The 114,446-nt window shown below is 39.0% G+C and overlaps 3 protein-coding genes across 11 annotated transcripts; 1 reads left to right on the top strand and 2 right to left on the bottom strand.

Annotated features, from left to right (window-relative positions):
- Positions 1-7,444: 7,444 nt before the first annotated feature.
- Positions 7,445-16,652, bottom strand: ZAR1L (zygote arrest 1 like). Of its 2 annotated transcripts, XM_058688021.1 has the most exons (4): positions 14,290-16,651; positions 13,445-13,537; positions 11,854-11,928; positions 7,445-7,765 (listed from the first exon to the last, which is right to left on the bottom strand). In XM_058688021.1, the coding sequence occupies exons 1-4, from the start codon at positions 14,950-14,952 to the stop codon at positions 7,622-7,624; spliced, it is 975 nt and encodes a 324-aa protein (XP_058544004.1). In that variant the 5' UTR covers positions 14,953-16,651; the 3' UTR covers positions 7,445-7,621. The 2 variants fall into 2 exon arrangements, with proteins under 2 accessions (XP_058544004.1, XP_058544011.1); XM_058688028.1 differs by lacking the exon at positions 13,445-13,537 and having other exon boundaries at positions 14,290-16,652.
- A 52-nt stretch (positions 16,653-16,704) lies between these two features.
- On the top strand, positions 16,705-77,167 carry BRCA2 (BRCA2 DNA repair associated). Of its 4 annotated transcripts, none has more exons than XM_058687965.1 (27): positions 16,711-16,883; positions 17,638-17,739; positions 20,049-20,273; positions 25,538-25,646; positions 26,291-26,337; positions 26,435-26,475; positions 26,668-26,779; positions 27,532-27,581; positions 28,468-28,579; positions 29,423-30,541; positions 31,952-36,742; positions 38,685-38,780; positions 40,475-40,544; positions 46,907-47,340; positions 47,795-47,976; positions 49,278-49,465; positions 52,802-52,972; positions 53,483-53,837; positions 57,269-57,424; positions 57,528-57,672; positions 59,470-59,591; positions 61,885-62,083; positions 62,303-62,466; positions 62,553-62,691; positions 72,406-72,650; positions 74,451-74,597; positions 75,529-77,167. In XM_058687965.1, exons 2-27 carry the CDS (start codon positions 17,673-17,675, stop codon positions 76,165-76,167), a joined length of 10,125 nt encoding a protein of 3,374 aa, XP_058543948.1. In that variant the 5' UTR covers positions 16,711-16,883; positions 17,638-17,672; the 3' UTR covers positions 76,168-77,167. The 4 variants fall into 4 exon arrangements, with proteins under 4 accessions (XP_058543955.1, XP_058543948.1, XP_058543933.1 ...); XM_058687950.1 differs by having other exon boundaries at positions 20,049-20,294; XM_058687957.1 differs by lacking the exon at positions 16,711-16,883 and adding an exon at positions 16,921-17,519 and having other exon boundaries at positions 20,049-20,294.
- Positions 75,540-110,863, bottom strand: N4BP2L1 (NEDD4 binding protein 2 like 1). 5 transcript variants are annotated; one of them, XM_058688072.1, is made up of 5 exons: positions 110,440-110,863; positions 83,360-83,487; positions 80,895-80,963; positions 79,881-79,931; positions 75,540-75,674 (listed from the first exon to the last, which is right to left on the bottom strand). In XM_058688072.1, the coding sequence occupies exons 1-4, from the start codon at positions 110,619-110,621 to the stop codon at positions 79,888-79,890; spliced, it is 423 nt and encodes a 140-aa protein (XP_058544055.1). In that variant the 5' UTR covers positions 110,622-110,863; the 3' UTR covers positions 75,540-75,674; positions 79,881-79,887. The 5 variants fall into 5 exon arrangements, with proteins under 5 accessions (XP_058544055.1, XP_058544024.1, XP_058544033.1 ...); XM_058688041.1 differs by lacking the exons at positions 75,540-75,674; positions 80,895-80,963 and adding exons at positions 81,013-81,089; positions 82,985-83,073 and having other exon boundaries at positions 78,487-79,931; positions 110,440-110,857; XM_058688050.1 differs by lacking the exon at positions 75,540-75,674 and adding an exon at positions 82,985-83,073 and having other exon boundaries at positions 79,739-79,931; positions 110,440-110,859.
- Positions 110,864-114,446: the final 3,583 nt, after the last annotated feature.

Below are 114,446 nucleotides of genomic sequence, written 5' to 3'. Positions count from 1 at the left end.
ACTTGGAAATTCATGCCACCCAGCTGTATTAGCAGTCCTTCCCCAACCCAATCACCATCACCACAGGAGTGGTTGTGAACCTTGGCTGTACAATAGAATCATTAAGGAAACTTGTTAAAGATTCAAAGGCACAGTGACTCCTTAAATCAAAGACTCCTTAAATCAAACCCTGAAGGGAGGGCTCTGCCTTAGTAAATTTATAAAGTTCTTCCTATGATTTTAAGTGAGCTGTGGTTGATATCTGCTGATCAAAAACCCTCCTGTTCACACCCCCTAAAACTATAGGTAATTGCTCACTACCTTCTTCACCCCAACTTCTGATACTGTTCTCAGGGACTCCCAACATCCTCATGCATGACCCACAGAAAATTTTGTCCCGTCTTTGAGCATTTTTACCTTCAGGGGTCTTCACCCCTCTACTCCACCTTGACCACCCAATTTCACAGCTATACTAAAACCCTATCAGCAGCACTAAGTCTACCAGCTGCAAGATCTCACCTTTCAGCACCCCACTCAGGAACCCTTCCAGTTCCCTTTTACTCTAGCCCCTACCTGATCTCATAGTTCTTTTCCCATCGTGAATAATAATCTGTAGAACTCACTACTTTTCCCAGTACCCATCCCCTAGCTGCTCTCTGCTGAACAAGTTTCAATTTCAGGGACTATAATCACTCCCTTGCTGACATTCTCAAATATCTTACACCTATCTCACTCAACTAGTTACAACTATGGTCTACACTTTCCACACCTGCACCAGATTTGTTTACACGTGACATTTCTAGAACACAACTGCAAGCAAACCTAGTTCAAATAGCACCAAGTCTCCAAATGACCTCCCAAAGCTATCAGAAAATCCTACAATTGCCCTTGCCTGATAATGTCAAATTCCTAGTACTTTCTTCTACCTTGCTTTTTCCTCATCATGCCTTTCCCTTCCTATCCCGCCTCAGCTGAAGACTTTGCTTCATAACACATTGAGTAAATAACACAAATCACAGGGTCTCATCTTCACCCCCAAATCCATAAGCCTGTCTTTAGCCCCATGTTCTAGGTGCTCCATCCTTTCCAATAGAATATTGAAACAGAATAGAGAACCCAGAAATGGACCCACAAACGTATGGCCAACTAATCTTTGACAAAGCAGGAAAGAACATCCAATGGAATAACGACAATCTCTTCAGCAAATGATGCTGGGAAAACTGGACAGCGACATGCAGAAAAATGAACCTGGACCACTTTCTTACACCATATCCAAAAATAAACTCAAAATGGGTGAAAGACCTAAATGTAAGACAGGAAGCTGTCAAAATCCTAGAGGAGAAAGCAGGCAAAAACTTCTTTGACCTCGGCTGCAGCAACTTCTTACTCAACACAACTTTGGAGGCAAGGGAAACAAAAGCAAAAATGAACACTTGGGACCTCACCAAAATAAAAAGCTTCTGCACAGAGAAGGAAACAATCAGCAAAACTAAAAGGCAACAGATGGAATGGGAGAAGATATTTGCAAATGACATATCAGATAAAGGGATAGTATCCAAAAATCTACGAAGAACTTATCAAACTCAACACCCAAAAAACAAATAATCCAGTGAAGAAATGGGCAAAAGACATGAATAGGCACTTCTCCAAAGAAGACATTCAGATGTCTGACAGACACATGAAAAAATGCTCAACATCACTCATCATCAGGGAAATACAAATCAAAACCACAATGAGATACCACCTTTCACCTGTCAGAATGGCTAACATTGACAACTCAGGCAACAACAGATGTTGGTGAGGATGCGGAGAAAGAGTACCTCTTTGGCACTGCTGGTGGGAATGCAAGCTGGTGCAGCCACTCTGGCAAACAATATGGAGGTTCCTCAAAAAATTAAGAATAGAACTACCCTACGACCCAGCATTTGCACTATTAGGTATTTATCCAAAGGATACAGTAGTGCCCCTGATTCAAAGGGGCACATGCACCCAAATGTTTATAGCAGCACTATCAACAATAGCCAAAGTATGGAAAGAACCCAAATGCCCATTGATGGATGAATGCATAAAGAAGATGTGGTATACATATAGAGTATTACTCGACAATCAAAAAGAATGAAATCTTGCCATTTGCAACTACATGGATGGAACTGGAGGGTATTACACTAAGTGAAATTAGAGAAAGATATATCATGACATCACTGGAATGTGATGATTTTAAGATACAAAAGAGATGAACATAAGGGAAGGGAAGCAAAAATAATATAAAAACAGGAAGGAGGACAAAACCTAAGAGACTCTCAAATATGGAGAACAAATAGAGGGTTGATGGAGGGGTTGTGGGAGGGGGGATGGGCTAAATGGATAAGGGGCATTAAGGAATGTACTCCTGAAATCATTGTTGCATTATATGCTAACTTGGGTGTACATTAAAAAATTAATTTAAAAAAATTTACTCTTTCCACTCAGACCTAATCACTCCACTTGTGCTCTGGATTTCATCTCTTCTCCCTTTTCAAAGGCTTTGCTCCTATGGGCAGATCCTTTATCAGCTGTATCATCAACTTCTCTCTACTGAATTATTTCCATTAACTTACAAACGTAATGCCTCACATTCCCCCCAAAAGCCCTTCTGGCTATCTCCAATTTCTCAGTTTTTTTAACAGCAAAACTTCTCCAAAGTATTATCTCTATCCACGGTCTTGACTGTCTTTACTCTGGCTTCCATCCTACCATTCTGTCAAAACTTCTCCTTTCAAGATCACCAGCAACCTTCGCGTCACCATTCCAACAGAGAGGTCTACCTGCATCTTTCTCACTCACCACAGGTATGGACTCGACCAGCCTTAAAATCCTGTTTTAGCTTTGCTTTCGTGACACCATCCTCTTCCTATCCCTCTTGACCTCCTATTTTACCTCTAACCTCTTGTTACTCTAAGTGTGATCCAGAAGACCAGGGGCATTGATAGCATCTGGGAGCCCATTAGGTTTGCAGACTCAGACCCCCAACCTACTCAATCGCAATCCTCAATTAACATGATCACCAGATAACTCCTGGAACGTGAACGTTTTGGGATCGTTGCTGTAAATGTTCATGTGCCCCAGAGCCCTGGGCTGTACTTTCTTCCCACGTGGTCCTGTCCAGATCCAAGGCTTTAAGAACTCTATTTTTTTTATCTCCAAATCTCTGCCATAGCTCTGACAGCTCTCCTAAATTCCAAATTCATATACTCAACAGCCTACAGGACATGTGCATTTGGAGGTCTCAAATATTTCAAACCTAGTGTGTTGAAAAAGAAACTCTCCCCATCTCACTACCGAGTTCCACCAAAGTAAAAGTTCAATTTACCAAGCCCTCACAATGATACTGGTATGATCCTCAATGCAGAACATGTATCAGCTCCTTTAGTCTTCATACTACCGCTAAGGGACAGGTACGATTATTGTTCCCATTTTACAGAAGAGTAACTGAGACATAGAGAGTTAAGTACGGGCATACTTTGTCTGATTGGGCTTCATCTTACTGCCCTTTGCAGATACGGTTCGTTTTTGTTTTAACAAATTGATGGTTTGTGGCAACTCTGTCAAGCAAGACTTGGTGCCATTTTTTCCAACAGCATTTACTCACTTTGTGAGTATGTCACATTTTGGTGATTCTCACAACATTTCTACCTTTTCACCACATTTTTTTTGATGGTCTTTTATCAGTAATCTTTGATGTTACTATGGTAATGTCTCGGGGTGCCACAAGCTTAGCCCACAAAATAAAAAACTACCAGTAAATGTCGGATGTATTCTGACTGTACCACCAACAAGCCATCCCCCCATCTCTCTCACTCCCCTCAGGCCTCCCTTCTGCCTGAGACACAATATTGAAATTATGTCAATGAGTAACCCTACAGTAGCCTCTAGGTGTTCAAGTGAAAGGACGAGTCACTCACCTCTCACTTTAAGTCAAAAGCTAGAAATGATAGAGCTCAGTGAGGAAGGCATGTCAAAAGCCGATAGGCCCAAAGCTAGGCCTCTCGTGCCAAAGAGGTAGCCAAGTTGTGAGTGCAAAGGAAAGGTTCTCCAAGGAAGTTAAAAGTGCTACACCAGTGAAGACACAAATAAGAAAGTGAAATAGCCTTATTGCAGATATGGAGAAAGTGTAAGTGTCTGGATAGATCAAACCGGCCACAATATTCCCTTAAGCCAAAGCCTGATCCAGAGCAAGGCCCTAACTCTAATTCTATGAAAGCAGAGAGAGGTAAGGAGGCTATACGAGTTTAAAACCAGCAGAGGTGGGTTCAGGAGGTTTAAGGAAAGAAGCCATCTCCGTCAAAGTGCAAGGTGAAGCTGTAAGCACTGGTGTAGAAGCAACAGCAAGTGATCCAGTAGATCTGCCTAAAATAATTCATGAAGGTGGCTACACTACACAACAGATTTTCAATAGAGACAAAACAGCCTTCTGTTGGAAGAAGAGGCCATCGAGGACTTTCAGAACTAGAGAGAAGTCAATGTGTGGCTGACTCTCTGGCTACGGGTCAATGCAACTGGTTCGAGACTGAAGGCAATGGTCATTTATTCTGAAAATCCTAGGGCCCTTAAGAATTATGCTAAATGTCCTCTGCCTGTGCTCTGTAAATGGAACAATAAAGCCTGGATGGCAGCACATCTGTTTACATGTTCTACTGAACATTTCAAGCCCACTATTGAGACCTACTGCTCAGAAAGATTCCTTTCAAAATATTACTGCTCACGGACAATGTACCTGGTCACCCAAGAAACCTAATGGAAACGTACAGTGAGATTAAGGTTCTTTTCACACCTAACATACAATCCATTCTACAACCCATAGATAGAGGAATAATTCTGACCTTCAAATCTTAAATACACTTCTAGCATCTAACTTCGGCTCAGGTCATGATCTCACAGTTTGCGGGTTCCAGCCCTGCATCGGGCTCTGTGCTGACAGCTCAGAGCCTGGAGTCTGCTTCAGATTCTGTATCTCCCACTCTTTCTGCCCCTCCCCTGCTTGTGCTGCGTCTCAGCCTCTCAAAAATGAATCAATGTCATTAGAAAAATTAAGAAATACACTTCATACGGCTATAGCTGTCATAGTTGTGACTCCTCTGATGGATGTGGGCAAAGTAAATGGAAAGACCTCTGAAAAGGACTCACCATTCTAGATGCCATTAAGAACATTCGTGATTTATGAGAAGATACCAACATTACTAGGAGTTTGGAGGAAATTTGTTCCAACCCTCATGGATGACTTTGAGGGATCCAAGACTTCAGTGAAGGAAGTAACTGCAGATATGGTGGAAATAACGAGAGAACTGGAGTTAAAAGTGGAGCCTCAAGATGTGAGCGAATTGCTGCAATCTCATGAGAAAACTTTAATGGAGGAGGAATTGCTTCTGATGAATGAGCAATAAAAATGGTTTCTTGCTATGGAATCTACTCCTAGTGAAAATGCTGTGAATATTGTTGGAATGACAATGAAGAATTTAGAGTATTATGTCAACTTAGTTGATAAAGCAGCTGTATAGTTTGAGAGGATTGACCCCAATTTTGAAAGAAGTTCTCCTGTGGGTAAAATGCTATCACATGCTACAGAGAAACTATTTATGAAAGGAGGAGTCAATGGATGAGGCACAAACTTCACTGTTATCTTATTTTAAGAAATTACCACAGCCACGCCAACCACCCTAATCAGTCAGCAGGCAAGCACAACCCTAATCAGTGAGCAGCCATCAACATCAAGCCAAGACCTTCCCAGCAAAAATTACAACTCGCTAAAAGCTCAGATGATGTCTAGCACTTTGCAGCAATAAAGCGATTTTGAATTAGGTATATATATTTTTGTTAGTAATAATGCTATCACACACTTAAGAGACTACAGTATAAATCACAGTATATGTAAACACAGCTTTTATATGAACTAAAAAAAAAAAAAAAACCAAAAAATTCATTTGACTCACTTTATTGAGATACTCACTTTACTGCGGTGGTCTGAAACTGAACCTGCCATAGCTTTAAGGTATTCACATGATTTGTCCATAATCATACATCTGCCACACCCAGGATTTGAAATTAGGTAATAAGACTCCACAGCCTGCTCCTAAATGTTATACCTCTCAATTCCACCTGCCCCATAGCTAAATGTAGAAATCTAAAAGTCATTTATTTCGGGGTGCCTGGGTGGCTCAGGCAGGTGAACGTCCAATTCTTGCTATCAGTTTAGGCCACGATCTCATGGTTTCGAAGTTTGAACCCTGTGTAGGGCTCTCCGCGGACAATGAAGAGACTCTTGGGATTCTCTTTCCCTCTTTCTCTGCCCCTCCCCTGCTCCTGATCTCTCTCTCTCTCTCTCTCTCTCTCTCTCTCTCTCTCTCTCAAAATAAACTTTAAGAAAAAAGTAGGAAAATCAAAGTCATTTATTTCTGCATCATCCACTTCCAATCCTGTATAACTCCAACATTATCTTGAATTGATGTACTTATCTCCATCTCCACGGCCCCACCCTTGTCTGAGCCACCATTTTGCCTGTGCATTCGTGAACCTCCTAACTGGTCTCCCACCTTCCACTCTACCTGGTCTTCTCCTGACAGAGAGAGTTTTTTAGAGTAAGAATCTGATGTCATGTCTTGTTGAAACTCCTTCATGGGCTGCCATAGGCTTGCTAAGGCCAAAAGAACTGTTTGTAACTTGAGCCCTGTCTTCTCCAGCTTCTGTCCTACATTAGCCTCAGGGGCTCCTATTCCTGGGCCATGCCAAGAATATGGCCCACCTGCTCAGATCAGAGACTTGGCTCTTTCTGTTCCCTTGGGTCAAGACCATCTTCTTTTCTCTAAGCTCCCTTATCCTGCAGGTCTCCATTCTCATGCTGCCTCATCCCAACCACCCTACCTAAAAGCTCACTCTATCACAGCACTGTTCCCTTCACAGCACTTACCACATTTGAATCTGAAAGAAATACATATATCTTATATGTACACATATATAGGTGTATTTATATATGTACATGTATGTATACATATGTATATATATACATGTATGTATGTATGTATACATACATAAATATATGTACGTGCATATATATGCAGTAGTTCAAGCTATGGAGCAAGTCAGAGTCCATGTGGCTTCAAATTCTGGCTCTACACTTTGATCTCTCTGTGGCTCCCTCTCCTTATCTCTTAAGAGGGGGTATAATAGTTTGCACTTAATATGGCTGCTATAATGAGTTACAATCCATAGCACATAATAAATGCTGTTTAAGCATTTGCTACAATTATTATGTATAGCTGAAGGCCAGGACCTTGCCCCTCATCATCTCTGTATTTCCAGTGCTTAGAACAACCAGCTGATAAAAGTTTGTCAAATGACTATTGTTCCCTTCATATAAGTGACAGTATCTACCATTTCCCAATACTGTATGGATGTTTTTACCCCGAGATCACCAATTAATGTGCCTTCATGGTCTATTTTACATGCATTTATTTTATTCTACTCACACTGTACAATTGTTAAGCAACCTACAAAAAGTACAAAAGCCTAGTCCGTTTTCCAATACCAGGTCAGAGCTAAGTTGCAAAAAAGGAACAGTACCGTAAGTTACAAGGAAAGTTTGGGTGTCCTGTACAAGTCATACTGCCTGTCACATGATGTATTTAAAGCTGTAAGTATTGCCACAGGAGAATCTCTTGTCTTTGCAGCGACCACACAGTTCCTGTCGATGCGGCCTCCTTAGATCAATGTGTCTTTTCTTTTGAGGACAGGAACAACGAGACTTTGAACAGGTCTTTAGAAAACAAGGAACAGTTTGGACACTAAATAGTTAAATCAGTGTTTCAAATATAATCCTCAAATTAAAATACTTCTCCCCACCATCCCTATCCTTGATATCGTCATCTTCCTTTGAGTCCTATGAGAAGTCCTAGACCAAGTTGTACAGAGATACTCACATCCCACTAAATGCTGTGCATTTTTCAAGATCAAAGAGCAAAGATAGTATTTGAGACAATACTGCTAAGCCAACCAAGAGGATCTCATGACAGAAAAAGGTTTGAGAAGTTAGAGTTTATAGAATTTCTTCACTAATAGGTTTTTACATCTGTAGCCAGGTAGGGGTGAGAGGCAGTGAGTAAGTATTAAGCAATTTGATTATCTAGGCTGGAATATTTGAAAACATTAGAGCAGTGTCTCAACCAGCTGTACTGTACCCACCAGCAGACATCTGGCAATGTCTGGAGATGCTTTTTGGTTGTCACAACTAGGGGGAAGGGTACTGTAGAGGAAGCTAATTCTCTTCTTGCTCCAGAAATGCCTTATCTTCACTATAAAGTATTCTTAACCATTATCACATTCGGTCTTCTGATAAATAAAAAAAGAAAAAAAAAAAAAAATCACACCCCATGGAGACCAGTATACTGCCCTTGTACACCCTCTCAACCCTGCTTATCTTTAAAATTGATCACAGCTCTATTTTCTGCACGTGACCATAGCTAAAAAAAGTCAAGCTTTACAATTTATATTGTGGAACTAGGAATCTTCATTTTGCCAAAGTCTAAATTATTTATGAAACATTGTACTACATTTATAACTTCCACTCTTCCAGTGACAAGTATGCATCCTTATAAGAAAATTCTAGTAGCTACTATTCACATGGTGTTTGCTGCATGCACTATTCTAAGTACTTTATATAAATTCATTTAATCCTCACAATACTCTTACTGTGGAAAAAATAAATAAAAATATAAATAAGGATTTACTCTAAAGGTAGGTTTCTGTTTCTGGCAATGGTGTACTAGGTAGTTTTGACCAAGCCACCTGCTTAGGATAACTAGAAAAGCTGAGCTAAAGAAATAACTTTTAAAAATAACTATTTGAAGCACTACAGAATTATCAAAGCATTAGAGAAAGAAACCCAGAAGTGGAGGGGAGCCTGACATTTAGGACTATTTCCTCCCTAAAGGTCTGCCAATTCTGGAAGAAATGAAGGACAGTGAAAAGCTGAAAGGAAGTTTGACAAGTTAATGTAGCTGATGGATAATCTTAAATATGCCAAAATGGGAAAGACCTGGTAAACAGTTCAGGTTTTGTGTTGGGACCCTGAAAGGTTACAACCTAAGAATAAAGATGAACCAAAAATTGACCAGCTTTTACAGATGCTAAAGCCCAGTTTCAAAATAGCTCAACCCTGTTTAGAAAATAGCAATCTAAGAACTGTTAATATCCCTATCTTCCCACCAGAAGCAAGCAAATCTTCTGTGAAGGAAGATACTATCCTAGGCCTCAAATTATCACTGTAATTCTTCATATTCACTAGTCAACACTCAATCAAAAATAATCATATGAGGTACATGAGGAGATATAACAACAAATTTGAAAAACATGGAAAATGACAATGATAGCAACAGAACCATAGGGCATTAAGTTAATGGAGTTATGTAGTACAGATTTTAAGATAATTATGCTTAACATGTTCAAAGAAATAAGACTGGTAAGTTCAGCAGAAAACTGGAAGTTATTTTTTAAAGACAAAAATTATAGCACTGAAAACGGAGTAACTTAAATCAACTCAACAGATGGATTTAATAGCAGATTGGAAATAGCTGAAGAAAGAATTAGAGAAACGGAAGACAGAGTGAGAGATGGGGCACTACAGGGTAAAATGTCCATTGGCTGATGTTTTTTCCCCCCTCTTATGGAACCTTGAAGCATCAACATTTTGGCAAAACCTTAAGCTAATTCTGTTTAAATGTGATCATTACATAGCACTGACTGAGTACTTGAAATTTGCAAACAGGGAGGAGTTACTGAGACTGTAATGTTATGGCCTCTTTATTTAAAAGTGTGTGCTAAGATACAAACGATTATGAGGGACATAGGTGAAATAAGTTTCCTTTAGTGTAAGTTTCTTAGCATTTTAACAGATCTCATTCAAGGGCCTATCTTACAGCCTTATTCCACTGGTTGCTTCAAATGTGAAATAGACCTACCTGATAAAATCCTTTCACTCTTTATCTTGTAACTTTAAGAAGCTATTTAACCTCTAAGTTTTCATTTCTAAAAGGGAGATAAAGAGCATTAACCTCAGAGGTTTTGTAAAATACATTTTTAAAAATTTTTTTAGGTTTATTTTAGTAGATGATATACAAACTGGAGCAAAGGGGGACAAAAGCATAGGGAATACAGAAAAGAACATAAAAGGCATAAGGGATATGGTTAAAGGTCTAATATGAGTAACTGGAATAGAGAGATAATGGGGGTGTAAGTAATATTTTAAGAGATTATAACTGATAATTTTCCAAAACAGGTAACAATCTTCAAGCTATAGATTCAAGAAATGCTATGAATCTCAACCAGATAAATACAAAGAAACCACAACTAGGCATCTAACTGTAAAAATACTGAAAAACAAAGCAGAGAGAAAGATCTTAAAAGCAAGTAGATTTAAGAAGGGGAATTAGTAATGCTAATAACCAACTTCAAAAACAATAAAGGTCATACCCTTAAAGAGCAGAAAGAAAACTACTGCCAACCTAAAAATTCTATACCCAGCAAAATTATCCTTTAAACCATCATCCAGGCAAAAGAGGATGTGTCACCTTCAGACCTGTGCTACAGTAAATATTAAAACATATTCTTCATGTAAAAGAAAAGTGGTCTCAGATACAAAAAGGAATGAAGAGCAGCAGAAAGGAAATATGTGTAGCTAAAGCTAAATGAATGACTATATAAAATAATGCCTTATGTTTAAAATTAAAATATACAACAGTAGTATATAAATTAGGATGAGGTGATAAGGAGTTAGAGTGTTCTAAGTTCACTGTATTGTCAAGGACAGGTATTATTAATGATTTATGCAGACTTTGATAGGTCAAAGAATCATGTTGGAATGTCTAAGGTAACTGCCAGAAGAATAGCAAACAATGAATAACTACCAAGGTAATAGAGATGGGAAATTATTTTTTTATTTAAAAAAAAGTCACTTCAATGGAACACAAGAGGAATATAAGAAAATATATTTCAACCTACATTATATTAAACATAAACAGATTAAATGAGAATGTCCAACTAGAAAATCTAAAGGTAAACCATTCATAAACTGTTAGACTAGTTTTTTAAGTATTTATTCCTAAGTAGGACAAAAAATATTTTTAAGTGAAAGACTGAGATCTTAAAAATGTCTCAGTTATGAAAACCAACTATGCCATACTTCTCTGAAAAGTTTAAAAAGAGGTCTCTACAAGGTGTTTTAGAGACCTAATTCTGTGACTTCCTAGACCCTGGAGACACCATAAAATATGATCAAAGTTCTAATATTTACTATTTGCTTACACTTGGGCAAGTTATTTCTTCATCAACTTTAGCCTTCTGGTCTGGAACATGGGGATAACACCTACCTCAAAGTTTAGATTACAGGAGATAATGCATGTAAAGCACTTAGCCCAAAGTTTGGTACATAGTAAAAGCTTAATACAGGTTCCCTATTAAGTTACTACATCCATATGGGATTATTGAAACACTATATCGTACACCTGAAATTAATGTAACACTGTATGTTAACTAACTGGGATTAAAATTTAAAAACTCAAAAAAAAAATTACTACATCCAAATTACACAAAGGGTGTTTGATAAACAACATATATGGCCCAAACATAAATATACAGTATAAAGCAACTTAAGGGTCAATATGTCTCCTCTCCTACATGCCCCAAAATCCAGAATTATTTTTCTAAAATGTTATAAAAATTCAAGGCATAGAAAACTTAACATTCCTATTCAAATACCCAATCTATCAAATCCTAACGTTTTGCCACAGAAGCTTCATTATTTAAGAATGGTAACCTTATAGACTCAATAAAAGTGCTCTACATGCTTACCTGACATTGGATTGCTTCTACTCGGTAAGGGTTAAAACTCTTTTGGCATTTGCAACACAGTTGTTTGAAATAAACCTAAAGAGAAATAAGGGGTTTTTATATATACATATATATACACACAAGATTATATGTACCTTAGGCTCCCAGTTCTTAAGTAATCTCTTCCCCACTTTGTGCCCTGCTTTTGCCCAACCTCCACCCTGAGGTATTAAGTAGTGCTATCAGTCCCTTTTTCTCACTCTTTGAACCTCATTTCCTTACCTGTAAAATTGAGATACTACCACTTGCTTTTTCTATAATTCTGGCAACCATCAATGTACACAAAGTACCACAGTAAAAATCTTCAATGGGAAGTAACTATTATAATGTTATTCATTGCATGAAGGCCAAACCCTTGACCTTTGCCTTCTGTCTTAGTCTATTAGCCTCTACTTTTTCATTTTCTCATTATTTCCCCACTTGAACTTCAAATTATTTATAGTTACCACCCATACATATTGTTTCTCAACTCTGCATTCTCTGGTGCACAGTTTCTCCCTGCTTCAGTTGGTGAACTCCTCCTAGTTAGCCTCAAAAATCCTGCCTGGACATCATGATGCCTTCCCTCTGACGGGGTTAATCAGCCACCTCCTGTGTTATTTCTGCACCACTTCCAGGCCACAAATGCCACTGTGTCTATCACCACATTGCATCTTATCTCCTAGGAGAATAAATGTCTTAAGGAGAAGTCCTAGGTCTTGTTCCTTTTATCCTAGCATCTCAGAGCATGTTCATTAAACCCACTGGTTTTCTTCTGGCATAGTACAAAAATCTATTTGCTTCCAGGGTCTAGTAAATGGCTAATATGAAAAGTCAAGTTTTCATTCAGGTCTTAGCACACCTCCTTACCCGCTCCTTCTACAGGCCTTTAGCCAGAAAAGCAGTACCTAAAACGTGAAAGCACAGGGGACTCCAACTCAAATGCTTGTTGAAGTTAATGAGATAGACCAGATGTCAGCTGTTGCAAAATGAAGTGCACAAGCCCCGTGAAAGGAGAGAGAAGCTGCTTCGCCCCAGCCTACTGTTTTCATCGAGTCTATAGCGACCAGAGTCTAATCAGGGAAACTGGAAATGCAGATCATAAAGTCTTTCCCAATCTTAATGCGTTGACAACTAATTCAATTGAGAGAAAACTGCTTAGCCTACACAAGTCTGTCCAAGGCGAACCTTTACAATAAATTATTTCTCTTATAGCGCCACCTTGTGGACAAGCTGTGGAAATTGCCTAGAGCCAAGGTCTCAACAGGTTCAAAACACACCAACTAAAAAATGATTATAGACAGTTCCACCGGACACAAGAGTTCACCGAAATAACATGCAATTCTGTTCCGCAGAACTAACGAGCTAAATGTAACACCAGTTCTGAGAGCCTCAAGTGTTCATGTGGACAGTCCAATTCAGTTCAAACATTAACCACGTACCGATAAAGTGCCTGACACGAAGGATGCCAATTGAATGAGACAGCATTGTGGTCACGTTCCATTAGGAAATGCTCTCCCTCTAACATCTGTCTGCCCCATCCTCCTCCCATGTCCCTCTCGCTTTTACTTACCTTATTAGTTCCAGAAATGCACCACACATAAGCACTCTCCCATCTGGTCTTACAATCTTTACAGTGAAAATAGCCATATTTTGGTTCCAAAAACTGCAGATAAGGGGGAAAAGTCTTTTACAATCTTTGGGGGGAAAGCCAGATCCTCTTTCCTTGTGGCTTTGTATAAAAAAACAAAAAGCCCGGCCACCTGAGTGGCTCAGTTGGTTAAGCATCCAACTCTTGATTTCAGCTCAGGTCATGATCTCACAGTTTGTGAGATTGAGCCCCACATCAGGCTTCACACAGTGCAGATCCTGCTTGGGATTCTCTCTCAGTCTCTCTCTCTCTCTCTCCCCCCTCCCCCCCCCTCCCACTTGCACACTCTCTCTCACTCAAATTAAATGAATAAACTTGAAAAGAAAAAACAAAAAGCTTCCTTAACCTCATTCATAGCTATCCTCAAGGCTACTATGCTAATTTAGCATTTCATTGCTCAGGGATTACTCTGAGATTCTTATTTCTCCTCTCAAACTTTTCTAATGTTCTTTCAACAATGCCACCAGCACAATCTCCCCCAAAAGAAAATCTGGTCACATATTTGGCAGACCTGAAACCCCATCTTATCTCCTCATTCCCAATAGCAATGGTTACCAGACTTCTGAGTTTCACATGCTTAAAGTTAGCACCCTATTCTACCAAAAAGTGACAAAACATATAGGCCATTTAAAACATGTTATCAGAACTACCTCTCCTTCGTCAAGTATAAAGTGAAAGATTTTTTTTCTCTGTTACCCCAGAAATGGAAAGGAGGAAAGAGAGGATAAGGCGAGCGGAGGACTGAGGACAGGGAGGAGAAAGTTCACCTGGAAGTTGGGTTTCCGGAGCAGATCTGCTCCACCGACTCCCTGTGTCTGCTTGCTCTTCCCTTCCTGAGGGCTTGGGGTACCTTCCTCCCCCAACCCATGCTGGCAAAGCTCCTCCTGTTTGTCCTCTTCAGACCTTGGCGTTGGTGGTGACTGCTGCTGCTGCTGCTGGCTGGCCTCCGCAGGACCCAAAAGTGCCTTCCTCTCCTGGTCTTCCCCCTCCTTTCGCAGCTGGATCAAGCCCCTGCGACCTATCACTGGTGAATAGACTCCCCAGGCCGGCAGGGGTACCTTGTGACCTGAGCTGCTCCAAGGGGAGCAGCTGCGCAAGGTGCGAGAACCCAGCGAGCACTGCACAGACTTGTCCACCCGCGGACTCACCTGCACCCCCACCTCCTTGGTGTTGGCCTTGCAAAGCCGCAGGCTCAGGCTGGGGTTCATCTGGGAGAGAATGGCCTTAAGCTGCGCCCTCTTGTAAGGGTCCATACAGTAGTCAGAGGCATTTGCGGGCACCAGCAACCCAGGCCTGGCCAGGAAAGTGGGGGGACCAGTGTTTCGCCTCCAGTCAGGCTGTTTGTGTTCATAGAGTCCTGGCTGGCCCAAAGGCATCGTATTCCCATAGCCCTGGTACAAGCCACAGGGAACGCGGACAAAGCGTTCCATCTGCTCACCCAGCACCCAGGCACAGCACAAATCCCAGTGAGCTTTGTCTCCTTGTTTTGCCTTCCACCTTCATCCACCCTTCTTTTTCCTGATCAAGTTAGTTTAGGTCCATTCCAAGCTTCTCCATTTATTTCAGATTCTGATGGGAGCTGCTGCCTATTTCCCTAATTAAAGGAGGACAGGAGATCTACCCATCTACAGAGGTCTAATGTCCACCTGATACCTATTTGCTCTTTCTATCTCTTCAACTCCTCCTGAATCTTTCTTCAAAGCTGTTTTTCATTTAGACTTCTTACTCACACACGTGCTTTCATTAGCATGATTTGAGCATAATTTGAGCATACTAGAAGAGTATATGGAAGTAAGTATATCACGGCAGAGTTAATGAATGTAAAGACCCTGGTACCACAAAAGCAAGGAGAATAAAGTTATGGGGGGGGGGGGAGGTGTATGTGGTGAGAAAATGTACTTTAGAAGGTTGTACTGTATGCCAACAGCTCTCATTAAGTCATTCCTAGTGAGGGCCACTGTCCCAAAAGGTGAAAAAAGCAAATTGTCCTGATTTAGAGGGTAAATGGAAACTTAATCACAGGATAGTTAAGTATCCGAAATCAAAAGGACTTGAACTGAAACCTGGGCCTTGTTAGCAGGCAAGTTACTTAACCAGGTGATTTGGTTTCCCCATCTGACAATACTAACTAATTTATAGGATTACAAGATTAAATGTGATATTACCTATAAAGCACAAAGCAGAGTAACTCATGAGTGTTAAGTGGTAACTCTAACTGGGTAAGGATCAGAGAGCTGTGTGTTCCTTTGCTATTTAGACCTAGATGATCATAAACTTTGCTATCTGTACTGGTAAGGCTTCCTGCTAGAACAAAAGAAAAGGATCAAAGTAAAACGACATTTATGTAACCAAGAAGAGCCCACCCTTTGTCTAATCTAAAGTTGTTTCATTGTTTACTGCTCAAGAGCTTTGTGACAGCAGCAAGGTCTATAAGCAGCTCTCACACCAGAATCCAGAAAATTTAGGTTATACCAGCCAGCCGTAATTAAGCTTCCTGCTACCCAGGTCACAGAGCCTGTGAACGATGGGGACAGATTCCAGTCTTCCAAGGCGACTTAGAGAAAAGAAAGGCACAAAACAGGTGACTGGCCGCTGTAAGAATATAAATAATACTACGGAAGCCTGCAGGGGGGAACACCTGCAGGAGAGCTACGGTCATTTCACAATTTTTCGAGGCTTAGAGGTCTTGGAAAGCTGCCACCTAAGAGCAACATGGGGACTAGAACTAAAGTTCTCTGACTTCAAATCTCAGCCCTTTCCACTCTATGCAGAGCACGCAACCGGGAAGGCAGTTAGCCACAACCACTGCCCACTCTGGGGGTTCCCAAGGTGGGCCACTTTAGGGGACGCCGTTCTTAGGGGAGAACAAAGGTCTTTCAAAGACCCCAGGCCGTGTACCCTAGCGGTCACCCAAACGTGGGGTGGGGCAGAGGGAATGAGGAGTGGCGAAGTACACTCTGTGCGCGGTCGCCCCCCCAGCAGCGCGGCCTGGTACTCCGAAGGCTCAGGGAGAAGACAAGAAGCACCCCAGCTCCGTCTCTACGCTGTTCCAGACCGGACGCTCAGCAGCCGTAAAAGCGCCCGGCTTTCGCCACACGGACGCTGCAGAGTCTGACTTCCGGGTGGCGCGCACGTTGCGTGCGCGTCATGGCGTCACCGCGTGACGTGCGCAGGGAGCGGGCTTTTGGCGCGAGCGTCTGAAACAGGGACGGCGGAGGCGGAGCTGCTGGGTTGCGCCTCGGTTGTTGTCAGAACCGTGGGTCGCCGCGCAAACGAGCCTGCGGCTCAGATTTCTGGTCGAGGTGTCGGCGCGGTTTTTGTCAGCCTTCTCCGGCCAAAAAGAGCTCCACCAGCGGAGGCGGTTAGTGTTGGCTGGGTGGAGACGGACGGGCCGGTGTGAGGCGGCGGGGAAACGCCTCTCGTTCCCGGGGTGGGAGCCGCGGCCTCCCGCCCTCTACGGTCGGTGCCAACCTCGCACCGACTGGGAGAAAGGGCCAGGGGTTCGGCTCCTCCGCTGAGCGGACTCGAGCCCTGGCGCTTCCTTGGGACTCCACTTCCCAGCTTCGGGCCCCGCCACCCGCCCAGCATTTGCCCCTTAGCTGCCCCAGATGTCCCAGTCTGAAGTTTCCTTAATTGGAAAGACGATGAAGTTAACTTTAACGGAATATCGTAATTCCGGAAAATGTTTTACAGCTCCTGGTACGCTGTATCTGTCTTGCTTAAACCCTCCGGCATTTGCTGTATTACGAAGATTTACTGATTTGAAATTGTCCAAAGATAGTTACCTCTCATAGGACCCCTCACTGACAGCATCCCCTAGCGGCACGTGACTTGTTAACTTAATTGAAAGTAAACATTTAAAATGCTGTTCTTGAGTCGCGCTTCCCCCGTTTCAAATGCTTCATGTGGCTAGTGGCGACTCCGTTGGACAGCACAAACACGGAACGCTCCCATCCTCGCAGTGAGTTCAGCTACAGTCCCAAAAGATAGGACCGAGGTAAAGAAACAATGTAACTTTAGGCAAGTTTACCTGCTTCTGATTGTACCTTAGAGTCAGTTAACAAGGACTGCATCCCTGTGAAATGTATTTGGTGTGTTTTTGTTTGTTTTTGCAGAGTTACCAAGCATCGGAGTAATATTGTAGATAAAAATGCCTATTGGGTGCAAAGAGAGACCAACTTTTTTTGAAATTTTTAGGACGCGGTGCAATAAAGCAGGTATTGACAAAGTTGATCATTTGCCTTGAGAAAATGTTTTCAGAAAAATATGTAAATATGCATGCTTGCTGAAAAGAATCCAATACTTGACGGTTTTGTTTACACTGTAAACTGTTCCTTCTGGAGTCATCCATCCAGTTGAGAAAATGGTCATTTAGGGTTAGCCAAATGATAAGTGTAGAACCCTGGGGATAAACAAAAGACCAGCCTCTTAAAATTAGTAGTAGGAAGAATTGCTTTTAAAGCACAGACCTTCTAGCAAATCAGAAGCGTTGGTAATGTTACTTAACAGGAGGAGTTGTCAAACTTTTTAGTCTCAATACTCCTTAAACTCTTAAAAATGATTGAGGACCTCAGAGAGCTTTTGTTTATGCAGACTACCATATAGAAATTAAAGCTAAGAATTTGAAAAAAAAATGTTTATTAATTCACTTAAAGATAAACCTATTGCATATTAACATAAATAACATTTTTTTGAAAAATAACTGTATTCCCCCCCCCAAAAAAAGAAGGGTGGCTCTGTTTTCCAATTTTTTTTAATGTTTATTTATATTTGAGAGAGAGCCCACACGCAAGCAGGCGAGGGGCAGAGAGAGAGGGGCAGAGAGAGAAGGAGACAGATTCCAAAGCAGGCTCCACACTGTCCTATGGAGTCCTATGGCGGGGCTCAAACCACAAGCCTTGAGATCATGACCTGAGAAGTCTGATGCTTAATGGACTGAGCCATCCGGGTGCCCCTACAATTTTGCACTTTAATATCTGGCTTAATAGAAGATAGCTGGATTCTCATACCTGCTTCTACATTTAATCTGTTGCAGTATGTTGTTTTGGTACAAGTATATATAGAAAAGCCAGCCTCACACACCAGTGTAGTTGAGAAAAAGGAGTATTTTAATAGTCTTCAGTTAATTGTGGGTATTTTTCTTTGATAATACACAAAAAATTGACAAGTGGTAGTTTAAGAGTTGCAATATGGAATTGGAAACCATATCGTCAGCTTTTTATACTCTTGTTACATTTAATTTTATTAGTCTTTTTTGCACTTTGAATAAATCTTTTATCCATGTCGTAACATTGGGTATTGATAAATTGTAAAATGTCAGTGTTGTGGATTACAAATATTCCATATATTGACACATTGTATTAAGCGTTAAAAATCACATGTGTTAATTCACTAATCTCATGAGAAAAATCTCCTAAGATTAAGAAGATAAGTTTACAGAGGCTTAATAAACTTTAACAAAATTCGAATTCCCATTTAAAAGCTGTCATTTTCTCACTGGCAACAAACTTTTTTCTGCAGTGATAGGCTCACTTCATTTTTGAGAAAATGTTCACCAAATCACTCAACTCAAAATGTCTTATGTGTTGTTCTTTCTACTAAAAATGACTTTCCATGAAAAAGTGCTAATTCAGCTCATAACTCACCACTTGTGCTTTTCTAGACAACTGTCGTACTTAATCTGCAGAAATGCTTGATGCATACTTTCCATTTTGTCACAGAGAATATTAAAAAGATGTGCTCAAGGGTTGGGCTTTATAAAATAATTTTTACTGCTTCATTAATGATATTTTAAGTTGGACTGGTTTTTTGGTTTTGTTTTTGACAAGTGCGTGATGATGAATACAATTACTAGCCCCGTTTATTGCTACTGCCTTGACTCATGCAAAGATGTCATCAGTTTTACACACCAAGGGTGCAAATGTCACCATTGTGAAAAAAAGAAATGTTACCTTCGTATTATTATGAAAATAGTTTTAACCTAATGGAGCTCTTGAATTTGTCTTGGGGACCTACCCCCCACCCTCACCCCCACCACCAGTAGTCCAGAGACCACACATTGAGAATCACTACTTTAAGGGTAGATAGATCGTAGTAGAAATTTTGTCATTTCTCTTTAACAGGAGGGAGTCTTTTTATTCCATTTGATTTGTGAGTCTACATGTTCCTGTACTGACAGATTTGTCACATCCCTTTATGTAGTCTTTGTAATTAAATTGTATCTGTGGAATGCATTCTTGCTATGAATGACTTGTTTCTGAATCCTGAATATAAGAGAAAGAAAACTTTAGAAAAGCTAACTAATATAGCTAGGAGCAATCACCTTGTAACGTTTGTAAACTCTTGTTAGACCGTGCTACAGATTGGAGGGAGAACAGATTACTGCTCTTGTTGAATTAATATGCATTAACAAAAATAATCTACAGTCAAAGTCTCAAGCATCCTTTTCTTTGTTATGATCTTTACTGGTTCATGAACTTACCTGTCACTGATTAAAACCAAGATGGAATTTTTATTTTTCTTACAGATTTAGGGCCAATAAGCCTTAACTGGTTTGAAGAACTTTGTTTAGAAGCTCCACCTTATAATTCTGAACCCACAGAAGAATCTGGATATAAAATCAGTTATGAACCAAACCTGTTTAAAACCCCACAAAGGAAACCTTGTCATCAGTTGGCTTCAACTCCAATAATATTCAAAGAGCAAGGTCTAATTCCGCCAATATACCAACAGTCTCCTTTAAAAGAATTAGGTAAATACAGAATAGACTCGGGTAAGTAATGTGGTCCAGTAGACTAGGGGAAAAACATGAACCAGGAATTGAGACAAACCTATGTTAAAACTCCCAGCTCTATTGGTAATTGTATCATACTGGTCAGATCAATCTCTCCGGCTTCACTTTCCCCACTTGAAAAATGGAGATGATGAAAATAATGCCTGTAAGTTTGGATTAAATAAAAGAATGCAGGTACTTAATTAGTGTTCCTTTTCTTCCCTCCTTTGACTTAATATATCCTGCCTAGTTTGTTAAATTATATCTTTCTTCTGCCCCCCCCAAAAAAAAAACAAAAAAAAACCAAGTGGGATTTGTTTTGATGTTAATTAAATAAACTCTATTTCTGCAGGTTATCACAGAGGACAGAGAAGGGTATTTTTATCAATTCTCTATAAATGTCTTTTGATTTGGTAACCGTTTCCCTGGCATACATGCCAGGTATTCCAATCAATCATGTAATAAGATTATATGTTCAGCCATTCAAATGTTTATTACCTATTTAAATGACATATTCTCCTTTCTCTGGAGTATTACTGTCAAGTAAGGGGAATTAACAGTAGACAGATAAATAGCAGTCTAAGATTGAATGTGGCACGTGTCAAAAGCAAAGTACAAAAAGTACAGTGAGAGTTGAGAAGAAAGAGCATAAATGAGTTTGGGGGGGAATTGGGGAGTGATTTATTTGAATTAAACCTTGAAGGATAGGTGAGATCCAGAAATTTGAAGATGGCAGGGTAATAATGAATGTGCTAGGCAGAGGAAAAACGTGAGGAAGATGATGATGTAGTTTGTTAAGAGAATGTCAAGTAATTCAGCTTGTGTGTGTGTTTTTTTTTTTTTTTTTTTTTTAATGTTCAGTTCTGACACAGAGAGAGACAGAGCACGAGTGGGGGAGGGGCAGAGAGAGAGAGCGAGACACAGAATCCAAAGCAGGCTCCGGGCTCTGAGCTGTCAGCACAGAGCCCGACGCGGGGCTCGAACTCACGGACCGCGAGATCGTGACCTGAGCCGAAGTCGGTCGCTCAACGGACTGAGCCACCCCCGCGCCCCAGATTGTTTGGAGTGTTGCATGTCTAAAACGGACCAATAAACAACCTAAGGCTAGAAAGAGCACCTAGAGCCAGATATTTAATGCCAGACTAAAACAATTGAGTTTATTTGATAGGTTGTCCAGAAAAATCACATGTAAATTTGATCGTGCTACTTCCTGCTTCAAATCTTTGACTACCTCCCTTTGCCTTCACGATAAAATCTTAACTCCTTAACATGGTTTACAAGGTTCTTTTTTAATCTGGTCTCATTAACTCGTGCCTCATGCTGCCATAATTCCTCTCCCACCCATGTAATTTACCATTTGTTCATACTGAATTTCTTTTTGAAACCACTTTGCTCCATGGCTCTTTATAGATTGTTACCTCTGTCCAGAAGTTAGTTAGTTCTTCCTACCTTTTTATCTAACAAGCTCATCTTTCAGGTCTTGATTTATGTATGTGCTTCTGGGAAGTTTTCCTTGTCACACAGTTAGTTTCTACTGGAGGAGACTTGAAATAAGCAATTACAGTGGAATAAATACTATGAAAGAGGAAATTCATGGTACCAGAAAATGCACATACAAAGAGGACATAGGTAATGGACAAAGATTTTCTTGTATGTTACTGGATACCTAGCGGCATACAAAGTGAGTATTCAGTAAATATTTACAGAATAAATGAGTATTTATTTTGCTTTGGAAAGCCTAATAACTGGACCCAATCTTTGGAGATTTGTTTTTCAAAATGAGATGCCTATATTGTGAGAATCTCCTGAAGTCCTGAATGAAAGGGAAGATTTCAGGCCCTAATCTGAATCTACTAAATTAGAATCACTAGAAATAGAGCCCATAAGTGTACCTTTTAAACTGATCGGGTGATTCTCATGGAAATGGAAGACTGGAGGCAGGGAGACCAGTTAGGACACATAATGGTCCAAGTTGTAGTGGGCCAACCACCTGAATTAGAGTAATGGTAGTGAAAGCGGATATGGAAGACAGAAACTGTAAGACCCCACAATATCCTAGACCTAGGGATTTCAAAGAAAGGATCAAATCACAGGTTTAGAGCGTAACTAAGAATATAATGGTGACATTCATAGACATTTTAAGCACTGGAGGAAAAACAGGTTTAAGACAGAAAAGGCTTGAAAGGATGAAAAAAGGTAGGTTGAGTTTTGGACTGCAATTTGAGACAGTGGTGAGGTGTAAAGGTGATGTCTGAAGGATTTGGGGAATACAAGATTAAAATTTAAGAGAGCATACAGATAGGAAAGAAAGTTATAGGAATCAACAAAGTGATAAAGTCATCACATGTGTTGAGGAAATTGATTATGATGAGGCTTAGGATAGAGCCTTAAGGCATATTTAGCAGATGAAATGCAGAACACAGAAAAGGAGATCATTCAGTCAACCAATATTCCATACTTTGTGCGTGGCAATTTGTTAGACATTAAGGATACAAACATGAATAAGATGCTTTTGACTTCTAGGAACTCAGTCTTGTGTAAGACAAAGTATGTAAATAAATATATAGTGTGGTATATGCTATAATAGGATCACCTGCAAAAGTGCTATGTTGTGGGCATAGTAAAGGGAGCAGCCATCTATTTTAATGGGCTCAGGAAAAGCTCTGTAAACCAGTTTATGCTAATTCTACTGAATCTTGAAAGAGTTGGAATTGGTCTATCTATAATTAGGGAGGGACAGGAATGAATTAATAAGGCCACTCTCAGTGCAGATGAATCAAAATTTTTAAGGTTATAGTGCATAAATAATTCTGACTATAGTTTCCTGATTCCTTTTGTTTTTGTTCAGTTTAAATTCAGTATTAAAATGTAAGACTTAAGCTGTTTTTTAACCTACTTGTTTCATTCTGACATCTATTGTTTTCAAAAGAGAATTATCCCTAAAGTTTCATGAGGAAATGTACTATTTCTGCTTCTCAGCAGTCCTTTTGAGTAAAATCGTATGAGTTTATCTCACCATTATTCAGCCTTTTTGTGAGATTCTCAGATTACTTGGCAAATGTTTTTTGGATATGACTTATTTTTACCTGTTTCATTTTTTTACTTTTTATTTTTTACATTTGGGTGTTCATTGCTAAGCCAATATTGATACTTTATTATAAACTGAAGTCATTTGTTTATATTAGGGTTCATTATTGGTACAGGTCTCTGGTTTTTGACAAATGTATAATGTCATGTATCCATCATTACAGTATCCTACAAGATCGTTTCACTGCCCTAAAAGCCCCTTGTGTTTGCTCTCCACCTGTTCACTCACCTCCACCCCAAACCCCTGGCAACCACTGATCTTTTTACAGTCTACAGCCTTTTTTTCAGAATGTCATATAGTGGAAATCATACCGTATGTAACCTTTCAAACTGGCTTTTTTTACTTAGCAACATAAGGTTCCTCTGCATCTTTTCATGGTTTGATAGCTCATTTCTTTTTATCACTGAATAATGCTGTATTATATGGATGTACCAGTTTGTTTATCCGTTCACCTATTGAAGAACATCTTGGTTGCTTCCAAGTTTTGGCAGTTATGAACAAAGCTACTCTATCATGTGCGGATTTTTGTGTGGACCTAAGTTTTCAACTCATTTGGGAAAATACCAAGGGGCATGATTGCTGGATCATATGGTAGGCATATGTTTAGTTACATAAGAAACTTCAAACTGAATCCCAAAGTGGCCGCACCATTTTGCATTTCCATCAGCAGTGAGTAAGAGTTTTTCTTGTTCTACGTCCCCATCAGCATTTGGTATTGTTTTTGTTTTGGGCTTTAGCCATTCTAAGTGTGTAGTAGTCGTTTCCTGATTAAGATCTTTGTTAAAGTGAACTGGGAAAAGTGAAATTTTAAAAATAGGTTTAGCTACTTTTTAGTGTCAACTAAAAGTCTCATTAGAGAAACTTGGATATTTCATTGAAGTGGGGTTTACCTCACACGTGTATTTGGCTTAGTAGTGATTATATCCATTTCCTGTTACTTAAGAAATGAGTAATATAACACAGTGTTTTGCATGTGCTACTGCAAATAGTTTTGTTTGGTCTTTGCCTTATTTTATAACACTAATGCAACTTATTTTTCCCCAAACTTTTCTAAGTTGGAGATTATAGGATCAGTTAAAGCAACTATTTTTGAAAGCAGTTTTTAAGAGTAATGATAAATGCCTCAAGTACCATATTTGTGATACAGAAAATGGGAATATTTCCACACTGTAAATTGGATTTGATAGAGCCAGATACAGCTTTATAGAAACCCTGGCTGAGCCTTATTGCGGAGAAAATAGATGTATTCGTCAACAGTGGTAGTTTTTTCTAATCATTGCTAATTCATCCAGCCAGGAATTGTGGAGTGACTGTAACATTAAGCATTGATTATAGTTGCTAAGGAGACAGTGATAAGTAAGATCCCTACGTCAAGGAGCTCACATTTCTAGGAGGGGAAGCAAGAATGCTGTATGATAAACTCTACGAGGAACATACAGCAGCAGCTATCACTTAATTTCATGTTAGGGACCACTAAATTTTTCCAGAGGAGGTAGTTTCAAAATGGAAGCCTGAAAGAGGATGTTCAGTCAAGAGAAATAAAAAGAGAAAAACAGTTTGTACAAAGGCCTGAAGTGAAGGAGAGCATTCTTGCAGGATATGCAGGTGGTTGGATATGGCTGAAAAGTAGAGTGAAAGAATGTCATAGAAATTAAGGCAGATGATGAAAGTCCTTGCTACTAGGGAGTTTTGATTTGGAATTTGAGCTTGCTCTTGAGAACAAGATCTTGAAAGTTTTCAGCAGAAGACTAATATCAAATTTGGTACATCGATAGGTTTTTAGTAAATGTCTTTTTCTTTACTCTTATCCTTCATAATACCCTAGTGCGTGTGACTTAATAATAAGGCATAAAACATTCTATTCTGTGTTCCACTTGTGTGGAATTTCAAAAAATTTCTCCTACTATATTATGAACTCCTTGAAGTGTCCCAAAGTGTCTTACATATATTATATACTTGTTGAATGGGGGCACACATCCTTTGAGACCTCCCCTTTTGGAAGGAATCAACAAACTGAGAAACCAATTCAACTGAACTCCCCATACATTCTCCTTCCCAGGATAGATAAGATTTTTTTGTTTTTAAATACTTCCAGAGAATGAAAATTCACAATCCATAGCATATACATACTCACTGAATTATTGTACTGTTTCAGGAAAGGATATTACCAATAGTAAACATAAAAGTTGTTGCACAATGAAGTCTAAAATGGATCAAACAAATGATGTTACCAGCCCACCTCTAAATTCTTGTCTTAGTGAAAGGTATGGTAAAGCTTGTTCTATTAAAATATTTAAATGAAACATTTTCCTACATATGCTGTTTGTTTTCTAGAAATGCACCTAATTTTCATGCTAATATTTTGGCTAAAAGCCTGAAAGAGGATATTCTACTTTTAAATAATCTCCTTTTAGGTTGAGTTTTTTAATTCAGTAATTTTTACATTAGAAACATTTACTTTGTTTTTCTTACTATGTTGAATTCACTGGTTTTTTTATCTATATTCTGTGACATTTTTAAGTTATAAAAATATTGATGAAAAGCAATGCCCTTGATATAGCAGCTTAAAATAATTTGTGTGCTTTGAGAGAATATGATTTTATAGATTCACTTTACATAATTGCATAATTTTTAAGTCAAGATGTACAGTTCTTAGCAGTTGAAATTTGTGAGTGCTTTATACATTACTTTTTGTGGACATTTTAAACATAATTTAGTGGTTACTTAATTTTTTCATGAGATGTTTACTTTTTAAAAAGTAACAAAATATTACAAAGTAGTGTAATTCTAATAATTGATATGACTGAGTCTTTTTTTTTCAATAAGATTAATATTTTGTTTCTTCTTGCCATTTCTGTTATCTTTGAATAATGGTTTTTGGTTTGTTTGGGGTTTTTTTCCATTTTAGTCCTCTTCTACGAAGTACACATGTAACACCACAAAGAGAAAAGTCAGGTATGATTAAAAATGAGGTTGGTTTTTTTTAGCTCTAAAATACTCTTAAATTTTAATTAAAAAAAATGTAGTAATTTTCCCCTTGTTTTACCCCCAGTGGTATGTGGAAGCTTGTTTCATACACCGAAGCTTATGAAGGTAAATATCCCGCCTAGTTTATTTTTCTTGTGGAGAAGTGAGAGTTTGACAACAGTGTCCTGCCTGTGCCCTGAGATTTACAAATACGTACCTATGGTCTCATGTAGGCATTCAGGGAGTGATAAGTGAAAAAAATACTCTTAATCATTAGTGCATTTATGTGAAATAAATAAACTGTTTTCTTATTTCCAGGGTCAGACACCAAAACGTATTTCTGAAAGTCTAGGAGCTGAGGTGGATCCTGATATGTCTTGGTCAAGTTCTTTAGCCACACCACCAACCCTTAGTTCTACTGTACTCATAGGTAATACTAGCAAATGCATATCGTGTCAGATGGTAGATAATGTTGATAGAGTGTCATCTCTAAATGCTTCTGACAAAAAGAAAATAGGAAAAGATAATTGGATAGTAATTAGATTATACTATCTTTGAGAAGTATGTTAGTAGTTGAGAATAATTTTATTCTATTTATATTGGGACTACAGGTACATTACATGGTGTTCTAGGAGTAGTATTCTGTAGGAGTCCATCTATATGCAAACCAGGATTTTTTTTTTATTATTCTAGCAAAAAGTACATTCCATTTTGATTCTCTCTTTGGCTGGGATTTAGCTTTTTTTGTTGCTCAGATGAAATAATAGAGGTAAAAGCATGTTGAAAAGTAAGAAGTATTTGACATATAATATGCTTTTAGAGTGTATTATTATCTAAATAAATGCTAAAGTCTATAAGCTTTATCCTTAAGTCATGACCCCATAGCTCCATCTGATTTTCTTAGTCTTTATGGATAGTATTACCTTAAAGTCGGGGTCATCAAACCACAGTTTCTTAGCACCTTATGAGTGGGACTAAGGAATTGAATGTAGCTTATTCACTAGGTTGATTGACCTTTCTAATTACCATACTTGAGTCAATTCGCTTTGTTTCAAATGCATCATTTATTTCAGTAGTGTATGTGTCTTTTGATGTATGACCAGAAAATACTGCAGTTTTCACATTAACCTTAGTGTCTGGTATATAATACAGTATAGATAAATTGAATTTTTTTTTTTACAGTCAGAGATGAGGAAGCATCTGCAGCTGGATTTCCTAATGACACTACTGCTGTAAGTAAATGTGACAAATTGAGGATGCTGTTGCAGTTGCTTATAATTTTAGAATGCCACGGGGCTCCTGGGTGGCTCAGTCGGTTAAGTGTCCAACTTTGGCTCAGGTCGTGATCTCGCGGTTCATGAGTTTGAGCCCCGCGTCGGGATCTGTGCTGATAGCTCAGAGCCTAGAGCCTGTTTCAGATTCTGTGTCTCCCTCTCTCTCTCTGACCCTCCACCGTTGATGCTCTGTCTCTCTCTGTCTCAAAAATAAATAAACGTTAAAAAAAATTAAAAAAAATAATTTTAGAAAGCCTTGAAATATTATCTTGCATTTTTTCATTCCTTAATTTATGATTTATCTAAGTCTTTGATAAAGTCTTTAAGCCTGATCCTATGTGATTTTCTTTTTTTTTTTTTTAATTTATTTGTTTTTTAATGTACATCCGAGTTAGCATATGGTACAACAATGATCTAGGAGTAGATTCCTTAATGCCCCTTACCCATTGAGCCCTTCCCCCTCCTACAACCCCTCCAGCAATCCTCTGTTGGTTCTCTGTATTTAAGTCTCTTATGTTTTGTCCCCCTCCCAGTTTTTGTATTATTTTTGCTTCCCTTCCCGTATGTTCATCTGTTCTGTGTATTAAAACCCTCATATGAGTGCAAGTCATATGATATTTGTCTTTCTCCAACTGACTAATTTCGCTAAGCATAATACCCTCTAGTTCCATCCACGTCATTGCAAATGGCAAGATTTTATTCTTATTGCCAAGTAATACTCCATTGCATATATATACTCTATATGTGATTTTCTTGACTTCCTATGAAGTAATGGTGTCTCTAAGTTGAATATATGCATAGTGAGAATTTTTATACTAGTGACTTTAAAATACAACTTTTGCAGATCTTTAAAAGCTATTTCTGTAACCATGATGAAAGTCTGAAGAAAAATGCTAGGTTTATCCCTTCTGGGCCAGACAGTGAAAACAAAAGTCAAAGAGAAGCTAAAAGTCAAGGTAAGTCCTTCTATTTAATTGAACTACTGTTTTTAACTGACAGCATTAAAGTATTATTACTTCTTTCTTAAAAAGAAAATACACTGCTTTTCCTTCTTAATTAATGAAATTTCTCTGAGTAGAAGCTAATGTGATTTAAATGAAAATGTTAAATCATGGTAAGATAATACCATTCAATATCCTATAGTGACACCAAAACAAAACCTATAACTCAAAACTTACAGAGATAAAAATAAGACTAAAATTTAACAAAATGTGAAGGCCTTATTTCTAATTAGTAATTTGGGTTGCACATGTACTCAAAGTTACCTAATCAGATCATTGGAATATTGCATTTTTCTTGGTATGTGTATATCTCTGTATAAATGTGTGGGATTGGATAACTGTGTGTGTGTGTGTGTGTGTGTGTGTGTGTGTGTGTGTGTGTGTGTGTGTGTAAAATCAGATTTTACTCTCAGTTATTATAGGGCCACAAAATTAATTTGGAACATCTGGTTTGATAAATCTTAGAATGTTAAATTGAGAATATATACTAAGATTGCATGAGTTTTAATTGTGTAGAGTTGGTAAAAAAAAAAAAAGGGGGGGGTTATTAGGATTAGAGTATGAATAGAAGGCTTTGGAGACATTGGAATCAGTCTTTACCAGAAGAATGGGGGAAGGGTGGCACCCTCCTTCCCTTCCCCTCCCTAAAAGAGCTAGCACTCAGGATAACCCTTTAAATGCCACATTACGTGTTATATGGTATATGCTATCTCTTGGAGAACAGTTGCAAGAAGAGTATAAATTATATGGCTATATTATAAAGTGTTATCAATATGCTTCTGTTTTAAATTTTAACAGGATTGGGGAAAATGGTAGGGAATTCATGTGATAAAGCAAATAGCTGCAAAGACCCTTTTGGAAACTCAACACCAAATGTCTTAGAAGATGAAGTACATGAAAGAGTTGCAGATGTTTCTGAAGAAGATGGTTTTCCATTATGTGTTCCTAAATGTAAAACAAGAAACCTACGAAAAATAAAAACCAGTAAGACTAGGAAAAATATTTTCAATGAAACAACCAATGAATGTGAAGAAGCCAAAAAACAAATGAAAGAAAATAAACATTCTTTTGTATCTGAAATGGAAGCAAATGCCCGTGATCCATTAGATTCGAATGTAACAAATCAGAAGCCCTTTGGGAATGGAAGTGATAAAATCTCCGAGGAAGTTGTACTGTCTTCAGCCTCTGAATCGTGTCACCTAACCCTCTCAGGTCCAAATGGAACCCACATGGAGAAATTACCTCTACTGCGTATTTCTTCTTGTGACCAAAATAATTCAGAAAAAGACCTCATAACCACAGAGGAAGAATGTACCAACTTTATTATTTTAGAAGATTCTTTACCACAGATTTCAGGTGTACCCAAGTGTACAGAGAAGATATTAAATGAGGAAATAGTGGTAAATAAGATAGATGAAGGGCAGTGTCTTGAATCTCATGAAGATTCCATTCTTGCGGTAAAGCAAGCAGTATTTGAAACTTCTCTAATAGCTTCTCCACTTCAGGGTATCAGAAAGTCTATATTCAGGATAAGAGAATCACCTGAAGAGACATTCAGTGCAGTGTTCTCAAACAATATAACTGATCCAAACTTTAAAGAAGAACATGAAGCCTCTGAAAGTGGATTAGAAAAACATTCTATTTGCTCACAGAAAGAGGATTCTTTAAGTACAAGATCACTTGATAATGGAAGCTGGCCAGCCACTATCAGACATACTTCTGTAGCTTTGAAGAATTCAGGTTTAATATCCACTTTGAAAAAGAAAACAAAAAAGTTTATTTATGTTGTAAATGATGAAACATCTTATCAAGGACTAAAAACACAGAAGGACCAGCAATCGGGACTGATGAACTATTCAGCCCAATTTGAAGCAAACGTTTTGGAAGGACCACTGACATTTACAAATGCCGATTCAGGTACGAGTGTGTGTGTGTGAGAAAGTGAGAGAGTGAGAGAGAAAATGTATAGTTTTGTGGCTGTTGACAAGTTCTCTTATTTGAATATGCGAGTCTTTCTCTAATCTTTTTTAAAATATATACTGCCTGCTTTCCTTCTGTAGTTTCTTTTTTGGTTTTCCTTCTGTAGTTTTTTGGTTTTTTTAAATCACTGTACTTGTATTCAGTATCGGGCAATGTCTGCATACATTATTGTTTAGGCCTTTGATTACCAATGTTCAAAATCATTTTATTCAGACTGGTTGGATCAGTTTGCATAGTATATACTGTATACAATCATGCCTCTTGAGACGGAGCATTTGATTCAGAATCATCAAGAACTTGACTACTTAATTCCTGCTTTAATTTTGTTATATGTAAATTTGACAGTTCTGTAAATATGTTGTACTATTTACTATAGATATTCTCTAAATCATGTAAAAAAATAGAAAAAAGCTAATTTCTAGCTAAGTTTAATGTAAGTCACTTCTAAAATAAAAATGGTTACTGTTGTTACCTAGTTTTCTTAAATATTTAGAGATTACTTAGAGTTATTAATATCTGGTGTCAGAGTATGCACAGTGAGACTCTGTTTTTATTTGAGCAGTGATTCCTTTATCAGTAGCTGAATTGTACGTTAAAAAGGCAATTTTATCATCCTTTGAGAAGATTTTAGTGGATAGAATAAACTGGAATGTAGAGGAACTGTTTGAGATTTGGGTTAATTTCCAGAGAAGAATGTTTGATACTGTATACGTCAGAATTAAAATCAGTGAAACAGCTAATATATAGTAGTGGTCATTGATTAAATGAGACTAATATTTTTAACTTCCTAATACAGAATTCAGAGGGATGATTTAAAAAAAAAAACAAAACTCAGCAGTTTAATTCATTTGCCTTTATAATTGACATTAGGTCATTTTTCAGGCCCTTCATGTGTAGAGCCTATTTTTAAAAGCTGATTTTTTTTTTTCAGTATCAAAGACTGAATTAACTAAAGGAAGTAATTACTTTTCTAATTCTTTTCCTTTGCCTTGTTTTTTTTTTTTTATCTCCTATTACACCCATTTAGCAATGAAACTTTTTTCCAGTTTTATTTTCCAATAAAACTAATTTGAATTTTACTTATGGTGGCTGCTTTCTTGAACTACATACTAATTTTAATTGAATTGATACATGTTAGAAAAGAATACTAAGTTCTATTTGTCTTTAGTTGAAAATATAATAACTTCAAATAGAGACTATTTAGAATTCTTTGTTTTAAGCCTGACATCCGCTTCTTGCTTTTCATGTAATTCTTATCGTAGATACTACCTTTTTTACTTAGTGGAATATATTTAGTAAACGTGATTGATGGTACTTTAATTTTGTTTTGTCACTTTGTGTCTTTAGGTTTATTGCATTCTTCTGTCAAAAAAACCTGTTTGCAGAATGATTCCAAAGAACCAATTTTGTCCTTAACCAACTCTTTTGGGACACTTCTGAGAAAAGTTTCCAATAATGGAAGCAGTTCTCCTAATAATAAAATAATATCTCAGGATCTTGATTATAAAGAAGCAAAAATTAAGAAGGAAAAACTGCAATCATTTATAAGCACAGAAACGGATTGTCTGTCATCCTTACAGGAAAAACACTGTGAAGATGATACAAAAAGCCAAAGAGTTGCAGATAGAAAAGAAGAGATCTTGCCTGCAGTAAGCCAACCTTCTGTGCCATATTCAGAAGTGGAAGATAGTGGTATTCACTTTCAGACTCTGAAAAGCTTTTCATCTGACCCGGATAATACCAGCCAGTTAACTCCTCACCCCAGGGATCCTCCGTCAAACCCAGTCGGGCTTTCCAGAGGAAGAGAATCATATGAAGTGTCAGAGACACTAAAATGTAAGAGTCATGAAGCTGGTTTTGAATTAACCAAAACCATGGAAAATAATCAAGAAATACATGTTTTAAATGAACATGCTAAAAAAGCTAAGTTGTTGTCAACTGAAAAATATGTAACAGAAGCATCACCTTCTATGAAGGTACCATTCAACCAAAATGCACATCTCACAATAATCCAAAAAGACCAAAAAGAAACTACTTTAATCTCAAAAATAACTATCAATCCAAACCCTGAAGAACTTTTCCCAGATGGTGATAATTTTGTCTTTAAAATAACTAAGGAAAGGAATGTTCCTGTTTTAGGAAGTATTAAGGAACTTCAAGATTCAGACCTCTGTTGTGTAAAAGAACCTGTTCTCGAGAACTCTACCATGGTAGTGTATACAGATATGGATGACAAACAAGCAGCCAAAGTGTCAATTACGAAAGGTTTTGATTCATCAAACATAGATGATCTTACAGAAAAGAATAGAAATAGCATAAAGCAGCAACTCAGAATGACTTTAGACCAAGATTCAAAATCAGACATCACCTTGGATTCAGATATGAAATCAAATGGAAATAATGATTACATGGATAATTGGGCAAGACTATCAGATCCAATTTTAAATCACAATTTTGGAAATGGCTTCAGAACAGCTTCTAATAAAGAGATAAAACTCTCTGAACACAACATTAAGAAAAGCAAAATGCTCTTCAAAGATATTGAAGAACGTTATCCTCCTAACTTAGCTTGTATTGAAATTGTAAATACTTCATTAGAAAGTCAAGAGAAACTGAGCAAACCTCATATACTTGATCCACAGTCAATTAATACTGTATCTGGGTGTGTGCAGAGTAGCGCATATGTTTCTGATAGTGAAAATCGTCACACAACTCCTCCAACTTTATCTTTAAAGCGAGATTTTGATTCAAATCATAATTTAACACCTAGCCAAAAGGCAGAAATTACAGAACTTTCTACCATTTTGGAAGAATCAGGAAGTCAGTTTGAGTTTACACAGTTTAGAAAACCAAGCCACATGAAACAGAAAAATCCATGTGAGATGCCCGAAAAACACCTGACTATCTCGAATACCACTCCTGAGGAACAGAAAGATGGTCATCTCCGTCTCACAATTAATGCCCTATCTATCAGTCAGGGAGATAGCAGCAAGAAATTTGAAGGTATAATTGGAGGTAAGCAGAAGTTTGCTTGCTTGTCAAAAACCAGCTGTAACAAAAGTGCTTCTGGCCATTTAACAGGTAAAAATGAAGTGGAGTTTAGAGGCTTTTACTCTGCCCGTGGCACAAAACTGAACGTTTGTAGTGAAGCACTGCAAAAAGCTAAGAAGCTGTTCAGTGACCTTGAGAATATTAGCGAGGAAACTTCTGTAGAAGTAGGTATAAGAAGTTTCTCTTCAAGTAAATGTAATGGTTCTGTTTCAATGTTTAAGAAAGAAAATTGTAACAATGAGAAAAAGTTAAATGAGAAAAATAATAAATACCGCCTAATACTACAAAATAATATTGAAATGACTACTGGCATTTTTGTTGCTGAAGATACTGAAGGTTACAAGAGAAACATAGAAAACAAAGCTAACAAATATACTGATGCCAGCGGAAATATGTACAACTTCAGAGAATCTGATGGCAGTGATTCAAGTAAAAATGATACAGTTTATATTCATAAAGAAGAAAATGGCTTGCCGTATATTGATCAGCACGACATAGATCTGAAATTATCCAGCCAGTTTATAAAGGAGGGCAACACTCAAATTAAAGAAGGTTTGTCAGATTTAACCTGTTTGGAAGTTGTAAAAGCTGAAGAAACACTTCACGTTAACACATCAAACAAAGAACATTTAACTGCTAATACAATGGGGCGAATTACAAAAGATTTTGACATATTTGACGTATCCTTTCAGACTGCAAGTGGGAAAAATATAAGAGTCTCTAGAGCGTCATTAAATAAAGTTACAAATCTCCTTGATCAAAAATGTACAGAAGAAGAATTGAATAACTTTGCAGATTCCTTAAATTCTGAATTACTTTCTGGCATAGATATCAACAAAGTAGACATGTCATGTCATGAGAAAATGGAAAATACTGAAAGAAAAGACAAAATGAAAGAAAGTGACCTCACTGGTACTGAAAATAAATCACTGACCCTCCAGCAAAGACCAGAATATGAAATCAAAAAGATCAAAGAACCTACCATTTTGGGTTTTCATACAGCTAGTGGGAAGAAAATAGAAATTGCAAAGGAATCTTTGGACAAAGTGAAAAATCTTTTTGATGAGCAAGAGCAAGATAAAAGCACGATGACTAATTTTAGCCATAGAGGGACAAAGATGTCCAAGGGCAGAGAGGAGTGTAAAGGTGGGCTGCGATTAGCATGGAAAACAATTGAAATAACACCTGCTTCAAAGGAGGAAGAAATGCAGAAGCCTCTAGAGAAAAACCTTGTTTCTAACGAGATCGTGGTGGTACCCAGGCTCTTAAGTGATAATTTATACAAACAAACCGAAAATCTTAAAATACCAAATCGTGCCTCTCTGAAAGTTAAAGCACATGAAAATACAGGAAAAGAAACAGCAAAACCTACAACTTGTACAAATCAATCCACTTATTCAGCCACTGAAAATTCAGCTTTATCATTTTACACAGGACATGGTAGAAAAATTTCTGTGAGTCACTCTTCAATACTTGAAGTAAAAAAATGGCTTAGAGAAGGAGAATTGGATGATCAACCAGAAAAAACAGTGTATAATATATCAGATTATCTTTCAAAAAATAAAGTTGATAATTCTGGTATTGAACCAGTGGTGAGGAATGTGAGAGAGAGAGAGAACACCAGTGTTTCTGAAATAATGTTCACTGTAAGAGAAGCAGACACAGATCCACAAAGCATAAACGAAGATATTTGCGTTCAGAAACTTGTGACTAATTTCTCATGCAAAAATGAAAATACAGCCATTAAAGTGACGGTTTCTGATTCAAATAATTTTGATTCAACTCAGAAATTGAATTCTGATTCAAATGATGCTGTGCCTGTATACACTACAGCAAGTAGTGAAAGAGTCTTAGTTGCACACGAGACAAAAGTGACAGAGGGATTTACAGAAAACTGCAGTATGGCAATTAAGCAAACCACCAAGAGTAAACCAGGGAAAATTGTGGCAGGTTATCGTAAGGCGCTGGATGATTCAGAAGATACTATTTGTCCTAATTCTCTGGATGGTGCAGAATGTAGTTCGCCTTCACATAAAGATTTTGCTGAGACTCAAAGTGAGCAAACTCTACAACTTAACCAAAGTATTTCTGGATTCCAGAAACGTTCTGAAATACCACCTCGTCAGATTAATTTGAAAACTTCTGATATATGTAAACTTAGTACAGGGAAGCGTCCCCAGTCCGTCTCTTATACAAATGCTCGTGGGATTTTTAGCACAGCAAGTGGAAAATGTGTACAAGTATCAGATGCTGCATTACAAAAGGCAAGACAGGTGTTTTCTAAGGTAGAAGACAGTGCCAAGCAGCCCTTTTCCAAAGTATCATTTAAACATAATGAGGATCACTCAGACAAGTTCACAAGAGAAGAAAATACTATGATACGTACCCCCCAAAATTTACTATCATCTGCTTTCTCTGGATTCAGTACAGCAAGTGGGAAACAAGTTCCAGTTTCTGAAAGTGCCTTATGCAAAGTTAAGGGAATACTAGAAGAATTTGATGTGATGAGAACTGAATGTAGTCCTCAGCGTTCATCTACATCTAGACAAGATGTATCAAAAATGCCTCCTCCCTCTTGTGTAGATAACAGAACCCCAGAACACTCTGTAAACTCCAAATTGGAAAAAGCCTACAATAAAGAATTTAAATTATCAAGTAACTCTAACATTGAAAATGGTTCTTTAGAAAATCACTCTGTGCAAGTTTCTCCATATCCCTCTCAGTTTAAGCAAGACAAACAGTTGATACAAGGAAACAAAGCATCGCTTGTTGAAAACATTCACCTTTGGGAAAAAGAACAGGCTTTACCTGAAAATATAAAAATGGAAATTGGGAAAACTGAAGCTTTTCCTAATCTTCCTGTGAAAACAGATACAGAAATTCATTCTACTGACTCCAAGGATCCAGAAAACTATTTTGAAACAGAAACAGTAGAGATTGCCAAAGCTTTTATGGAAGATGGTGAGCTGACAGATGCTGAACTGCTAAGTCACACCAGACATTTTCTTCCTACGTGCCAACACTCTGAGGAGACGCTTGTGTTAAATTCAAGAAGAGGGAAAAGAAGAGGTGTACTTGTCTCAGTTGGTAAGTGTCCATTTTTTCCTGTTAGCTTGCCAATCACTTAAAAATTAAGTCTTGAATAATCCTGGTATGCTAACTTACAGCAATTCAGGTAATTATAAGCTGTATTATGTTTTATTTTTTTTTAATGTGGAATTTATTGTCAAATTGGTTTCCATACAACACCCAGTGCTCATCCCACCAGGTGCCCTCTATATTTTTATAGACCTTGTGGATGGTTTAGCAGAATGTGATTTCACTTTTGCTATCTCTGAGTCTGTACCAAGAAACATGTTTTGAGGTTATTTCGATGTATTTTTAGAGATTATTAATATAGTTATAATTGAGAAGCTACTGTTTCTTTCCCTAGAAAATTTAACAGCCTGCATAATACAACTTATTAACTGTTTCCATTAGAGAGGAAGAACACAGACGTTCCAACTCTGGCTCCTGTGAAGTTAAAAAATTGGTTTCAATTATAGGTGCTGGTTTGCCTCCCTTTTTTAATCTAGGAAGTGTTTTAAAGTCAGTCATTTTTGGCAGATAACATACTGGTCTTAATGGCATTTGGACTATATTCTAACTTCTCTTTGAAATATGTATGGAACAACTTAGTTCAACTAGGTCAAATGACAAAGAACAGTCTTAAGTCATTGAATCTGTTGATCAAATACCATCAAAGTAAATGCCAAAACTAACTCCAGCTTTTAAGTGGATGATCTTAATATTAAATAACTAACTCCTTTGTAAAAACTATGGACTCACAGAATTGAGTTGAATTGAGTTGTCACAGGTCTTGCCCAGTCTCTTCTTACTATAGAGCAAAACACTGAAGCCAGTGTCTTCAACTTGGCACCTTCAGTTACCCTGTGGATACAGAGTTTCTGAATTGTTATCCAGGCCACATTCCATACCAAGTTTATGTTATGGGAAAAGTAGAAAGTTGATGATACTTACCTTAAACTGTTGCTGTGCTCTGGTAAAAATTTTGAAGAGCAGATGCTTAAAGAGACTCACAGTTCTTTTATGGAAAATAATGGCTTTATTCATAGGAACCCATTTTGTTCATGTGTACTCTCAAGTGCGTTAACCTGCTTAGGGGAAACAACAACAACAATAACAAACTCAGACTTGTAATAAATGTTCTCAGCATCATCACTATTTAATGTTCCCTCACTTCTGTTATATATGAATATACAGCTTAATCAGCTTCTGGTTACTTGCTAAACAAATCACTTCATAATTTAACACTTGATAAAGCTTTGCATGGACATTTTCATCTCCTATTAAATTCTACAAGTTCATTCCCTTTAATAAAGCATCAAAAACCAGAGTACCCATTATCACCTATTATCTCAGTATGACACGGACATGCGTAATTTGAATTATGGTTTAATTTTACTCTCAGCCTTTGTAGAATTTTTAAATAAGTATTACTAATATTTTAATGTAATTTTGCTAATTTTAAAGTCTTTTCTCCTACTCACTCTAATTCAAGGACCTGCATAATAAATTCCTTCTCGAGTTAAATGCAGGAAAAAGTTTTACTTGAAGAAATTCTGTTTGTTCTTATTTCCAGTAAACTTATAGTTTCATTTAGTGCTAGTTTATTCCATTAAAAAGTAGCTTATCACTGGTATCTGGTAACATCTTTTTATCCCTAGACCCTATTAGATAGTGGTATTTTAAATGGGAAAGAAAGAAAGAAAGAAAGAAAGAAAGAAAGAAAGAAAGAAAGAAAGAAAGAAAGAAAGAAAGAAAGAAAGAAATTAATTGATATTGAAAAATAAATTGTCTCTTTCAAAGTAGAATGGTCACTACTTAAATTAGAAGTATTATGTATTTTTTGCTTAATAAATTGTAAGAGTCAGGACTTTAGTTTTAAAAAAATGAACTATATAGGCTTTTGAAAAATAATATTGCTATTATTTGCTTTAAAAACATATATGGAATTTTTTTTTTTTAGGAGAACCCCCAATCAAAAGAAATTTGTTAAATGAATTTGACAGGATAATGAAAAATCAAGAAAAATCCTTAAAAGCTTCGAAAAGCACTCCAGATGGTAAAATTTGCTTTGTATTCATATCTTTTCCCTCTCTGTAGGTACTACACACAATATTTTTAAGTGAACTTTTCTCAGCTTTTTTGGGTATTTAAATAATTAGACAAGACTTTGCAGTGTGGTTTGTTAAAATTATGTCTTGCTTTGTTCTGTGAGCATTTCCTTCATAATACCAAGTATGATGTGGAGGTTCTCTATAATGACTTTTTAAATTAAAAAGCTATAAAAATTTAGTAACGTCTTAGTATAATAATTTAAGGCTTAGGTTCTGGGAATCCAGGCAAGCTTTTGACCTTCACCATTGCACGAAAATCACTCTCTCCTAAGCCATTTGGTGATCTCCGTGTTGGCAAATCCAACAGGCATTCTGTGTGTTCATTTGACTCCATCTTTCAGCCACATTTGACAGTTGGTCACTCTTCTGAGACCACCACATGCAGTCGGTTCTCCTCCTGCATAGCCACTTCTCTGGTTCTTCCTTATTCTTTCCTTCCTCTAAGCATAGGAGTGCCCCAGGGCTCTGTGCTTAGAGCTCTTCTCTGCTTAAACTTCAGTTTCCGTGACTACCAACATTGTCATCTGCAAGCTTAGCCCATCCTGGAACTCCAGACTGACTTGTGCATTTGCCCTTGATACTCTTCTACTTACATTGCTAATAGGCATCTCTAAGTCACTATAGGCAGTGCTAAACTCCTGATTCCATCTCTGTCCCAAACCTGCTCTTTCCGTTCATTCCTTTCTTGCTGCCATTCTGCCAATTGACACATCAAAACCTTGGTGTCATCCTTTACTCTTTTGTTTCCTCACACTTCACATCCAACCCATCAACAAGTCCTATATGTTCTACCTTTCAAATATAACCAGAATCTGATCATTTCTTCTCATTCTCCCCCTACCACCTTCATCTAAGCCACAGTCAAAGCTTGTAACTCCTTTCTCTGCTTCTGCCTCTGCCCCTCCTCCAGGCTGTCTCAGCATAACAGCCAGGATCATCCTGGTAACAAAAAGGTCAGATCATGCTCCTTGATTGCTTAAAACTCTGCGTGGCTTCTTATCTCATTTAGACTAAAATCTGAAATTCTTACCATGCAATACATAAAAAAAAATAAATAAAACGTGTAACTATTGCTCGCTATATATTTGGTTCCTGGGTTTGGAAAGGAAGAATTCAAGTAGTGAGGCATAAATGTGTTAGACTGTAGAGGCTTAGTTCTGAAACACATGCAATAAATCCCACAGCAGACCCTTAATGACTGCATAGAATCTTCTTCATTCTTTTTTATGGTTGCATAGTATTTGATCATGTGGTTGTATCAATGTATTCTAGTTTAGTCAGCCAATCCCGTACTAATGAACGATTTGAAGGTTTGAGAAGTACAAGTTGCATACTGAGAACAATATCTAAAGTTTGGCTTGTAAACCTTCGTAAGACTAAATTTTAAATTTGATGCATGGCAGTTAACTAACACATTTGAGTTATGATTAACATCAGCTAACGAAATTTATACTGATTTTCTTGATTTGTTTATGCTGAGTTATTTGGTATATAGTTATTATCAGTTTGTGAGTCAAATATTTCAGGCCTATATATCAATTTTTTATGTAAATATTTACAATTATGTGTAATAAATAGGTATAGGAAATAAAATTTCATTCAGATTTTCATTAATACATAACGTAAAATATTTTTCTAGGCATCATAAAAGACAGAAGCTTGTTTATGCATCATATTTCTTTACAGCCAGTTACCTGTGGACCCTTTAGGTAAGACATGTTCAATTTTTTTTTATTACAGTATAGGAAAAGTATGTTTTTTTTAAATAAATATTTCTAAAGATACTCTTTTATCTCTCCTCCCTTTCAAAGCCCTACTCAAATTACTAAGAATTTTTTTAATGTATAAATCCACAAGGACAATGATTGGAGAAAAAACAAATTCTGGAAGCCAAAAAGCATGAAAGACTTAGAACATCATAGAAAGCTAAAACTTGACATTAGAGCAAGTAGAGAAGCTACCCAATTTCCCCCAAAGAAAAAACCCAAGAAAGACTCAAATTGGCAGCAACTTGTACTTCTGAAGGTGAGGTAGAAAATAGGGAGATTAGTTGAAAATCTGTTTAAGAAATACCTATATCCCTTCCCCCACTGCAGGCAGCCAGTTATCCCTTTTGTGCCAGAAGACCTGGAAGGTTATTGTCTGGAGAAGATGAATTGGAGGGGTTCTGAAGTGGGAGAGGGGAGACACAGTAGGCACAGTTGAAGGGAGGGTACCGAAAACAGAGATCAAGTAAAAAATCTGCTTCTCAAGTAGTGAGACTTGCCAGCCTCCTTCCCACATTTGGCTCCCAAATACTGGCAGCCACGCCTCTAGGCAGAGGACTAGAAGACTTTTTTTCTAGGGAACATGACTAGCCCAATAGGAAAGACTAGAAATACTGACAAATGCAGGTACTCAAACGAAACTGCATAGCCAGAGCACCAGACAGTGATGCCAACGATTAACAAGCCCCTCCAGCACACACCTCACTGTTTGTTTGTTTGTTTGTTTGTTTGTTTGTTTGTTTGTTTGTTTTGAGAGAGAGCAGGGGAGGGGCAGAGAGGAAGAAGGAGAAAGAGCGAGAATCCCATCCCAGGCAGGTTCGGCACTGTCAGCACAGAGCCCAGTGCGGGGCTCAATCCCATGAACCTTGAGATCATGACCTGAGCCGAAATCTAGAGTCAGGTGGCACTTAATGAGCTGAACCAACCAGGTGCCCCATACCTCACTCTTAGATAAGATCAGAAAATAAAAGATCACTAGCTATTGGCAGAAAGCCTCTGTGATAGTTTCCATAGCGCAAAAACAAACAAGAAAGAAACTTAGAGGAAATAGACCATACATGGAGGTGAATAAAATTTCGAAAAAACTTACTAATATTCCCAGGTGGAGAACAACAGAAGTAATAGAAAAGTTATGAAATCTCCAAGAATATAGAACAAAAAGAAAAAGATGAAAAAAGAAAAGATAATTGGAAAAGTCAGTCATATGGGCTAACATCTGAAAATTTGGAGTTTGGGAAAGAAGAAATAAAAGGGAAATGAAGAGAAGTTTTCAAAGAAATAAGATACTTCAGCAGTACTGAAGGATATGAGTTTCTTTGATTAAAAGAGCCCTCTGATCACACGAATAAAAACTGACTCACATTAAGGAATATGCTTTTGAAATCTTAGAATGCTACAGGGAAAGGGAAACCTTAAATTTTCTGGGGGAGAGGGGAGGGCAGAAAAATCAGGTTTCAAACAAAGTTTCAAGAGTCCTAATGGTATAAATCCTCTCATCATTAACAATGGAAGCTAGAAGATTATGGATTCTATAATGTATACTACAGAGCAGTGCCTTGAAAATTCTGAGAGAAAATGACTTCCAGCCTAGAATCCTATCACTGACCAAAATATCAAATAAGTGTGAGGTAGACATTTTTCAGATGCAGAGTACCAAAAGGTTTATCCTCCATGCACTTTTCTCAGGAAGCTCACAGAAGTCACCCATAACCAAGAAGGAGGAAGATGTAAGATTTGAGAAACAAGAACTTAGCATAGGAAAGAGGCAGGTAGACAGTGCTTTGAGGGGAGATCCCAGAAAGATAGCTGTGTCACTAAGCCCAGACTGGCAGCTAGACCATTTTCGGACAGAAGAATAGAGCCCTCAGAGAGTTTGCCTACAAGATAAAATTGAAGCAGAACCTGAAGTCTTAATGCAGTGATAAACTTCTTGGTAAAGATGGTGGATTGAGCACACCCAAATAGTTCCATTGCCTTCCAAAATTTTAGCAAAACCACAGTGAGGGAACTTGCACCCACCAAAGATAAGGGAGGACAGGAGAGGAGACCTCAGTGGCTGTATTTCCAAGGATTTGGAAGAAAACGGATTCAAAAGCTAATAGTGGGGAGAGAAAAAAACCAACCATTTTACACTGAAGAAGCCTCAAAAGCTGAGGAATTTGTGTATCTTCACAGTTGGTGGTGAAGAAGGAAGGAGCCAGAACAAGGGTATGGGTTGAAAATACATTGCCTCCTCCACTCCATGAAGCTGGACAGCTACCTGTTGTCCACTCTAACAGAAGACCAGGGCTTAAGTCTCCAGAGAGGGTACACAATTAAATGTTGACAGTCAAATACGTAACTTGGGAAGACAGGGAGATGAGATAGAAAGGCTATTTAGTAAAGCAGAAGTGGTGTTGACAGAGAGCTAAATCTTGATCTTCCAAGTGGCTCTTCAAGAAGAAGCAGTCACAGAAATGTCACTTAGAGATAATGGATGTGAATATCATAGAAGCATCTAAAATTGTAGAAAGCAGTTATAAAACCTTTCTCACCTGGTAAATTATTTAGCCCAAAGCTGTGGTTTAAATTGTTTTTAATATTACCTTTTCATAAATAACTATTTGTGGCATTGTTGAAAAAAATCATTGATCCTCATTTCTGGAGTATATTTTCCAGTAGGCTTCTAATATACATGTTTTGAAAGTAGAAACCCATGTGGTTTGTTTCCATTTCCAAAAGGAGGTTGTAATATTAAAAATAAATGCTTATTTATCTTCATATTACCTTAATTTTCACACATGATAAAATAGTTCTGTGCATTTAGTAAGTATGCATAAGGAACTAATTTACCTAAGTATCTGATTTCTATTGTGCAGATAGATACAAAGATAAGTCTACCTCAGATTGCTAGTCTTGGAGCCAGGTGTGAAAAGAATTACCGTGATAAAAGTACCAAAGTAGGTATAACAGAGTGACATGACAGCATAGAAAAATTGGCACCTAATTATGGGACAGAAGCTTAGCAAGAACAGTTCTCCAGACAGAATGAAAAGAATGCTTGGGTGAGGAGGGAGCTCCACACTCGGTAAAAGAAAGAAGTGTGGCTTTCCTCATGGGATTTAGTGGGCTGGGGTGTGGTGGGGGCTGGGAAGAAACAAAAAAGAAATGGGGAGGTTGGGACCTATATATAGGAAGCCTCCTGTGTCATTTCTGACAAGTCGAAACTGGGTAGGTGACCATTTGTGGAAGTTTCTAAGAAGAGGAGCAGGATAACCAAATTTCTGTTTTAGAAATAGACCAAAGTGAGACTGCTGCAAGGAGATTAGTAAGGAAAATTTAACACAAGTGCTAGAGCAGAGAGTATAAAGTGAGCGAAAGATGGAGATTCAAGAAGATTTGACCAGGGGCGCCTGGGTGGCTCAGTTGGTTGAGCCCCCAACTCTTGATTTCAGCTTAGGTCGTAGGATTAAGCCCCGCGTCGGGCTCATGCTGAGCATGGAACCTGCTTAAGATTTTCTCTCTCTCTCTGCCCCTTTCCCCCTGCTCACAGACACACACTCTCTAAACAAACAAACAAACAAACAAACATAAAAAAAGAAAAAAAGATTTGGCCAGATAGTGGCTAACTGGGAGTGTCAGACTATCTCCACTTATATTCAAGTAGACATCTTAGACATGACCTACAAAGCAAATGCCTCATTTTCACAAGACTCTTAATATTTAAAAACAAGGGAGTACAAGATAAATGAAAATAAGTTTTGGAGTAGAAGTTGCATTTATTCTTCTGCACGGGATCTCTCAATCATCTACTGAGGGAAATCAGTCCAGCAATTGCCCCTCTCCTGCATTGATACCTGTCTTCCTCTCCAGTGCCTTAGTCCCATCAGTGAGGTAATTGCTGTAAGTCTCTGTCTTAACAAGAAACACCTTTCTTGATTCCTCTAATCCCACCAGTCTGTTTCTTTAGCCCCTTAAAGCACAACTCATCAGAATGTTCTCTACTTATCTCCCCCCCTCCTCTCCTGAACCTACCGTACTCTCTGATCACTCTCTGATCACCAGGCACTACTCCTTATCAAGATTACTGGTTACCCAGCAGTTGTTGAATCTTGTCAGCTCTCCGCCCTCCTGTTAACCTAGCACTTGCATAGTTAATCACTCTTCTTCACACTTTCTTCAACTCCTGGGACCACTCTCTTACTTCTCCTTCCCAGTGGCCATTCTTTCTGTTTTGTTCTTCCCTTAAATTACTAAATGTTAAATTCCCTCATGGTTCACTTCCAGATGGCTTCTCTTCCTGACCTTCCTCCTTCATCACTGTCTCATCCACTGTCATGACTTTATATACCCTCTATTTACTGATGGCTCCAAAATTAATATCGTTAGCCCAGATTTCTTCCCTGAAAAACATATGCATTCATCTAGTTACCTCCTTGACATTTTTATTTGGGTGACTAATAGATATCTCAAACTTAACAGCTTCAAAGCTTACCCTAATCTGCTTTCCTATAAAAGTCTAACAACTCTGCTTTCAAAATACACTCACACCAGAGGATAGAGTGTGTCATTTCTTTACTCAAAAACTAGCCCGTGACTTCCCATCTGAGTCTAATTGGGAAGCCCTACGAGGGTGTACGGGTTCTCTGTGATCCAGCCTTCTTGCTTTATTTCCAGTCCCACCTACTGACTGTCCCTGCTCACTCTGCTCCAGGTATACTTAGGCATAGCCTGGCGTGTGATGTTCACTCTGCCTGCAGCCCTGCAGCACCTCTCCCAAATACCTGCATGGCTTTCTTTCTCTCTTCCTTCAGGGCTCTGTACAAATGTCACCTTATCAATAATGTCTTTCTTACCAGCCTTTTTAGAATATTATTTCTTTTGCTGGACACTCCCTGTCCCCCTTACTGTGCTTTTAATCTTCTCTATAGTATTTAATACCAACTGACATACTTATTTGTATGTTTCCCTCCACTAGAATATAAACTCTATGATTTTGTTTTGTTCCCACTATATCCTCCAGCCAAAACAGTGCCTGGCACACATAGTAGGAACTCATTAAATATTTGATGGTTAGATGACTGAAGAACTAAATGAGTTCCAGGGTAACTTCAATCTCTAGGAGTTCAGGGTTGGGTAAAAGGAAGTATGCAGTTTTCAACAAGATAGCAAACATTGGGAAGAACATGTATGCTAGAGAAGGTGATAAATTTAGTCTTGGATGTGTTGAGTTTGAGATGAGTGTGGAACATCAAGGTAGAGATATGTCGTGCTGTACAAAGTTAAAGGTGCAGGAATAACACCTAGGGGGAAAGTCAAGCATGAAGATACAGATTAATATTTTTATTGTTAGATGATAATTTAAGCAAGGAAAATGATTCAATCACCCAGGGAAAATGTCTAAGGAAGAAATCCAACTTTAGAGATGGGAATTTTTTTAAGAGTCAGAAAGAGGAAAACAAAAAAGAAACAGACAGTGGTGGTGTAGATATTAGAGGTGAGAATTTTAAGAAGGAAAAAAATCATCTGTCAAAGGTCAAGTAGAGTGAGTTTACTTGTGAAACTGTGTGTGTGTGTATGTATGTACATATGTATTGTAGGCACTTGGAAGGTCATTAGCAACTTGGTTGAGGACAATTTCTGTAGAAGAGTGGGAGAAATGAGAGTTCAATGAGTAGAAGTTGAATAGGTAAAGATAGCTAGTTTAGATTACCTGTTTAGGAAGGTTGGCCATTAAGGTCACAAGGAGTATTAGCTTGAAGGGGAGAGAAGTCTGAGAAAAAAGCATTTCAAGAATGCACAAGTCTTTCTGGCTAAATGAAAGGAGCACTAAAAAAAAAAAAACAAAAAAAAAAAACAGTATAAACAAGTGGTAGAAAGAGACAGGAAGGAAGTAGAATAATAATTGAAAGAGTGGAGCTCCTGAGGAGACTGAGTTATTAGATGGGGTCAAGAGTACAGGTGAAGGTGCTAGGCCTGACAGGAGGATGGACAGATCTTTCTCTGGTAAAGGAGGTAATAAGGAGTACAGGGCTAGAATTGGAGGAGACAGAAAATCCATGTTTGACAGGCTTTTCTGTTATGTGAAGTAAGTGGTAAACTCAAAGGCTGGAAGTCAGTGTGTGAAAAAATAGTTACAAGACTTGAAAAGTGTGGTATTGTCTTGGATGGCAACCATGATGAAATGCAAAACAGTTGCCAGAATAAGATTGCCATATGGCAGTTGAGGTTTACAAAAAAATATGTATATATATGTATATATTCTAAAACCTTTCCATGTGTGTACATTTATTGGCAAATAATCAAATACTTTTTCCTCATTGTAGCACAACTAAGAAACGGCAAGAAATACAGAATCCAAATTTCACTGCGCCTGGCCAAAAATTTTTGTCTAAATCTCATTTTTATGAACACCTGGCTTTAGAAAAATCTTCAAGCAATGTATCCATTTCAGGGCAGCCATTTTGTACAGTTCCTGCCACAAGAAATGAAAAAAGGGGACATTTGATTACTCCAAGCAAACCAGTGAAAGTCTTTGTCCCACCTTTTAAAACTAAATCACATTTTCACCAAGATGAGCAGCACATTAGCAAGAATACTAATGTGGAAGAAAACAAACAAAAACCAAAAAACATAGATGAACATAGTTCTAGTGATAGTAAAAATAATATTAATAACAGTGAAATTCATCAGCTTAACGAAAATAACTCCAGTCAAGCAGCAACTATGGTATTCACGAAGTGCGAAAAAGAACCTTTAGGTATTGTATGAAAATTTGTGTTGACATATTTTTGCCTTCCAGTTAGATGTTTCTCATATTTTAATAATGCCTGGAGAATCTGACCCCTTTTCTGGTGATTACAATAATTTCAGGACCTTTTTAATGCTTTAGATTCTTCCTAAGTCCAAAGATTAGATTCTAAGTATTCTAATGCTTTCTTTCAAAGGTAACTACTTGTGGACTTTCTTATTAAAAAAACAATTAGACACATGATCTAAGACTGCTAATAGTGGAATACATATATTTAACAGGCTTTAAGTTTCTTCCAAATTTGAAATAAAAATAATAGATCTGTTGTTTACAAGACGAAACTTTGCTTATCCCTGAAGATTTAAAATTAGAGGAAATTGATGCATACGACTTTGTAAAACAAAGGTTGTGCTTTTTAGATTTTATATTTAAGCTTATTTTTTGCTAATTTGTTCTTTAATAGATTTAATTGCAAGTCTTCAGAATGCCAGAGATATACAGGATATGCGAATTAAAGAGAAGCAAAAGCAGCATATTTTTCCACAGCCAGGTAGTCTGTATCTTGCAAAAACATCCACTGTGCCTAGAATCTCTCTGAGAGTAGCTGTAGAAGGCCGAGTTCCCTCTGCGTGTTCTCATAAACAGGTACGCTTCTGTCTGCAATGCTGCTGACTTTTATAGTCAAGTATAATTTCATGTTATTAACTAGTATCTCCAAACCGTTTTGTTCAAAGAAGGAACAAATGAATGTGGGAATGGGTAAATGAAATCATTTTGTTTCCTAATCTGCCTACAGTGGCAGCCTCCCTCTCTGCTGCCTTATCCCACTAAAGTGATCTGTGCTCCAAAATTGCTGTTTCTCTTCCCTCTTCAAATTTAAAGTGTGAATAACCCGTAGCCTTGAATCCATTAAGAGCTATTGACATTTTTTAAAATTTTTTTTAATGTTTGTTTTTGAGGAAGAAAGAGAGACAGAGTGCAAGCAGCAAAGGGGCAGAGACAGACAGAGACACAGACTCCGAAGCAGGCTCCAGGCACTGAGCTGTCAGCACAGAGCCCGACGTGGGGCTTGAACTCACGAGCCGTGAGATCATGACCTGAGCTGAAGTCGGACACTTAACCGACTGAGCCACCCAGGTGCCCCGAGCTATTGGCATTTTTAAAAGAGGATTCTTATTAAGCCAGTGCTATCTACTTAGAATTTTAGGCAATGGAGAGGTGAATATAATATTGATAATATTAAAAAGTAATATTTATCGAGTAGTTTTTATGCGCTAGCCACTCTCCTAAGCACTGGGCCTGCGTTGGTTACATCTCCCTTAATCTTCCCAAGTGTCTAAAGGAGAGCTACTGTTATTTTTGTCCATCATTTGCAGAGGAGAGGCTGAAGCACAGGGTTCAGCAGGTGCCCCCAGAGTCACTTACCTAGGAAGCTCTCTTCCACCAGCTACAGTTCAAAGCAAGGAGTGTGACTCCAGAGTCAAGTCTGTACAAAGGAAGAGATACTTTGGGCTGAGGCATGCTGGGTGAATGGAGGCCAGGCCTGGATACAAATCTGACCTCCTGAGGTCAGATGCCCAAAAATACTTAAACTTGTCACTGTCTTTTTCCTTCTGAATTTTTTGACTTAAGAGGTTTTATAAAATATTAAGTTACTTTTTTATATCCAGAATGACCTCCTGTGGCAGCTGTAGCAGGAGGCATATACACAAGGGGAATGAAAAAGGTACGGGAGACTCTTGAATATAGGAGTCATTTATATTACGTTCAAATGTTTAGCTCTTAGTAACTAAGTTCAGTATTTTGATGGTGAATATTGTAACATTTAAATGAAAAACTTTGGTAAATTCGATTTTAGTTTCCTATAATTGTTTTTATTCTATGAAATTTGGGGTTTTTTTGTTTTTCATTCATTATCAAATGTTTCTATCATTTATCTTGTGCAGTTATATATGTATGGCGTTTCCAAACATTGTGTAAAAATCAACAGCAAAAATGCAGAGTCTTTTCAGTTTCACACTCAGGATTATTTTGGGAAGGAAGTCCAGTGGGCTAAAGAGGGAATACAGTTGGCTGACGGTGGATGGCTCATACCCTCCAATGATGGAAAAGCTGGAAAAGAAGAATTTTATAGGTACTCTATGCAAAAAGAGATTGTGTTAACTTTTCTGTATTCCACCATACCTCTTTTTTTCCCTTACCTCTCTCAAACTTAACAAGTTGGCTAGAAGTCAAATTTGTATTCAGTGAATTATTTTAAGTACATTGTGGTTCAACTGACATTCTGTTGTAATATTTTGAAAAGTGAATTATGCTTTGTCCTTAGGATTTAATGAATTGGTTTTTCTTAAATTGGGACATTTTTCATTTGCATTTATAAAATAAAGACTGATAAGAAAAGTTAAGTTTGAATGAGCCTTACCATAGACAGACACACACACACACACACACACACACACACACACATCATATTCTCTTTCATTGTGTATTTTAACAAAGACAAAATATAAATACTAGAAGTTAAGCAGAGATGCTCAAGTATCAGTAATACCAAGTAACTGGTAAATTTTACTGCCCTAAAACATCAATAATTTAAATACTTTTTTTAATGTTTATTTATTTTTGGGAGAGACAGAGTGTGAGTTAGGGAGGGGGGTGGGCAGAGAGAGAGGGAGACACAGAATTCAAAGCAGGCTCCAGGCTCTATGCTGTCAGCACAAAGCTTGACACGGGGCTCAAACCCATGAACTGTGAGATCACGACCTGAGCCGAAGTTGGATGTTTAACCGACTAAGCCACCCAGGCGCCCCAACATCAGCAGTTTAAAAACTATGTAACCTCTTATGTTTCTAATGTTTATACAAAGATGATTTACAGTTTTTGCTATCAAAGATGCCTTACCATGCCAATGGCAAGAGATGAGAATCCTTTCTCTAATGCTCTTTTTTTTTTTTTAATCTCTGTATATCTTTCCGAAATACATAGTTTGCGTAAAGTGGTAAAACATTTTTTCCTTAAACTTTTGTTATGTTTTTGGAGTATATTAAGACAGGAATGTTATTTACATCTTGCTCTTATCTCCCATAGATATCTGTTATCGATTCTAGTTGGAAAAGTATAATAAGTAGTTATATTATTTTCTTGTATTAAGGAAGCTACATAGTATAGTGGTTAAGAGTAATTACCCAGTAATCAGAAGAACATGGTTCATAACATTGACTGTTGGAGCTCAAGTTGTCTTTTTTGGTCATCCAACAAATATTTATCGAGGACCTACTATGTACCAGATAACTCTTCTGGGTATTCAGAATAATAAAAGAAAAGAAAATCTCTGCCCTAATAAGTTATACATTATAGTAGAGGGATCTGGAGTGGGAAGAGAAAATTTTAAAAAGAAATAAGTAAATTGTGTACTATATTAGGAGGTGATGAATACTATGAAGATAAAGCTGGAAAGGGTGTAGGGAGAATCAGGTGAAGAAAGGTGTAATTTTAGAATAGGCTAAGAGGCGCATGGGTGGCTCAGTCAGTTGAGTGTCTGACCTTTGATTTTGGCTCAGGTCATGATCCCAGAGTCATGGGATTGAGCCCCATGTCAGGCTCTGCACTGCGCGTGGAGATTATTTAAGATTCATTTTCTCTCTCTCCCTCTCCCTCCCAATGCCTCCCCATTCATGCACTCTTTCACTCTCTAAGAATAAAATAAAATGAAACAGAAACTTTTTTTTTTAATAAAAATAAAATAGGCTAAGTAGTTAAGAGGCTTCACTGAGTCTCTGACATTTAATCAGTGTCCTGAAGGAGGTCAAGGGAATGAGCATGAGACCATGTGAGGAAAGCATCGTTGGCTGTAAGCAAGATCTGCTTATTTGAGGAACAGGAGGAAAGTGAGTGTAGCTGGAGTAGAATGGGCAGGAGAGGAGTAGTAACAGATGAAATAGAGAGATGGGGCCTTATAAACCTTTGTAAAAATCTTGGCTTTAACTCTGAGTAACCTTTTTTGCCCTGAGTAAATCATAAGAATGTTTAAAGCAGAGAGGTGACATGATCTGCTTTAATTTTGAAAGGATGACTCTGGCTGTTTGTGGGGATTAGATTAATTAGACTAGGGAAGGACAATGCTGGAAGCAGACAGACCACTTAGGAAACTATTGAGGTGATCCAGGTGAGACGTGGCTACTTGGGCGAAGGAGGTAGCAGTGGAGTTGGTGGAAAGCAGCTGGATTCTGGGTATGTTTTGAAGGTGGCACCATCAGGATTTGCTCACGGCTTGGACGAGGAAAGTGAGAGAAACAAAGGAAAAATAGCTCCAAAGATTTTAACACCGGAAGCTGGAAGGGTGCAGTTATCATGTCCTGAGAATTGAGAAGACCAAAGATGGAAAAGAAATGGGGTATCCAGTTGGGACATTTGAAGCTTGGGATATTAGTAGACATCCAAGTGGAGATGTTGAGTAGGTAGTTGGATATGAAAGTCTGGAGTTTATAGGCGAAGTATGAGCAAAAGACATCAATTTCATAGTTGTCAGCATATAGATGGAACTTTAAAGCCATAAAAGAAAGACCGAGAAAGAGCGACCCGAAAGTTAGCAATAAATGCCAAGACTGTGGTGTGTTGCAAGCCAAGTGAGGACAGAGCTTCAGGGAATCAAGAATGACCAGGTGTCAGTTACTGCTAAGTAAAGGAAGTGAGGACTGAGAATTGACCGTGGATTTATCTATGTAGAGGCCACTATTAGTCTTAATGAAAATAATTGAGTAAATTGAAAGAGGCAGTATCTGGAGAAGGAAGGAGGAGCAAAGGGTGTTAGTTTTGTTGTGTTTAAGGTAGAAAAAAACTTTTTTTTTTAACTGATGGAAATTGTTCAGTAGAAAAGAAAGAAATCTCCCTATCAGGGGGAGAGAGGAGGCATTTCCTGGATCAATGTCCTTGACTAGGCAAGAAAAGGTGGGAGCTAGTATACAAATGGCAGGAGATGGTGAAGTGTAAGGGTCCAGATGCTGGTGTGGGAGTGGAAGCTTCTGGAAGTTTTCTTCATTACTTGTTTCCCTAGTACTCAAAGTAGGAATGAGAAAGGAAGAAGGGTTAGAGAGTTGAGCAGAGAAAGGAAGATCTTTAAAAAGCACCTGGGCTAGAGAAGGATATTCTTAGATGATTTCTAAAAACAATCTCTTTGAAAAAAAATGATCTAAAATAGAATTATTTTAAATTATGTGTCTCATTTCCAGTTGAAATTATTGTATTGACTAATATGCAAAGTGAATTTTATTAGTATATTTTGATACATGTTAAATCACTGTCTACACTGTATTACTTACTATACACTAACTCAAAAACTTTTATTGAATGATTTTGTACATTAGCGTTAGTATTTGTGCAAAGAATAGTCATGGTTATTGAATTCAGTATCATCTTATGTGGTTTTTTGTTTTTTGGGTTTTTTTATATTGTTCTACCTTTATTTGTTCAGGGCTCTGTGTGACACCCCAGGTGTGGATCCAAACCTCATTTCTAGAATTTGGGTCTATAATCACTACAGATGGATTATATGGAAACTGGCAGCTATGGAATTTGCCTTTCCTAAGGAATTTGCTAATAGATGCCTAAGCCCAGAAAGGGTGTTGCTTCAACTAAAATACAGGCAAGTATAATGCATTATGTTACGCAATCACATACTGTGATCAGGTTCAGACTTCTGTGCAGTCCGTGACTTCTAGGTCATAGAGGTACATGATCTCTTGTCAGTGACAGTCGCCATCCCACACTGCTGTTCTCACTTGTACACGGTAGTTCTCTTGTCACGCTCCAGTCCCCTTAGGAGAAATCACACATTCATGGATCTCCCTTCCCTCTTCCCCCACCCCTCCCCCTTAAACTCTTGGCATATGAAAAGAATATGAATTACTAATTTGATCCTTTATTTGGGGATTGCTAATAAAGCATTTTTGCATTTGGGGCATTTTAATATTTAATTCATATTTTAACAGTATAAAACTTACTGTATTGCTGGCTGTCAAATTTTAAATTCTGTCTCAATAGTAGTTCTTCAGTTAAGATACTTAATTTTTATTCTCCATTATTCGGTGACTTTTTAAAAATAAAAATCTAGAGTCAAAATTCCTAAAATATTCATTTTTACTTTTATTTTTAGATACGATATGGAAATTGATAGAAGCAAAAGATCAGCTATAAAAAAGATCATGGAAAGGGATGATACCGCTGCAAAAACACTTGTTCTCTGCATTTCTGAAACAATTTCATCAAGCACAGATCTATCTGAAACTTCCGGCAGTAAAACTAGTGGTGTGGGTACCAAAAATGTGGGCATTGTTGAGCTTACAGATGGATGGTATGCCATTAAGGCCCAGCTAGATCCTCCCCTCTTAGCTCTCCTGAAGAAGGGTAGACTGACCGTGGGTCATAAGATCATTATTCATGGAGCAGAACTGGCGGGCTCCCCCGATGCCTGCACACCACTCGAAGCCCCAGAATCTCTTATGTTAAAGGTAAATTAAATTAATGCACACTCTCGGTAAAAATCCGTAACTGATTCAGTTACATTCTAGGGAGGTTTTACATTCTAAATTTTAAAATTATGCCTGTTAAAGATGCTCCATTTCTTGAAAACGTACTGGTAATCTTAATATAAGTGGCAAATTTCTGAGACTGTTAAATTTTTTTGTGCTGTTTTTGGGAAATCCAGAGATATTTATCAAGCTAAAATAATGCAGGAGCAAATATGTACCAGATTTGATTTTGTGCTATGGGTACCTATAGCCCTTGGTGCCTCTTGTTCTCTGCTTCCACCCTGATTCCTCCATTAGACCTATATTCCAGTGTGATGAGAGAATTTGGTTTCAGTGATTCTTAAATATATAATAATAAAATGTATGCTTCTGGAGCACCGGGTTGGCTCAGCCAGTTAAGCATCCGACTCTTGGTTTCCGCTCAAGTCACGATCTCACAGTTTGTGGCTTTGAGACCCACATTGGGCTCTGTGCTCACAACTTGGAGCCTGTTTGGGATTCTGTCTCTCCCTCTCTCTCTCTCTCTCTCTCTCTGCCCCTCCCCTGCACACACTCACTCTCACTCTCTCTCAAAATAAGTAAACTTAAAAAAAAACAAACATAAACCATATCTTTCATCTTCATGTAAACTTTAGCCTACACAATAGGACTTTGTCATATTGAATAGTCTACAATACTGATATGAGAAATTACTAATATTGCACAGATTCACTTATGAGATAATCTTATAAATAGTTCTGTTGTGTTCTGGAAGTCATTTTATAAGTGACTTAAACATTTTTAAGGTAAAGAGATACTTTGTCACTGTGTTGCTTTTAGAAATCAAGCTGAAACAGGCTTCTGTTGTTTAGGATATCAAAGTTGGAGTGGCTTTCAGTGTTTTATTTATATCAAATCAGTGCATGTGCATAATTTCAAAACTCATATAACATAAGGCTTATGACCACCCCCCCCCCCCCACGAAGCAGTCATTGATGCCATCCTGCCTAACCTCCATTCAGTGCTCCCCAAAGGCAACGACTTTGAATCCCTTTGGCACTTTCTTTTCTTTATATTGTGATGTCGTCTTTTCTCCTTCTGTTTAGACATTAACTATTAGCTTCCTGCTCTGAGGTTGAGGAGTGAAGTCTCTATTCACTGTTTATAATGACTGAAAAATATTTTTGCAGCTCAGCATGTAATATACTAACTACATTTTCTATACAACTTACTGCTTTCCTGGAGTTAACTGTCTTGCTGTTGTGTGTGCATGTGTGTATTTTTAATTTTGTGTCCTTATCACCAACTCATGCCCATACAAGAGACAAAATTAAAAACCATATCAGTCTGTTACAATACCTTTATCAATTCCATTTCTTTTTCTTGGAGACCTCTGGGACCTCTCTACACTCTTTCATTCTGAAGTGGTTATCTTCTATGTATGCTGACCTGTTACCATCCTGGAAATTATTTTTACCTCTTTCTGTGTTGGAAGCCCTGTTTTCTGGATTTCACATCTATATGGATTTATTCTCTAGCTCTGAGGGCACATAACCAACCTCCACAGACTTCTTCACAGAGGGAGCATGTAGCTTTTTCTTTGATCTTATTGTAAGATGACTGAATATAGAATTTGAATTGGAAATAGCTTCTTCAGAATTTTGCAGACATTTTCTCTATTATCTTCTTGCTTCTGGTATAGTTTCTGCTCAGTTCTGTGCTATTCTTACTCTCAGTCCTTCACTATATTATCTGTTTCTAAGATCTGTTTGAAGATCATTTGTCTGCAGTATCTGGAAATTTCACAGTAAGGTACTTTGGTGTTGGCCTGTCTTTTAAAATCATCATTTGGGTACAATCATGGAGTTCTAGGAAATTTCCTTGAAGTAGTTCTTTGGTAATTTCTTCCTCCTCCATTTTTTCCTTACCAATTTTCCTGAACTAATATTTGGGCAGTAGGCCTCTCTGATTGGTCTTCTGATTTTTCTCATCTTTTCTCCTATTTTCTATTTTATTGTCTTTGTTCCTCCTACTTTCTAGTTCTAATTTTCTAATCCCTAGAGTGAATTTGTGCCTATTGGCATAATTTTCCGTTTTCAAGAGCCCTTCATTATTCCCTGAATGTTTCTTTTTTTATTACATCCCATTCTTGTTTCATAGATACAACATCTTCTCCTGTTTCTCAAGCTATTAATATTGTGTTTTATCTTAGTTTTTTCTGCTCACTGCATTTTTTTCCCCTATAATGTCTCTTTTTTGTTTGTTTGGGTCTCATGTTGGAGAATTCCTTCAACTGGTAATTGTTAGCTGTTCTTTCCTCTTCAAGAGTGGGGCACTAATGAGCTGATCAGAAGCTCTGTGTGAGGTGGGCTTTGTCAACTTGTAGCGTGATAAGACAGGGCTTGTGTTTTCATTAGGAGACCCTCAAATATCAGTCACTGGTCTGAGAGCTGAACAGAATAAGAAAACCAATAGACTCATTTTCAGCATAAGGATTTTCATTGCATTTTTTGTTTTCAGTATAGAATCTCACCCTCACCCCAGCTGTCTCTGCCTTGTGTTCCAGAGCCCAGGATATGTATAATTCAGCTTGTCGAGAAAGTAAATTGTCCTGGGTTCTTCTTGGTGTGAGAGAAGGACAGTCACCGGGCTGCTCGGGTTAGGAAATGAAATCTGAGGTCTTAACTATCTTTATACAAAATCTCAACCATTCTTTCTGTTTTCGGCTGCACCTCACGCTCCTTCCTCCAGAGGTACCTGTTGCCTCCAAATTCTAAGTGATTTCCCTAAATTATTTTCTTCCATATTGGCTCCATACAAGTTTGCCAGCTGAGTAATGTTGGGCAGGTTATCCTTCAGTTTTGTCATCTGTAAAATGGGAATAAGAATGAAGCAGGAGTATGGAATGGGAGTAAGGATTGTTGTAAGGATTAACTGTTAATAGACATAAGGTACTTAACACTATCCAGGCACCATGATAAGTGTTTTATGAATGTTTGCTATTTTTATTAACATTTCTCGGGCTGCTTCGTTACTTACCACCAGGTGTCCAGTAGGCTTTTAGCTTCCAAAATTTTGCCAGTGTTTCATCCATTGTCCTCCTGTCTCCAGTTCTCTTTATCCTTGTAGGATTTTTGAGGGAACCTAGGTAAATAAGTACATTTTAATCCATCATATTTAATTTGGAGTCTCTTTTATTAATTTTCTAATACTAATATTTACATTAAGACTATAACAGCATAAACAATTTTTTGAGAGACTATGTTTTGAAAGTGTTTTCACTTTTGTATAATTTTTGTACTGTCTTTTCTTCATGGGACTTTTAAAAGTGAATATGTTTGAATGAATGGAAGAATTAATGAAAATGTTATAAAATCTGAAATAGAGTTGGATATAAACTTAGAGGTTGATTTGTCCGTTAATTTGTCCAGATATCTGCGAATAGTACTCGGCCTGCTTGCTGGTATGCCAAACTTGGATTCTTTCCTGATCCTAGACCTTTCCCTCTCCCCTTGTCATCACTTTTTAGTGATGGAGGAAACGTTGGTTGTGTTGATGTAGTTATTCAAAGAACATACCCCATACAGGTATGATACATTTTTGACGTTCACTATGTATTTCTTTTTGGGGGAACAATTAATCTGAATGATCCCTTCCTACCATGTACTTTTGTTTCACACATCATTGCAGTGGATGGAGAAGACTCCATCTGGATTATGCATATTTCGCAATGAAAGAGAGGAAGAAAGGGAGGCGACAAAATATGCAGAGGCCCAACAAAAAAAACTAGAAGTCTTATTCAATAAAATTCAAGCAGAATTTGAAAAGCATGACGGTAAGATGGGTTGTATACTATAAGTTGTTTTAAATAGGACAAGTTTTGTTTTCTTTTAATTAGACGTTTTAGAGACTTCTCTGATTTAACTTTTGTAATTGGGTGAATTGTCTTTGAGTAATAGACTTCTTTTTCCTATTCTAGATCTGACTTTTTAAGTTTTTTAAAAAAATACTACATAGGGGTACCTGGGTGGTTCAGTCAGTTAAGCGTCCAACTCTTGGTTTTGGCTCAGGTCATGATCTCACAGTTTGTGGCTTCAAGCCCCATGAGGGGGCTCTACGCTGACACCATGGACCTTGCTTGGGATTCTCTCTCTCCCTCTCTGTCTGCCCCTCCCCTGCATGCTTGTGTGTGTGTACACTCTCTCAAATAATAAATAAATAAACTTAAAAAATAAAAATAAAAGTATTACCTAGATATACAGATAAACATTGAACTAACCCCAAATTATCACCTCATTATTCAACACACTGAGCTTTTAGATACTTGTAATTGTCTTAGGCAATAAAACATTATATAACCACAGCCCTTTTCAGAAGTCTTGTTTCTGTTACAAAAAAAATTTTTAACGTTTGTTTATTTTTGAGAAGCAGGGAGAGATAGAGCATGAGCAGGGGAGGGATAGAGAGAGGGAGACAGAATCTGAAGCAGACTCCAGGCTCTGAGCTGTCAGCACAGAGTCTGACACAGAGCTTGAACCCACAAACCGTGAGATCATGACCTGAGCCAAAGTCAGGAGCTTAACTGACTGGGCCACCCAGGTGCCCCTCACTTTTCAGTAGTCTTAAGTAAACGTCCTCTTAAGCTTCAGTACCAAAATATTTTTAGTGCCCCTTTTTTGGTCTTAGAGAAACAATAGCAACAAGGGAAGAAACTGCCAAATTATTTTACCTCAGACAAATACTGTATGGTACCACTTATATGTGGAATATAACAAAGTCAGACTTACAAAACTATAGTAAAATGGTGGTTACCAGGGAATGAGGGGGTAGGAGGGTAAAATTGATGGTGTTTAAGGATAAAACTTAACAATGAGCAGTAAATAAGCTGTGGTGATCCAATGCACAGTATAGTGAATATAGACAATATTGTACTACTGTGCTGTGGTAAATATCAATACAATGGCAGTCATATTAACTATATAATTACATCAAAACAACACATAAGCCTTAAATTTACACATTGTTATATGTCATATATATTGAATACACAAGAAAGATAAACACTCAAAAAACAATTATTTTCCCTAAGCTATTCATCATTTTCTTTCTTCATTGTCCTTATCTACTTTATATAACTTTTGCATTTTTGTTGTTGTGGTTGTTGGTTGTCATGTTATTACATCTGGAGCTAGATCTTGTTTCCCTGGCATCAATTTTAATATATCATAGTATTTTTTACATAAAGGACATGATAATTTGTTTTTTTATCTATTTTTATGGCTGAAAATTTTATGTTCTGCATTTTTTCATGATTTTCAACTTCATTTTCTATATAAATCTGTGGAAAAATTGAACTCTTTATTTTTGATTCACCAGCTCATGCTGTTTTCATGATTAAATGAGTCATGAAATCATTTACTTAATTTACAAATTTGACTCTAAACTCTCTGTGTGACAATTTTTTAAACCAGGCATGAGTACACTAGTTTCACATTTTCCTAGAAAACTTGTGGCAGATAAATTGTGTTTTGCTTTTTAGCCTCCCTTCTTTGGGTACTTTTTGCTTATTTCTCCAATTTTCAGTGTTCTTAAAAATTTGTGGGTCAGCTAATTAGTGATGCCTTATTCCTAGAAAATATAACAAAACGATGTGTACCATTACGTGCATTAACAAGACAGCAAGTCTGTGCTCTGCAGGATGGTGCAGAGCTTTATGAAGCAGTGAAGAACGCACCAGACCCGGCTTCCCTTGAGGTGAGAGAGTAAGAGGGCGCACAGCGAGTCTTAACCTTAATCCTTTAAGGTGGGAAGCTGCTGTCGGTCTTCTGGCCATTACAGGAGGTGCTGTATTGAATTGGTGTTTCTCAGAGATGATGTGTGCATCTCTGGAGTGCTCAGTGATGTGCCAAACCAGTGCATTTCAGTTCTATACCAAATGGAGGACAGAGGGATTAAATAATTTTTTTTAACGTCTATTTATTTTTGAGAGTGGCAGAGGAGGGATAGAGAGAGGGAGACACGGGATGTGAAGCAGGGTCCAGGCTCTGAGCTGTCAGCACAGAGCCCGACGTGGGGGCTCCAGCTCACGAACTGTGAGGTCATGACCTGAGCTGAAGTCGAACGCTTCACCAACTGAGCCACCCAAGCACCCTTTAAATAATTTTATGTATTAAATAAACGTGGCTTCAAATACAGGCAAAACTTGTTTACTTTTCAGATAAAACAAGTATCTTCAAAGCAGTGTCTCAGTTGCCATGTTCTCACCTGCTTCTCGGATCCTACCTAGAGTTTATTTTGATAATCCTCTAAGAATATTTTGGTGGAAAAGTGTCACAAGCACTAAATTGTGTTAGATTCACGGCTATGCCATTTATTAGACAACTGGGCATAAAATAGCTATAACATGGGCATAAAATAAGTTGTTTGGGGATCAAATTAGATAATAAATGCAAAAATGTACTGTTATAAAGTTCCATTATCAATGTTAGTTACTATTATCAGAACATCATTTATTAAGGTAAGCTGCCTCCTAAGTTTTTAGACACCTGGGTATCTAGTTAATGCAAATTCTGGGATTAGTTGGCTAGATAGGAGGGGAAGTTTTAAGAAAACTGTTGTTTATTGATTAATCTCGTTTATTTGATGGCAATAAATCTGGTTGATAGCCTTAACTTTCTTAACTAGTAGGACTACAAAATAAACAGCACTCCGTTAGAGGAGAAGTGCTCTTCTGAATAGAATTCCTTCATATTACCAAATGTTACAACTGAGATCCACCCTGTGAGGAGTGTCAAGGGAAAAATCTGTGAGTGGCTTGATTACTAGGTCCTAAGAGTATATGATTCTGGAGCTTTCACTTAGATAAAGTTGTTAATGCAATTCTTGGAGGGAAAGATAGCCATCCATTTCTAAGAGACCGCGTCAAAAGGGTTTGTTTTCGGTGACAGTGTTGAGTGTTGGAAGACTGTGGAATCACAGTTTGGCTTTGTTAATCGTGTTTAAACACTCTTCATATTTAGAAAGACCTTTTCAGGGCACGGAGATTCCGTAGCTTCCCTTCCCACTGTGGATATTAACACGTGTGAGGCAGCAGCTATCTAGTGTGCTCTGTGTTGGGATTCTATTTCCCGTTTCATTTGATTTTATTTTTTTGTTCATTCATTTTTGTTATACTGAGTAAGCATCCGAAGAGATACAGACAGCTATGTGCTAAAATGACTGGGACAGAAGTGTGGAGGCAGAGAGAAGTGCTTGTAGCACATGTCTGTTTTCAGTCATATCTGCTGTTCCAGAGAGTTCTTAAAATTGTACTGCAGCGGGGTAAGAATGGGAGCTCTTGAACTGCCTCTCCCTGTATGCCCTGCAAGTGATTCATTCTCTCTGCATCAGTTTCATCATCCATAACATGCAAACAATACAGTGCCCACCTCCACAGGGTTACTGTAAGGATTAAATGAATTAATACATTTATCACACAGAGATCCATTCCTCAAATATAGGGAGCATTCAAATGTCAGCCATTTGTAATCTTGATGACAGTTATGATTATTACGGTACATTTATAAGTAGGGGGTTATTTTGGCCCTGGGGAAATTTGTCACAAAGGTAGGTGAACAGTCTAAGGCACCTGAAAATATTTGTTATATGATAAGCTAAGTACATTAATCTCAATTTTTATATTGTCATATTATTAAAGTGAACTCAGTTCTGTCGTATTTTATCCCCATTTAAAGAGATTCATGGGTCGCCTGGGTGGCTCAGTAGGTTAAGCATCCAACTTCAGCTCAGGTCATGATCTCACATGGTCCGTGAGTTCGAATCCCGCATCGGGCTCTGTGCTGACAGCTCAGAGCCTAGGGCCTGCTTTGAACTCTGTGTGTGTGTGTCTCTCTCTTTGTGCCTCTCCCCCACTCACGCTCTGCCTGTCTCCCTGTCAAAAATAAATAAACATTACAAAATAAATAAAGAGGTTCATTTACAGTGGGTGAGATTTTTTGTTTTGTTTGCCTTTTATTCTAATAAAATTTGCCTTAATAAATGATCATAGGCTTATTTCAGTGAAGAGCAGATAAGAGCTTTGAATAATCACAGACAGATGTTGAATGATAAGAAGCAAGCACAGATCCAGCTGGAATTCAGAAACGCTATGGAATCTGCTGAGCAAGGAGAACAAATGTTACCAAGGGATGTTACAACTGTGTGGAAGATGCGTATCATAAGCTATGGGAAAAAAGAAAAAGATTCAGGTCAGTATGTAAATTTTTTTAAGTTCAAGTACTATTTATTAACAAAATGACTTCAAATGCTAAAGTATAAAGTCAACATGTATCAGAGGAGCAAAAGTGGGCTACCAGTGCCCACAAGATAATGATACAGTCCTTGGATCTTTGTTGTTACCATATTTGTTTTATAAGAATTTTAATGATTATCAGTTCTTGTATTATGTCTTTTTCCTCTTTATCTAGTTACATTGAGTATCTGGCGTCCATCATCAGATTTATATTCCCTGTTAACTGAGGGAAAAAGATACAGAATCTATCATCTTGCAACGTCACAATCTAAAAGTAAATCTGAAAGAGCTAACATACAGCTAACAGCAACAAAGAAAACTCAGTATCAGCAGCTACCGGTACAAGCTTTTCATTATAATTTAATTTTGATTAATGCATATTAGTTTAGAGAATCTACATACACTGATTTTTTTTTTTCTTGTAGGCTTCAGATGAACTCCTATTCCAAGTTTATCAGCCGAGGGAGCCCCTTTACTTTAACAAACTATTGGATCCAGACTTCCAGCCACCTTGTTCTGAGGTGGACTTAATAGGATTTGTAGTTTCTGTTGTGAAAAAAATAGGTAATCCACAGTGTATTTTTTTTAATTTTTTTTTCTTGTTTATTTTTTTTAATGTACATCCAAGTTAGTTAGCATATAGTGCAACAATGATTTCAGGAGTAGATTCCTTAATTCCCCTTACCCATTTAGCCCATCCCCCCTCCCACACCCCTTCCAGGAACCCTCTGTTTGTTCTCCATATTTAAGTCTCGTATGTTTTGTCCCCCTCCCTGTTTTTATATTATTTTTGCTTCCCTTCCATTGTGTTCATCTGTTCTGTGTCTTAAAGTCCTCATATAAGTGCAGTCCTGTGATATTTGTCTCTCTCTGACTGACTTCGCTTACTGTAATACCCTCTAGTTCCATCACGTAGTTGTAAATGGCCAGATTGCATTCTTTTTGATTGCCGAGTAATACTCCAGTGTGCGTGTGTGTGTGTGTGTGTGTGTGTGTGTGTGTGTGTATTTACCACATCTTTATCCATTCATCCATCAATGGACATTTGGACTCTTTCCACACTTTGGCTATTGTCGATAGTGCTGCTATAAACATGGGGGTGCATGCGCCCCTTCAAAACAGCATACCTATATCCCTTGGATAAATACCTAGTAGTGCAATTGCTGGGTCGTAGGGTAGTTCTATTTTTAATTTTTTGAGGAACCTCCATACTGTTTTCCAGAGTGGTTGCACCAGTTTGCATTCCCACCAGCAGTGCAAAAGAGATCCTCTTTCTCCCCGTCCTCACCAACATCTGTTGTTACCTGAGTTGTTAATGTTAGCCACTTACAGGTGTGAGGTGGTATCTTATTGTGGTTTTGATTTCTGTTTCCCTGATGAGGAGTGGAGTTGAGCATTTCTTCATGTGCTGGTTGGCCATCTGGATGTCTTCTTTGGAGAGGTGTCTATTCATGTCTTTTGCCCATTTCTTCACTAGATTATTTGTTTATTGGATGTTGAGTTTGGTAAGTTCTTTATAGATGTTGGATACTAGCCCTTTATCTGATATGTCGTTTGCAAATATCTTCTCCCATTCTGTCGGCTGCCTTTTAGTTTTGCTGATTGTTTCCTTTGCTCCACGGTGTATTTTTAATTGTAGCTTTTTATGAATGCTTTTGGAAAATGTTATCTTTTAAAATTTGTCTTCCTTAAGATTAATTGGAGTTACAAATCAGCAAATTTAGTGACTAGCGATTTGAAAGTAGGCCTGTGTTAACCTCAGTTCTTCATGAAAAGCAATTCTACAGTATTACAGGGAAAGAACCTACATCCTATTCTGTGCTATTTAATTTTAAAGAAGTTGCTAGGAATGTTTTGTAGCATTTGAATGGTTACTGGGTAAATAATTATAATTTCCCTCTATAGTTTATTGAGCATTCAAACCTCCACCTCCTGCTTCTCTGCAATATCCCTCATTATCCCAAATAATGTCTCTTGTTCTAAAGCCAACTTTGTTTATTTAGTGTGGCCGCTCCAACTTTTGTATGGTTAGTACTTGTTTGTATGGTACATCTTTTCCCACCTGGCATTTTTAACCTGTCAACATCTTTATATTTAAATTGGGTTTCTGGAAGACAGCCCAGTTGGATCTTGCTTTCTTATCCAGTGTGAGGGTCTGTGGTCTTTTAACTGGTTTGTTTAATCTGATCAACTTTAATGTGATTATTAGCATGGTTGGATTAAAATGTACCTACCACCTTGCTAGCTAGCTATTTTCCCTGTGTCCCATTAGTTCCCTGTGTTGGAAGGTTATTCTCTGTGATGTTCCTACACATTTTGTAGCAGCCATTGTCTCAGACTCTCACTTCAAGAATGCTTATATAGCAAAAAAATCTTGGAAGGATGGAGATCGTGTCTGCCTCCAACACAGAGGGCACATTTATTTCCCAACCAGGGAATCTGGTCTCTTTTTCTATGTGTTTGATTTTTTTTTTTCTTGCTTATTGTTGTTGTTGTTGTTGTTTAAATTCCATGGGTGAGATTCTGATTATATTTTGAAGGAGAGGGACAGTGTGAAGTAAAGAGAGGAGTCAAGGAGTTCAGTGCCAAGATGTTTGGTCTGAGCACATGAGAAGAGAGAGCTGTCATTTACTGAGAGGGAAAGAGTACAAGAAAAAGAGATGTGTGTGGGAAGGGTGAAGAGCTCAGTTTGGTCAGTTAAGTTTTAGATGCTTAGTCTAAACAGAAATTTCTACCTGACAGTTGGGTATGCCGGAGTCTGGGGAAGTGGTCTGGGCTGAAGATATAAACTGGGACATCATCAACGTACAGGTGCCGTTTAAAGCTGTGAGACCGGATGAGGTCAGTGGGTGTGGGAGTAGCTAGAGAGGTGGCTCGGACACTCTGACGCTTAGAAGCAGGAAGACGTAAAGGAACCAGTAAAAGAAACAAGAGGGGCAGCCTGAGGAGTGGGAGGAATACTTAGGGAGGGAGCTGCGCTGAGAGCCCAGAGGGAAGAGTTCCAGAGAGAGGGGGACTCGGATAGCAGTTGATAGCTGAGACAGGGAGGCGAGGGCCAGGAAGGGGCTGCTGGCTTGATGAGACAGGGAGGCGAGGGCCAGGAAGGGGCTGCTGGCTTGAGCCCCAGGAGGAGCCAGTCTGATGGTAAGGTGGGCAGGGGAGTGGAAGGAGAGGCACGCGCACAGTGGACACAGGCATTATAAGGTCATGCTTCAAGCACCGAAGGGAAAGGGAGCACTCATGAGAGGGAGAATTGGGATCAAGAGAATGTCTGTGTTTTCCAGTGCAAGTGCTACCAGCATCCTGATGAGATCGTGTACACTGACTAGAAAGGTCCAGTAACGGGAGTGAATGTTTTTAGAGGTGGGGAGCAGCAGGGAGCCAAGAGCAGGGGAGACAGCTACCCCAGCCTGACGTCCTGTAGCACAAGAGGTCTGCGGGGGGCAGCAGTGGCCTCGGAGGAGGAGAGCCAGGTCTCAGTTACAGCAGGCCGGTAAAGACAGCACTTAAGGAATGGTTGAGGGTAGGGGGGACTTGTCCAGTGAAGGTGTTCCAGGCGACAGGGAGAGGTAGGAGACGGTGCGAAAGGAGGTAGTGTATGAAACTTTCCGGAGATGGGAAATATGGCAGGACCCGGGAGCCTGGCTGCTTGTGGAGACTTACCTGAGATCACTTCTCATGGCCCCAGGGCAGATAGCGGTGAGGAGGTGGGGTGCACGGGAGGAAAACGTGTGGAGACCTGCCAGGAGCCAGTGGTTCTTGACTTTCTACCTTATCCAAGACCATTTTTCCCCCTCTCAGTTACTGAGTAACGGCTGCGAACTTGAGTTTCTTTCCACTATGTATTGCCCGTCTCTGGGAGATACTAGCTCTGTTCTTCATCATTTTTCCTGGTTCCGTGAGTCCCCTGTGATTAATTTGCATTGCTGCCATAACTGAGTACCACAAACTGGGGGAGCGTAAACAACCAAAATTTACTGTCTCCGTTCTGCAGACCAGAAGTCCGAAAGCAAGGTGCTGGCAGAGTTGGTTCCTTCTGCGGCTGTGAGGGAGACGTGTTCAGCGCCTTGCTCCCCGCACCTGCTGGTTTGCTGGCGATCTTTACTGCTCCGTGGCTGATAGGTGCACCGCCACGATCTCTGCCTTCATCTTCACGTGGCTTTCTCTCTGTGCGCGTGTCTGTGTCCAAACTTCCCCTTTGTATCAGGACATTGATCGTCACGACTGCATCTTAACTCGATTACGTCTGCAAAGACCTTGTTTCCAAATAAGGTCACGCTCACAGGTACCGGGGGTCAGGACTTCAACATCTTGAGTGGGGGACACAGTTCAACCCACCAACACCCTGGAATGTTCACTTCTGTAAGTCCTGGTCGTCTGCTTTTCCCCTGCAGCCATGTTCATTATTTGCGATCAGAAGAGGAAAAAGGTAAGATGCCCATTCCATTTGCTTTTCTTCAGGTTTACAGGTAATAGAATTCTCAAATTTTGACCAGTTTGGGGAAGGAGATGAGAAGCTGAGCCCTTCTGTGCCTGGCCTAGCCACACTCTCGTTTCTTTCTTTCATCACCAATTTTTAAATTTTACATCAGAATATTCCTCATCTGGGTTTTTAGTGAACATTTCTCTTTTTTTATTTAGTTTGATGTTAAATGTTAGAGGAAAAAATTCTCTTCGAATGTTTCGAAGTGCCACCTTAAACCCGAAGTAGTACTTATCTAACACTCAAATCTACTGATGATGGTTCCTGGCTTAAAATCTTCAGTGGCTCCTGTCCCTTAGAAAATGAAACCCACACTCCTTCATAGGCCTGAAAAACTCTTCAGCTGCCTCAAACCACCACCCCACACACCTCAGCTAAACTATGCCACTTCATGTGCCTGATGCATTATATATAACATTTAACACTTTTCAACCTTTAAAAAATACACCTTACTGACAATGCCCTTTGTCCTCCTGTCTAAAGGAGTTGGAGAACCGTTGTCCTTCGTCATTCAGCCCAGCTGAATAATGTTCCTCCCCAGCTGGGTGCTTATGCCAGCTTACATCTTCCCTCCTCAGTTTCTGCAGCGTTTAGTGCGTTGGGTTGCTTCAGCATCCGTCACGTGGCCCATGATCCTGTGTCCACGTTTCTGAACCTCCTCCCCACCAATGATACTGTGATCTCTTCAAGGAAAGGGACTCAGTTTTAGTTTCTTTCTGTTCCCACTTCTAACAAAACGGGGCGGGGGGAGTGGGTAATTGTTGAAAACGTCACATATGTACATAAAGTGCTCGTAGTAATGCTGTTCATTTGCTGGTATCATCCCTCTGTACAGATGGGGAGACCGGAGCTCAGAGATGTTAAATAACCTGCCCAAGGTCACAGTTATCTAAACGATTGGAACCCGTACTTTGAGGCTCTAATGCCTGTGTGTTCTTCTTATGCTTCAGCTAACAGAGCCAAACCAAATCCAACCATCTGAGAGTTAAGCTTCAAGTAGGGACTACCGTGTGTTCAATCTGTTGTGTTACTATATTACAAACACTGTGGCATCCGATGAATTAATTAAGTGAGTTCACTTCTTAGGTCAGTTTCCCAGGAAACAGACTGAGATTTTCATGCAGATGTATTGGAAAGTGCACTCAGGAGCAGCACCTGTGGGGAAGCAGCAGCTGCCTCTGGGCAGAGAGGGGAGCTGGGGGGCGGGGGGGTGCCGCTCAGGGAGCCGTGCAGCGCTTGGCAGAGGGGGGAGCCCTGCAGTGCCGTTGCTGCAGAGGTACAGCAGTCCCGGTCTGGTGGGGATTCTGCAGCTGGCGTGTCTCTTAGCGAGAATTTGTGAAGTGGCCTCACATATTGCTGTGTGCTTTAGCCTTTCAGTGAAACTTTCGAAAAAGAATTTAAAGGGAACAGTGGATTCTGCATGAGTTCAGAACAATCCCAGACTGCAAACCTGCAAGAATAATCTCCCTCTTATCCTTTTATTTTCATGATTTTTTCAGTGCCAACATTCTAAAAGTGTTACTTGAAAAAAATTCTTCCAGTTGTTACCATTTGTACGAGATGTGTGGTAATTACAGAAAATTTTCTATTTTTTTTTTCAGTGTATATAGTTTGATCTAGGTATGAAACCTGTACTGAGGAAAAAATGAAATGAGGGAGCTATCCTGGAAGCTTGTTTTCATATTTTGCATTTTCTAAATGTTTTTCAGTAAACAAGTATTGCTTTTAAAATTGGGGGGAAAACATAGTTTAAAGAAGCACATTTGAGAGAAGGGCTGTAATCATTTTGAATATAATTAGAGGCAAATTCCCAAATTAGAAAATTGAACATACTTGGGAAACATAATTTCTCTAAAAGCAGTATTTAATATTTAGGATTACAATCCATTAAATGAATCTACTTATAAAATTGAAAACAGTGAAAGGAATAACCATCATTTGCAACAGGATAAACAAATCATTATCTGAGAATGGCAATTCTTTGGGTTCCTATCATTTATAAGGGAAACATAATTCTTGAAGTAACAGAGACAAGAAATTCTAAATCGTTAGATTAAATGGTGAGTGCCTCAGTCCTGTCTCTTCCCATTTTTGGCATTGAAACTTTTTCACTTTTTATTTTGAATAATTTCAGGCCTTCAGAAAAGTTGCAAAACTAATGCAGACTTTACAATTATCCCTCCCCCAGCTTCGCCTAATGTCAGCATCTTGTGTGACCATGGTACCATTATTAGAATCTGGAAGTTAACATTGGCATAATATTATTACCTGCAGTGTAGATTTAAGTGTAGATTTATGCTGTTTTACTTCTTCTGTTCCAGGATCCCACTTTCGTGTAATCATCATTTCTCCTGAGTCTCCTCTTGTCTTTAACAGTTCCCCAGTCTTCTCTTGGTTTTTTTTTTTTTTTTTTTTTTTTTTATGTTTATTTACTTTTGACAGAGAGAGAGAGACAGAGCATGAGTTGGGGAGGGGTAGAGAGAGGGGGAGACACAGAATCCGAAACAGGCTCCAGGCTCCGAGCTGTCAGCACAGAGCCCGACACAGGGCTCGAGCTCCATGGATTGCGAGATCATGACCTGAGCCAAAGTCAGACGGTCAACCGACTGAGCCACCAGGTGCCCCTCCCCAGTCTTCTCCCGTTTTTCCCAATCTTGACTCTCTTGAATAGACTGATTATGTTGTAGCATTTTCCTCAACTTGGGTTTGTCTGATGTTTTCTCATGATTGGAGTAAGGTTATACATATCTGGCAAAAGTGCCACAGAAACAGTGTTGTGTCTGTCCGCCTCCCCATCAAGGGTTTAATGATGCTGATATTGCTTGTTACTGGGAGCGGCAGCCTTGAGGTCTGCAACCTTAACCTTAAAGGAGATTCCTTGAGACTATGCAAGTCCAATTTCACCTCAAACTTTTCACCAATTAATTTTAGCATCTATCAGCTGATTTTGTTTGCAGCAGTTTTTACTGTAGTGTTTGCCTAATGATTTCCTTTTTTTTTCTTTCTTCTTTCATTCTCCATTTATTGGAGCTCTACTATAAGGAAGAGCTGCCCCTTTTCCCCAAATTTACTTTCTTATTTGATTTATATCAGTATGGACGAATGAATATGTATTTTAGTCTGTGGGTTACAATTCAATACCTGCATTATTTTGTTGTTCAGATTGTTTCAGTTTGGGCCACTAGGAGTTTTTTCAGGTTGACTCCTGTAATTTTGCGAGCACCTCTTTTCGGCATTACAAGATGTTCCAGGTTCATCTTATATGTTCCTTGCCCCAATCAAGTTGGACCAACTACTTCTCAAAGAAACCCTGGATCACTTTTTTCTTTCTTTCTTTTTTCTTTTTCTTTCTTTTTTTTTTTTTTTTTTTTTTTTTTTTTTTTAGAAAACTGTGTTTATAGCCATGACCTAATGGCTAGATACACTCATTACTGCACAGGCATCATTGCTTCTAGGCCCTGTCAGACAGAAGGCGCCAGGAAGTATGTGTGTATATTCTATTGTGGATTTCCCCCTCTGTGGTTGGGCTTGTTTGTTGGTGGGATAGGTGAAGCGTGTGTGAAACACTGTGGTTCTAAGAATCAGCTGCACAAAGACATACCAAGGGAAGCATCACTTTTCATTCCTTCCACCCCAGTGCTGTTTCTCCCCTGCTTTCTACCCACGTCCTGCCTCTAGTTTCTGCTTTATCCTTCCTGTATTTGTTCTCCACAAGTGGACAGAGACATGTACAATTTCTTATATCAGCTTCTTTCTTATATGAAGAGTAACAAACTTTAATTTTTGTGCGTGTGCGTGCTTTTCTTTTTTCACTTAACAGTATCAATTCATAGCAAGCTATCTCATTCTTTATTTCTTTTTAATTCCTAGATATTCTGTTTTTAGTGCAATTGTAAATGGGATTTTCTTAATTTCTCTTTCTGCTACTTAGTTATTAGTAAATAGAAACACTATAGATTCCTGTGCATTAATTTTGTATCCTGAAACTTGAATGAATTCATGGATCAGTTCTAGTAGTTTTTTTGATGGAGTCCTTATGGTTTTCTATATAGTGTCATATCATCTGCAAAGAGTGAAAGTTTAATTTCTTTCTTACCAATTTGGTTCCCCTTTCATGTTTTTCTTTTTTGTCTAATTGCTGCAGCTAGGATATCTAGTACTGTGTTGAATAAAAATGGTGAGAGTGGACATCTTTGTCTTGTTCCTGATTTTAGGGGGAAAGCTCTCAGTTTTTTACCACTGAGTATGATGTTGGCTGTGGGTTTTTCATATGCTCCCTCTAACCCTCAACCTGCTTTGTTGAGGATTCTCATCATGAATGGATGTTGTACTTTGTCACATCCTTTTTCTGCTTCTGTTGAGATGATCATATGATTTTTTATCCTTTCTCTTCTTGATGTAATGTATTGTGGTGATTAATTTGCAAATATTGAACCACTCTTGTATCCTGGGAATGAAACCCCTTTGATTGTGGTGAATGGTTTTTTTTAATGTATTGTTGGATTCAGTTTCCTAATGTTTTGTTGAGGATTTGTTCATCGGGCATATTGGCGTGTAGTTTGTTTTCAAGTGTCTATCTGGTTTTGATATCAGGATAATGCTGTACTCATAGAGTGTATTTGGGAGTCTTCCTTCCTCTTCTGTTTTTTGAACTAGTTTGAGAAGAATAGGTATTCACTGTTACTTAAATGTTCACCTGTGAATTCACCTGTGAAGCCATCTGGTCCTGGGCTTTTGTTTATTGGGAATTGTTTGATTACTGATTCATTTTCATTGCTAGTAATCAGTCTCTTCAAATTTTCTGTTTCTTCCTGATTCAGTTTTGGGAGGTTACATGTTTCTAAGAATTTATGCATTTCTTCTAGATTGTCCAACTTGTTGGCATATACTTTTTCATAATGTGATCTTTGTATTTTTATTATTTCTCCTCCCTCATTTGTGATTCTGTTTGAGCCCTCTTTTTCTTGAGGAGTCTGGCTTTGGTCTGGTTTACCAATTTTGTTTATCTTTTCAAAGATCTAGCTTCTGGTTTCATTGATCTTTTTTTTTTTTTTTTTTTTTTGTCTCATTTATTTCTGCTCTAATCTTTATAATTTCTTTCCTTCTACTAGCTTTGGATTTTGTTTGTTCTTTTTCTGTTTCCTTTGGGTGTAAGTTTAGGTTGTTTATTAGGGTTTTTTCTTATTTCTTGAAGTAGGCCTGTATTGCTATAAACTTCCCTGTTAGAACAGCTTTTGCTTCTTCCCAAAGATCTTGGACCGTTTGTTTACAGAGCACTTCCTCATTCTTTTGTACAGCTGCATAGTACAAAATTGTACGAATGTGCCAGTGTTTGTCCCTACCGCTCTCCTGTGCTTCAGTGAGTAACCTTGTACAGAGTGTTTTCATGAATCTTGTTCATATATATCTCACTATTATTGGAAGTACATCTTCAGAATTGAGTACTAAAAGTGGGGTTGCTGGGTGGAAAGGTAAGTGTGTGTCATTTTGCTGAGTTCTACCAGTTTTTTCTCCAGAGGGTTGCACAAATTTGTATTCCCACCAGCAATGTATGAGTATACCTGCTTCCCCATGGCCTCAGTAACAGAATATGTTGTCATATTAACACTGAAATTTTAACACCATAAACAGCAGGTTATTTTGGAAATTCTGAGCTTTCTCTAAACTTATTTTGGTCTGTTTTACTATTAGCATACCAAAACAAATAGGCATATTAGAACTTCCTTGAATTTTTTAAAATTTATCTCACATATGTAATGAAGTGGAATTTTTTGTTTTGTTTTGTTTCATCTTAGGTTTTGCTCCCTTGGTCTATTTGTCAGATGAATGCCATAATTTATTGGCAATCAAGGTCTGGACCGATCTTAATGAAGACATTGTTAAACCTCATACATTAATTGCTGCTAGCAACCTCCAGTGGCGACCAGAATCTAAATCAGGAATTCCTACTTTGTTTGCTGGAGATTTTTCCAGGTTTTCTGCCAGTCCAAAGGAGGCCCATTTTCAAGAGACATTCCACAAAATGAAAAATACTATTGAGGTAAAATTACTTTGGGCATTACCATGCATTTTGGTATTTTCTTATTTTGATGGTCAAATATCAAGGAAATGGTGGCTTCTATGAAAATTGGATAGTCAGGAAATAATGTGAGATGAGGGTTCCTCAAAGATGAATTGCTCAGGAGCCTGAGGAGATGGGGGGGACAACAGCTGGGAGAAAGTGACTTGAAGGGGATTGAGTGAGGAGAAATCCTGAGGAGGATGTTCAGAGCTACAGGTCATGTGAGCAACAAGAATGAGTTACCCATGGTTCGTAGCAGTATCATTAGTTAATAACTGGCAGATTCCAGATTCACGTTTTAAACTCCCTATCTAGTAGTTTACAGTTTATGTCTGTCCTTGATTTGAAATAATCTCAAATAGGAGAATACTGAAATTATTTTCCCTGGGTAATGTATACATTTTATGCTTAAATGTATACATATAGCAAGTAATAATTATTAGCTACAGTTTTAGAGTGCTTGCTGTATGTCAGGCCTTGTTCATAGCCTGTCGCATTCAATTCTTCCACCAATCCTATGAGGTGGGGAACTGGTTTTCCATTTTATTGATGAAAAACAGCGAGATTAAGTCACACAGCCAAGTTGTTAGAAGCAAGATTCATACTTAAGCTCTCTGAGTGCACAGCCCCAACTTTTTTTTTTTTTTTTTTTTTTTTTTTTTTTTGAGAGAGAGAGATGAAGGGAGGGAGGGAGGGAGGGGCGGAGCGAGAGGGAGACACAGAATCCTTAGCAGGCTCTAGGCTCTGAGCTATCAGCACGGAGCCCGAGACGGGGCTCCAACTCACAAACCACAAGATAGGACCTGAACTGAAGTCAGATGCTTAACTGACTGCGCCACCCAAGTGCCCCTGCATAGCCCCACCTATTAACCACTGTGCAATGCTGCCTCCCAATAAAATTTTGGATTTTATAAATTGCTAACTAGTAAAGAATCTTCAAGATAAGGCTGTTAGTTTGATACCTGAAATGTGTGTTCAAAATATATATATAAATAAAATTATATTTTAAAAGCATCAGAGTAGCCAGCTGTATCAAGGAAGTTTGTGTAATATTTTACCTAAAGACTCAATATATATTATAGTGAAGAATAACACCCTAATTGATCTGGTTTCTAAATTGGGGGTGGAGTGGGAATTATATTCACCATTTGGCCTCCATACAGATGAAAAACATCCCAGAATTTCTCCCAGGTTTTATTCAAGGATTGTTCAGAGACAACTGTTATTTACATAGCATTTTTAACTTTTACAAAATACTCTCATGAATTAGGTTAAATTATATAAAATTGCTGGTATTCGACCAGTTGTAACTTCTGAAACAACAGTTTTATGTGGCTTAACCTATACATTGTTTCCGTTCTTAGAACAGACGTGAGGCAGTTGTCTCATTTTACTACTAACCCAGGGCATACTCTATAGATGTTAGGTGATTTACAGCTATTAGGTAGGAAATAGAGCTGGAACTTGAGCCCCGTCTTCCAGCTCCTAATCCAGTACCGTGGAATACCTTGTAATTAAACTGGCTGGTTGGCAAGATCTCTCCCGTCTCTTTCCTTCCCTGACGTACACACCCTCCCTCCCTCCCTCCCTCCCTCCAACATGTTGGCTTTGCATTTTTACACTGGTATATTATTTGACAGTTGCTCTCAAATTTTGGGTGTGTCATTCTTTTTTTCTGGTCTGAATCTTTTATTTCTAATTTTAAAGGTAACATTTTCTGAAAACATGAAAATGTGTATTTTCATTTTACAAAACAGCTTTTCCAATTTATTTTCTTAGAATATCGATACGTTTTGCAATGATGCAGAAAACAAACTTGTGCATATACTTAATGCAAACAGTCCCAAGGTGTCCACCCCAACGAAAGACTATACTTCAGAGCCACACACCGTTCAAACCGTCCTTGGCCTAGGAAGTAAACTTTCGGTAAGTTAATTGAAGGAATTTTATGAGTATTATGTATGCAGTCAATACTATATTCTGGTGTGCATGTGGTAAACTTGGTGAAATGGAATTAAACTTGACCAGAAAGTGTAGTTTATTGTTAAGTGGCTCCTGTAAGTATAGGTTATCTGGAAATTATATCTTGCTTATCAAAGCCAGAATGGAACCTTCTTTGGGGTTACATTTGACAAACAGGTGCTTTCATTTTTAGCATTGCAAGTGCATGTGATAGAAAATAGTGTTTTGCCTCTGTTTTGCCTCTGTCCTTTTGCTAGAAGGACTGTTCTATGCAGTTAGGGGTGTTTCTAAGCTCAGCTTAACTCTTTAAATCACCGTACACGCAAATTAAGCTGTAAGGTCTGTAATACTGACTGATGACTAAATCTCAAGTAGCTAACAGTTGCTTAGTGTATCTGTATTAACTCATTTAATCTTTACCACAACCCATGGGGTGAAAATTATCTCTGTTTTGCAAATGAGGAAACTATGGTCTAGAGAGGTTGAACAGTTGCCTAAAGTCACAAAACTAGAAAAGTTAAGTATTAGAACCCAGGCAGTCTGTGCTCTTAAAACGGTTTAAAAATGCTCATCTTTGTTTAAGCTGTTAATGAAAAAAGAAAAGATTCAAGAGTCAGTTAAATCCCCCTGCCTCCCTTTTTGTCTTTTATTACAATTAGTCTTCATTCTTTTTTCTTTTTGTGTCATTTTTGTATCCTTGTATGCAAAACTGTTTCCTTCTGGAATGAGAACAATAATGTAAATGTCTCTTGAAATCATCTGACCTATGAGTCACGATGGGCGTGAGAATGTGTGTGGTATTTGTGTGCTTAAATATTTCTAACGAAAAGCTGATTTGATGATGTTTTATATATTAGTGCATCATTATCTAGGCTGCATTTTGTCTTTTTATCAGATGTCTTCTCCCAATAGTGAGATGAATTACCAGAGTCCTTTATCACTTTGTAAGCCGAAAACAAAGTCTGTGCCCACACCTGGATCAGCCCAAATGACTTCAAAGTCTTGTTATAAAGGGGAGAGAGAGCTGGATGACCCGAAAACCTGCAAGAAGAGAAAAGCCTTAGATTTTTTGAGTAGACTGCCTTTACCTCCACCTGTTAGTCCCATTTGTACATTTGTTTCTCCAGCTGCACAGAAGGCATTTCAGCCACCACGGAGTTGTGGCACCAAATACGAAACACCTATAAAGAAAAGAGAGTTGAATTCCCCTCAGAGGACTCCACTGAAATTTAATGACACTTCCCTTGTGGAAAGTGATTCAATAGCTGACGAAGAACTTGCATTGATCAACACTCAAGCCCTTTTGTCTGGTTCGGCAGGAGAAGATCAACTTCTGTCTCTCAATGACTCCCCTAGGACTGCTCCCATGAGCTCAAAAGATTATGTCAGGCCGAAAAGGTATCCTCCTGCCTCTGGGATACGAGACTGCGAGAACCCCCAGGCCAGCACCGAAGGATGGGAGCCTGACGTGCAGGACACAGATACAGTAAAAAGGTCATCTGTGAGACTGCAAAGGCGACAACAGCAAACATGACGATAAGTCAGTTACTGACTCAGCCTCTCCAGTTTGTAAAAAATACAGCTTCAAACGGCACATCAGTGTTCGCATAATGAGAAAAATAGTCTCTAATTTCCCTGGGTGCCTGTCTATCACAGGAATGCTCTTTGCCTGCCTCTGGGCTTTGATTTGTTACCGATCTTAAAATTGGGTATTTATTAACTAATCAAGAAAAAAAATCTCCCTTAAATCTTTATGACTGAATTTGATCACTGGACTTGACCAAGTATTATTTTACAAAGTAACTTCTTCTTTAAGTTGTGTCCTTAATTAAATGAAACTAGGTTCGTAAGTACAGTTATTTTGACTCCTGTAATTCTTTTTAGTTTAGTTCCTATCTTAGATGGTTTGATTTAGTTTTGTTTCTCGGAGATAGCCCACTGTGACCCAGTTTTCCCTAACAAACGTGTTGATTCTCTTCTACTTCTATCCTAATTAAACATCAGGAAGAGAAAGATACAACAGTGGTGTTTTCTAAGACCCATTCTTCAACCCTAAGTCGGCATAACTGCAAGAAAAACAGAAACCCCAATGTAATTCCTTTTTATGATTCCACTGTGATCTCTGAAATTATTTTAATTAAAAATTCAAGTACTTTAAATCAGATTTCATAGTGTTAATGTTTTTGTAACAAAATGATCATCTGCAACTTCAGAGAAAACTGTTCTTTCAAATTGGCAGATTCTACCCACTTTATTTTTAGCCCTGTCACAGGACTCAGCAGTACTTCCTTTAAACCTGGTTTTCTCTAACCACCAAGGCAGACAGTAATAGTTCAATATAAGAGGATATTCTCGTTTGTGACTTTCTTACGCTTAATGGAGAAAAGAGAATGCACTTCCAACCAGGAGCCGATAGCATGGAAAAGCTCTGAAATCAGGTCTTTTACTATGCCTTAAGTTTATATAAAATATCCTGTTTTCAAATCTAATTAGAAACGCATTTCAAAGCCAAGGATAAATCTTTTAAAAAGCAATTTTTTCGGGGCGCCTGGGTGGCGCAGTCGGTTAGGCGTCCGACTTCAGCCAGGTCACGATCTCGCGGTCCGTGAGTTCGTGCCCCGCGTCAGGCTCTGGGCTGACGGCTCGGAGCCTGGAGCCTGTTTCCGATTCTGTGTCTCCCTCTCTCTCTGCCCCTCCCCCGTTCATGCTCTGTCTCTCTCTGTCCCAAAAATAAATAAAAAATGTTGAGGAAAAAAAAAAAAAAAAAAAAAAAAAAAAGCAATTTTTTCTTTCATAACTGTGATCCATGATTTTTGGCTCCTCTAAAAATTAACGTAACAATAATCCATTCTGCAGTTCTTTTTAACTCAAGTGTTCTGCCAGTCTTGTTAATACATGATTTAAATTTTGTTCGTAAAACAATTTGGTCTTCCCATCCTAATCATTTTCCAAGTGATCCACTCTAGAACAGGGAATAAAACTGGAGTCTCAGATGAACAAAAAAGAATTAGAAGAATCTAACCTGAACTGATACTACATACTCTATTCTTCCTTACCATTTAGACCACACATTATAGAGAGATCTCATGCACACACTCCTTTTTTACACATTGTAAAAAATATAGGAAGCTATATAAGCAAAATATGAAGCTTAAGTATATGCAGATACTGTCCCCTAAGAAGTGACAATGATTACAAAGTCAAGAATGTACACCATAGGATTAGGGATAATGGAAAAGCAGTTTGTGTTACTCAGCAATTACTTAACGAGACCCTATCTTGTACGTAAAGCACTATGCCGGCTCTGTGAACGATACAAACGTTAATCATACAAAACTACAGGTTAAAGTTGAGTGTTCAAAAAATTACATAAATCAGGAAACTTGGGAGCTGAGAGAAACAATAAATCACTTCTAGCTGGGACAAAGTTGGCAGCATTTAATCAATTATGTTTATGCTTCCAAACCAAGTATTTCAGGAGTCATCCAGGGGAAAAAAGAGACAAATAGGGAAATTACTCTCCTGAGCTCTTTAAAAGCTCTGGATCTAAACCTGGGGCCATATCAGAGTGGTTACTCAGACAAGGTGAATAAAAAGCCATAAGATGTCAATAGTGGCAGGTATTAAAATGCTAAAGTAATAGTCTTTCCAATGTATGCAGATCAAATAATTTATATAAGCATGTAAAATGCAAGGTTGCTTTTGTCTTTATGTCTCCTATTTACTAAAGAGGACCGGTAAATAAGTTTATGATATAGAAAAACTGGTTCTTAATAGGGTAGAATTCTATGGAATTTAGGCAATTAATTTTTTTATATCATCAAAGCAGTCTAGATTCAATGACAAATTCATCTAAAGCAATACCATAGATAATTTTTAATAACCATAAAAGCACCATTATATAGGACACTTAAAATAATATTTCACAGAACATTATAAAGAAGCTGTTGGCCAACAAGAAATAAAGCATACATCCTACGTGATCTTATCTATCATGGTCTCACACCAAATTAATTTGATTCTAACCTGTGGAGACTTGATTTGGAATCATAAATTCAGTATTGGTTTAAGAGGGACATCCCAGAGTTGTGGTAGAACTTTATTGTCTTAAATAATGCCACATAAAACGCCAAGACTGCTCATCTTGCAATGAGCATGACTTTTACGTATCCCTATATGATTTATATCTTGGGATGCTTAATTCTTGTGCTCCCAAACATTTGGGCAGCCAACTGATTATGCACATGTCTAAAAACTGCTTAATTTTTTCCTCTTAAAAACTGGTGTTTTATAAAGTCAGGCTTCTTTAATTTCCACTATTGGCACAACAGCCAAAAAGTTCATCAGGTTTAATCCTATTCGATACAGTGGTAGTTAAAACACAAGATGTGACTTTAAATAATGACACTGGTTTTCCTCAGTAGCTTTTAGAGCTATCAAGAAGAATCCAAAAGACTTTTTAACAATGACACATCACGAGAATAAAGGGATAATTTCCCAAAGAGTCTACTTTGAAGGACGATATTCCCTTAGATGTATGCTCTCTAGTATATGCATTTTAGAGGAAAACCACTCTCATCGTGACAGCCACACATCTCACATTTTTTGGATACACGGCTTATCAAAGTAGCAATGGCACTAACATTTTCCTGTCTCCCACTTCTCCCCCACCTTTCCAACCTTCCTGATGGAGATGGGTTTTCTGGAAAAATAGATTACTTCAGAGGAAGTGGTACTGAAGCTTCTGTATATTGAACTTATGTGACTGGGTACGTTTTCAGGGTTCCGTTTCCAATTGGTTCCCTAGAGAAAGTGACTTTGTTTAATCAAATCAGAATTCCAGCATCAGACCATGCATAGAGGATCACTTTTAACAAGTGCTTGTTGAAAATGAATATAATGACTTCTGCTGAAAAACTTTCAGGTCCGACTATTTACACGGGAATTAGAGCTCTGGCTAAAACTGAACAAAGAATAAATACCAAAAGTTGCGGTAAAAACTGATTTAGGAAAATTGTGAATGCCTGTACGATAGGCCTCTAATATCCATGGTGACAGCCGCCTCTTCTGTTAAAGGAGCTCTCGTTTGTGAAGCCCCCATGAGCCCTCCGGGTGGGAAACTCCGCGCAGGGATTCCAGTATCCTGCGCCGTCGGAAGGTGATGGGTTATTCCTGTCCTGGTTTCTGTTCATTCTGCTTGGCTTTTCCGCATGAAGCACACTGTGAAAGGTAACATCGTGTTCATACCGTTCCTTCATCCGGTGTATTTTTTCTCTTGGGACTCCATGAATGTTCCTTCTACATGGGAAAAAAGGCAAACATGTACTTAAGGCAGTATATTCAAAAGGAGTTACAAGTCCTGCGTCATTATATAGATATGCACTCCCTAGTCTCAGGATTTAACTCTCACTAAAGCATAACATCTCTTTAAGGAGTTATCTTTCAGGCTCCACTCCTGTTTTTTTGTGCTGCTCTAAGGCTAAACAACTAGAGTTTCGGAAATGCTTTGTTTTTGGAACTCTCAATTTCATGCTTCGAGGTATAAAAGAACACCATGAGATCTACTTATTATATTTTTGCCTGTTAATCATGCATATATCTATAATCCATTTATGTCAGTCCGAGACACTTCTAGATGCTAATTAAAATAATCTTAAATTCAAGCGGGCCTCAGAATCAACTGGGGATATAGTTCGAAATGCAATTACCAGAGATTCCCACTGTGGCATGGGGCCCATGAACTAGGATTTTAACAATCACCTCAGGCAACTGTGATGGGCGTGGGCCACAGACCGATTTTGGAAGCACTATCTCCTTGTAACTATAGGATAAATCAGTCTTATTCCTAAAAAGTAAATTCTGATCTCACTGGTTTCTTTAAATCATTGACATCATCAAATAACACAGATAGTAAATATCAGAACCCATGCACTCAATCAACAAGTTAGTATTATTTGGACATTTATTGCTTTATAAATTAGAAGCAGCATCTAGACCCTAAGCGAACCACAGACTGTTGAACGTTTAAAGATCTTTATTGAGCCTCAATGCAAAAATGCCACTGACATGTGCAATCCCATGCAGAGAAAAGTGCTTTCAAACGTTCATTAATGAAGAAGCATTTTAGCAGAAAGTTAAATGTGTCCTTTAAAAGGACCAAGTCCAAGCCAAAGTGTAGCGCTTAGCAGTATATTAGAAAACTGACCCAAAACTAAAGTCTTCACATTAATAAATCCAAAGTGATCAATTTCCAAGAATTACCATTTCTGGCCTGAAAACTACCATGTCCATTTCCAGCCTGAAAAGATTCTTTTGTTCGGTCTGAAATACCTGAAAACAGCAGGATACATAATGAGGAACTAGAAAAACAAAGAAGTACCTTGCTAACTCTTGAACGTTGAATTTCCAGCGAGTGTCAGGTTCTCGGAATATAACTTCATAGTTATTTTCAAGTGCCTGATTTTTCAAAAGTACATAAAACATTGAAGACATGGTATGTATGTTTGGGAATGTTTATGCTGCCATTTAACATTTACTACAAATCTTTTCTAAGATTCCTTTTGTTTTACCAGTAATCCAAGGCCTTAGTTTATCTTACAAGTACCGTTGGTTCATTTCCATACTTAGCCACTCTCAGATTATATTATGGTTCCCAATGATAAGTTTTGGTCAATTTTATCTACTATGTAGGAAAATGATAAAGGTTCTTTGGGGACATTTTTTAAAAATAGATAGCTGAACTAAGTTTTAAATATCCTGCCCACATGTATGAGAAATGAATTCAGTGGCTTCTCAAAGTCCCTTATAGGATTATCACCGAGTTTTCTTCTGCCAAATGCCTTGTCCCATTCCTCATGCCTCAGTTAGAAAGTGAGGGTGCCCTAGGAACAGAGCTTATGAAATAAAAATGATTTCCCAACACTCTTTACAAACTCTTCCCGCCAAGAAGGGGCTTTCCCCACTATGCAATACAGTCCGGCCCAAAGCACCGCGCCCCGTGATCCTTGGGTTTACAGTTTGCGTATAAACATCCAAATAATCTTTGCATTCATAAACTGGCTACTCCTTTCTCATCTCAAAATCTGAACTCTGTTGTCACTATCGTTTATTGTGTTACAAAATACAGAATGAAAACAGCTAAGTAAAAAGATTTCCTCTTCATTCTTGAGATTGAGATGGACCCTTCTCATTAGAAAAGGATTCAGATATCCTAGATGGAAAATACCTAGTTTCTGGATCTTAGTAATAGCTGTGGGTGGCTTAAAAAGATTGCACATTCCAGATAATAAAAAATAAGATGTCTTTCCTTAAGCCACTCTCCCACTACTCTTGGTTTTGAGTTGTGCCTTAATTAACTTGACTACTCATGTCCCCTTTCATTTCTCTGCCAAGTGGACTCTCGGTGCATGAACTGAAGTAACGACAAAATTGATGTTCATTCCTTCCTACATTCATCCAAAGTCCCACAGGCTGGGCCTAAATAAACCAGATGGATGTACAGTTAGAGAAAAGCACACCTGCGTGTAAGCTCTTTTGCCCCCGGATTAAAAAGAAGCCATGAATAGATGCCACGAGCCCAGTTTCTAGAGATACTCACTTTACTGTTAGACAAGTGGGGATTATGTATGACAAAATTAGACTACTCATCTGTCGTCTTCTTGCCCTGTGTGTTTCAGGATCTTTTCTCCTATCTATATGCCCAATAGGGGATGAAAACTTATGACCAGAAAAGGTGAAATATGTCTGAAAACAGATCATAATTTAAAATACAAACATAGTTTTATTCCTCTTACTTTTCTATTCTGACAGTAGAGAGCTGAGTTGTCTTTGCATATTTATATTTGTATTCTAGTATCTTAATAGGGTTACAGTGTTAACCCTAAATATGTTTTAAAACCAAAAAAAAAGGGTCACCCCAGAACTCTCATGTGGCAACACTAAACAGTACTGAAATCCCTGCCTGCCAAAGACAGTGTCCTATCAATATAACCTACAACTCGGCTAGCAGCACTGCCCACCCCAATATTTCTCTGCAAGCTTCAGACGGTGCCCCTGTGTATAGATGTCTCTTCTTTGGAAAGCAAGACAGAAAATCAAGACAGACAAACCATCAAGAATTCGGACCAAGGAGTGTTTACAAATGTACCCTGAGGGGATATTAGCACCTTAGCAAGTTTCAGCCACTGAACAAGAGAGAAACACTAAAATAAAACCTGTTTACCTGCTCTCTGAGAGAACTACTATTAATAAAGATGAGATCATGGCAGATCGGAAAAAGAGGAAAGAACAAATGGTTCAATTTTCTCACAAAATTTCCGGAACTGAAAAATCAGAATGATGCTGTTTCCTACCATGACTGCATAGGGCTTCATTTCCCAGGCGTGGAGGTTGGTATTATCAATAATAATGGGGGATATGCCATTCCTCATTGCTTTTCTGGCTGCAACACAATGTTATATAACAGTGAGCAACATGCAACAATCAGAAGGGCGAGCGTACTCCGTATTTTGTTATTTTTATTACAGGATGTCCTCATTACACAACTTAAGTGCCATCTATTTCAGAACCCATTATCAATAATTTTCCTTTTCCTGGAATCTAGGGAGGTTATGCTCTGGCATTCTGTTTGGGGGGAAAAATGGCAGAACTTTTATTAAACTCCTTCCATAAAACTTATTCTATGTGCACAATAGGATTTCCCGGGAATTTGGAAAGGAATTTGTCACCTCTTTTCTGGTTCCATTCATGTGCTTCCTCCAGGAAGTCAGGATTGAACTCATAGGCACCGTCTTCCCTGAAGAAAAAATCATCCGTGCTGAAAATCAGAGCCCTGGGAAAGTCGTGTTGCAATTGTCTAGAAAGTGGGGAAATAAGAGATTACTTTATGACTAGGCACAGTCATTCTAGAAATTATTACCTTCCATCTCTAACATTCAGTGGTTTATAATTATGAGTCCACCAGGTTGTGTGTTGTTGAAATTCAGCGTAAGAAGAGAGATGCTTGCTATTCATAGGAGGCGGGAGAAAACCGAGAGGCGGCTGTGTGTGCAGCACAACTCCTAAAACTCAGAAGTGTGGCCACCACATTGACTTCTGCTGCACCAAATGATTCTAGACACAACTCTGGAGGTTAAGGAGAAGGCATGATGACAGTGGGCACTAGTCCTCACCGCCGTTGCACAGTGGTGTACCAGTGCCCCCCACAGACCTGCCCTCGCGTGCCATGCCCCAGTGCCACAGCCCTCCCTTCCCCGAAAGGCTCTCCCCTGTCCTGGGTCCCATCTCCCTGGGGCTCTGTTCTCTGTGAGGACGCATCTGAGAAACTAGTTCTTGCTGAGGTATGATATAGACAAAAGTGATGTATGTGTGTGTGTGTGTGTGTGTGTGTGCGCATGTGTGTGCACCACCCCTATTAAGGTAACATTTACATTTCACAGTGACCTAAACCAAATGAAAAACAGCACACCAGGAGAAGGAAAGAGGTAGACCCAGCATTCCCCATGCTTTCTTAAATCTCTATCACACTTCTCTAAATATGAAGATATCACAGAAAAAAGGGAAAACCATCGTGGAGTGTCCCCTTTAAAACAAAAAAAAAGCATACTAAATTCTGCACAAAATCGAAGAGATGTTTCCACTTGAAATCCTTATTCAGACAATTTGGTGGTGGAGGCGGGGTGGTGCATATTATGGTAGGTAGTAACTGGGTAAATCTCTGAGCCTCCTCTCTCCTCATCTGCACAAATCAAGGATGATTTCACCTATCTTGCTAGGTTATGACACTGAGCTAATAATGTGCAGAAACAGCAGATGCGTCACCTGACACAATGAGTGTTGGTTTCTTCCCTTTTTCCCTGCAGCACCAAAACAAATTTAACAGGCAAACAGAACATATGACAAAATGGGTACACTCAGAACAAAGAAAGAGAAAAAACAAGAATAAAAAAGGAGAAAGGTTGGAGGAAAAAAGATTGGAGAATGACAAGAACAGGAAATGCAAAGAGAAAAGTCGAGCTGTGTAACTGTGTGTGTTTCTTCTCCACGAGAAGAGTTATCTTTAATCGGGAAAGAACAGAATGAGCATAAGGCACCGGAGCCCAGATCATAAATAAGGTCCCGGGTTGTTCTGAAAAGCTTGGGTTCAATTCTTGACTCTGCGATATCCAGTCATGTCACCTATCTCTCTAAACTGTTTTCCCGACTGAAAACCACAGATAATAGTCACTACTTATGAAACAGGAGTTTCTAGTAAGGCTCAAATGAGATATGAGAAAACATTTTGCAAATGGTAAGGCACTTTTACAAATGTAAGATACTGTTATTTTACCAATAATTATAACACAGGAGATCAACTTTACCGACCCAAACTGTTTATATGCCACAGTAATAAAATGCATTGGAATGCATATGTAATCTCGAAATTACTGCGAGTGAATTAGTATTGCAGTGAATGGAAGAGATGAAAAAACCAAAATAAAGCAAATGCCTCAATTTTCAAGAATGAGTGAACACATTCCAGAAACAGTAAATAAACATTTCTGTCAGAATTCTTCAGACGGCTTGATCACATTTAAAAAGAAAGCAGCACAGGGGCTCCTGGGTGGGGCTCAGTCGGTTAAGCTTCCCGCTCTTGACTTCCACTCGGGTCCTGATCTCACGGTTCATGACGAGCCCTGCATGGGGATCTGTGCTGACAGCATGCAGCCTGCTTGGGATTCTCTCTCTCTGCCCCTCTCCAGCCTCTCTCAAAAATAAATAAATAAACTTAAAAAAAAAAAGGCAGCATAGGTAGCTGATGGGCTGAGTTGGTAAACAGGGATATTCATTGGATGCCATGTTACATTTTGATTTAAATAGGAATCTGATGGTCTCTTGAGAGCCTTGTGGAAAAACGTAGACAAGAAGTTATAATGTTTTTTAATACCCAGAGGATATTAGATAACTCTCCAACTCATTAAACACTTATTGAGCATTTAATATATGCCAAGTACTGGGTGAAGTGTTAAGGTATGATAATAAAATAAAATAGCTGCTTTCAAGGAATTCACAGCCTAGCCAAGGGGCCAGCTGACCTACAGATGAAGCACAAGAGAAGTCGGGAGCGGGAACAAGATCTGACAGGGAAGCATGAAGGAGATGATATTTGACTTGGATCTTGAGACATGAGAAAACGCTGTCGCTTGGGGAATGGGTTAAAAGCACAAGGGGTAAGGGGCGCCTGGGTGGCTCAGTTGGTGAAGTGTCCGACTTCCACTCAGGTCATGATCTCGCGGTTTGTGAGTTCGAGCCCACATCGGGCTCTGTGCTGACAGCTCGGAGCCTGGAGCCTGCTTCGGATTCTGTGTCTCCCCCTCTCTCTGCCCCTCTCCCACTTGCACTCTGTCTCTCTCTGTCTCTCCCTCAAAAATAAACACTAAAAAGCACAAGAGGTAAGAGGAGGAAGCTAATGCTTTAGGGCTTGTTATGAGAAAGGAGCTCTAGGGATAAACAAGAATGAAAACACTAAGGATTAAAAGTGGCAAATCATATTTGAAGCATTTCTCCACTCTGAATGCTACACAATTTAAAGAGAAATTTGGCAAGCTGGAATATGTCCGCAGAAAAGTGACCAGGTATCAGATGAGCAAAGATCATCAAAAGAATGTGCAGTGTTTAAACTGGGGGCAGGGTGTAGATGGGGGGGGGGGGGGTGTAGATTTGTATGATCTTCCTGAATAGTCATTCCTTCAGAAACTTGTTTTATCTTCACCTGAGTGTTAAATTAGCACCGGCAGGTACAGTAGCATCTGGAACCTGCAGGACAATGAACACTCTCCTACCTAAACAAAGAACTGATTAAGTAGACAAATCTTGAGATTCCCAAACTTAGGTGGAAGCAATAAATACCATTCCATCAGCTTCAGCAGTGATCAGGACAATGCATCAGCTCTAGCTTTCTGTATGGTGGTCAGGAGCCTCATGCATTGGGGAAATTGAGAGAATGAAAACAAAAGAAAAGGAAAAAAATAGAAAGACAATTACTTCCACAGAACCTTCAACTCCACAGCTCAAAGTCCCCCCTCAAATTCACTTAAAATGAAAACTATGAGAGAAACTCAGGTACTAATCTTGATTTCACAACTTCTCACTCTTCTGTGTAATTCTTTCTTTAATCATAAACACCCATGGAAACATATTCAGGTGTCTATTAGTCACTCACTCACTGACAAAGTCCAATATTACTATGTAATTTTGAGTTGGACCCCAACTTTCATATGTAAATTTTCCAACATGCAAAAGTAGACAGAATACAATCGTTCCCCCAGTACCCATGACCCAGGGTCAACAATTATCATAGCCAATCTCATTTCATTTGCTTCATACTTCATTTCACCAAATGTCCCATCAGTCCTCATATTTCCCTGTCTCCTAAATGCATCCCTAGGACTGATTTGTTTGAAGCAAGAGCCAAACAAGATCCACACATTGTATTTGGATGCCAAATCCCTCACATCTCCCTATTCCATCACTTTTCTCTCTCCTTTTTATTTTCACCTGAATTATTCCCCACAATCCCTCATATTTAGAAGATGTTCAAACCTTTAGAAATGAGTTGAAAGAATAATTCAATGAACACTGCTTACCCTTCATCTACAGTCACCAGTTGTTAACATTTTGCCTCATTTATTTCTCACATATGAATTTTTGATGAACCATTTGAAAATTAAGTTGCAGGCATGACACTTTCTTCCTAAATTCTTTGTCAAGTATCTCCTATGGAACATTCTCCTACATAACTACAATAACATTATCACATCTAGAAAATGAACACTAATTTATAATAGCTAATGTCAATTGAATTTTTAAATTTAAAAATTTAAAAATTCCCTGATGGTCCCAATAATATCTTTCATAGGGTCACGTACTGCATTTGGTTATTATGTTTGTGTCATTTAATCTAGAACTGTCCTTGTGACTTCTTTGGTTTCCCTTTTTGAAGAGTCCAGATCAGTTGGCTTAAGTACACCCCACATTCTATGTTATTTTGATGATTTCCTCATGATTAGATCCAGGTTACACACTTTTAGAAGCAAAGTGCAGAGGTAACGTTTGTGTACTTCTTTTTGCACGTAATAACAGTTTGTACCGTCGTGTTCAATTTGGTCACGTGGCTTCTAAAAGGGGGTGTCAGCCAGATCTCTCCACCCTAAAGAAACATGGTTTCTCTTGCAATGTATGTAATGGCAGGACAGGGATGGTGGGAGTGGGCGTGAAGCTGTCAGACCCCAGGTAAGGAGCCTGTTGCCCACCAGCCTTTTGCCCAGTGATCTTCACATTCGTTGCTGACCACGCCTGAACCAAGTATTACATCAGGAACTGCAGAATGTTGATTTTTCTCATTATGTAATTTCTTCTATATTTACTTTGTGGCATTGTCTTGTAAAGAGGAACTTTCTCTCCCCTTTTAGTAATCTTTAACATCCTTATTCTTTATGATGTTCAAATTGTCCCATATTTGGCCACGAGGTATCCCTTCAAGTTGGCCCCTGTGTCTTATATATGCCCCTTTGTCTATACAACCTTAAAAATACCGCTTTTCCTTTCTAATTAGCAAAGACATACATATTCACTGCAGAATATTTTTAAACAGAAAACTGCAAAAAAGGGGAGGTTTCTGTATTCCCCCATCTAAAAATAATTATTAACATTTTGACCTTCTTTCCAGGAAATAGATAGAAAGATGGGTAGCTGGGTGAGTAGATGAGTCGGTAGGTAGATAGGTGAAAGAATTTTGTATCTGATGTTTTGTACATAAAAATAGAAACATAATATAGAGCATACGAAATTTTCACCAAATTTACTTCCAAAGCTATTATTTCCCAACTCATGAAATACAGTTCTAGGACATTATTTTTAATGACTATGACACAAATATTGATATGGATATACCATAATTTACTTCACTAATGCCCTACAGTTAGGCATTTATTTTGCCCCCAACTTCTTTGATTATCAGCAAGATTATTTTACATTTTCTAATTATTTAGAGGTACTCTTTTATGAACTGCATTTTCATGTCCTTAGTTAATAAATGGTATCTGTTTCTTACTGAATATGTAATCTTTTTAATTTTGTTTATGATAAACTCTGACATAAAAGTCTGAATTTTTAGAAATTTTTCTAGGCACATGTATCCATCTTTTATTTTCTACTTTCAGCTTTTGATGATACATTTACATCAATCTTTCCCACTCCAAGTTTATATAAATATTCATCTTTGTTCTATTACATTTTATTCCCCAGTTCATCTAAAATTTTATTTTGGTATCATGTATTGGTTAAGCATCTAACTAGATTTTTTTTTCCACGTGGAAAACCAGTCATCCCAAATCCATTAACGGAATAATTTGCCAATTCCCCACTGTTTTGAAATACTTTCTTTATATACTAAGTGATAACAAATAATGAGGCCTGTTATTGGACTTTCTATTTTTTCCACTAAGGTTGATGTGTAAATTCTTCATTGCCTTCTTTTCCAGTATCTTTTTTTATTATATTCAGTAGTTGTGAATTTTTCCCTTATACGATTTATATTTTTATCTTCTCATTTTGTTGCAGAGACATTTCTGAACACTACCACATAAAAGGACTTTCTTATGCAAGCTTTACACCTAACATGGGGCTCAAACCGACCCAAGCAGCAAGAGTCACATGCTCTACTGAGCCAGCCAGGCGCCCCAAAGATCTCCGTTTGTAGATGTCTTTGATTCTTCTCATGGTGGGCTAAAATTGGTTGTTCCAATAAATTTTCTTTTCTTTTCAAGAGTGCTGAGTACTAAACAAGGAGCTGACGTATATCATCTCTCCTTAACCTTTATAACAGTCTTATGAAGTAAATAATATTTTCTCTAGTTTTTAGATAAACTAAGTGTTCAAGATATTAATAACTGGTCCAGGTTTACACAGCTTGGATGCTGTGCTGCCTAAATTTTACCTCAGGTCTACACAGAGTTCAGATACCTGGGTGTCAGATACTTTGCCAGCTCTTGTGGATCTAAGAAAGACCTTCTATTGTCTTTACACATCAGCAGTTTGGCTTCATGAGAATTACTGGATTACAGTCCTTTCCCACAGATGTTTATAGTTCACCTATGTTTTAGTTAGAAATGAGTTTAACTGGGGCACCTGGGTGGCTCAATTGTTTGAGCGTCCAACTTCGGCTCAGGTCACGATCTCACGGCAGGTCTGTGAGTTGGAGCCCTGCGTCAGGCTCTGTGCTACCAGAGTCTGGAGCCTGCTTCAGAATCTTGTCTCCCTCTGTCTGCCCCTCCCCTGCTCGCTCGCTTGCTCTCTCTCTCTCAAAAATAAACAAACAAGCAAACACTAAAAAAAAGAAAGTGGCATGCTGCCACACCCAACAAAAAGTAACTAAGGAAATTCAGGTAGTTAATTAACAGCTTTTGCAACAGTCTTACCAGGTTATGTCTAAGTACTGGGTTTATATTTTTATCATTTTTGTTCAGGTCGTCAGCTCAGAAATATGTGCTATTATACCTGTAATCGTTGCTTTGGTTATATTTATTATGGTTTTATTTATATTTATTCTCACATTTGTCTTCTATATTACCCTTTGATTTTCTGTATTGTGATTCTATTGACCTCCATCTCTAACAGACTTTAAAAATCCAACATTTTCCTTGGATACTTTTTAAAAAGTAGATCTCATTTAGCTCGTTTTTAATTTTTTTCTGCTTCCTTGCCAACTCCCTTCATGTCTCATACCTATTATTATTTTTGTATCTCACACCATGGAGAGAAATTTTCAAGAAAAAACAAACTTTAAATATATAGAAAAGGAAAAAATAATAATATAACAAGTATCTGTATACATACCATCTGGAGCTGATAATTGTTAACATTTTCTTATATTTGTTTTGTTGGCTTAAAATTCAGCTAACCTCCCCGCCCTTAACTCTGGCATTCCCAAACACCTTTATTCTATTTCTCTTTTCTCTTTTCCAGAGAACTTATCACCTCCTAACATAATATCCAGTTTCCCTATACTTTACATCTGCTTCCCTACCTGTGGCATACAAGGTCCATGAGGGCACAATCTTTGTTTTGTTTTCAGTAATTATTCTCAGGTACCTAGGAGACTGCCCGAAATATAGTAGGCACTCAATAAATATTTGTTGTACGAGTAAATGAAGGGAAAGTGTATTTTTTATATCTATTCATGTTTATATACAGACTTAATCCATTCCTTTTAACTGCTATGTAGTTATCAGCAAACGCAGCTAACATTTTACTGTGTTCCAACACTATTCTCGTGGCTTTACATTTCTCATATAATGCTCAAATAGACCTGTGAGATAAGTCCTGTATCGTTAGTAACCCCTATGCTACAGATGAAGCAACTGAGACCAATGAGTGGATACAAAATCAATGTACAGAAATTGGTTGTGTTTCAGGGCACCTGGGTGGCTCAATCGGTTAAGTGTCCCACTCTTTATTTCAGTTCAGGTCATGATCTCAGGGGTCCTGAGATTAAACCCCATGTTGGCTCCACCCTGGGCCTGGAGACTGGAGCCTGGTTAAGATTCTCTCTCCCTTTCCCTCTGCCCCTCCAGACTTGCACATGCACTCTCTCTCAAATAAAAGAAAAGAAGTAAATAAATAAATAAATAAATAAATAAATAACATTGGTTGTTTCTATATAGTAATAACAAAACATCTGAAAAAGAAATAAAGAAAACAATCCTGTTCACAATAGTGTTACAAACAATAAAATATTCGGGAGTAAATTTAACCAAGAAGGTTAAAGATCTAACAATAAAAGACATAAAACATGGCATCAAAAACATAAAACATGGGTGGGGGGAGTTAAAAAAATGTAATGCTTTTATTTCATTTTTTTTAATTCCAAGATTTTATTTAAATTCAAGTTTGTTAACATATAGTGTGGTATTGGTTTCAGGAGTGGAATTTAGTGATTCATCACTTATATACCACACCCAGTGCTCATCCAAAAAAGTGCCTTCCTTAATGCCCATCACCTATGTAGCCCATCCCCCCACCCAACTTTCCTCCAGCAACCCTCAGTTTGTTCTCTTAAGAGTCTCTTAAGGTTTGCCTCCCTCTCTGTTTTTGTCTTATTTTATTTTTCCTTCCCTTCCCCTACGTTCATCTGTTTTGTTTCTTAAATTCCACATATGAATGAAATCATATGGTATTTGTCTTTCTCTGACTGACTTATTTCGCTTAGCATAATACACTCTAGTTCCATCCACATCATTGCAAATGGCAAGATTTAATCTTTTTTGATGGCTAATATTCCATTGTGTGTGTGTGTGTGTGTGTGTGTGTGTGTGTGTGTGTCTGTGTCTGTGTGTGTGTGTACACACACACACACACACACACACACACACCCCACTTCGTCTTTATCCATTCATCAGTCGATGGACATTTGGATCTTCCCCCTTTTTTTTTTTGAGAGAGAGGGGGTGGTGAGTGCCTGCATGCAAGCAGAGTAGGGGCAGAGAGAGAGGGAGAGAAAGAATCTTAAGCAGGCTCCATGCCCAGCACACAATCCCAAGAGCATGAGATCATGATCTGAGCCAAAATCAAGAGTTGGACATTTAACTGACTAAGCCACCCAGGCACCCCTGGGCTTTTTACTTAATTTGGCTATTGTTGATAGTGCTGCTATAAACATTGTATTTGCCCTCAGTATTTTTGTATCCTTTCAATAAATACCTAGTAGTGTAGTTGATGGGTTGTAGATTAGCTCTATCTTTAACTTTCTAAGGAAACTCCAGGCTGTTTTCCAAGTGGCTGTACCAGTTTGCATTCCCACCAACAGTGTAAGAGGGTTCCCTTTCTGTGCATCCTCGCCAACATCTGTTGTTACGTAAGTTGTTAATTTAGCCATTCTGACAGGTGCAAGGTGCTATCTCATTGTAGTTTTGATATTATTTCCCTGATGGTGAGTAATGATGAGCATTTTTTCATGTGTTGGTCAGCCATTTGTATGTCTTCTTTGGAGAAATGTCTGTTTCTGTTTTCTGACCATTTCTTAGCTGGATTATTTATTTTTGGGGTGTTGAGTTTGATAAATTCTTTATAGATTTTAGGTATTAGCCCTTTATCGGATATGTCATTTGCAAATATCATCTCCATTCTGTGTAGGTTTCCTTTTAGTTTGGTTGATTGTTTCCTTCACTGTACAGAAGATTTTTATCTTGATGTAGTCCCAATAGTTCATTTTGCTTTTGTTTCCCCTGCCTCCAGAGACATATCTAGTAAGAAGTTGCTAAAGGTCAAAGAGTTGCTGCCTGTGTTCTCCTCTAGGATTTTGATGGCTTCCTGTCTTACATTGAGGTCTTTCACCCATTTTGAGTTTATTTTTGTATATGGTATAAGTGGTCCAGTTTCCTTTTTCTGCATGTCACTGTCCAGTTTTCCCAACACCATTTGCTGAAGAGACTGTCTTTTTTCCATTGTATATTCTTTCCTCCTTTGTCAAAGATGAGTTGACCATATACTTGTTCTATTTCTGGGTTCTCTATTTTGTTCCATTGGTATGTGTCTGTTTTTATGCCGGTACCATACTGTCTTGATGATTATAGCTTTGTAATACAGCTGAATTGTGAATTGTGTCCAGAATTGGGATGCCTCCCACTTTGCTTGGCTTTTTCAACATTACTTTGGCTCATCAGTGTCTTTTCTGGTTTCATACAAATTTTAGAATTGTTTGTGCTAGCTCTGTGAAAAATCCTGGTGTTGACAGGGATTGCAAGATTTCTACACAGATTGCTTTGGATAGTATAGACATTTGAACAATATGTGTTCTTCCAATCCATGAACATGCAATGTTTTTCCATTTCTTTGTGTCTTCAATTTCTTTCATAGGTGTTCTATAGTTTTCAGAGTACAGATCTTTTGCCGCTTTTGTTAGGTTTATTCCTAGGTATCTTATGGTTTTTGGTGCAGTTGTAAATGGGCTTGGTTCCTTGATTTCTCTTTCTGCTGCTTTGTCAATGGTGTATAGAAATGCAACAGATTTCTGTACATTGATTTTATATCCTGTGACTTCACTGAATTCATGTATCAGTTCTAGCAATTTTTTGATGGAGTCTTTCAGGTTTTCCATGTAGAGTATCCTGTCATCTGCAAAGAGGGGAAGTTTGACTTCTTCCTTGCCTATTTGGATGCCTTTTCTTTTTGTTGTCTGGTTGCTGAGGCTGGGACTTCCAACACTATGTTGAACAATAGTGGTGAGAGTGGACATTCCTGTTGTGTTCATGACCTTAGGGGAAAGTTCTCTGTTTTTCCCCATGGAGGATGATATTAGCTGTGGGTCTTTTCTATATAGCTATTATGATGTTGAGGTATGTTCCTTCTTATCCCTACCTTTTTGAATGTTTTTATCAAGAAAGTGCTGTATTTTGTCAAATGCTTTTTATGTATCTATTGAGGGAATCATATAGTTCTTATCCTTTCTTTAATTAATGTGGTATATCACATTGATTGATTTGCAGATTTTGAACCACCCCTGCATCCCAGGAATAAATCCCACTTGATTGTGGTGAATAATCCTTTTAATGTATTGTTGGATTTGATTCGCTAGTATCTTGTTGAGAATTTTTGCATCCATATTCATCAGGGATATGGGTCTGCAGTTCTTTTTTTGAGGTCTTTGGTTTTAGAATCGAGGTAATACTGGCTTCATAGAATGAGTTTGGAAGTATTCTTTCCATTTTGTTTTTTTTTTTGAACAGTTTCAAAAGAATAGGTATTAACTCTTCTCTAAATGTTTGGTATAATTCCCTTGGGAAGCCATCTGGCCCTGGACTTATTTGTTGGGAGATTTTTGATTACTGATCCAATTTCTTTACTGGCTATGGGTCTGCTCAAATTTTCTATTTTTTCCTGTTGCAGTTTTGTTGGTTTATATGTTTCTCAGAATTTATCCATTTCTTCCAGACTGCCCAATTTGTTGGCATATAATTGTTCATAGTATTCTCTTATAATTGTTTGTATTTCTGTGGTGTTGGTTGTGATCTCTCCTCTTTCATTCATGATTTTGTTTATTTGGGTCTTTTTTCTTTCCTGTTTGATAAGTCTGGCTAGGGGTTTATCAGTAAAGTCCAAAGCCAGCAGAAGAAGGGAAATAATAAAGATTAGAGCAGAAATAAATGACATAGAATAAAACAGAAAATGTAGTGTTTTTAGAATGTGTTAGAACTTAAGTGATTATCATCTGAAAAATAAATAAATATATATATATATAGGTGTATATATATATACACCTATATATATATATATATATATAGACCTATATATATAGGTCTACATATAAGAACCCCATCATAACCACAAATAAAAAACCTACAATAGAAACATAAAAAAATGAAGAGAAAGGCCCCAAAACACTAAAGAAAACCATCAAACAAGAGACCAAGAGAAGAAACAGAGAACACAAAAACAACCAGAAAAAAAAAAAAAATGTAAATGGCAGTAAGTACATACCTACCAATAATTACTTTAAATGGGCTAAATGCTCCAATAAAATTACATAGGGTGGCTGAGTGGATTTTTGAAAAATCTATAGGGGGAGCCCAGGTGGCTCAGCTGGTTGAGCGTCTGGCTCTTGATTTCAGTTCAGGTCATGATCTCCCAGTTTTGGGATTGAACTCCTCATCAGACTCTGTACTGACAGCGTGGAGCCCACTTGGGTTTCTCTCTCTCCCTTTCTCTCTGCCCCTCCCCTGCTCACAGAAGCGCCTTCGCTCTCACACTCTCTCTCTCTGAAAATAAATATTTTATAACATATCTAGGGGCTCCTGGGTGGCTCAGCTGGTTAAGCATCTGACTTTGCCTCAGGTCATTATCTTGCAGTCCATGCATTCAAGCCCCATGTCAGGCACTGTGCTGACAGCTCAGAGCCTGGAACCTGCTTCAGATTCTGTGTATCCTTCTCTCTCTGCCCTTCCCCCACTCACACTCTTTCTCTCAAAAATAAACATTAAAAAATATTTATAAAACTATATGCTGAGGGCGCCTGGGTGGCTCAGTCAGTTAAGCGGCCGACTTCGGCTCAGGTCATGATCTCGCGGTCCGTGAGTTCGAGCCCCACATCGGCTCTGTGCTGACAGCTCAGAGCCTGGAGCCTGTTTCAGATTCTGTGTCTCCCTCTCTCTGACCCTCCCCCGTTCATGCTCTGTCTCTCTCTGTCTCAAAAAAAATAAATAAACGTTAAAAAAAAAAAAAGACTTGAAAAAAAAAAAACAACTATATGCTGCCTACAAGAGACTCACTTTAGCTCTAACGACACACAGACTGAAAATGAAGAGATGGAAAAAGACATTCCATGCCAAGGGAAAAGAAAAGAAAGTTGGAATAGCAATACTCATATCAAATAAAACCAACTTTGAAACAAAGACTGTAACAAAAGATAAAGAAAAGACATTATATAACGATAGAGGTGTCAATCCAAGAAGAAAACAGAACTTTCATAAATATTTATGCATCAAAATAAATACAGGTGCCTACAGGCTCCTGGGTGGCTCAGTCAATTAAGCGCCCAACTTCGGTTCAAGTCATGATCTCACAGATCCTGAGTTTGAACCCCCATGGGACTCTGCTTACAGCTCAGAGCCTGCTTTGGATTCTCTGTCTCCCTCTTTCTCTGCCCCTCCCCCACTTGTGCTCACTCTCTCACTTTCTCTCTCTCTCAAAAATAAATAAGTAAACATTTTAAAAAAATAGGAGGACCTAAATAGATAAAGCAAATGTTTACAGACAAAAAGGGAAAAACTGGCAGTGATACAATAATACTGGGGACTTTAATGCCCCACTTACATCAATGAATAGATCATCCACATAGAAAATCAATAAAGAAACGTTGGCCTTAAACAACACATCAGACCAGATGGGTTTAATATACAGAACATTGCATCCAAAAACTGCAGAATATACATTCTCTTCAAGTGTGCATGGGACACTCTCATAGATATATAATATGTTAGGCCACAAAACAAGTCTCAATAAATTCAAGAAGACTTAAGTCATATCAAGCATCTTTTCTGATAACAACGGTATGAAGTTAGAAATCAATTAAGAGAAGAAAACTGGAAAAAACACAAACATTTGGAGACTAAACAGCATGCCACTAACCAAGCAATGGGTCAATGAATACATCAATAAGAAAATCAAAAAATACCTTGAGACAAATTAAAATGGAAATACAACTTTCCAAATCTATGGGATACAGCAATAGCTGTTCTAAGAGGGACATTCATAGCAATACAGACATATTTCAAGAAATAAGAAAAATCCCAGATAAACAATCTAAATTTACACCTAAAGGAACTAGAAAAAGAAGAAAAGAACAAGACCCAAAGTTAGTAGTAGAAGCAAGGAAATAATTAAGCTCAGAGTAGAGATAAATGAAATAGAGACTAAAAAGGATAATAGAAAAGATCAATGAAAGTAATAGCGGGTTCTTTGAAAAGATACACAAAATCAATAAACTTCATCAAGAAAAAAAGATTTATCAGACTCCTCCAGAAAACAAGAGAAAGGACCCAAATTAATAAAATAAGATACTAAAGAGAAGTTACAACCAACATCACAGAACTACAAAGAATTATAAGAGACTATCACAAATAATTACATGCCAACAAACTGGACAACCTAGAAGAAATAGACAAATTCATAGAAACACACAACCTTCCAAAACTGAATCAGGAAGAAACAGAAAATCTGAATAGACCAATTACAAGTTATGAAAATGAATCAGTAATTTAAAAACTCCCAAAAAACAAAATTCCAGACCAGCTTCACAGGTGAATTTTACCAAACACTTAAAGAAGAGTTAGTGTTTATCCTTCTCAAATTGTTCCAAAAATTAAAGAGGAAGTAACAATTCCAAACTCATTTTATCCTGATAGCAAAATCAGACAAAGACACCACAAAAGAAAGAAAATCTCAGGCCAGCATCCCTGATGAACATAGATGCAAAAATCCTCAACAAAATATTAGCAAACCACATTTGACAATACGTTAAAAAGATCAAACACTATGGTCAAGTGGGATTTATTCCAGGGATGCAAGGATGGGACACCATCGGCAAATCAATCAACGTGATATGCCACATTAACAAAGTAAAGAATAAAAATCATATGAGCATCTAATCAGAAAATAAGCTAACTTATTAGTTACAGAATAAGCACTTGATGAAATTCAACATCCATTTTTATCCTCCTGGCCGCTAGGCACCATGATAGCTAGCCTGTGTGGCCCAAGCAAGGTCTTCCAGCCATTAGGCTGGGCAGCCCTCCTTGGGGTCCCAGACATGAGGCCAAGAACACAGCTGAAAGTGGAGGCCTGGTATGTGGATCCTGGAGGGAGACCGTAGGATGAGATGGTCCAGGCCCCAGGGGGGATGGGAAGAACCTGCAGCAGGAGGGCCAAACTGTAGGTGGCCCTTGTCTCACTCCAGTGCTTGCCTTGGGTTGTACCTTCAACATCCATTTATAATTAAAAACTTCCAAAAAGGAACATAATACCTCAACATAATAAAGGCCATATATGATAAAACTACAGCATGATAAACATCATGCTCAATGGTGAAAAGCTAAATGCTTTCCCTCTAAGATCAGGAACAAGACAAGTTCTTGCCCCTCTTGCCACTTTCATTCAACAGAGTGCTGGAACCCCTAGCTACAGCAATCAGATAAGAAAAATAAAATGCTTGATTCAAAATGTTAAGGAAGAAGTAAAACTGTCACTATTTACAGATGACATGATACTATATAAAGAAAACCCTAAAAACTCCACCAGAAAAAACTATCCGAATAAACGAATTCAGTAAAGTTCCAAAATACAAAACACGCAGAATTGGTTACATTTGTATATACTAATAATGAGCTATCAGAAAGAAAAATGAAGAAAACAATCTTATTTACAACTTCATCAAAAAGAATAAAATACCTGGGGATAAATTTAACATAGTAGGTTAAAGACCGGTACTCTGAAAACTGTAAAAAGATTTTATTGATGAAAGAAATTGAAGACAACACAAATAATGGAAAGATACAATGTGATCATGGGTTGGAAGAGTTAATATTGTCAAAATGTCTATACTACCCAAAGCGATCACAGATTCAATACAATCCCCATCAAAATACCAATAGTATTTTTCACAGAACTAGAACAAATGATATTAAAATTTGTATGGAAGACCAAAAGACCCCAAATAGCCAAAGCAATCTTAAGAAGGAAAAACAAAGCTGGAGGTATTATTCTCCCTGATTTCAAGCTACACTACAAAGCTATATTAATCAAAACAATATATTACCGGCACAAAACAGACACATAGATCAATGAAATATAATAGAGAGCCCAGAAATAAACCCACATTTGTATAACCAATTAATCTATAACAAAGGAGGCAAGATATACAATGGAGAAAAGACAGTCTCTTCAATAAATGATGCTGGAAAAACTGGACACCATATGCAAAAGAATGAAACTGGACCATTTTCTTACACCATACATAAACTCAAGGTGGATTAAAGACTTGAATGTAACACCTGAAATCATAAAACTCCAAAAAGAAAATACAGGCAGTAAGCTCTTTGACATCATTCTTAGTAATATTTTTTTGGACTCGTGTCCTTAGACAAGGGCAACAAAAGCTGTACCAAACAAATGTAATTACATCAAACTAAAAATCTTTTGCACATTGAGGGAAACCATCAACAAAATAAAAAGGCAAATCTACTGAATGGGAGAAGGTATTTGCAAGTCATATATCCAGTAAGAGGTTAATATCCAAAATGTATAAAGAGAATTTATCCAAGGGATACAGGAGTACTGATGCATAGGGGCACTTGTACCCCAATGTTTATAGCAGCACTCTCAACAATAGCCAAATTATGGAAAGAGCCTAAATGTCCATCAACTGATGAATGGATAAAGAAATTGTGGTTTATATACACAATGGAATACTACGCGGCAATGAGAAAGAATGAAATGTGGCCCTTTGTAGCAACGTGGATGGAAGTGGAGAGTGTGATGCTACGTGAAATAAGCCATCCAGAGAAAGACAGATACCATATGGTTTCACTCTTATGTGGATCCTGAGAAACGTAACAGAAACCCATGGGGGAGGGGAAGGGAAAAAAAAAAAAAAAAAGAGGTTAGAGTGGGAGAGAGCCAAAGCATAAGAGACTGTTAAAAACTGAGAACAAACTAAGGGTTGATGGGGGGTGGGAGGGAGGGCAGGGTGGGTGATGGGTATTGAGGAGGGCACCTTTTGGGATGAGCACTGGGTGTTGTATGGAAACCAATTTGACAGTAAATTTCATATATTAAAAAAAAATAAGTTATCAATACTTTGGCAACTTGGATATAATAAGATATAATGAAAGATAAATTTAAAATTATTCCCCAAAGCTGTGAACATTTACAGAGTTGAAATAATTTGCTTTGAACAAAAATAAAAAAAAATGTATAAAGAACTTACACAACTTATTATTTAAAAAAAAAAATCTCATTTAAAAATGGGCAGAGGACTTGAATAGACTGTTCTCCAAAGAAGACCTACACTAACATGAAACAGGTGAAACATGAAAGGTGCTCAACATCACTAATAATCAGGGAAATGTAAATAAAACCATAATGAGATATCACCACACACCAGGCATAATGGCCATTATCACAAAGAAATAAAAGATTTTTATTTTTTTAGTAAGATAAGGATGTGGATAAAAGGACCCTCAGACACTGCTGGTGGGATTTTAAGTTGGTGCAGCCACTGTGAAAAATAGTATGGAGGTTCTTCAAAAAATTAAAAATAGAACTACCATATGATCCAGCCATTCCACTTCTGGAAGAAAACAAAAACACCAATTTGAAGAGATATATGCATCCCCATGTTCACTGCAGCATTTTTTACAATAGACAAAATATGAAACCAGCCTAAGCGTCCATAAACAGATGAATGGTATAATGAAGATGTGGTGTATATATGAAATATTAGCCATAAAAAGAATAAAATCTTCCCATTTGTGACAACATGGATGGACCTAGAGGCTATAATGCTAAGTGAAATAAGTCAGACAAAGACAAATACAAAAATGATTTCACTTATATGTGGAATCTAAACAACAAATGTCATATGTCAACGATATCTCATTAAAACTGGAAAAAAAACAAAGACCCTTGAGTGCTACAGCTAGATTAAAACCTAGACTTCCGGCCCCAGAGCTGCACACTAAACCACTACGCGTGAGTGCTATAAAACAAACAAACCACATTCATTTATCCTTTTCTCTAGTGACATTTAGGTTGTTTGCAGTTTTCCTTACCATGAACAAGTTTCAATGAACATCATTGTGCCTATCTCCCTTCGCATGCATACGTTGAATGTTTCCTGAGGCTATATACATCAAGAGGAGTAGCTATGGGATCCTTTTTTGTTTTTTGAAAGAACAGAGCAGGTGTTGTTTAAAAGTTTCTTCCTTTCAGAAAAATGTTTTTCTCTGATAGAATATATGTTCCATGAAGGCAGGAATGTTTTGTTCACTGCTGTATTCTAAGCAAATAGAAGAATGTCAAGCACATGAGACATACTCAATAAACACCTGCTGAAGGTATGAATGGTTCTGGAATATTAAGCTCTATTTCCTTAATTATGCAAACTCATTTTATATAGCCCCAAACTGTATGAGGAGAATTTCTAGTTACTCATCTTTGTACATTGAGAATTTTACCTAACCCTTGGGTTTACCCCCAAAGGGGACTGGAAGAGAGGATTCTTCTTGGATCCCAGTACTTCCTCTGATGTTACTGGTATTCTTTTCAAGGATTTTATTTCTTTTTTAATGTTTATTTTTTTATTTTCAGAGAGGGAGAGAGAGCGAGAGCGAGCAGGGGAGGCACAGAGAGAGAGGGAGAATCCCATGCAGGCTCTGTGCTGTCAGTTTCCCAGGAACTGTGAAATAATGACCTATGCCGAAACCAAGAGTAAGACGCTCGACCATCTGAGCCAGCCAGGTGCTCCCTCCTCAAGGGCTTTAAACTGGGAAGTAAGGAACAAGTTCTATGACCCAACACCCTGAAGAGAATGGGGAAGGAACCACGGCTGTTAATGACTTGGGACAGTCTCCCCTGAGGCCTGGTGTGGCTTGACCTTGTTGGTGCTTCCAAACACCATGTCAAAGCTGAACCTTGCCCTATTGTAAAGAGTTGGAAAGATGCAACTCAATCACTGCCAGCCCCATGGATACAACCAAGCCACCGTGGCTAAGGAGACTGCAGCAAGGAGTTCCCAGTCTGTCCTACTGCTCCCTCTTGCTCTTACCCCTCGTGCCTCCAAAGGAGGGCATGTGAATGTCTACCAGACTCCCAGATAGCCCTCAAGGGCCAGTGCATCCCACTCCGCTCTACCTATGAGAACTTCCTTTTTTTGTATGTGAACAACTCCCTTCTGTAGAATCTAGCAATGGTACAGGTGTCCCCATGTTTCTATTGTTGGTCACTTCAGCCATGCTCAGAATAGGAGGAATCAGAAGCACACCTACCTCAGTGTTAACTTGTTTTTTGCTGTGCTTTCCCAAGATGTCCTAAGTCAGTTATAGACAACAGAACAGTGGTTGAACGGAAAACCGTTGGCTGCTGCTTCTCTGTGAAAGCAGCTGCATCTTTGATTCTAATTTTTAAACCCCTTTTTAGTGTGACTCCTGGGTGGTGAAGGTGGCACATCCAACATCTTCACGTGTAAAACACAGGAAGGATTTTCTTGTGTACCGATGGAAGAGGACTTTGGAGTGGATGGCTGTACCTGTGCTTTGTTTCTCTCATCTATTCTCCACAGCCCATTCATTCTTTTACACCTCTCTTTGTGTGAATAATCTCCTTTTCACTTTTGTGCTTTACTCGAGTCCCATGCTGACAACTGAGCTGGCAACTGTTAGGAAGCTTCTGGCACTGACAAATCCATCAAATATTTAGTGACGTAGGCCTACTAGGTGCCAGACCTTCTCTCAGAAGCTGAAGAAAAAATATTTCCTGATATCAAGGAGCTCACAACACGTCTCACAAAGCTACCTTCTAGTAAAATAAATAGATAACAAATAAGTAACCATATGTCAGGGGGTGCTAGTGTAAGGGAGAAAAGGAAGTCAAAGTACAGGGCAAAGAATGCTGGAGAGGTGCTACTTTCGAGAGCAGAGAAAGCCCCTCTTAAAATATCCTTAAAAAGTGTGAAAAAGAACATTGAAATATCCTCGCTATACAATCATGCCTCAACAGGATTCCCTAGTAACTATGAAAAGCAGATGTATGTGTGTTTGTTCATGAACATCCCTAGTAGGTAAGACCACTTTGTGTATTACAAAATCTGGAATCTCAGGACCAAGTGCATGATTCTCTGATTCTACTTTCCTCGCTTATAAAATGAAATCAACCATATCGTAGGGTTATTGTGAAGATCCAATAAGCCAGCGTCTATAAACTGCCAAGCATACAGTTAGCACTCAAAAAATGTATACTTTCTTTCCTTTCTCCCTTCTCTTTTCCCAGCTCTTACCTTGATAAAACCAGATAGCCTTCTCCCTAAGTCATACACATGATGCCATAGAGATCCTTATGAAGGAACAATCAGAAATTAGGTCAGTTTTTCCTTATTGTACAATGTCCTCAATACATAGAGCCTAGGTCTCTTTAGATAATTTGGAGTGAAAACAAACAATTCCTTATTGGGTTCCTCTAGAGTCTGAATGGGCCTAGAATGGTGCCATTAAATAGAGAAGAGTTCATTGAAATACCAAGAGGGAACTAAGTCACTAGATTGAATTACAAATGTCTTATCCTGTGAGTAGATGAGGAAGGGGCTTCAGACCCTCGGGGGTTGGATATTGACTACATCTCTCTCCAACATACCATAATCAGGATAAGTATGAGTACTTATTAAAAAATCTAAATCATCCCCTCCCATTGTCCCAGTGGTACCACATTAATAAAGAAAATTAATTCCCTGGTATTTTTTATAGCCAAAGAAATATATCATCAATAATGACAAATAATAAAAGGTGACTTTCTTATTCTAAGAGTTAATCCAGGTAAACTTAGCCCTTTTAATAGACCACGTAAGCGTTTTTTAATTAAACAACAAATTCAAAACCAACTTCATTAGTCTCTCACGAGGTCACTCCCAGTGGCCTCTTCCTTTGGTGCAGAAGTAAAAGCTCTGCACTAGAAATAGGAAGTCATCCCTGTGACCCTGATCAAGATGTCTAACTTCTCAGTGTCTTAGGCTTGGATTAGATTAAGGGAACATCTTGTGCATGTCTGAGATCTTCCTATGAACACATTCTTCCCCTTTCATTTCTTCCTCTATTTCTACTGCTTCTCTAGTCATAAACCACACCTGCGATATTATCTTGGTCCAATTCAGCAGCGTGTTCTTCTACTTTCCCAATGGCTCCAGGACTACGATGGTGGAGAATCTCCTGTATAGCTGGGCAGCCTTTCCACCAAGTAATTATAAACACATAGCGCACTGTATATTCTTCCTCCCTGTGAAACATTTAAAGCATAGTCCTTATTCATATTCATAGTCCTTATAGTCCTTATAGTCTATAAGCCTATAGTCCTTATAGTCCTTATTCATCCCAACCTCCAGAGAGAGGTGTTGTAAGGACTCTCAGAAGGAGCTCAGCAGAGAAGCTTAAAACCCACCTTAGGAAAATCATTAAAAATGTAAAAAAAACTAGTAGTTTCTCCAAGTAGACTTCAGTGAATAAAGATCTGATATGTCCACCTACCTGATCCTTTATTTTCATATACACAGACTTGGAATACCGCAAACTTTCTATTTTGACCTTGCTTTTATTTATAAGAGCCCTGGCCTCATAAATAAAAATGCATGGCCCAAGCCTGCTGGCCGGGTAGGCCGTGGAGCACAGTATGCTTTGGGCTTTAACCTCTCACTACTACAGTTAGCTAACTTAACTGATCCCTTCTCACTGCTTCCCACACGTCACCGTGTCCGCTTGCAAAGTATACCTTCGTCCTTGCCTCTGTCTTATCATTGTGTCACGTCAGGAAAGCATCCTCTCGCTTCCTTGGAAAGTTTAGTGCCAAAAAATAATGAAACGGTATTTCACTTAGTGGAAAATTTCATGTTATCCAGAGACATGAACAAAAGAAAAGATAGCTGTCGGCAAACATCCTTTGCGCCCGACTGAATCCATGTTGCAAACCATTTGTGACACTGCCAAAGGAAACCGGAACATGGCAAAAGATGCAACATGTACTAGAGGATGGTTCCTAGACTTTGAGATATAAAGATTTAAAGAAATTCCAGGGAACTGACATAAGGTTGACAACACTTTTCAAATAAGGCCTAAAAACAGAAGGAAAGACCACCCTTTACTCTTGCCATTTCCTTTCAAATGGACAATTTAGTGGTATATCCATGAAATGGAATATTATTCAGCCATAAAAAGTAATGAGGTTCTGATATAGGCTACCACCTACAAGAACCTTGAAAACATTAAGCCAAATGAAATAAACCAGACACAAAAAGACAAATATTGTTATGATTCCACTTACATGAGGTATCTAGAGTAGTAAAATACATAACAATAGAAAACAGATCAGAGGTCACCAGGGGCTAAGGAGAAGCAGGGATGGGGGGTTATTGCTTAATGGGTAGAGTTTCTTGAAATAGATACTGGTGATGGTTGCCCAACATCATATAATTAATGCCACTGAATTGCACGCTTAAAAAATGGTTAAAATGGCCCCAAAGGGGGGATATTTTCACACACACACACACACACACACACACTGCAAAGCATAGAGGGAAACAAATCGTCCACAGATGCTTTCATTGATGTAAGAGGAAAGGATAGATGCAGATCCAGGTGAGGTTTTCAGTGCAGCTGTGGAAACAGATAGTTCTGGATCATCTGCTCAGAGTGAAAGGGTCTTGGGACTGGAATCCTATTTCTTCTATCAACTCGGTACTCCTTTGTGCAGGTTTTGATGTTTCCGGTGATCTGGCTCTGTGTTAACCTAACCAACACATTCACAGATATGAACCGTCCACTCAGTCAAGCCATCCTCCTCACTAGCCTAGAACACCCAGCTCTCCCAATTCATGTCGCTAATCCTTTTTCTTTGTTCAGCCATATCCTCCCCATCGTCAAGGCCAGCTCAATAACCATTCCCACGTGGCAGAGACGATCTCTTCCAGAGTTTTCCTATCTTCCTAACCATCCTCAGTGACCAACCTGGTCTTGAACACCAAAAGCACATAAAATGCTCTTCCCCATCAGAGCTCACTTACCCACAGTAGTGCATTGATTATTGTTTTCCATTTGTTAGTCTTTTGTGAGCTCCTTCTCTTAATCTTATTTATTGAGCAAGTACTAATAGTCTTTTAAGTACCCAGCAAATGCTATTATTGTTGATTAGTGAATAATTAACAAGAGTTAGTATTTATGTAGCCCACGAATTCCACAGTGCTTTCACACATATAATTATAGGATCACTGTTTACCATAGTATCTTAAATCCCCACGAAAAACTTATTAATGAAATATTAGCTCCATTTGAATGAAAAAGAACCTGAGGTGTCAAAGAATCAAGTGGCGCATGCTAGTTCATATGCTAATTAATAATTAACAAAATATTTAATAATTACTTGATAACAAAATTAATAACAGTAAGTAATTACAATCAATCTTGTGTATTAAAAAAGTCTCCTACTTTATTTCCAACTAAGAATAAACCTAGGAGGGGCGCCTGGGTGGCGCAGTCGGTTAAGCGTCCGACTTCAGCTCAGGTCACGATCTCGCGGTCTGTGAGTTCGAGCCCCGCGTCAGGCTCTGGGCTGATGGCTCGGAGCCTGGAGCCTGTTTCCGATTCTGTGTCTCCCTCTCTCTCCGCCCCTCCCTCGTTCATGCTCTGTCTCTCTCTGTCCCAAAAATAAAAAAATAAAAAAAAATAAAAAAAACGTTGAAAGAATAAACCTAGGAAAGATTTTTCATATAAAAATGACACATTCATCTTGTTATTTAGTAAGTGTTTTGTCACACAACCTGAGTCTATCTAGCCAAGTCATTCCACAAAACTATTTTCAACTTTAAAAAGTTAACAAGTAACACATATTTGTCATAGAAAAATGAGAAAGTAAGTCTGGCAGGAAAAGTCCATAATCCTACTATCTAATGTCAACAACCGCCAACAGATACCTTTTTACACATTTCATGTGAGTATATGTAGACCCTCTTTCTTTGAACAGAAAATGGGATTTTTTGATAGACAGCTTTGTTATTAGGCTTTTTAACTTAATGAGGGGAATGAATATATTTGCATGTCAAATACATCTATGTTCCCATTAATGACTGCGTGACTTATAAGCTAATCCTCTATTTCTGTATGTTTAAGTTGGCTCACATTTTTTTTCTATCACATAAAAAACTCTGTGACGAACACTCCCCTATATTCATGAGCTTGTCCAATTACTACCTTAGGATGAATTCCTGGAAGTAGGAATTACAGGTCAATGGTAAGAAACTATTTTTGAAATGTTTGTGGTTTGTGTTTTGTTTTGTTTTGTTTTCCATGAAATAGAGGTGATAAAACAGATTTAGGGGGCATGCTAAGTTTTTAGTATTCTGTTGTACTCAAATTTCTTTTAAACCTGGTAAAACTCTGTTTTTTAAATATGTCCAAAGAATTTAAATAGAAGGTTTCAACATTCAAGCCCCTTCAAACTATAAAAACATATTGGTTGAAAAGCATAAAAATCTAACAGTGATTTGGAAGACAAGACATATCCTAATTTCAATAACTTTTATTATTTCTTTAATCAAATGAGAAATAACAGCAGAAAAAGAAGAACCCACATTTGTAAAAACGATCTCCTCCAATTTTTAAAATTTTTATTTTTCGGATTCAAAAAATACATATTCATTATAGAAAATTTGGAAAATACATAGAAGAAAATATGAATTTCCACGAATCCAACAATACATAAGAGAGCCTTACAGTTTTACTACTTTCCACACATGTGTACTTTTTAACAATTTGCCATTTTCCTTCTCTCGCCCACCCGACGCCCCAGAAGAGAGGCGAAGGCAGGTCCTTGAGGACCACGGCCTGTGACATCCACCATACCACTCTGTCCTTACTGCAGGCCTCCCTTCTTGCTGAGCTGTGGCCTGGTTCCTTGCTTACTCCCCAGACTGCTTTGTAAATGCACCGCCCACCCCCCCGAAGTGCCAAGGCTCCTCTGCCTCCAGAAGTCCCAAGCGGGAGAACTCACAAAGTCAACTTCCAGCTAGCTGCCTGCTTCATTTCAGGGCCAGGCTTCTCCCAAGTGACACCTTGAAGATTTATCTCAGCTGATCAACGTCTGAGGCAGCAACTAATACCTCTTAAAATGTATATAGCACGTCAAAGTTTAGCGAGTTCTCTCACACACATTTAACCTCTGCAAGAGTCTTCTGAAGTGAACAGAGCAGATATCCTTATTTAACAGAGAAGGAAACAAGGTGCAGAGGAGCCGAGGAAAGATCATACATAGCTAGTGAGTGGCAGAGCTTGGACTGGAAGCCATAAATTGACTCCAAGGTCAGAGCTCTTTACCTAGCCGTTAAACCGTGCTTAAGTCTGACAACTAGAAATTAAGAACCAGAAGGGTCTTCAACAGATCACCTCATCTAATCCCTTCTTAGTATTCACACATAAGGAAAATGAGTCCCCGAGAAGCTAGGTGATTGCCGAAAGTCACCAGCTTTCGTGATGAAGAGAATCTAAAGGCACAATCTTCAGACTCCCAGGCCAGTGCTCACGCCAGTCGTCCCTAGAGAGATGTTCTTTAATAAGCTGGTCTCTCATCCGGTGTCTTCTGCTTAGCCAAATGTCAATCAGGAATTAAAATCCTAAAAGTGTAGAATGTTAGAGCCAGAAGGAACCTTAAAGACCACCCAGGCCAACCCACTGACTTTACAGATGAGGAGTCTAAGATCCAGAACCCATGGCTTCTGACATTCAATTCTATGCACTTTCCTTCCAACTCATCCTATCACTTCCCTTCTGAGTAGTTAAAAACAAAATCTGGCCAAAGATGTTTACTTCCTTCTTTGACATTCAGTGTGCCACAGGCCACAGATCAGCAAAGTCAAAGTGAAACTAAATGGGATTTGAATTCAGAAGATACTTAGTTTGTAACAGATGTACCCACCATGACTGTAGCAGGAAATATCCAAGTTCTGCTGCGTTCTAAGCAGCCTCCCCCACTCTCCGCCCTCCACCTCCATAACCAGACAGCAGGTCTATTGAAATGTGTGTGTTTTAGGAAAGGGCACCAATGACCCTTTGGAAGTCACCCATCCTTTAATCTGTGAAAATGTAGCAATATTGTTTGGCTAAAGACTTTTACTCCACAAATCAGCCAGGAATCCTGATTAAAGCTGGCAGCACATCACCAAGGCTGTCACAGTTCCCTGACCCCAGTGGACCCAGATCCTGCTCTCACCATCTTTGTATCATCTGTGTATCATCCAAATCAGCTCCTGAAAGTATGCTACCTTGATTCTCCTGTAGCAGGTCCGCGGTTCTATGGCTAGCCTTCTTTCTCTAATGAGATGGAAAGCTCTTTGAGGGCAAGGCACTACTTCTGCCATTGCCCCTAGCTTCAAGAAACTTGAAGAAGGGTAAACAAAACCATGTGTAAAACCAAGCGCAGTCACAGAGGTGTAAACAGGAAGCCAAGGAGCCCAGAAGAGAGCATCTACTGGTGGGGAGGGGTAGCTGCTGGGTAAGGTAACAGATCCGAGCCTTAAAGGGCTAGTGGAATCAGTCGGGCAAAGGTAGGCGGAAGGCAAGCCAGGCAGGCGGGCCAGCGTCAGCAAAAGCAAGGAGAGAAAACAGTTCAACGTTGCCGGAGCATCAAGTGCAAGGCGGGGAGTGGTGGGAACTGAGGCTGTAGCGGTGGGCCCAGCTCCGAGGCGGCAGGCAACAAGCCCGCGTAATTCGCGCTGACCTGTACCGGGAGGGCCGCTTACGCAATTCGCGAGTAAACGAATTTGGGCGCCCATTACGAGGCTCTGTCAATGACCGCCAGCCGCGGCCGCGCCGGCCCCCTCCCCCTTGCACCTGTGCGCCTTCGCAGCTGCCAAAGCAAACGCAGCGCTGCCTTAATCCGCTAGATTTTCAACGCGGGCCGCACGCCCCCCCCCCCGCCCCCCGGCCGCGGCCACTGCTGCCTTGGGCCCCCCGCCCCCTGGCCCTGTCGCGTCTCCGCTCGGGTTTAAAACGCCTGTTGACGCACTGTGGCGAGTGCCTGCGCGCTAGCGGGCGGCCCCGCGGTTTTCTCTGCAGTCGCCACCGGGGTTCCTGAAGAAGAATCCCTGCGGGCCTCCCGACCCCGGGCTGGGGGCGGCCAAGGCTCCCTCGGCCCGGCTGGCCCGGGGCCTGGCTCGGCGGCCGGGCAGGGGCCGGTGCCATCTGGGGCTTGCGCAAGGCGCAGTGCCGAAATCCGTTCTCCCGGGAAAGCGCAGCATGGAAACAAACAGGACGGGCCGCCCTCCTCTCCCGGCCCGCGGCCAGGCGGGCACCGGGGACGGCGCGGGCTCCCCCGCAGCCGGGCTCGGGCCGGGGCCGGGGCCAGGACCCCGGGCGGCCGCGGCGGCGGCGGCGGCGGCGGCGGGGGGGGGGGGGTGGGCACGGGGCGGAGCGGCTCGGGGCAGGGGCTCGCTCGGCCGGGGTCCGCGCGCCGGCGCCCAGGCCGATGTCATTACCTGGCCAGTGTAGTTTTCCCCGAGCCCGGGAGGCCTCGCAGGAGGTAGAGATGTTTCCTAAAGCTGTGGCGGCGCGGAGGTGTCCCACGCGGGGGCGGCGGGGCCGGCGGCCGAGGTTGCTGCTGCTGCTGCTGCTGCTGGAGGCTCAGCCTCCCAAAGGATTCAAGAAAACTCTCCTCCATGGGGTGGGGGCCGGCTGCGAGAGCCCCGGGTTTCCTTTCCTGAAGTCACGGTCTTGGCCAAAGCTGTTGTTTTTGTGGCTCTCCGGCCATGTGATAGATGGAGGGGCGGGCGCTCGGAGGCCAGCCCCTCCTTCCCACCCGACTGAACCGCGCTGCGTGGGAGGGGGCGTCCCTACCTGGAAAGCTGGGGACGCTGGGAGACTGGCAGCGAGGAAAACCTGAGTGACGCGCTCTCCCCGAGCACCCCCCCACCCTTGCCCGCCCCGCTCTCGGACTCCCTCCCTTGCCTCTCGGTGCCCTTCGCCCAGTGGCGGGAGGGCCTGTCTGTTGGGACACTGGGACACTTCCCCCGAGCCGCCCGCCGTGGAAGTCAGGCTCTCTGCAACAGCCCTCCTCCACCCCACCCCCGACTGGCCTAGACCTTGAAAGTGAAATAATTTTAGTTGACGATTACAGAACGTGAACAGCATTTTGAATAGTTAACAGTAAAGTCCATTGTCCTCCCCAATTTGTGAGCACCAATATCTGGCTGGTGTCCCAGCTGCTAACACCACTGTCCCGGGCCTCTACCGTTTTTGGTTGTTTTTTTTTTTTTAATCCTTCTTTATCAGCCTGCCAAAAAAACATTCTTAGAAAGCTTTGCTACCTCAACATAACTTTAAGTCTCTCCATTGGAAAAAGCACCCCTTAAAACTCAGATTGATCTATCAATAGTAGCATAAACTGGGGCTCGCGGGAAGGAAAGACCACATTGCTCTGCTTCCATCTCAAAAGTCATGGCCTCCCCAGGAAAAGGAGCAGTCTACGGAAATCCTTTCTAGGGAAGTATCCAGAATTGAGTTCTAAGTTCCAGGAACTGGTGAGCGCCAGTTGGTTGATCACCATAGCACTCTCCAGTATTTCACACTCAAGAGTGTGACAGAGTGATCCTATTTTTTGAACCAAAATTCAAGATGCATGGACTGAGAGAGACAATATTAAAAATACCATGCTGGAAAGATCCAGGAGGTATGGTGGCTTTGGCTGTAATAATTATTGTAAAGTAAATACATTTTGCTTTTGGCAGCCAAGGTATGAAAATTTTGAAAAGGAATTGTGAAGAAAAGCAACTTCCTTCTTAAACAAAATCCAGAGATTTCACAAGAAACTTTGGAAGGAAGGCCCAAGTAGGGAGGGGCTCTGTGCTGAGAATCCAACCTTGGGATTCCCCTGAAGGGGTGGGGGCAGGGAGATGAGCTGCTCTTCCTTGAAAATCCCTTCCTAGAATCGGAGGTAGGATCTTGACACTGCTGAGAAACATGAGAATTTCAAAAGCTGCTCTACATATTAGGGGAAAACCATAAGGAACAGAGAACACACATGACTCATAAAAATAGCGATGCTTTCATGTACATACCCCATACTTCTGCGTGTTCTATCATACTTCTTACCAGAGTGTTTTTGCCCAGCCTCAAATACTACCCTTTTCGTTCCAGACTTGCACTATCCAAAACGAGTACCACCAGCCACAGGGGGCTGTTGAGCACTTGAAATGTAGCTAGTACAAATAGAGATTAAAATACACACTGAATTTTGAAGGGGCAGTATGAAAAAAAAGTAAAATATCTCAGTAATTTTTATATCGATTATGTGTTGAAATGATAATATGTTGGGTGCATTGGGTTAATATGTTATTAAAGTTAATTTCATTTGTTTCTTTTTGCTTTTTTAATGTGGCTACTAGAAAAGTTTAAATTACACCTGTGGCTGGGGTGCTTCTATTAGTGCTGCATAAGACCTCCATCCACTTCTGTGTTCCTCTACAGAGGGGGGCCCAGGCAACGTGGGAGGGGGCACAGGAGGACACACAGCTTTGGGGTCTAGAGGTTTTGGCACAAGGAATCTGCAGGGTCTGTGGCAGATGGAACTACCAAGTAGAGGCTGGGAAATACGAGTGTGCTGTTCAGAAGATGGGTCTGAGCTAGAGACAGAGTTTTGGAAATCTTTGCCCTATGAAAAGAAGACAGACAATAGAGCAGACGGCTGAAGAGGGGGGCCAGGAGACACCAGCATTTGAGGGCTGTGTCTCTGAAGGGCATCTGCCAAAGGAGAGTGTGAGAGAATGGTCAGCCAAGCAGACAGAACTCGAAGGTAGAGAGAGGTGTATGGAGGCCCAGGGAGAAGGAGCTTCAGGAGCAGAAAATGGTCAGCAGTACCTGGAAGGGACCCTAGACACTTTTCCTTTCCCTCAAACCCCACGTTTAACTAGTCAACAAGTTCTGGCTGTTCTCTCTGATTTATTCCTCAAAACCACCCTGTTTAAAGCTATCTGTCTGTGTATCTGTTTCCTCCCACTAGACCGTAAATAGAAACGGTGTCACCCTTGCCACCCCAAGATCTAACAAAATAGCCTGACATTCGGAAGATGTATGGGTCCACAATTGTAATGTGGACCTAAACTACTTTCTCCACAGGTAGGTGTGACGGTGATAATGTCAGCTAAGGAGCAGTCGGTAAACATACGGACAGATCTGAGGGCCAGCTTGCTGTTAGCCTGCATTCAAATCTTTCCTGGTTCTATCTAGGTGCCAGCCTCCAGAGAGCTGGGCTACCCTCCAAGTCAGAGGACCCCTGTGATAACGCTCCTTAGTGCCCTCATCTCAACCAACCAACTCTTGAGCTCTGGGGTTTCGTTCCATCTCTCGCTTACGTGATGACCAGCACAGTCCCACTTTGCTGCCCCAGAAACCATTACGAAGACAGGTGTAAAGAAAACTGTAGGTCATTTTCGGCAAATGAAGATACATTCAAATGTTTCTCTAATTGCCACTGTTTAAAAGACATGGAAAAATGAGGAGGTACACAAGAGGGGCTACTGAAAACCAGGAACTTAACCCTCAAACCTACAGTTCCAAATAACCCAGGATTTGGAATGCTTGATTATGAATCGGCCCCAGGTTTCCACCCCAGAGATGCCAAGATGGCAGAAAGTCTGAAGCCAGGATGGAGCTTCCCAAGACCCTTTAACACCGTAGAGCCATTTCAAACATGTAGGCAGTAGCTCTCGCAACTCTCTCTAGTCCTGTGTCTCTTCTTTCCCTACCAAGAATTATCTAATTTTTTTGCTCAAAAACATACATTAGTCTTATCTCCACGTGTATTCCTCTTGTTATATAAGTGGTATGCATGGACAGGACAGGAAAGACTTCTACCTTTGCCTGCTTAACTGTTTCTGCAGCGGACTCCTGATTGTCCTGGCGCCTCCAGCTTGCACCTGCTGTCACCTTTCTGCATAATCTGACCAGTGAGAGGTAGGACCTTGTCCTCCTCTCTTCTCACACTGCTCCCTCCCTGCTCTTCTCTTCTCCTTCCCCTAGAAGCCACGTGGAGGCTGAAGGAAGCTAGAAGTTAGGGGAAGGGGGACAAGGGAAGAGAAGTCATGTGGCCTCTGTGTTCCACCTGGCTGAACTGACAGAGGAAATGCACAGGACTCTGGTGGCCTGGGAGAGGCCCGCCACGCAGAATGTTCTCTGGACAAGGCTGTGCCCCACCTGCTTCTGCCTCCCTGCCTCCCACATTCCATCCGTTACTCTTTTCAGTGCCACACCCCTCCCCCAAGGGGAGGACCATATCTTTTCCACAGCATCTATGTGCCTATGTACACAAGGGCACTTGAGGATTATAAGCTTTGAGGAGGAAGCCTGGGAGTAGAAGGGTAGCCCCAGCCCATTTTTCTAAAGCTCCATTCTGGAAATTAGGGCAAGATAATAAAGACAGTGCCTGGGAAAAACTAGGGACATTCTGGAACCCAAATACAAGCCTGGGTAGATGGTCAGCCGGTTTGTA

This window comes from Neofelis nebulosa, chromosome 1 (genome assembly GCF_028018385.1).
Source record: "Neofelis nebulosa isolate mNeoNeb1 chromosome 1, mNeoNeb1.pri, whole genome shotgun sequence".
In the NCBI taxonomy this organism is placed as follows: domain Eukaryota; kingdom Metazoa; phylum Chordata; class Mammalia; order Carnivora; family Felidae; genus Neofelis; species Neofelis nebulosa.
This window is presented reverse-complemented; position numbering and strand designations above follow the sequence as displayed.

Excerpts from the sequence above, each read along its gene's own strand:
- BRCA2 (XM_058687950.1), top strand. The coding sequence starts at position 17,673 with ATGCCTATTGGGTGCAAAGAGAGACCAACTTTTTTTGAAATTTTTAGG. Across the intron at positions 17,740-20,048 it reads GACGCGGTGCAATAAAGCAG|ATTTAGGGCCAATAAGCCTT; the intron begins GTATTGACAAAG and ends TTTTTCTTACAG. Across the intron at positions 59,592-61,884 it reads CAGACCCGGCTTCCCTTGAG|GCTTATTTCAGTGAAGAGCA; the intron begins GTGAGAGAGTAA and ends AAATGATCATAG.
- N4BP2L1 (XM_058688041.1), bottom strand. The coding sequence starts at position 110,621 with ATGGAGGAGAGTTTTCTTGAATCCTTTGGGAGGCTGAGCCTCCAGCAG. Across the intron at positions 83,488-110,439 it reads GGGAAAACTACACTGGCCAG|ACAATTGCAACACGACTTTC; the intron begins GTAATGACATCG and ends CCCACTTTCTAG. Across the intron at positions 83,074-83,359 it reads TGAATGGAACCAGAAAAGAG|CCAGAAAAGCAATGAGGAAT; the intron begins GTGACAAATTCC and ends ATTGTGTTGCAG.
- ZAR1L (XM_058688021.1), bottom strand. The coding sequence starts at position 14,952 with ATGGAACGCTTTGTCCGCGTTCCCTGTGGCTTGTACCAGGGCTATGGG. Across the intron at positions 13,538-14,289 it reads TCCGGAAACCCAACTTCCAG|TTTTTGGAACCAAAATATGG; the intron begins GTGAACTTTCTC and ends CCTTATCTGCAG. Across the intron at positions 11,929-13,444 it reads GCATTTCTGGAACTAATAAG|GTTTATTTCAAACAACTGTG; the intron begins GTAAGTAAAAGC and ends ATTTCTCTTTAG.